General features: G+C 37.4%; 3 protein-coding genes across 5 annotated transcripts; 2 read left to right on the top strand and 1 right to left on the bottom strand.

Annotated features, from left to right (window-relative positions):
- Nucleotides 1-2,958: 2,958 nt before the first annotated feature.
- Nucleotides 2,959-24,533, bottom strand: taok1a (TAO kinase 1a). 2 transcript variants are annotated; one of them, XM_038303346.1, is made up of 20 exons: nucleotides 24,051-24,533; nucleotides 19,737-19,985; nucleotides 18,091-18,162; nucleotides 17,161-17,262; nucleotides 15,478-15,523; nucleotides 15,289-15,385; nucleotides 15,090-15,203; nucleotides 13,544-13,635; nucleotides 12,923-13,016; nucleotides 12,733-12,814; nucleotides 12,467-12,634; nucleotides 12,182-12,382; nucleotides 11,931-12,062; nucleotides 10,537-10,773; nucleotides 9,029-9,157; nucleotides 8,713-8,916; nucleotides 8,386-8,625; nucleotides 8,025-8,237; nucleotides 7,729-7,911; nucleotides 2,959-6,911 (listed from the first exon to the last, which is right to left on the bottom strand). In XM_038303346.1, the coding sequence occupies exons 2-20, from the start codon at nucleotides 19,866-19,868 to the stop codon at nucleotides 6,408-6,410; spliced, it is 3,042 nt and encodes a 1,013-aa protein (XP_038159274.1). In that variant the 5' UTR covers nucleotides 19,869-19,985; nucleotides 24,051-24,533; the 3' UTR covers nucleotides 2,959-6,407. The 2 variants fall into 2 exon arrangements, with proteins under 2 accessions (XP_038159274.1, XP_038159275.1); XM_038303347.1 differs by having other exon boundaries at nucleotides 24,023-24,533.
- A 3,753-nt stretch (nucleotides 24,534-28,286) lies between these two features.
- Nucleotides 28,287-47,384, top strand: tsr1 (TSR1 ribosome maturation factor). Its single transcript, XM_038303400.1, has 15 exons — nucleotides 28,287-28,444; nucleotides 29,370-29,473; nucleotides 29,551-29,779; nucleotides 32,700-32,834; nucleotides 32,954-33,396; nucleotides 35,822-35,966; nucleotides 36,285-36,463; nucleotides 39,863-40,068; nucleotides 41,768-41,927; nucleotides 42,010-42,120; nucleotides 42,214-42,346; nucleotides 46,534-46,650; nucleotides 46,742-46,882; nucleotides 46,962-47,036; nucleotides 47,119-47,384. The coding sequence occupies exons 1-15, from the start codon at nucleotides 28,327-28,329 to the stop codon at nucleotides 47,295-47,297; spliced, it is 2,475 nt and encodes an 824-aa protein (XP_038159328.1). The 5' UTR covers nucleotides 28,287-28,326; the 3' UTR covers nucleotides 47,298-47,384.
- A 15,739-nt stretch (nucleotides 47,385-63,123) lies between these two features.
- On the top strand, nucleotides 63,124-76,816 carry hic1 (hypermethylated in cancer 1). Of its 2 annotated transcripts, none has more exons than XM_038303392.1 (2): nucleotides 63,124-63,395; nucleotides 68,396-76,816. In XM_038303392.1, the coding sequence occupies exon 2, from the start codon at nucleotides 68,413-68,415 to the stop codon at nucleotides 70,597-70,599; it is 2,187 nt and encodes a 728-aa protein (XP_038159320.1). In that variant the 5' UTR covers nucleotides 63,124-63,395; nucleotides 68,396-68,412; the 3' UTR covers nucleotides 70,600-76,816. The 2 variants fall into 2 exon arrangements, with proteins under 2 accessions (XP_038159320.1, XP_038159319.1); XM_038303391.1 differs by lacking the exon at nucleotides 63,124-63,395 and adding an exon at nucleotides 63,928-64,538.
- The last annotated feature ends 67,363 nt before the right edge of the window (nucleotides 76,817-144,179 follow it).

Raw genomic sequence — 144,179 nt, forward strand, 5'->3', positions numbered from 1 at the left:
TGTTTGCCCTTTGTTTATCTGTGTTGCCAAGTGATGAACTGGCAACCTGTCCAGGGTGTAGCCCTACTCTCGTCCAATGACTGCTGGAGATAGAAGGAGGCGGAGTGTCCGTCAGTTTGCTGCATGGGGGGACAAACTGCTCCTCAACATCTCCTGAATAAATGAGGGAAATCTTTGATTCCAAAGGGTGGAAAAGTGACATCCTTACTCTGCACATTAAGGGGGGATAGTGTGGAGATTGTTCATATGACATGGGCAAGACTTTGGAGCTGTTTAAAAAAAGACCCAGCAGGAAAAAAAGAAACTTTCCCAGAGATAACTTGTTTCCTTTTATTTAAAAAGGATCTTGACATGTAGGAGAGTCATTAAAAGCCCTCAGAAGCAGGTCAGCCCTTTACAATGACAATAGAATTGATTCTGCATCCTTGTAAAGAAAAGACTATGAATAGATGGGTGAACTTTGAACTTTCTTTTTTAACTAGTGTAATAAAATGTAGTTAATCAGTATGTAAATCTTGATCTCCCAAATGCAATCAGCCTTGTGTTCATTATATTGATATGTTTGAGAGATTTTATCCATAGCATTAGCCACAGAATCAATATTAGGTCTACTTGCAAATATCCCCCATAAGTTTAAGGTTTCTGCCTGAATATTCATAATAGCAACATTAATGGGCTGCATAACAATGTTGGCTAGCGTGGCTCCAAACAGATACAAATAAATAAATAAAAATAAGCAATACTTTAAACGCTCAGTATGAAAAACACTTTGATTCCCCAGTCTTTGCGTTTTTATGAGGTAATTCTGTGCGGCATTGCACATTTCAAACATATAACCATGTGTAACGTTAGCAAGAGCAAACAGATTCGGTATCTTTTAAAGTCACAGTATTCATCAAATGCATATTCAAGATAAGTCGGTATCTGGCTTCAACAAGCCCAACATTCTTTGTATTTAAATCTGAATACTTACTCAGATCAAACACTGTTGAGACTGCATAACTTTTACAAGCTAGCTCGTTTGCTGTTGTTTACAGCGATCGTCACATTTTACGTCAGACGCATTTCCGCTTATGAGCCGATCTGATTGGATGGCGGTGAAGCTTAGAACCCAGTGGGTCTGTCAGCCCACTTTAAAGGGGCCCGCACCAAGCAGGATGTTTACAACAACATCTCTAAAAGTATTTTATTTATTTCTTTTTTTTTTTTCATTTTTATATTACTACTTGAAAAGCGAACGTTATAAGTTTTTAAGAATTTTCAAGAACAATGTCGTATTTAATTTATTATTTTTTTTCTGATTTTGGGGTTACACTAATGAAAAATTAAAAAAGAGAAGAATTAACTTTGAAATTTCTAAATGTTAAACCATACATATATGCAGGATGATTTATCACATAATTACGTATAAAGTTATACATTATGATTGAACCCCATGTTTATTTAAACTGAATCAAAGTATCAATCAAATCAATCTAGCACCCTAACTAAATTAACATCCCCATTTTGATAATGTTTCTTCCCCATGCATTAAGCTGTTGCAGAACGGGAGAGCTCCTTCAGTGACAGACTGCTGCACCCTAAATGCACCAGGGAGAATGATCACAGATCCTTCCTCCCAGCAGCTGTAAGGCATTATAACCATCACTGTTCCCAACAAACGCAATAGGATGTTATATTCATGCTGATTTTTGCACAATTTCTATCTTAGTCAGTTAAATAACATGCTGCTGTCATTTTACACATCTCTGATGTTGCTGCTATTTTCAAATATCCATTATTGTGAAAATGTCCATAGTTGTATATTGGGCATTTATTCTCTAGGTGCACAGTATTTGTATTATTAAAAAACTTTACAGTACAGAATTTTTATATTTTTTTTAACTCTTCACTATTATGTTATTCTTATACACTCTAAGGTCCACATTTGTGTGACAATTTTTTCTATAATCTTTTTACTCCTCTAAGCACCAGAATTTCCCCATCGTGGGACAATTAATGGATTTTCTATTCTATTCTTTTCTAAATCACATAACTTGACTTTTAATCTCAAAATGTGTAGTTTTCCATTTCAATGTGAATTTAAATCTCAAAATTAAAAGGTCATCACTGTAATTTTAAATGTATAAATTTCTTTATTATAGCTATAACCAAGAAAGTTGAAATAACTATTTTCTATCTCAAAATCTTAATGACAGTGTGTTATTTTTTTTCCATCAAAAGCCTGTTTGCTATTTTTCAAGCATAAACCTGTAAAACGTATGTAATCATACTTGTTCTGCCAATTAATTTGTGTATTCACGTCTTGTTTGGATGCACAATTTGGTAATGTAATACATCTCCTTTGTCATCCATTAAAATTCAAACATTTTTGCTTATCAAAAAATGTTTAGCCGCTGCAGGATGCCTATGTCAGATTCAGATCTCATTGGTTGATTTAAAAAGCTTAGGGAGAATGGTGGAGACAATGACATGGTGGAAAAAAGCTGTGACAAAATCAGGCTTAAATTTTATATTTAACAAAATTGTAAGGTTTTCCTTATGTGCAATCGAAATATAATTTTGTTTGGAATTCTAAATACTGAAATATCTGCATTCAAAGATGTGGATATGATTCTTTTCACTCCTCTATACATAATTTGTGAGCTCTTGAAACACGTGGTAAGAATAACTTGCAGTTATAATCATTGCTTTTTGTCATTTCCTGAGTAAAAATAGCATTTAAAGTACTTTTTCTTTTCCAAGTTTTTTCCCCCCTTTTGCAGTTCTGTTTTGCTTAGTAACATGGACCAGATATGTATACAAATTCAACTTTGCAAAACCTAAGTTGATTACAATTAAATAAATGAGCTAAATCTTAGTTGGACTTGAAATATATCGAACCAGCATTATAAAACACATCTCTCCATATTTATGGATTTAAAAAAGGGAAATATAAACAAAAAACCCACAAGGCAGTTATACTAAAATTACTTTATTACAGCTGATTTCTGTTCAATATCCCTCTGCCAACACAATAACATGGTAAATACAATACAAACAATATAGTATTGGATCCTATTCTGTTTTTCCATTTTTTTACACAATTTAAATCCACTTTCAGTACTTTACCATCTCTCATGTAGTATCTTCATAACATCTGACATTCAATAAGAAGCTCCACCATTTACACATTTTAATACAGGTTATAAATTGTAGTGGTAATGTGCCAAAGAATACTGACATCTTCAAAGAAATGTTATCTTTTCATCATCTGTCTGTAACTCCACAATTGCTCAACTGACCTTTTTTTTTTTAACTTAAACCCCAAAGTCAGAGCCAACTGATCTCTACGATTCATTTCTAATCAACAGTCCCCCAACAGGTGAAAGCTTGGAGATGAAACAGATGCACTGATGATCGGGTTTGGCGACTCCGGTATAGCACAGTGTTTGACCGAAGAAAGAATCCTTTTCAGTTGCTGATTCACAATCCTGTATCCCACTTGCTTTCAGTCAGTAGGATATAAAAGATGAGATATACAAAACAATAAAAAGTATAAAATAAAGTACGGGCTTGTGAGGCAATTTAACTGAAGGCAACGTCCAGATTTAGCCACTTATTGGACATTTAAGGGAGTCAAAATGTTCACATGAATGTAAAACTTGGCATGTATGCGAGGTTTGATTGGCTTAACATTCAAATACTTGGTCTTGGCTTTTGACATGTGGTAAATGTTGATAAAGAACTGAATACGCTTTACTTGGATGCATAAGCATTAGGCCAAAAAAAAGAAGAGAAAATGTTTTGGGGGCCATGTACAGTACTATTTTATTTATGCATACTTTGTGTTAAGAAAAATTATTAAGATACAAGCACTTTTGCTGGTATCACTTTTTGAAGATATTAAAGAACGTTAAGAAAGAGCTAGGATCTATGTTTAATTGCAGCTGTGAATCATCTTGGATTGAGGACAAAATCCCTAATGCAGATTGCACTAGGGATAACAACTCTTTATCTTTAATAAGTGGTATTTGAAGGAGATGACAGTATACACAAGAATAAAAGTATCAAGTGTGGCACTAAGAATATATTTCAGACAAGAAATATAAACTTATAGGAAAGGGTTGATACAGTTACATCAGGCCCAGTTTAGGAAATTATTTTGCGGTGAACAAATTATCCAAGCATTGCTCTTAAATACAAAAAAAAAAAAAGAAGTTAATATTTCCACTTGTGAGTCACAGAAGCATAGAATTAAATCAGTCATTTAAACCTTAAACTTCACTGAAATGTCTGCTGAAATATTTAAGGAAGTATATTGTTAGCCAAAAAGGAAAAAAAAACTGATCTTAAGGCAAACGAAATAATGGCTTAAATGTGTGCTAATGTTTTCACAACCCGTAAACTTTTTAAAATGTTCTCATATTACAACCACAAAGTAAACTATCTTGTTAGGACTTTTATTTATTTTAGATTAAAACATGAATGTGTATGGCTTTAATAGTAAGCAGCAGCTAAAAGATCCGTTACTTAGGGTACAGATTACACCGATAGGGCCTTTACTAGCAGACCCTCCCAAAAATTGTGGATCTTGTGAACATTCTGCAAGAAGAACGCCATTTCTGGGAGTAAAAAAAATGATCAAATGTAAAGTTTGCCAAAAGTGATGCAGAGAAGACAGCAAAACAAATGGAAGGCAGTCCGATACATGTGAAAAACTTGTAAACTTGCAAATGATAAAAGCCTGCCACACATTTAAGATTCTTATGTCAAAAATACCATGTAGTCTTTTTTTATATAACATCACCGTTATAGGCTACACATAAAATCTGGATCCAATTAGTGTGGTTGTAATGTGACAAAGTGAAAAAAGTTAGGATATGAATGCCTTTTGCTAGACGATGTCTAACTTACAACCCTTCACCAGAGTGTGTTGGCTGAGCTTAATTACATCCCTAATGTTTAGTGTTTATTTTTATCTAAGCCATTTTTTTAATAGTAGTGTTAAAGTTCAGTAGCTCAAAGCTTGTTGTCTTGGACATAATTCACTGTCTGCACCTTAAAAGATTTCGGAGTTAACTTTGTTCATCCAAACACACCAAACAAAAAAAACACTGTATCATCCTCGCATATTTTCTTCAGCCAATGTCACACAGAAACACAAGCAGTAACAGGCAGCTACGAATTCAAAAAAAAGCCTGCAAAATGTTTTCACTTAGTCACTCTTTGTTAACATCTAAAGGTTGTTTTTGATAATCCAGGAAAAAAAAAGGAAAAAAGAAGTGAATCACAGCACAGGCAAGTCTGACTTTTCTACATGCGTACCAATGACACATTCATTCACCGGGAGCTTTTTGAGAAAAGAAGTCAAACATTAATCTTACACTCGTCGAGCTGTATAAAGTGCTTTGAAAAAGGCAGCAGTATTAAAAAGGCACTAATAAAAAATAAAGATTAGCACTATGATTGTATTTGAAGGCTGATAAGTTTCCAAGTTACAGTGACATTCTCTGGAGAGGTAAAGTTTACCCCTGAAGTACCACTCTCAGGCAGATATATATATATATAAAAAAAAACAACATGCCAAGGTAGCATTTGAATTTGTTTCTCCTCAGCATATTTAGGCAAAAAAAAAAAAAACATTTGGGAGATGTGAAAATAAAACCCCAGCCTAAAACACTATCTATTAAAGAAAGCAGAGATTAATGAAAAAAAGTAATATTTCAACTTTAGTATCTGAAACTGAAAAGGCACAGTGTTAGTAGAAGCATACGTCTAAAAACAATCGACTTGTTTGGTTCTGTATTTTGGTTGATGTCAAGAATTAATATGGAATAAAACATCCTTAAAAAAAAAAAGAGTCTAATTTATATGACCATCGATGGCCACTACAGCAGGATGGTAGACAACAGCAAACCGTCCCCAGTTATTTCTAAGGGGTTCTTCTACCGTACCACAGAAATTTGGGCCAGTGCATCACTAAACATGAATGGGAAGATTAAAATGAATGCTGCTAAATTTAACCAGTTTAATGTGATTGAACCTACATTTTAAACACGTCAAAGGCTTTAGAGTGGTGTTTTATGTGCAAAACAAGAGCAATGGCTGAATAGCACAAACTTGTTTTTAGGAAATATCCTCTGTAGAAGATAGCTGTAAATAAAAACACATGAAACTTACTTGTCGATACTCATGCTTGTGTAACATGCATTTAAGAATCTGTGTGCGCGCCGATAAACTGCTGTAAGGGTGGGCCAGGTGTTTCCCTGCCCCTTTTGACCTGAGCAACATTTATTTCGCCACACGTCCACATCTGTACAAAGAAATCTGGGAAGTAGTTTCCCAAGCAGAGATGGAGCAAAACCAGTACTCTTTCCTGCTGTGGGGCTTTGCAATATAAAGTGACTCATTGGCAGAGAGGGCTTCTAAGAGTAGGAAAGGTGCGAACCGTTGGATATTTGTGAGGTGACGCTGGAACTCCTGCTCATACCCTGCTCACTGTGCCCCCCCATTGCCTGAGGGCTTCGAGAAAGCAAGCCTCCACCATGGGATTGGCTCCAGGACATCTGTCCCCTTCCTCCCGGTGAGCCCTGTCCCCAGCCTTGCTGCATAGGTGACCCTCCTGGACTGGAAGGATAGTGGTGATGGCTGCCTCTGTTATTAGAGCCTAAACCTAAACTGCGGCTGCTCCAGCGCGACCCTTGGGAGCTCGAAGAGGGACGCAGCAGCTGATGCTGGCTGTACCCTCCAGGTGACCCGGGAAAACTGTTGCTGAGGGCCTCTGGGGAGATGTCTGCTAGCACCATGTTGCTGAAGCCCAGGCGCATACTCTCCGAGTCGAAGGCCTCAACTTCTCTGGCTTGGCGCTCAAACAGGTGCTGAATTCGTTCTGTGCGTTCGTTTTGTAGGGACTGCATTTCTTCCTCAATCTATAGGAAAAAAAAAAACAAGAGAAAATTATCTGCAGGTACAAGAGTAATAAGTTCACAGATGTAAATTAGCTGCTGACACTGGCAAATAATGATAATAAAGCATAAACATATGCTAAACAATCTTTCAGTGCAAACCAATTAAATGATTTGACTGCATAATTTAACAAAATATCTAAATAATATCTAAAAATATCTATATATAAAATACACCTTTTTTTTCCCCCAACACAGAAAGAGTCTTTGGATCCACACTCTTTACATACATGAAAGTTGAATCTGTGGTTGCCGATAGGCAATACCATAAAAATATGAAGCTCTGTAAAAGTAAATAAGTCAATATGAGCCCATTTCTCCACAAACAACCAAAATAGCTCATTTTAAATGTTTAACCTTGGGTTTAAAAAGAGCGAAAACCCAAATCTGAGCCATAAGAACATAACAGGTCATGCCATATGATGAAAGATAAGGAGGCATACAACAGGTTTTGTTTTAGCAGTAAGCTCTTGTTTTCCTAACCAGCAAATGGTTCACATTAGCATGGTGCAAAAACAGGTGGTTTTCAATTTTAGAATCCCCAACCTTCTACTTTTATCAAAACGTCCTCTTTTTCCCTGAAAACATGAACATATAACTTAGATTTTATTAAGCCTACATTGTTAGCCTGGGACTTTCTATCACTTTCTTGCTGGGTGGGCCAAGTTCAGCTCTCCATGTGCAACATAACCACTAAACATTGACAGTATTTTTTGTCTGCTTTTTGTTTCCCTTAATGCTAGTTTATTCTTTTTTTAAGATTTTACAGCTTTCGACAAACCTTTTGCTCCAGTAGCGCCCTTCGGAGCGACACCCTTTGTTCCAGGTCGTTCTTCTCGCGGTCATGCTGGGCATCCGTCTGCATCTTAATTTTGCTCTGGTAGGCATTGAGAAGCTCCAGCTCCTGCTGCAGCTGGATCTGTAATGCTTGGCCCTGAGATTCCTGAGTCGCATCCAGACGTAACTACAAACAAATAATGACAAAAACTGATATAGACCTTACTGATCATGCAACATTACGACGGTAAAAATGCAATAGATCACATGACTCTACACTTCTAGAATAACTAGACTCACCGCCTGAGATGAGAGCATTTCGTTGATGGACTGGTCATACTGCTCTGCTAAAATGGCAAGTTTGCGATGCTGCTCCTGCTTCAACCTTTTAAGGACAGCTTTGTGCTCTGATTTTGGTGTGGTCTCCAACAGGTGGTTTCTCAATGCTTTATACTGCCGGGTCTGGATCTTACATGTGTCTTGAAACTGCTTTTTGATCTGGAGCTCTTTGGACTTAAGAGAATAGGAAAAAAAACAGGAATTAATTCAATAATATATGTACATCAACACCTCAGAAAATAGAATTAGGATACAGAACAAGACAAGATTAAGTTTAGTTAATCCTATTCGTAAGAATTATTAATATTGGTCAAAAACAAACCTTGAGGCTCTTGGGTTGCTGACGGACCTCCATGGCATGTTTGCGTCTAAGCTCACGATCTCTCCGCTTGTTATACTCCTGCTGATTGGTGAGCTCCGTCTGATGCTGGAGGCGGATCAGCTCGACCCTCATCTTTTGGATGGTGTTGAGCTGGCGGAACTGCAGCTCCTGCATGGACTCATGGTGCCGGAGAAGCATAGCGTGCTCCAAGTCCTTCTGGGTCTGACGCTTGTTTAACTCCTATCACCAAAAACAGAGGAAATTACTAGAAGAACAAGGAAAAACAAACAAACAGTTAGTGTCATATTAAAGTTTAGCAGTTCTGACCTCCCGTAAATGCTGCTGTTCAATTTTATGGCGTTCCATCAGGATTCTTCTTTTGAACCTGCGGCACTCCAGCTCCAGATACTGCCTCTGTCTGCGTTGCAGGTTGGCCTCTTCTGCTGCTTGGAGGTTTTGAAAGTTCTCTTTCTGCTTTGACAACCACTCCTGCTTTTCTTTCTTGGGTGTTGATTGGTTTTCATTAAATGCCTAGGAGGAAAACAAAAACAAAACAAAGATGTTTCACCTACCTAAAGCTAAATTTGTTTCAATTACCCATTGAAAAAAATTTGTAGGAAAAGATGATGATGAACTTCCTAACCTCTTTCAGTTTCTCCTTGTGAAGCTTGTATTCCTTCTTTTGTGATTCAAGGAAGCTGCTCAGTTCTTTTTTCTGTTGACTCTGGATATGATGTTGGAACTTCTTTTCATCGTTGCTAAATGTTTTTGCCTAATGAAAAAAAAAAAAGTACCAATTTCAGCTGATCAATACAAAACAATGGCCAATTTATAAGCATCTGTCGGATCACACGTTAATACAAGTTTCCAGAATTTATATTTCCAGGAGAGATGGAATAGAGATACTAATATGAACTTTTGTTTTAGTTGTTGCCATCAAAATAGGAGTTAGATAAGCAACATGCAACTCTAGCTGAGCCACTACCTCTAATCATGAAAGTCCAACTGATAAAAAAAAAGATTTGGTTGTAAACAAAATTGAAAATATCAAACATGGATAAAAATACAAAAATAGAGAGGATCCTTTTAATATAAAAATATAAAGCAAAGAGAGTTAGAAGCAACAGTTGAAATTGTGTTATTTTACATGTAAATTGGCTGAGGTGGAGCAAAGCAAAGGTTCTCTGGTACTGTAAAACTATTGGTTATTGATTCCTTACATATGGTTTGGCAATATATCATTACATAGGCCTTTCATATCAGCTGAAATCAATAATTATTCATTAGAACTTTTTTTTAAACTTTATGAAATAAGTATAAATGGGAAAAAATGTATGTAAGCCTAACTGTATATAGACATAACCGTTAACCTTTTCACAAAAAAAAGGTCAGCCAGTCTTATGACCAACTCTGCCTAAATCCTCCAGAGTCCCATGTGGTTCTGAAATATTCTGTGAAAATATTGAACATTTTATATGCTGTATCTTATACTGGTATCGATCAGGTGCCTATCTAATATATAATTGATCTTGATTTATTACCCAGCTCTACCCTCACATGAACCCTTTTACAAATTTCAAAAAATATTACAGCAAGTCATTGCTAACTCATTCTAAGATTGATTCTATCAATGAAGAGGATCTTCTTGAGCTTTCCATATCGCGTAATAGTTTGATGATAAACAGGCAGCCAAACAGCTGATTTAGGACTAGCTCACTAGTTAGTGTTTTCAAAACAAAGTCATAAAGTCTACTTTTTTTTTCTATTAACATAATAACCCATAGATCAAAAACTCCACCTAAAAAATATCCTAACCAGCGGTATAAGAGGTTGTTTCTGGCTGGCATCTGCTATACTATCAAAAAGACATTATAATCATACCAGTACTTTGTTTCCTTAAAACATAACAGGCATAGAAAGCCTTAAAGAACAGTGCTTCTTATAACATTTATTGATTTCCAAGCAGTTTGTAATAATTATAAAATGATTAAGTAGAAATATAGAGCACTGCCCTAATATAAAAGCTGCAGAAGTGTAAAATAGTGAATAGAGTATGGGACTGATGAAATATCACCAGAACTCCAAAGTCTGAAACACCCTGTAACTTCAGGAGTTGCTAACAGTTCTCTCATGCGTGTGTTGAAAACCTACATCTTTATCCATGGATGCTTGGTGTTTCTTGACCAACTTTTCCAACTCTTGAGCAAAGTTATTCCTCTGGGTCTCCAGCTCCTTGTCCAGTCGAACCCTGTGCTCATCGATTTCAGTCTTCAGCTTGTTTTCCAGAGCCAGCAGTTGTTTCTGATGCTGTCGTCTCATTCGCTTGTAGCCTAGTATCTGCTCTCTTAGTTCAGATTCCTGCTCATGCTCTTTCATCTGGCGTGTAAGCTGAAAAACCCAAGAAGCAGTTTTTAATTAGCGTAATAGAAACACATTTTTTAGATGAAAAAACAAACTGTAAAGTTGCAATTCCATAGTGACTGCAAATGTGGATCACTAGTTTGCTTTACTCGGATTATCAATGTCTTGTTTTATCTTTGTTGCCCTCAAAAACATAACCAGCACATATGCAGATGAGATCACAAGTCTTGTATATTGCAATAGACATGCTACATTATTATATTTAGAAAAAGATTATTCTAACAACAATGCTTTAAAGGGCATCATTTAATATTATATAAATTTAGACTCATTCACATGATTAGTATGAAAACAGTCCACAGGCAAATCAGAAAAGTGCAAAAACCACAACAGTCAGAGCGGACGATTCATATGATCAGCTTATAGCAAACTGTACTGGATTATAAATGACCTAAATACAAAGTATTTATGATCAAACCCGTGCTGTACTTTTCCTATTAAAGGGTAGCGGTCAGTAATAAAATAAATCCACTGTTAGGATAGCCTATGGCTGTTAAAACTATAAATATAAACTGTGAGAACCTACTCAGCTGACCCACACAGTTTACATTTGATCATTGCTGCACTTTAGAAACGGAAATGCCATGAAAGCTGTACAAAATTAAATTTTGTTTTGTTTACACAGACTGTATACAAAACACATTTAATGACAATAAAAGTTGTCAAGTCCAAGTCTCTAATTCTAAAATTAGCAAATAAACTAGAAGCAAACAGGCCTGATTATATACAGGGTTAGAGACATGCTTCATTTTTACCCTCATATTGTTTATGTGCTACATTCAATATCCAGGGATAGAGACTAAAGCTAGCTCGGGGTAGCTATAGAAGCTAACTGCGGAGGAACAGAGGAGAACAGTGGAGAGACAGAACACTGAAGGAGAGGGAGAGACTATGGCTGCCCAGGAGAAGGACAGTGGTAACTGCAGGGAGATGAGTCTGGTGGGGAAAAATGGATTGAAGCAAAGTGTTTCTAATATCAGAGATTTTAGAGAAGAATCCCATTAATATCTGATGGGGACATCCCTAGTTATCAATAATTATCAATATTAGTTGGAGGTGTAAGAAACAGTGCAAATTCTTTGGGTTCATTTCCACATCCCTAGTAAGGATAGAGAGTATTTTACCGCTGAAGCTGTACGTATAGTTGCAAAGTCTTCACGGTTTCGTCTGGGCCTTTGAGTTTGCGCAGGAGGAGATTGTGGCTCGGTTGTGGTTCTGCTATGAGGCTCCGACTCCTCATTACGCATCTCTTGTTCCTGAAAAAGAAGCAAACCTGTCAAGCTAAAAAAAAAATACACATAAACGCATTAAAAAAACAGCGCTGTTATGATGAGGGGAAACACTGGTACACAGCACAGTGGGACATTAATCTTACAGGTTTGAGGTTTATCACCGAGCTGTTGGACATCACCGTGCCGTCTCCATCCATGTCCGGCTCGCTCTCGTCATCGCCTGCATCAGTTAGACTGTTGACGGAGCTGCTTTGGGAGCTGGCACTGATAGACATACTGGGTATGGACTGGTTGCTGCCAACGCTGTTCACTGTGCCCGTCCTACTAACACTGTTCTCTGGCTCCTGCACATACGGTTCAAGAATCACTAAAAGGGTAAAACAACGAAAAAAATATAGCTTTATAGAATAAAAGGTAAAGAGACAGACCTCATCTTCATCTTGTGCCTCGGCTGTGGAGCCATTGTGGGCTTCCTGAAACAAGATCTTCTTCACCTTACGAGACTGCAGATTGTCTAGTTCCCTCACTGCATCTTTGGTCCGATTGATCAGATCTACTAAAACTGATTCTGGTCGTTCGCGCTGGATAAATGCATGCTGTGAGCCAAAAAAGAAATCAAAGATTAATGTCGAACCTTTGTTGAAGTTTAAAACAAACCGACCATAAAGCTAAAAAGAATCTTTAAACTTCCCACCTTTAGGAGCTCCTCGGAATTCGGCCTTTCCTGAGGAAGTTTTTGAAGACAAGAATCTACAAATTTTCGAAAATAATCCGTCCTACAGCAGAGTGAAAGAAATATAATAAAATGACAGAAAGCTTAGATTATAGTACATTACAGAACATCCTGTTTTGAACCGCTGCAGAAACAAACTAATTTCTCTTACCATTCACTGGACTGCAGGGCAGGGCTGTCATTCTGTGCAATATGATATAAGGCACTCATTGCATTCATGTTGAACAGGGGAGGCTTCCGCTCAGCTAAAATCCAAAAAGAAAATCAAATTAGGCAAAATGGATACAAGCCATGAAAAAAATGGTTAAAATACAAATACGGAGGCCGTTTCTATGCAGTATATTTCAGTGATCATCGATTGATTGATATTATTTAGACAGATTTTGGTACACCCAAATTTGTTATAATAAATTTTTTTAACTTGGATAAATCCAACAAGTTTCTTAATTTATCTGGGAATGCATATTCAAGACACATATATGCAGGAGGAGTATTCAAGAATTTATAGGCTGAATAAACACAAACAAACATAAATGCTTGGTGCCATCCACACCTTTAGAATCCGTGGTTTACCAGGTAAAAGGAATGTAGACCAAGTACATGCCTGTGCACGGAAACCTTTAGAAAGTTATGTATGAACAAAGTCACATCAGTGGCAGCAATGCTTGGAAAATAGTTCTGCTGTAAAAGGAACCAGTCAAGTGACAAAGTAATGTTGATTGAGTGCAACATTTGAACACTGAAAAAGGTAATCCTTGTAAAAGCGACATACCTAATTCAATGCAGGTGATTCCCAAAGACCAGATGTCCACCTTTCCATCATACTGACCCTCATCCATGGCTAATATAACCTCAGGGGCCATCCTGGGAATAAAACATAATGCAATCTAAGATAATTATGTAAGCAAAAAGCTCAATTTTAAAAAGACAGACAAGGAAGAACAAACAAGAAAAAAAAAAAAAATCACAAACTTTAACTAGATATACTGTCGCATCTCAGTGCGCATCTTAAATTAGCATTGAAAAGTTATTTTTTTTATCTAATGTAAAATTCAAAACGCGAGTACGATTTAGATGGTATTTAAAGGGATAGTTCGGTATTTTTGACATGAATCTGTATGGCATCTCCATCACCAGCGGCATGCAATCGCACTGACTTACCCCTGGCAGCGTCCTGTGAGCAGAGTTATCGTCCAGTTTTGGTCAAGCCGAAAGTAGTCCTGCAGGTTTTTAGGAACAGCGAAATAAAACTTTTCTCTTCCCAAAACATTATGTGTTCAAAAGAGTGATATTTTCGCATCCCAAAAACATTGTAGTGGAAAAAGTCACACGTTGTTATCAATTGGTCCTATTTTCTCTCTGTTCGTATCAGTGCGCGCCGTCATTCAGACAGCGAGCCCAACAACAGCCATGTCTCCTTCCGCCGCGGAGGGAGACATGGCTGTTGTTGGGCTCGCTGTCTGAATGACGGCGCGCACTGATACGAACAGAGAGAAAATAGGACCAATTGATAACAACGTGTGACTTTTTCCACTACAATGTTTTTGGGATGCGAAAATATCACTCTTTTGAACACATAATGTTTTGGGAAGAGAAAAGTTTTATTTCGCTGTTCCTAAAAACCTGCAGGACTACTTTCGGCTTGACCAAAACTGGACGATAACTCTGCTCACAGGACGCTGCCAGGGGTAAGTCAGTGTGATTGCATGCCGCTGGTGATGGGGATGCCATACAGATTCATGTCAAAAATACCGAACTATCCCTTTAAAGTTTTTATTGCAGTTATTGTAACTTTGATGAATTACGGCTTCCAATTAATGTGACACCTTGACAAAAGAAGGTTGGACACTAAACATCACAGCTAAAGATGCTGGCTTTTCAGAGCGTTCTCTTCGCAAACGTATTGTAAAAAAGTTAAGTGAAAGAAAAACCTGTTATAGAAAATCATGCACAAGCAACATGGATAAATGTTGCCTTAATCAAAGCCATAAAATATTTAGGGAGCATCTGGAATATCGGAGTGGCTGGAATAAGTGGACTTTAAGCCAAATATATCCAGGCCATTGGTTACAACAAATAAGCTAATCCTGCACCAGACTTTTACTCATTGGTACCAATAAAAACTATTAAGCAGCCCATGTTTTCTTTATGAAAATGTTTTTGTTGACCTCCTCAGTGCACCCCTTTATCTTACCCAACCACCATTGGATGCAAGGGATGGGGATAGATGGATTTTATTCTTGTTAAATTTCCTAAAAGATTTATTTTTTAACTAAATTCTATTCATTAGATGCCCCTGTGCATGCCTGTTTACTTACCAATATGGTGTCCCAACAAATGAATTTGCTGGACAAGCAATGGAAGCCGATCCAAAGTCTGCTAGTTTCACTTGACCTGGTTCTGTCAACAGTATGTTTCCTGCCTTGATGTCTCTGAAACATACAGGAAAAAAGTTCAAGTTTTCCTGGAATGGGAGAAACAAGTGTTAACACGGAAGTCTGCTTGAAATACGCTTACCGGTGAATCATGTTGTGGGAGTGGAGATAAGCCAATCCTTGAAGAGCACCATGAGTAATTGCGGCTATTTCAACTTCTTCTAGGGGTTTCTTGTGAACTAAAAAAGAAATCATGAGGAAAGCATGAGGAAATTATGGAAAATGTGCATAGGTGAAACAAAGTTCCCGTGTACTGTCAGAGTTTACTCACCTTCTAACAAATCTGAAGCTGAGCCAAGACAGTACTCCATTACCAGCTGTTGGGGAGAGAAAAGAAAAAAAAAAAGCTCTTTTCATCTCTATTCAAAAACTTTAAGCTTCAACTAATAAATCTTTTGATCTTGCGTTAAATTTTGAATCAAAATGATCACAATATTGTCCATTCCTTATTTTTCTTGTATTATTTTTGGCATGTTAGGATTTTCAAATATACTCTTATTTTTTAGTTTTCCATGACCCTCCCACCAGGAGGAGGCCCAGGGGAGAGTCCAGGATTTGGTGGAGAGACTCTTGGCTAGTCAGGGAACTCCTCAGGCTTCCCCCAGATGAGCTGGAGGAGGGAAGTCTGGGAGGCTCTCCTGAGATTACTGCCACTGCGACACAGTCCAGGATAAATGGATGAGTTTTTTTTTTGCCGTTTTTGTTTTTGAGTGGGATATAAAATCATAGGCTCTATCTAAACATATCAGATTAGAGCACCTAGATACTGTTTCTAGCAACAATTATTTCTCCTTAATGTGGCCAACTTGAAGAACACTATCGGAAAAGCACTCTAGACTGCTGTGCAGCAAGCCTTCAGCCTTGCAGACATCATTACACAACAGAAATCACATGGACGATTCTAGTCAAACTGAAACCACAGAAAACGAAAACAACTACAAAAATACAAGTTACACAAATGTATTAATCTGTGTGACATTAATGCATCACATAAAGTACATGTGAAGCAATAATGTTCTCTGGATCTCTTTTAGGCGTTTTGTGTTTATACTCTTCAAAGCTCATCAGTGAGGGACCTCATGAGCTCCTTATGATTAAGGATCTGTGATAGGAATCCTACAGGCTCCTTTTCCTACCTCCTTCTTTACAGTCAGCACTTATGGGGACCGTTGATGCACCAGTGTTTTGGCTCATTCATTTTAACTTCTTATTTTTCCTAAAATTACATATTAGCACCAAGGACAATCCCATATCGCAATATAGTTTTACTCAATACTAGTGACACGACTTTTACACACATTTCTGATATTTTTTATAACATTGTACGATTATAGCATTTGTCACCATCTTACGTTCTGTGTTTTATGTGCTTTGATTTTTAAACTAATAATTACTACATGTTAAATTATATTGGAAACTTGTTAGAATATTGTAATAAGTGGGCATTTTTTGCAGTCTTTCTGATGTTTACATTTGGTTTATATCAATACTGTAATTACTGTATATCGTATTGACTAAAAATAATAAAGATATTGTGATATAAGCTTCTATCTTCCAGCTTTAAAAGGTGATGGAAGGGGAGGAGGAAAGGAGGCACGACAGTAAAGCAGGAACCACTAAAAAACAAAACGAAAAGAAATGCCAAATAAAGACCAAGCATTGAAGGACTGGGTTGGCAATGGGTCTCTGCTACTGCAACCCAAATTATATTAGACCAAGAGCAAAATAATGGGTAGAATGAGGGGAAACCCCACTGTGTGTGTATTTGGATTGTCCCTTTTACAGTTAGCCTTGGCTCAAACCTATTGGCTATTTAGGACTTAGGACCTATTGACCTATTAACAGGTTAAATTAAAGTATTGGCAAAATATTTCTAATTAAAATTTTTTTTCATAATTAAGGTATCTGGTAATTTTTCATTATGGCTGATGTTAATGTTAATAGAAAAGCTTACCCAAGCAGTATGCTCTCTCAGGTAGCATCCTTTGTACTCTATACTGTTTGGGTGCTGTATTCTCCGCAGGAACTTCACCTCCTTGATTATATCTTGCCATTTCTGTGAAATCAGCATGAATAGCAAACAAGAAAGAAAAAAAAAATCAGAGAACCAACATATTATTTCACAAAAGATGCCATTCTGTTTTACTGGGTTGAATTCATCAAAGTCATTCCCCCAGAAAGCTCAGAAAGAAATTTTACCAATAAAGAAAAATCTTTAACCTTACTTCATTTAAGAAAACATAGTGGTTTGAGATAAATGTATTGCTTCTGCATACTACTGTGACAAAGTATGATTACACACCAAAACTACCTACATTTGAATGTAACTTTACATGTGCAACTGTTTGGGTAAACTTATTAAGGCATCGCATCTAAATATTACATTGTTTTGTTTTTTTCACTATTCTGTTAAATCTTAAAGAGTTTGCATTTTCTAAAGACAAACAAAGTACTTTTAATACAATATTCTTATAATGTGAACTGCTGCAGCACTACAAGATAAAGAAGCTAAGTATACTTAAATTTGTTTCTATCCAAGGAAAAACTTGATTTAAAATCTGAATAAAAAAGTTGCTTAAACAGAATGTTAGAGTTGCCTAATGATAATTTTTCTTGCCATAGAATCTGTAACTTTCTACAAACTGCAGATAAATACTTACTGGAATAACATAAACCATTGGGTAAGCTAAAATGAAGAAAAGTCAGATTTTAAGCCTGTCCCACACATTCTGACTTAATTTTATTATATACAAATATATGTTTTGACTTTAAGAATGCCAGTCAATGCTGCAACTTTAAATGGTTGAGACAGACTTTAATAATCTCAGGGACAGATCTGCACAGATGATTTTATTATGAAAAAGGTTTGGAAAGGCAAATATACCTCATTGGACTGTTTCCCACTGTAGGACATCTTCTTGATGGCCACCACATCATTTGTCCGCACATCACGTGCCTGGGAGGTGAAAATAACTGATTAGAATTTTAAGCGGTTTTACTACAAAATTTTCTTTGTTGCACTGAATGACAAAAATTGTGCTGTCAGACTTTTGTAAATTCTACATTTTATCTGTATGCATAGAGGCAAATTGCAAAATGTATTGTCTTAAGTATCAAAACAACAGTTTGCTACTGAAGCATTAAAACAAAAACATATGATGTTCAGATCATGAAAAAAGTATAATCTAAAAATCTGGTAGAATCGTTAGAAATAAATTTACACTTACATTTTTTAAACAAAGAAAGTCTTTTAACGCTAAAGTTCCAAAAGTATTGCTGAGGAACTGAACTACAAATTCATCTATAAAGATGCACCCTTGAAGCTGCAAACTTTTTTTTTTTTTATTCAGTAACTGAACAAAGTTCCTGCATAATATTTGATAGCAGCAATAGATTTAATTCCAAGAGCAAATAAATTTAAATGAAATCATTTCCATTTATGTATGACAAAATATTTCTGAAACCTTTATATAAACCGTTTTGTAGAAAACAAAATTAACAACACAAGACAAAAGAAAAAAAAAATACTAGAGGTCAACCGATAAAGTTTTAAGACTAATAGCAATTATTTTGACATCAGTCTTTCCGACCCCAAATATCTACTTCTGATATTTTTGGCTGATTATTGAAGCCCTTAATGCTTTTTCTTCCTCCAATTATGTGACAAAAGTGACAATGACGAAAAATGTTACATACATTATAAAGTTAGACAAAAAAAATAAATAAATAAATAAAAAAAAAATAAGAAGAAAGACATTTGTAAACCATTTAAAACAAAAGGATATGTAATGGACTAGCAATGTATGCTCTTTACAGGATCTCAACATGCCTGCTTAGTGCTCTAATTATTTGAAATAAAAATGCATACGTCAGCCAATACCTAGAAAAGAAAAAAAAATATCGGCTGATGTATCTCTCCATCAATATACACAGAAAGTTGCTTCTCTGTGTGTTTATACTAAAGCTGAAACAACTAATCAGATTAGTCGAAAAATTATTCGAGATTGAGAAAATTGTCAAGAAATCAAGCATTAAACATTAAATATTCTTCACTGAAGTATACAGACCCTAAAATATTTACTTAAAGAGCCCCCATTAAATAGCAATAGTACACAAATAGCGCAGTACAAAATAAAAAAAAAACTATTTTGCATTTAAAATAAAAAAATCTTTCTGAACTCTAAAAATCCTTTGTCTAGGATTCAAGTGACATTTATTTTTATAACCTCAGATTTGTTTGTTTTTAGTTTCCAATGTTTTTGCCAATTTTAATGCTTTTAAATGTTGACTTTTTTTTGTTTTACTTCAAATGCTATTTTTGGTATATTAACTTACTTATACAAATTTTTTTTTTTTTGTTTAATCGATGAGTAAAATGATTGACAGCTGCAGCCTTAGGTTACAAAGAAATAATAGGGTTTTGCTTTTGATGCATTTGATGAACAGCGATTGAAAGAAAGTAATAAATGGAAAATTAGTGGGTTTGATTAACAGGCAGGAGCATCATTACATATACAGTAAAATACTCACAAAATATACAGCTCCAAAGCTACCATGTCCAATTTCACTTAGATCTGTGTAGAGCTTCTCTGGATCCTCCCTGAAGAACAGTTCTGCGATTTCGGGGTCCTTCAGGTTCCCCGCCCGGCTATTATTGGGCATAATGAAGGGTTGGGGGCAATGCCGTCGTCGCCAGGAACTATCTGGGTCTGCGACAGCGACGGAAAAGCCCCCTGTGACGACTCATCTGCAGGACAGTGATTTCATATGTATTCTGAGCTGCAAGGCAAAGAGAAACAAAACTGAATGTCAGTTTGGATTAATTTAATACACGATAGATAGTTAATTCTGATCAATTAAAAACAACTTTCAAGCAACTTCCAGCAGAAAAATACCTGCCAAAACATAACCGAAGCAAATTGTCACTGCTAGTACAAAACATTGAATAGTATGTGCCTCCTTTTATACCTGAAAAAAATCTGATCAGAAATTACCAAAACTGTTGAAGAGGAGGGGAAGAGGGAAACCATCATTACCCAACACAAGTACTATTAAGGCCTGAACAGACAGGTTGCGTAAGACTTTTCAATCTCCAATCCGATTATTTTTTTCATTACACTTACCTGATTTTTCTGCCCCTTGTCAATTTTATTTGTTGTGATGCTCAAAGATCAATATTTTACTGTATCGTTTTTCTGTCCTCCTAAAGCCCCCCCCCCCCAAGGAGATTGATAAACTGCGGTTTCTGACCCTCATTGTTTTAGCGAGGCTCAAAGATGATCACGACTTTATTCATTTTCTGTCCTCCTGAACTCATATCGTGTGTCAAGTATTACATTTTTTTTATGTTTCATTGATTGTTTTTGCAAGAGTCTGTCCAGCTTAACATATATGCGATGTGCAAACCAGAATCTTTCCCTGTGCAAATAACAGGTTTTAATTAGTATTTTCCCCCAAAAGCGGATGCGTTTTACTATGTGACCACGTCTCTTTTCGTGTCACACCTATAAAATTGTTCCTGAGTTGTTGCGTAGTCCAACTAAAACAGACCTGGGGTCTGTCTCAGTCAGACTTACGCAGGCCCCCTTGCGTAAAATCTTGTCGGGTGTGATCATTCCCATTGACTTTGACTTAGGGGTGGGTATTGCCAAAGAAGTCACGATTCGATTCGAATCACGATTCACAGGCCACAATGCGATTCTATCACGATGCATCACGATACTTGAATTATTGCGATGCATTGCAATATTTTATCCTCCATGTTTTGTTTTTGGATGACTCTGCACAGTATCCCGCGGCCGGAAATGCTTGTGACACAAGGCAGCGTGCGTCAACACATTTGCAGCGACATCTACTGGACTGGAAGTTGTATTACACTTGTTTTTGGCTAATGTTTGCCAACCATTCATGCAATTTTATTTATTTATTTATTTTAATTAATAATCGATACTTGGCATCAAGAATCGATGCAGTAGATCACGAAAATTAGAATCACGATGCATCATCATGACGATTATTTTGCACACCCCTACTTTTAATGTGCGCTAAACAACATTTTCTGTCAGACGCAAAATTGGATTCGGTGTGTTCTGGCCTTTAAAGACACTACACATAACTGACATCACCAAATAATCATTCAACTGTCTAATTAAATTGTTAGCTATTAAAATCTAGAACAAAGTTATACAAAATGATTTTCATTTATGTGAAAGATTTTTCATTTGACCATCTGTGAGAAAGCATAAATGCATAAAGAGTCTTCAAGCAGCTAAAGGTATATGATAGGAGGAAAATAAAGGGAAAACAAAAATAAAGGGAAATGAATGTGCGACTTTACAAAACTAAGAGTCAGTACACAGACACTGAAGATTTTAACATATTAAAGAGAACACTGAAAAAACATACAGCTTTTTTTTTTTTCATTTTTGACCAGAAGACACACAAGAAATCACTTGATGGGAGTTGCATTAAGTCAGCAGAAGTTCATTCTTAGTAAGGATGGGCTGCATACAGAGGACTCAACTGATGTCCCAAACCCATTCCAAAAGTGGGGGAGGAATTATTAAAACATTTATCCAGTATACATCACTCTGTGGGTTTAATCAGAGTGCTTAGTATATGGGTTAGAGCTATATTCTATCCAGATCTTTGCTGTTTTGAGGCACTGGAAAACTTTTAACTAAGGGAAAAGAGAAGATTTAGGTGATGAAAACAGCCCCTGATCAAAACGAGCTGATTGTGATATGAAAAGTTATAAAAAACCTGCCACAACGAGAGAAAACATGATTTTGTAGTGTTATAATAAATAAATACTTTACTTTCTGCTGCTTATGACGGTTCAAAATTTGGGCATCTAAAAGTTCTTATAAGAAAAAACCTACCTAAAATATACTATTAGGTAAAAGAAAGAAAAAAAGGAAAAGAAAAATTACAGAAACAAATATCATTTCAAGTAGACAACTAGGCTGTCAAGATTAGAAATTCCATTACTTAACTGTTGTTATAACAGCCCTGCTAATGCAGACTGTAAAAGATCGCTGAGGAAAATTTACTGAGTCCATGCTTCTCAGATGATCAGTTGCAAACAGATGCAGAGCTGACGTTAGAGTCACAAGACTTCTTTCCCAGCCCGAGAGAAACAGCCTCCAGTTCCAGCAGACGTCTTTTGTCTCACAACACTGAACAACCCACTATTCTACACAGATGCAGCCGCAGCCATGAAATAAAACCTCATTACCATGCAGGGCTGTGAAACTTTATTTCCATTGTCCTTTATAACATTGGTGCTATTCAAGGAGCTTTGTTGTCATATGTCAATATACTGTTTTTTGTTTTTTGGAGCACAGACAAATCGGGGAAAAATGTCCTGGTAACTGATGCCTTCATATACCAGGACCAGCCTTTCAACCAGGACTCACTAAACACTTAAGAATGCAGCAGGACAGGACAACAAAGCTGGAGGGCTGGAATTCCCGGTGTATGCTCTCACTACACTGCGCAGCATTTCTCAGCACTTCCTGTTCGTACAGATCTAGCGAGGAAGGAATGGGCCCTAGTAAGAATCTAGACATGTTATATCTAGCATCCCTCACACAAAAGCAAGAACAAACATGCACTGAAAAATTTGACAGTAAAAACAAAACTAATTAAAAAAAAAAACACAGCAGGGAAGTAGAATAATCCAAATCAAAATCCATTTCAGATCCTAACAATTAAGTTGTTGCAGCTTACTGTTGACATTAATGTCTATCATATAATATTTACTAGAACAATTTTTCACAATACATTTGGTACTTAAGCATATACTTAAATATTCTGTGCAATGTCCAGTTTTCATCCCAAAATAGAAGTTGTTTACATTTTCGTTTAACTATTTAACAAAAGATTTTATTCTGGAAAAAATATTGTGATCAGAATATACATATGCTTCAGAGCCAAATATTAGCTGTCGCTGTTTAAATGGTGGAAAATATATTCAAACAGTAATAAAGAATTTGTTAATAGTTAATAAACTTAAAAGTCAAACCTTTTGAGTTTATTACCACACCTATTTTTCTTTTTAATTAGATTAAAAGGACAAAGATTACCACAGAATGTCAGTTTATAAAACGCTAGTTTTTACCTGATTTGGAAATCCAGCTATTGCATTTTAAATTAAAAGTAGAAGGGTTAGGAGATACACGTGGTTTCTAATTTTTACCCATAAAAGCAAACATTTCATTTGAAATCAAACAGAAGACTCATCCACATTACAAAATAAAAAAACAAATATAGTTTTCAGTAATTTGCTCTAATTTCTTTCCGCTGTGAAACATGAAAACATTTGGAAATTGGTTTACTTTACTAAAAACAGTTTAAATATTCAAAGTATGCTTCATAAGCCCAGGTGATTAGCCTACTGCTAGGGACTTCATCTCTTTTACCTGGGCGTTTCTGTTCATGTCAAAGTGATAACACACTTCCTTTAAAAATCAATTATCAATTTCTACATTGGTTAGTTTCCAGTCACAACACTACCAGTTATTTGGGTCTCAAATAGATTTTCACACAAAATAACTAAGACCTAAAATGTGTCTTTCATTTCAGCTTATGAAGGCTTCAAATGATTCACAATGTTGACAAGGTAATGTTAGCAGAAATCTTCACGCTAGCCAAGTTACGTATCTTGGTTTAAAATAGTTCAAGCAATGTTCATAACGTGTAAAGAGTTATTTAACAGCTCACAAACGATTGGGTTGTACAATTTGGTTCTAAATCATGCAAAATTTCAACCAAAAAAATAAAAATAAAAAAATACAAGCTTGTTGTTTGCTAACCTAGCTTAGCCGGCTAGCTGAAACTCACCCTGCTGACAGGCCAGCTCTGGGCGATGAGGAGACTGGTGTTCACTTAAAACAGTTTGGGGTTATAAAACACTTTTCCAGTTTCATTCCCTGGATGGGAGTTTTTGATGCGTTGAATCCTCGTGGTTCTTCGCGTTGTCAGCCGATTTCACCCTCCGTACGTCAGTGAAATGAGCAGAGATAGAAATAAGTTAAGTGGGGTGCCACAGTAGCCAGCTCCCACTCCCAGACTAGCTCCAAAGATGGCTGCCGAGCGCACCGCCGCCGCCTCTCTTCAGGAAAAATACGTTGGAGGAGAATTTAAAAAAAAAAAGTTTCAGCAACGCCTAAACACCCTAACCGCAGTATAACGCGAGGTCGTTCAACGAACTGGAGGTTTAATAGACCCCACTGATAGCTGTAACTTATGTTAAGATCCTCTCTTCGACATGTTTCAAACTGCAGTTCCGCCCTGCCTGTTGCAATAAACTCTCACTGACCCAGGAACATCCACAGGCGGAAACTCTGGAGCACAATTCACAACACAACACCTTTAAAGGTTCGTTCACTTTTAAAATGTAGAATACAAATAAACAACAACACCAAAATAGTAAAACCTACGGAAGAGGATTAGGGACACTGGAAAAAAAAATAAAAAACAGTTGACTGATTTTAAAATTTCAGTTTAATATGGGGAAAAGTCAGAATTCTGAATTTAATCTCAGAATTTTGACTTTTTTCCTCAGAATTCTGACTTTAATCTCAGAATTCAGATTTTTTATCTCAGAAATCTGACTTTAATCTCAGAATTCTGACTTTAACCTCAGAATTTTGACTTTAACTTAAAATTTTGACTTTAATCACAGAATTCTGATTTTAATATCAGAATTCAGCCATTTTTCTCAGAATTCTGACTTTTTTCTCAGAATTCAGACTTTGTTAATATTAATTCAGATGGGAACCATGAAGGAAGAGATGTGGGAGCACTCAGTTTCACTGACAAAGATGTGAGTGGTCGGAGTGTCGCACTGGTGAAAAATGACACAATTAAGCAACTTTTTACGTGCCCGAGGGGTCCCCCTTGATGCTATTTCATTAATGGAGGAGCAGAAGGTGATTAAAACAAGGGAGCTGATGTCCAAAAAAGATATGGCTACGGCTTGATGCTAACATGTTTGTTAGCTGTCAGAATTCAGTCAGAATTCTGAGATTAACTCAGAATTGTGAGCTAAAAAGTCAGAATTGTGAGATTAAAGTCAGAATTTTGTACTAAAATAAAATGTAAAAATCAGTTTTCTTTTTTTATATACTTTTTTTCAGTGGCCCTAATCCTCTTCCGTAAAAACCACATCCACCATTTTATCCAAAAATATATCCTCTTTGGAACACTGTAGTCTATGATTCAATTTAAACTGTATCATGTTTATATTTGAGAATGATGACAACTGTGTTTAGCCAAATGTTCCTCGATGAAAATTATTACCAGTATGACCTCAAAATAAGAAAATAGAATTTGAAACTGCATTTCATTTACATTTTAAGAATATTTTGAGACCAGATGTTTACATAGAAGATAAAATCACAGCAGATAGTTAATTGAAGGAACAACTATAGCTAATCTGCACTGCTTCATTGTATGGCATCTATAAAAATAGACAATAAAATGATTATGTGAGACATTAGGAAGATAATGTATGATTTGCAATCTGTTTAATTATTGGATACAGTTTTTAGTTACCCTAATGTCATAGAGTTAGTTGTTCAAACACATACATGTTATCAGCAAAATGGGAATGTCACGCTATCATAACACTAAGGGAGTGTTGTGTTTCCCATGGATTTTCATGTTTTTGTGCTAAATGTTGAATTATCAACTCCATCACAAAAGGAAAAATCCTATAGATGGCAGTTAAAAGTTCTTTTTTTTTTTTTTTAAGTTGATGTTAGAGTAAACTATTGTGAAAAGCTGTGGAATGTTATCGATCCAAAAATAATTGATCCCAGTAAAACAGTTTAAAGGCTATTCTATATGAAAGAAACCCACTATTTTTAAACTTCTAAATTTAAATAACATAGGCTATTTATGATATTGGAAAAAAGGTTACTCTTCTGGATTATTCTGGAATTTAGCAAATTGATGTATTTTCTGTAGTTCTAATAAAGAAATGAAGTCTTTTATACTTAATTAAATACATTCTTCAATTGTTTAGGGTTTGAAAAAAAAATGAAAACAGTTGACCTACAATAATCCTTTTCTTGTTATTGTGATTTATCTTTCAACACAACTAAGGTAGACAAAGAATCCTACTCCCCAAAATTTTTCTTTCACTTCAGCCATATTAAATTGAATGATTTTCAGTAGAAATTCACCCATTTAAATAGCCTGCAAAAAAACTGAAACAAATCATTTTGTATTTTTAGACACATTTGGTGCCTTTTAACTTTGGTCAACAGGCCCAATCCTGCTCAACAAAGCAATTTATCCCAATCTCAAGAGCCAAAAAAAGGCATAATATATATATACATATATATATATATATATATATATATATATATATATGTGTAATGATAAAATCAATAGTTTAATTTATAAAGCTGTTTTGACTTGATGATGTTGCAGTGGCCTGATATAAAAGATAATTTAAGATCCTGTTCTAGAACATAATTCCTCATGTTAGTGAACTGTCAGTTCATTGTGCATAACCAGTAATGTATTATGAACAGATCACATTTTTCACAAAATATAATGAAACTTTAGCATTTTGACTAATGTATTAATATATCAATTCATTTTGTAACCTTACGTATACTTAATTGTAAGTTGATCTTTCCAATATTTTTACCAATGTGTGAATGGCAAATTAAAAGGTTGCTAATATACATGATTTTTGGGCATTTATTGACCAGTAGATTGCAATATAGAAGTAACACATAAGAGTCAACAGAAGATGCTTTTATTCAAGTTTACTATGAAAATTGGGAAACATCTGGCAAGTGAAGGATTATATTTTTACTAAAATATGAGTTTTATGGAACTGTGGATGAAAATTTAAGTTTAAATTCTATATAATACAAACCAACATGTTCAAAATCAAAATATATATTCAGTGTTTTAAAAGCTGTGCCAGAGAGGTTAAATAGATGGCTTTGTTACAAGTCCATTTCCTTTACCTTGAATGAAACTATTTTCAGCTGTTGATTGAATTACTTATAGGTTTTTTGTAACTTCAGATGCGTTCAGTCCAGAAAACTGATTCTACATTTTGAATTAAAAGCACAACAATCAGCATAACATTTTATTATACCAATGCTATTCTTATATTATTATGTGATGGAGTGTTGAGATGTTTCTAGTGTCACAAATGTGCAAGTTTTATCTGTTGAAAATTTTCTTTTTTTTTACTGTAAAAAAACAAACATACAAAAAACTGTTTTGGATTTCTTTATTAGTGGATTATTACGTAGCTCTGGTGAGAAACTCCTCTCCACTGCTAAAAAGACAAACAAACAGGGTTATGTGGTCTTGATACCTTTTAAAATGTTTTCTCGCAAACAGAGCCCTTCCTTTGGCCAGGTGCGATTACCAGGAAGGGCAGTTCTATAGGAAGATTTACCACGGGGGTCAGGGTGGGGCCATGATTATTAAGAGAACATCCTTTTAGTGTATTAAGTGAGCCACAAAACCAAGGTTGTACTCCTGATCCAGCAGATGAAAACTGTGATTCTATCTCAGTATGACTGAAGCTTAAATCTGACTGTAAATTGTAAATAAATTATTATAAATTATTAAAGTAAATTGTCAAGGCAAAATATAAAATTGGTTCAAGGAATTTATCATGTATGGTCTATTCTGTGATCACACATCATCATAACAAGTTGATTTAGTATTGCACTGCAAAAACATCTTTTTACATTTATTTATTTATTTTGCTGTTGTGTTTTTTATTAGTACAGCAGCTACAACAGGGCCCTGTGTAGATCCCATGATTACCAAGAATGGAGCAATCCAACATCATCCTAATTCTTTAAAAAATGTTTTTTTTTTTGTTTTTTTTGTATTATTATTATCAAGTATTTTTTTTAATAAGAAGCTTCTATAACCAAAGTATTCAAAAAAGTCAAAGTTCAAGTCGTAGTTTTTTCCCCCATGATTGTACGGGGCAAAAGTGTTTAACAATTATATTTATTCGGCTTTTATTTTGAAGAAAAATAAATAAATAAATCTGAAGACACGCCTCTGCTTTAACGTCACATAAGTCAGGAAGTGCAATAATTGACATTTGCACGTGGTAAAAAAAATGGCTGCGAATGAGGAGAAACAACAAGGCCACAGAGCCGGCGTTTACAAACAGAAAAATAAAGGACATAAACATGGCAGACACAGGACGAAAGGGGAAATTGAAAGAGAAAACAAAGGTAATCCACGCTCAGCAGAAAAAAAGTGTTACCGTTTAGTCCCTCAGCGGTTGCCGCTTTGATTCTCACACGTGTCTTCAGCATGAGGAGCTCTTCAGGACATGTTATCTAATTTTTCAGTGGGACGGACTCAGTTTGGTCTGTTTCGACTAACTTTGTCAGAGTTTAGGATTTTCAAAGGTCTGCACCGGATCCCCAAGCAAGTATGAGATAGGAAAGTTTCCTGATTCTCAGATCCTATTTATGTCCTGCAGCCAGGCATCGATGCTCCTATCGTTCTCAAGACACAGGCGTGCTATTTAAAATTACTCTGCAAAATGAGATTAAACGATCCGTTGATTTATATAGAAGTTGTTCTTTAAATACTGCCAATTAAATGTGTTCGACATTTGTTTGACATGTCGACTTTTGAATCCTTGCATTACACTTCAAGGAGGTGGAGGAGGAATGATAAAGAAGCCTTTTATTTTGAGGATATAAATCCATCAGGCATGCTACTATAACGACTGAGTGATAAAACAAATAGTGGCAAACCAATGAGAAGGATCCGATGCAGGGTCAGAACCACATTCTGCCTTGTACGGCAGCAAATGTAGGACATAATTGTTAATCTTCTGTTGTGCTCCTGTTCTTTTTTTTTTATTTGACCAGAAAATTAAACAAAATAAATTATAGTAATAATAAATTACTATATTAATAATAATAATAAAATATTCACGAATAATGATTAATCGGAAATTGTTCAGTATTTTCATTATAAAAACAAAATGATATAGCTCAGGTTTTAATCCTCTTGATATTTCATGCCTTACATTAAAAAGCAAAGTGACAATAAATGAGTGCAAAGTAAAAACTTCCTTCTGTTAACTGTATTCTTGCAAAACACTCAGCTCCTTAAACATCCTTACACTGTGTTTCTTCCTAGGCAGGGTATCCGTGACAACCCTTACTAAAAAACAGAGGAAGGAGCTGAAGAAAATGGATAGAAGACATAAAGCTAACCAGCTTCGAAGAACCAAGAAAGACCAGGTAACATCCTTGCACCCTGGAGCTCTTAAATTCCTGATTGGTTTTGCAAACGTTAACGTTCTTTTTTCTCACTGTAGGTTCTGACAGAAAAGCGACGACTCGGCAGCAGGGATGGTCCTCCTCATCTAGTGGCTGTAGTGTCCCTGCATGCCAACGCTGATGCTGCAGCGATTACCAAACTGCTGAGAAGCGAAGGCGCTGGGGGTGTGTTGCAGCAAGAGAAATGCATCAGTGGTGTCAGTGATAGTTTTGGACTGATCCTGCCTCGCTTCAAACAGAGGTTCACATTTCTAAACCAGACCACAGGTAAGTCTTGTCGTGTGCAGAATGGTGCTTCTTAAATCAAGAATATAGGGCGTGCAGATGGTAAAGTGGCTAGCATGCAGGACCCATGTACAGAGGCCTTAGTCCTTGACGTGGCCGACCCGGGTTTGAATCTGGCCTCTGGTCCCTTCCCCTATGTCCCCCTGTCCCCCTCTCTCATACCCCCTTTCCTGTCAGCCTACTGTCGAAAAAACGAGCCACTAAAAAAAAAAAAAAAATAGGAATACAGTTTTGATAAGTTGAATAAATTAAGCTAGTTGGTGATTTTTTTAATCCTATATAAAAGACATGTTTTTAAATTTAGGTTGAAACTAGATATTTTACATCGTGTGCTGGTAAATGTCAGAATGATGTCACATTTTTCTAATTACTACACACTTCACTTAAGCCTTGTATACCATAAGAGAGTTTTTAAAAGCCCAAATGATGGCACTAGGCCTTCATACCCTTCTGATACCTGACACCTTAAGTATCTTTGTGCGACATAATGGGGGCGGGGTATCAGATCAGAAAGATACATTTCTTGTTCATCCTTGGGTACAAATTTCAAGATGCCTGAATGCCCCACATTCATGCAGTTATATGCAAGTAAAAACAACATGAAAATGTCAAGGAATCATAACAGTCAGGCAGAAAATAGTTCTATTTCCTTAAGATGAACATGGTTTTGGTAATTCAGTACTCTGTCAGCATTTGGACAAGTCTGTAAAATAGTGGGAGAACATAGTGTGGTAAGCGGAGAACAAAATTTAGTTCTTTGGATGCCACAATACACTCCTAATGGAGCCCTTTTTTATGTTACAGAATGAATCAAAAAAGACCAGTTCCCTGTTACTGCCTCTAAGGTGGCCGAAAAACTTGACCTTCTTACAGCAGCTGTATAATGAATGGGCCACCATTTAAGCAGAGTATGTTGAGACGGTAGAAGGATACCCATAAATAACCCCTGACTTTTAACCAAGTCAGTTTTTCTTTCTTCTTTTTCATAGAGTGTACACCAAGGTGTACACTCTATGAACACTATGTACACTATCTTTAGGCTTTGTGCTGCGTAGGGGCGGATCAGGGGTATCCTCCCCCAGAAAATTTTGTAATTTAGACTCTGAAACGCTATTTCCTGCATTTTGAGGTTGAATGCAACTACATTTTTGTCTTTGTTACAACATTGTTTTGGTCCGGATTATGCGAAATTTCATAAGGAAGACATGAGATCATTTTCAGGTACAATATTATGTTTAGAGTTAGGGTAATTCAAACAATCAGAAAGCGCAATGCTACACTCACATTGCATGCGCCTCCAGCGCCTTCATCAAAAAAGGGCTTGTTTTATTTTTCATGCTTGTACACAGGTTAGACACGTCTCAAAAACATCTTTGATGTTTCTGAGGCATGTCAAGTAAAGTGCGTGCAGTTTAGTTTAAGTTTTTACGGAACTAGTGGGTCGTTTTTAATGAAAGTAGGCTGACAGGAGAGGGGGAGAGACATGCGGGAAAGAACCACAGGCCGGATTCAAATCCGGGTTGGCCTCGTCGAGGGCTAAAGGCCAATTTATGCTTCTGACGCATAGCCTCTGTAAACGTCAAATCTGTCTCTGTATGCGACCATGGCCCCCGCACAGAGGTTCTGCAACCGTTGTGGTGCACCAAAAAAAAAAATCCTGACTACGCGTCAGATGGTCACAAACCCGCAGACCTTAAACTAAAGTGCGCAGACAAAAAGCAGCTGTGGTTGGTCCTTGGTATGCCTTTCTGGCTGTCTGTGTGGTCCTTTTCGATTTGGTGCCAGGATGCGCAATATTTAAGAACCAAGGAACAACTCAAATGGACAGCTACGAAAGCTTAATTGGTCTTTTTGCCAACTCCATTAACAGAACCTGTTCCTCTTCGATGTCTAGCAACTCCAGATCCATCTCTGTGACCGTGATTCTTGCGGACGCGCCATTGTTGTTTTGGAAAATAAACACGCCTGCTGGCACCGCCCAAGTTCTCGTGACCATCCGCCGAAGTTCTTGCGGGTTCTCGAATAGGCTCCCTTTTGCACTTTGGCAGTAAACTGCTGTGCATCCCTAGAAATTATAGGCCGATGGTGCAGAAGCATACCAGCAACACTGGTTCATGACCAGACCCAAGCAACATTTGATGTGTGCGGAGGCAAAAGTATATTCTGCCTTTAAGCATACATTGGTCGTCTGCGCTAACCACTGCGCCACCAAAGCACTACCCAACTAATGTGATGTTAAACATGTATATTAGTTCTACTGTCCTGCAGGTTTTAGAAGAAGCCCTTCTCCAGCAAAAATTAATCAATGGTCACACCTGAATGGTTTTTGACCAGCCTCTGCGTTGCCGTATACCATGCTGATATCAAACATTCAGAATTTTTATAGATTTTTTTTTCACTTTGTTGGAATAGCAAAAAGAGAGAAATTTTAACTTGAGATATTTTTGGAAAAAGAGCCAGATGTTTGTACATTTAACAGTAACCCCCTTGTCCTGATATATTTTTTTGATAATTAGGTAATTTCTTTAATTAAAAAGGTGTCTCCAAGTCTATGCTGTTTTAAACAAAATCTGGTCTTATTTGTCATAGCTTTTGGGTTTGGCATGCCATCAATAATCAATGCTGAGTCAATAGATAGTTAGGTCATTTCAATTTTTGCCAAATTGAGTCATGCGTCTCTTGTATTTCTTTTTAAATGGTTATTATTTTGGTTTCCTGATGAAATAACATCTGTATAATACAATACACGCTGTGCAAATAAGCTATTAAAGTTAAAAAGGAGATCATAACCCTAAATGTTAATTTGAAATCTGCTTGATAATTTAAACTTAGAATATTTATTTATTTTTAAGCTCAGCTTTTTACTAATTTCTCAAGGTGTTGTTCTTGTTTTTTTGGACAGCTGACATGCACTCCCTGCTGGATGTGGCAAAGGTTGCAGACAGCCTTGTGTTTGTCCTTGATTCAACTGAAGGTTGGGACAATTATGGAGATCACTGTCTCTCCTGCCTCTTTGCTCAGGGACTTCCAAGCCATGGTCAGTTCACATTTATGACATTATCAGGCAGATTCAACATTTTTTTTTTTCATTTTATGCATGTCTTTTCTTTCGATGTTTTCTAAGCTTGATATCGCTCTTAAATCTGCCCTGTATAGCTCTGGTGTGTCAAGGTTTGTCTGATGTTTCCGTGAAGAAGAAAGTTGACTTCAGGAAAGCTCTGTCAAAGATCACAGAAATCCGGTTCCCAGATACGCGACTCTTTCCACTCGACTCGGATCAAGACGCCACTCTTCTCCTACGACACCTAGGAAGTCAGAGACAAAGAAAGCTGGGTTTCCGTTCCAGACGTTCCCATCTATTGGCTCAGCACGTCACTTTCACACCAAACAGCCCCGTGGAGGGGAGTGGGCCGACTGATCTGGGGACCCTCTGTGTATCTGGGTATGTCCGAGGTCGTGCTCTCCATGCTGACAGACTGGTGCACATCAGCGGCCATGGAGACTTTCAGCTCAGTCAGATTGATGCTCCATCAGACCCTCTGCCTCTGAACCTTACAAGACAAACAAAACCTGGAAAAGGAAGAGATGTTGAGATGCAGGTAGGTCTTTCTTTGACCTGAACTTAAAAGGTTATCTAAATTCTAAACCAGATGTCTTGATTTACCTAAAATAATTGCATGAATATTAAGGGTTTAAAATCCTTTTAGATAAATGTGGCAGGCATAGTGTGATTGTAGTGCTGGAGGCAACACAAAGTAAAACACAAACTGTCATTTTCTGTTCTATCAATATGTTTTTTTTTTTATTACCGTATTTTCACGACTATAAGGCGCACTTAAACGTCTTTTTTTTCCCTCAAAATGTGCGGTGCGCCCTATGGTGCGGTGCGCCTTATGTGTGTTGTAACTGCGACTTTTGAGACCACCTCATTGAGGAGATGATGAAAGAGTGGCTGAATGTAACGAGACCAGGTGTTTTTTTTTCCACCCCTCACCATCGCTGTTAATATGTAACTCCATGCGTGCCCATCTCACAGCTGATGTGAAAAACATGGGGAAACAAATTAACGCTGCTCGACATCGGTGTGAACCGGACCCAGCAGGTGCAGCAGAAGCAGCGAGTTTACATGCAAAGTCAATGGTTGACGCGCATATAGGTGCAGCAAAAGGTCCCGCAGCGCATTTTGGTGCAGCACGTCGGGAGCGTTTAAGCATCTGAAGCGCCGCGCTTCTGCTGCTCGAGATGGAAAAATTGAAGTTTTGCTGCTGGACGCGCCGCATCAACCAATCAGAGAAGCTGATCTGGGAGCTGCCAGCGAGACAGACAGCGCTCTGATGACATATGATATTAACGCAAATGGAAAAGGCTGGATGGATGCGTGGCTGAGGCAGGTGTATGTGAGAAGACTAGGTGGTTTTTTCCACGCATCACCATCGCTGCGTGCCCATCTCACAGCCGATGTGGAAAAAAAGGTGAATCAAATGAACGCTGTGCTCGCCGTTATCCCGGGGGTCTGACAAAGGAGCTTCGACCGCTCGACATCGGTGTGAAGCAGCCGTTCGAAGTAAGGCTGCGAGCGGCGTGGGAGCGATGGATGACCGACGGAGACCAAAGTTTCAGGATAAGAAGGCAGCGCCGGGCAGATTACGCCACAGTTTGCGGATGGATTGTAGATGCTTGGACTAACGTGTCTGCTGGCTCTGTTGTTCAAGCTTTCGCAAAAGCCGGCATTATTTCTGAGGAGCTGCGCTGCACGGAAAGTGACTGACAGCGAAGAAGGGGAAACTGGCATGTCTGATTTAGCGCAGCTGTTTTATTCAGAAACAGAGGATGATGACTTTGATGGGTTTGATTAATACTTTGTAATAAATACATGAATAAAGCACAATCATACTCAGTTTTGCTCCCGCTGTATTTTTCTCCCTGAAAACTTAATTCAACAGCATCCCCGGCGCGTCTCCTCCTCTTCATCGCGGTGGCTGGCAGGTGTTTTTTCATCTAAATAATCTAAATCTTGCAGCTATATTTGCTGTGATCAGTGGGAATAAAGTAGTTTTAATATGTTTTTAAGTGAGAAAGTCCACCTGAAAACTTAATAATTGCAGTCAGTTCATCCAGATTATCTATTTCTGTCGGAGGCGCTCAGACCCCCACATACCAGCGGTGCGCTGACAGCAGAAATCTCTTCATCAGCAGCCTGTAGGCTGGGCAGCCTGGGGTTCACCGCGGCTGCTGGCAGGTGTTTTTCATCTAAATAATTTTAGCTGCAGGCACCAGGATACCGGCAATAAAAGCGAACATATTCCGTCAGCAGGTTTCAGGATTTTAAGTTAATTTAGGAGTGACCACAGCGCTGTGTCATCTGCGATGTCTCTGTCTCATGGCCAGCTGCCAGGTTTGATTAATACTTTGTAATAAATACATGAATAAAGCACAGTCATACTCAGTTTTGCCCCCGCTGTATTTTTAAATACGCAGTAGAGGTATTTAAAGGTAGTAGAGGACATGTACCAGTATATAAAAAACGCGCCCTATAGTCCGGTGCGCCTTATGTGTGTGTTAAATACAGAAATGGGACACATAACTGAGAGTGCGCCTTTTAGTCCGGTGCGCCTTATGGTCGTGAAAATACGGTATCCTAAATCGGATTCATATGTGATAAATGTGCCTTGATTTAAAAATATTTCTTTCATGCTGCAAAATCTTGGAGGTATGATCAGATATGAGATTCTCATGATTCTTTTTTAGAAAAAGAGACTGAGGCAACAATTTTTCTCTAGTGCTGAAAAAACAAGATTGATTTTTACATTTACAAAACTGAAAGCTTGTCTGTGATAAAAAAAAAAAAATATTTTAGAAGTCATGTTCCACACAGCCGGCCACTTGTTGTTTACCTTAATGAACTTCTTTAATTTCTACAGGATGAGAGCTACACTCTGCATAAAACATTACAAGCAAATGTTAGACTTCTTTTATTGCATGAGGTCCATGATGTCTTATTATTTCTTTGTATGTTCGCTAAAGGATGGAGATGAGAAGGAGGCACCAGTGCGGGTGTTGATGAAAGCAGACCCGTCCAGCCGGGAGAGTCTGCAAGCAGAGGCTGAGGTGGATCCTATGGAGGGAGAGCAGACCTGGCCGACAGAACAAGACTTGCTGGAAGCTGAAGGTGAGGAAACTAGAGCAATACACTGAGATATTCATATGAGGTCAAACCACTCTGATATCACATTAGATTTAATTATTAACAAATCTTTATGATGTAAAGTTTCTGGAATCAGTTCAGAGCTTTTTATATAAAATGAATCATTGCTATAAATACATTAAGTCACTTTAAACTGATTCTAAAGATATACATTCTGAACTATCCCTGACGCACAGTGAAATAAATGTGCATCAGCTTGTAACTAATCAAAACATGTGTTGACTACAATAAAAAAAGTTTATATTTAATATCATGTGTAGATAATATTTTTTCTTTGTTTAGAGGCCAGAAAGAACAAGCGTTTAATGAAAGTTCCTAAGGGAACATCTGACTACCAAGCCACCTGGATCGTCGATGAAGATGAGGAGGAGAATGGGGAGACAGATGAAGAAAGCAGTGATGATGATGATGACATAATGGATGAAACTATGGATGGAGAGGATGAAGAGAATGACTCTCAGGTAAGAGTTTATGACAAATACGACAGAAGATCTAAAGGTGTCATTTTAGATCTTCTAATAAATTCCTTAATATAACTTTTAGTGGCATGATGATCTAGTTCACAGATCAAACTCATGGGCTACGGGTCAACTATGCCTACTATCAGTATTTCCTTAAAAGCCAAAAAAGGATAATGTTGTAAAGTAGAAGCATATGTTCTTTTAAAATGTACAGAAGCTATAAGCTCAACAGATAAGATACACCTTTAACCAGAGGGCTATCTCCCTCCTTTTATTTCTCTTTTTCATTTTCTGTCACCGCCTTCTTTATTTTTGTTTGATTAACTTTTAATATGTTCAAGAAGAGAAACACTGGAGCCTCAAAGATTATATATACATATAACTAGACTAAATTAACAAAAGAAGTAATAAAAAAAAAGCAAAAGCTTGGTTTATTTTGAAGTTTTCACTTTTATTAAAAACAAAACAAATTCCATCCATGTATTTGAGGCAGTCACAGTGTAAGAAAACCCCAAAAAACATGGATAATAATACCTAATCAATATTTTCTGATGAAAATATACAGCACTTGCTGTTTTATCTCATCATTTGATTTTGATAGCTGGGGAAAATATGGCAATATATAGTGATACTGCAATATCGTGATAATATAGTATCGTGACCCAAGTATCGCGACACGTATCGAATCGCAACACTCATGCCAATACTCACCTCTATTTATTTTTACTTTTTTTAACCTGTGCAGTGAGCGTTAAGGCTCTGGTAACATTTGAGCCAAACCTTTATCTCAGCAAGGGTCAGCTCCGTCAGAACAAAATTAATCGATTCAAACTGCCCATAATGGCACAGGATGGCTCAGTATTGGTGGCCACAAGCTTGCACTTTCCTCTTTTTTTGTTAAGACTACGCTCCGCCTTTCTACCCTGACTGCAAATGAAAGCTGCATGGCCACCTGTTGCTTTAAGAGCAACATGCTTTCTACATGGTCTGCAAGCAACAATCTGTTACTCATTAATCAGACATTAAAGTTGGAGACATTTGTGGAGGTGGCTTCTTTCTGCTTTGGTTATGTTGTCATGGGTGCTAATTTTGTAGCTAAAACTTACCGTGTCGGAGCATCAGCTGCACAGCCTACAGCTGCAGAGCCCAGGCTCCCTGTCTGTGTGCATCACTGTTCATGTAGCAAAATGTGCTGCAGCTCTTTCTGTTTGGGTTGAATTGGCTGCATCTGGTTGGTAACAAACTCTGAAACCACAGACTGCACCCTATGTAGAAATACACTAAATGTGTTCAGATGTCATATGTGCATTTAATAGTTATATTGCAATATAAATTGATATTGAATTATGGTCCAGCTCTAACAGCTGGTATATAAAAGTTTATAGAACATTATAGTTATAGTGAATCAGCATCTTAAAGAGCAAGGCACACAGTAGACAGACCAGAGACAGAGTTGTGGAGAAAAATAAAGCGCTGTTGGGTTTAACCCAATGTCTCAAGCCTTAAACAACCAAAGGACCAATGTTTAATCCATTCCTCACAAAAAGAACGTCACAACTGCAAACATATAAAAACACGGTTGTCCGCCTTAACAGTCAGGTTGTGTAATCATAGCATCAATCAAGCAACCAAAAGGCTGAGTGTGTATGTGGGTGAGCTGCAGAAGCTCACCTTTCAACAGGACAACTATTTGTTCTGCTTTCTAAAAATACAAATGCATGCCAGACCTTTGGGATTTCTATTTGTTAAACATTTTTAAACCAAACCGATGTATCTTTTTATCTCCAAGCAATTATTCTCTACAGAGTGTTCAGTTTAATAGATTCCAGTGAATCCCTTTCAAACTGGATCAAATCTTTTTTGAAGCTTGTTAAGAGTTGAAGTTGCCTTTATTTGAGGGAGCTGTAGAGATAAGATTCATACATAAATCTAGTGCTAAGATGGAATCCCGAGGTCAAAGCAAACTTTGCTATGGATGACAAGCCAGAGGTTTTTACTACTCTTGCAAACAGGCACACAAGTTGAACACTACAGAAGTTTGTTTAATTGACAAAAGGTCCAAAATTTCCTTGTTTATGAAAACCCTTCAAAGGCGATACAGACACCACAGTCATTTTCATAGTGATCAGGTCAGTGATCTGTGCTGCAGCCATGCTTCCAGGCCCGGAGTGGTGCATACGTGACCCACGCATGGTGCACCTCTCTGCTGAGAGGCACTGTTTGTTTTCTGTGTCTGTCTCTAGCCTGCAGTGCCAGGCGACTAACCACACCACAACAATAGTGTTTAGAGCCAGAGTCCCGAGAGAAGCCTCCTGTCTTCCTGTCTTGTGAACAGAACTTCCTGTCTCGACGAAGGGAGGGGTTGAACATTTATTTGTTTCTAGAGGTGCTTGAAAAGGAGTTGGGGAAACTGACCTTATGAAACGGACTCATTACGATGCCTAATTGTTAATAACGTCCATTTGATGTTGAGGTTAGCAGGCAGAAATACGTATGTGGTAGAGGGTAACAATAGGCGAAGGGGCACTTCAAATGATAGTGATTATTATTACTGCAGCAAGGATGTTGGAAACGTTGTGGATCTACCCCATTCGGTGTTGTTTTTTTGCTTTTTTTCCGCTCATTTGTCTGAATTCTTATGTAATTTGCCATCAGAGCGACTACTACACATCATGGCTCCTTTGATGACTCATTCCTCCTATATGTGTTTTGTAACAGGAAGTTAAATCAGTAGATGTTGTGATAAGGGGGGATGTCAGGCCCCGTCCAGTACTTTGCATCCTCCATTTAAATGTATGCAAAGCAAGATTTCCATCAGATATAAGTTGGAGACATTACTTACTCCATAATGTTTGCAAAAACAGATGCAAACATGAAATAATGAAAATAAACAAAAGTACCCCGAAAAAGGCTGAAACACACAAGAGCAGTAATGTCAGGAAATATAAGACGATATGACATTCATGCTGACTTCATCGGTTAAGGATCTTCAACAAAATCAATGAACGTTTTCCAGGAAGTGCTGCTGCTTTAATATGAGTTGATGAACACAGTTTATTACCTCTCAGTTGACTATTAAACGATTCTATTTTCAATACTTAGAATCTGTCTGAATGCACTTATGCCCACTGAATGCTTGCCTGGCAAATATTAAAGCTACAGTTTAGGAGGCATTACCATGTTGAAACGAGCTTCAATACATTTTAACTGGAAAGCAACTCTACCTGCTTCTGATCTAAATTATATAAAAAAAAAAACCTTCAACTAAATGCTATTTTTTTTTTCTTTGTGTTTAAAAAAAAATAAAAAATCTAAAACTAAAGAAAATTTTTTGAACCAGCTGTTTTCTTTATTCGACTCTTCTTTGGCTCTTAAATCTTATGGGCTGTGTCCATCCAGGAGGCTGGTTCCCAGGTTGCTTCAGAAGATGAAGAGGAAGAAGAGGAGTTGTGCTCCACAGAGAAAGGTGGAGCAGATCAGCGGTATGACGACAACATGGATGAAGAAGCTGAACAAGAAGGTTTGAAACGCTACCGGGAGGCTCGATCCCATGAGATGTTTCCTGATGAGGTGGACACGCCCCTAGATGCTGCAGCTAGGATCAGGTTAGTGGGCTTTCTAGTAGGAAGTATATACTTTATTATGAAAAATTGCAAGAAAATGATCTTTTATTTACATCTTTAATAATTAGTGGACACATCTTGATTGAACATGTCCCTTAGGTCACATTAATTTCAGTTTTTATTAGAAGTACCAACCATTTGTCCAGACCTGTTTCATGGGTTTAGATTTTTTTTAATCGTTCTGCTGAAGGATAACTGTAAGGCAATGTTTGACTTTTTGTTAATTTTCATAGAATTTTTATGTATTTTGTCAGATTAAAGTTATTCCTGTGTCCATTGTGGGTTTTTCTCCTAGAAAACAAGGATTATTCGCAACCAATGATGTGAAGACGAAATCATTTCATTGACACTCCTTTTTTTCATAACGATAACAAAAACTGATGAGCTAAACACGGATCTTTGATGACTAAAACATGACTAGTCGTAGGTTTGAGTTTCAGTTGACGAGACTAAATGAAAATCAGCGGGTCGTCGGTCAGATGTTTAAACTGCATCATTGTGGTGCATTCAGCTAAGCAGTATCAGCTGTGCTGCTGCGTCCTGTTTGATCCTGCCACCCATCTGCTGCCCAGCGTTGCACATGCTGCAGAAGCACAGATGGATCGTGGCAGCAGCGGCAGAGTCTTGTGCAGAAATTAGTCTTTGCGCGCGAAGCTCCGACTCTGCACTTCACACTAAACTTTATGGTTCACTCTCAGCAGTATGACTCTTCCTGCTCTCGCTACTTAATAAACTATGTGGCTGATCATCCTCTGCCAAGTGTTAAAAATACCTTTGTCTGACTATCAGGATTTTATTTCTTCCACTTCACAATAGGTGATACTAAACATTCTTTAATTTCTACCAAAAGGAAATATGATGTAAATGTTTCCATGTATTGTCATTAAAACATTTTCTCTGTCTCCTTTAAATATTTCAACATTTTAGTAGCATATTAATTTCATTTTTTTTATATTAAAACCCTGTGAATTTAAATCTACTTTGACCCCTGAGCAGTAGTAACTAAGGGGCAAATTCTCAGAAAAAAAGGCAAAATTGTCAAAGTAGAAAGAAGAATGCTTTTGTTCTTTGCTTTTTCGGAGCAATTAAGATTTTATTGATCTGTGTGTAATGCATAATTCATAGAAGATGAAGTGTTTTACGATGGAAACCTTGTATGTTTAAAATCATTCCTTTATTGTACATTTTGTTATCTTGTCTGTCTGCTATATCAACCAATATGATGTGCTGAACTAGATCTGCTATTTTCAAAACTTTTCTGTGACACTTTTTTTTTATAAAGTAGGGCATTAATTCATAAAAAAAGTTTAGTTGACTTCTTTAAATCAAAGTTTTCTGCCCAACAGTAATGATGAACTGCACAGCAGCATTCTATACGCTATTATTGTAGTATCTAGGCTAGAGCTGTCAGTCTGGTAAAGAATCAGGTTATTCGAAATTGTAAAGGTTAACTTTTTTTTTGCAACATAATACTGACTAAACCTAAACTAATACCTCTTTAAGTTTTAGTCAATTAAAACTAAAAATTAGATATCGTAATGAGTAAAATGACTAAAAGACTAATAATATTTTTTTGTCCTGAAGACTAAGACTAAATCTAAGTTGGCTGTCAAAAACACAGTTGAGAACTTTGTTGACCTGTGCATTTACTGTTTCTTTTTTTTTTTCAATCATCACTAAGATTCCAGCGCTACAGGGGCCTAAAAAGTTTCCGCTCCTCACCTTGGGACCCCATGGAGAACTTGCCTCTTGATTATTCACGCATATTCCAGTTCCAGAGCTTTGAACGCACTCGCCGTAGAATATTGGCAGAAGCTGCAGCTGATGAGAATGGAGCCATGGTATAAAACACAGCAGTTGTCTTTAACTGGGAAAAAATGTATTTGTTTGAAATGACCTTTTGCAACTTACTCTTCATTTTAGGATGGCTGGTATGTAACACTGCACATCATTGATGTTCCTTTCTCTGTGATGGATAGCGTCCAGTCTGGAAAGCCCCTGGTGCTGGTGTCTCTGTTGCCCCACGAGCAAAAGGTATTGGCTTCCTAACATCTAAGTTCTAGTCATTGACTGCAAAGCATGCTCAGTTTTTGAATCATTTTTTTTTTTTTTTCCTGTTTTGAACAGATGTCAGTGATGCACCTTTTGGTGCACAGACACCCCAGCAACACAGAGCCTATCAAATCCAAGGAGGAACTTGTGTTTCACTGTGGATTTAGAAGGTTTCGTGCTTGCCCTATATTCTCTCAGCACACTACAGGTAAACGATTTATTATTCAGAAGTACAGCACCTTTAAAAATAGGAAAACAATAATTATTAAATGTAAGAAAAGTCCATACTTTTTTTTCCTCTTTTGCTGTGTTTCTGTGTGCAACCAGGCAGACTTGCAAGTCTTTACAGTGATTTACAGATTCCCTTTGTAAAAAAACGAGACTATTTTTCTTGTGTGTGTATATATGTATGTATGTATGTATGTATATATATATATATACACTATATTGCCAAAAGTATTTGCTCACCCATCCAAATTATTGGAATCAGGTGTTCCAATCACTTCCATGGCCACAGGTGTATAAATTCAAGCACCTAGGCATGCAGACTGTTTTTACAAACATTTGTGAAAGAATGGGTCGCTCTCAGGAGCTCAGTGAATTCCAGCGTGGAACTGTGATAGGATGCCACCTGTGCAACAAATCCAGTCGTGAAATTTCCTCGCTCCTAAATATTCCACAGTCAACTGTCAGCTGTATTATAAGAAAATGGAAGTGTTTGGGAACGACAGCAACTCAGCCACGAAGTGGTAGGCCACGTAAACTGACGGAGCGGGGTCTGCGGATGCTGAAGCGCATAGTGCGAAGAGGTCGCCAACTTTCTGCAGAGTCAATCACTACAGACCTCCAAACTTCATGTGGCCTTCAGATTAGCTCAAGAACAGTGCGCAGAGAGCTTCATGGAATGGGTTTCCATGGTCGAGCAGCTGCATCCAAGCCATACATCACCAAGTGCAATGCAAAGCGTCGGATGCGGTGGTGTAAAGCACGCCGCCACTGGACTCTAGAGCAGTGGAGACGCGTTCTCTGGAGTGACGAATCGCGCTTCTCCATCTGGCAATCTGATGGACGGGTCTGGGTTTGGCGGTTGCCAGGAGAACGGTACTTGTCTGACTGCATTGTGCCAAGTGTAAAGTTTGGTGGAGGGGGGATTATGGTGTGGGGTTGTTTTTCAGGAGCTGGGCTTGGCCCCTTAGTTCCAGTGAAAGGAACTCTGAATGCTTCAGCATACCAAGACATTTTGGACAATTCCATGCTCCCAACTTTGTGGGAACAGTTTGGAGCTGGCCCCTTCCTCTTCCAACATGACTGTGCACCAGTGCACAAAGCAAGGTCCATAAAGACATGGATGACAGAGTCTGGTGTGGATGAACTTGACTGGCCTGCACAGAGTCCTGACCTCAACCCGATAGAACACCTTTGGGATGAATTAGAGCGGAGACTGAGAGCCAGGCCTTCTCGTCCAACATCAGTGTGCGACCTCACAAATGCGCTTCTGGAAGAATGGTCAAAAATTCCCATAAACACACTCCTAAACCTTGTGGACAGCCTTCCCAGAAGAGTTGAAGCTGTTCTAGCTGCAAAGGGTGGACCGACGTCATATTGAACCCTATGGATTAGGAACGGGATGTCACTTAAGCTCATATGTGAGTCAAGGCAGGTGAGCAAATACTTTTGGCAATATAGTGTATATATATATAATTATTATTATTAATATTAATATTATTATTAATATTATTATTATTATTATTATTATTATTATTATTATTATTATTATTAATTAATTTTATTTATTTATTTATTTTTTCTAGAACTGTGAGAATTGAACTCTGCTAACCTGAATTGTAATATGCCCTTTTAAAAAAACAGTAGTTCCTCTATTTGTAGTGTCTATTTGTGTTTATGTTTTTACCTTTGGTCTTTGATCCTGTGCAGTTGATTGTTTTTTATTTTTATTTTTGACATTTATTGTGATGCTTACCTATACCAACCATAGAAAGTTGTTCTTACACCTTGGAGCACCTCATTAACATCTTAATAGCTAAAATAATAGTAACTCAGCAATTCCCAGCTAAGTTGAAAAGGAGGTAATGGGGATGCATACAGTAGCAGGAGCAAGAAAAGGAGAGGACAAGTTTTCCATCATTATAGGCCATGTGAAGATATTTGGGGGGAAAAATGAGAACTCCAAATCCTTGCAGGGGCGTCGCCAGAATATTGAAAATGCAGCATTATGTGTTTTTCTGAAATATGGCGACTAGATCATATCCTCGACTCCAGTAACTCTTTCCAGGGCCTTTGGACCACACAATCAGATGGAGATTTAAAGAAAGCTGGAAAACTCAAGGAATGTGTTTTGGCAGTACTTTGGAGCAACAGATGGACATGTAACTGAAATTTGGTCTCTGCAATCCAGATATTGAACTATTGGCAGTTTTCAACCAAATTATTTACCCAGAAAGTTTACCCGTGTTGTTTTGGCAATTGTTTACATTCCAACTTTCTGCATGTAATGTCATCAATTCCATTGTTGCTAATCTAGACACCTCTTTATCTACAAAAACTGGTGTTTTTAATCACATTTTCTGCTACTCTGCCAACCTTTCAACCATTTGTGAACTGCTGTACCAGAGAAAAACAAACTTTGGACTCGTCAAGGACAAGTACATACTAAAAGACCTCCTGTTGGGAAATCAAATCATGTTCTTGTTTTTTTCTGTGCTTGGAATATAAGGCTTTTTATAAAAGGCAACTTTCACTAAAGAGTAGAGATCATAAGATGCAGGGTTTTTTAATACTGATCAGCTTTAAGGATGGCAGTCTAACTGATTCTTGATATGCTCCCGATATTTTTAGGCTGATTCTTCCTGCATTGTGAAAATGACACCATAATAGCAAATATTCCACAGTTCTCAATGTCAACAAACAAGGAAATGCATTAACAATTAAGCAGAAAATATAGAAATTTTAGCAACATGATCTCAAGGCTTGGTTGCCGAGTGCACATATTGGCTGATACTGATATGATACCCATATAATAAACTCTGAATCAGCAATGATCTGCAGGGAATCCAATTAAAGCCAAGATAAGAAGCTAGAAAAAAAGCCCTAACAGAAAAATGTCAAAGATCTGGGGTCAGGGAGGAAGAAGATCACAGGCTTCCAGCAGGAGGGACGTTAAAAAGATGGATGTCATGATGGTTTCAATGAACTAAACACATTCTTGAAGTGGTTCGGTTCATGAAAAAGTTAAACATCCTTCTCTCCTGCCTGTAGTGAAAAGAACAGCCTGCCTTCCTTTTACCCAAAGGTTTCGCTCTCATACCTCATATATTTTATCTTCCACCTCTGTCATGGACCCTTCTGCTTTGTTCTCACCCCAATCAAAAGATGGTGTTGCTCCCTCAGTCTTCCACCGGTCTGTCTCTAGAAGTCAAGCGAATTAGAGACTGAATCGTAATAAGACACCAGGTCCTGATGGCCTGTGCAGAGCAGCTCTGTGGATTTCTACTAGGGGTGGAAGGGTTTCCAAAATCCACGGTTCGGTTCACGGTTTCGTGGTCACGGTTTTTGGTTCTGTTCGGTATGTGTTGATTGTTAGGAAAATCTATTATGTCTTGTATAGTACAACACGTGTTGCACAATGCTTGCATACTGTTGCACTTTTATCCACAACTTTCTTTCCGCCGTCTTCGTAGGTCACTCACAATTCTCCACAACAACTGATTTTTCCTGCTACACCCGGCTACGCTGCTTCGCTTCTTCTTCTTGTTTACTACTGGTGGCTTTGGTCGCAGTACCGCCGCCTTCTGCTCTGGAGTGTAAACGCTTCACCTATGAGAAAAAGGAGCAGCGCATGAACCGAACGCAACACACGCGAATCGAACCAAGACAGTCGAACCGAACGGTTCGGACGGTTTTCATAAACCGTTCCATCCCTAATTTCTACAGCACCTTTTCAACCTAAGCCTGACCCAGGAGAGTTCCAGTGATGTGAAAGACCTTATGCCAAAGAAAAGATCAGACCACAGCCTTACCTTAGACCCGTTGCCTTGATATCCTGCATCATGAAGGTCATATAAAAACTCCTGTTGGTCAACATGAGAAAACAGATAAGATTCTATTATACACCTGCTTCAACAAACCCACTGACATGTAGACAAGGCAGACAGCACTGCGACGGTCATGTTCTTTGATTTGTCCAGTGAAAGGGATTCAGCCTGGCTTAGTTTATCAGTAAATGATAATTTTCCTAATATAAGTCTCTTTGGTTGGTTTATCACATGAAAAGCATTAAAGTATGTGGTGAAGTTTTACAAAATTGGAAAACTTCTTGTTAATTAGTGTGCCAGTATAATAGCAAATAAATAATAATGGTAATGTGCTGTACTTAAGGTGACAAGCATAAGATGGAGCGCTTCCTCCGACCTGATGCCCCCACTGTGGTGTCCGTTTATGCCCCTATCACCTTTCCTCCTGCTGGAGTGCTGCTTTTCAAACAACGGAACGATGGTGAGAAGATCAGTTTATGTTTCTGTTCAGCATGTTTTTTTTTTTTTCCATTGTTCATAGTCCTTGTTCTTTTTTTCGCCATCATTTCCAGGTGCTCAGGATCTTGTGGCTACAGGGAGTCTGCTCAGCTGCGACCCTCAGCGCGTTGTCCTGAAGAGGATCGTGCTGAGTGGACACCCATTTAAAATCAACAGGCGCTCAGCTGTTGTCCGATACATGTTCTTCAATAGAGGTAAGAGGGCGGTCTAAAACTCTTTATCCGTCTGCGGAAACATTAAGTTGATATTGTTTTTTCATTATTTCTGCAACAGAGGACATCATGTGGTTCAAACCTGTGGAACTGCGGACAAAATGGGGCAGGAGAGGTCACATCAAAGAGGCTTTAGGTGAGAAAACTACCCAGCTCCAAATTTTTCTGAATCCTCCTTCCAAACGTGACTCCTAAATACTTTGCTTTAATTCTTTCAGGAACTCATGGTCACATGAAGTGCGTGTTTGATAGTCAGCTTCGCTCCCAAGACACCGTGCTAATGAATTTGTACAAGAGAGTGTATCCTCGCTGGACGTATGACCCATACGTGCCTCCGCAATTACCTTGGTTCAAGAAAGAGATTACTATTGAAATGGATGACTTGGACATGGAATAGAAGAAATTACTTAAAAGAGGTGTATGACTATGACATGCTTAAAAAGTGGAAGAAAAGTATTAAATAAAGTCAGCATCTTGCAAAGTATCTGTCTTGTTCCTGTTTTGCTTTCAATCCTTTAACTTGTTGCTAAATAAACATAAGCCACTAGATGGCAGTCATGAATAAGTATTTATCAATCAAATTTTTATTTTTAGAATCAACTTTTTCTTGATTGTCAAACAATTTTTCTACCAAACAAAGAGTGGTGTGCAATAAGTACTTAATGATTAAACAAATGCAAGACCTGTTGCCACAACAACTTGTAATAATTCAAACATTTAGTCATCCATTAGCTTGGTTCACTCTTAAGTCATGCATGTGTGGCTGAATGCCTGCAGCTGCATTAAAATGTAACAAGGACAAAATAATTATATAGATGATGTGATATTTGAGGAAGTGCAATCATGAAACAAGAACTCCCAAGTTGTACTTAAAGTACAAATTCTTGTCTGTAATCAGTAAATTATGTTGCAGAATTTGGACAAATAGCAGCTGTCAGATTTTATTCATATCTCTTTTATCACGGCCAATGGATTTTTCCCAAAAAAATCCTATCTGGATTAAACTAATCACCAGTTTCCGAATAGGGTCTGATGCCGAAATCTAAAGCAATGTAGATTTCTACGTTAGCTACTTGCATCATTAGCTTTGGTCAGCCTTCCTTTCTCGCTATTAAACTCAGTATGATGCCACCACCATGTTCTTCTTTGAGGATGGTGTGCTCAGTTTTACTTGCATTGTAAGTTTTTTTATTCCCTGTATGATATTTTGCATTAAGGTACAAATAAAAGACAAAAACAGATGTTGAATGGGGAACTTTTTTAGGGGCACTCTTGATGCATCTCTAATCCCAAAGCTTAGAATATAAGCTTATAGTCTAATCTGGCTTTAAAAATCTTCCCATCTGTCTTCATAGTCTTCTTTATATTTCTTAACTAACTTTCTCTAATAAAGAATTTAAATAAATAACTATAGTGTGATCGGTTGAAATCAATTATATTTAAAAATATCAGAATAAGGGGGTCTGAATAGTAATGGATACCAGACTTGAATTTTAAAAACATGCAACATTTTTGCTTTTCTAGTCAATTGTGTTATTGTGGTTTTATTCGTCATTAAATATCAGCTAAGCTCCATAGATTTACCCCTTTTTACTGTAAAAAAAAAAAAAATTTAAGAGACATAAATCCTTTTGCAAGGCAATATAGACCACAGCCATCTTCAGAACTTAAATGCTGATATCTTAAACTGTTGATAAAACTATGTCTCTACTCTCTCTGCATGGATTTCTTGCCCTGATCCATACCCATCTTTTCAGATCCAGTTAACATGCACCCATACTGGGATCGCAACCTCTTTGTTGTTTTGAAACTCAAGCTGAAGCACTCTCCAGTCTTCTTTCCTCCTCGGCGCGTACTTTCTTTGCGTAGGAAAACAGGGATTTATAGTGAATGCAGTATTTATCGTAAAATAGCTGAACCCTTGCATGCCTGCAGCTACATGATTCATTCCTGCACTGAATTGGGTTTGAACCGCAGAAGCATATCGATATGTCTGAGAAATCAAATGGTGAGGACTTCGGGAGAAAGAAAACAATGGGAAGGTTAAAAGTTCACTCCGTTCGATTATAGCAGGAAAACAGGAAGGGAAAAAAGTAATAGAAAGGAGGAATAGATTGCTTCATGGCCCATAGAGGGGCAAACTGGAAGCTCTGGACAGTTTTCGGCAACACTCAATTTATAAGTAATCCGTATATGCAAAAGCAATGACGCATCTTTTAGGGTATTCTCTGCTGGGTGGCAGTACATGGTGAGGGGAGTGGAGTTTCAGAGTATGTGAGTTAAGAGTAACATAAAAAAGGATCTGGGTTGGGTTTGAAATGTTTTTCCCTGACGTTATCAATTTAAAACAGATAAACATTTAGCTGCCTGGGGACCAACAGCGACGTGGTAAGACTGACTCCAGCCCATAAGTGAAGTGTGTGTTTGGCACAAGTTCTCTCAGAGGACACGAATGCTGGTGACTTAGTGCTGCTGGGATCAGGAATGTCCTGCGGTTCCCAGTTCACTGCCACCACACTCAAGTTGGCTCTCACCAGAGATATAATGGGTGAGAGGTTTTTCCGTTGGATGTGGATAAAGAAATGGAAGGAGAGGGGAAGAAAAAGGGGATGGGGGAGGAGTGAAAGATAAGGGATGGACAGTGTAAAAAGAAAAGAAGAATGTGGGGTGAATACATTTGGAAACTAAAATAAAACACTAGTGGGTGACAAAGAGACAGAGTGAAACAGATGAGTGCAAGTCTGAGGGAATGTGGGCAGAGGAGTGAGAGTGCCTAGCGTTTATGGATTGCAGATGTGGTGTGATGGGGTTTTGGCAGGGGCCCTGAATGTGCCTGAATCCTGCACTGGCTGGGTGGCACCAGGGTGAGAGGGAGGTCACAGCACCGCAGCACACAGCCCATAAAACACAGAGGGGGGAGAAGGGGCTCAAACTCTTACCATTTCAGGAATCCAGGGTAATAGGACAAGCAGATTATACTTTTTTCTTTAGTCACACCAAAGAAACTTGAACCGCTCCCAAAGGCACAGGTTAAGAAAAAAACTTAGAATAAAACTGAACTTAATTATAAAAGGATAATTTTTTTTGCAAAGGCATCCCACAAACATCTCTAGCCAACCATGCTCAGCGATTTAACAAGTCAGTCAAGCATAGAGCAAAAGTGTTATAATGTTATTTCTCTTTCCGTTCTCGCTGGATAGTAAATGTTACTGGAGATAATCTCATGAAAATTGCATTACCAGTACTTAATTTTCCACAACTCATAAGTTTTTTTGGGGGGGGAAATAAGAGTCCTAGGAAATTACTAATTATATAGTTTCAATATATTTTCTAATTTATGGAGAAAGGACAGCCAATGTAGAACATCAGAAAACTGGCAATGATTCATCTGAGGGAAGCATTTCAAGTATTTTTTAATGAACACCTAAATTTTATATCAACGTCATGGCCAAACCCTGAATCACAAGATGTAAAGAGTCTGATCTATCAATCACCCTGCAAGCTACCTGAAACACCACATTATAACAAAGTAGTGGCAGCATCATGCTGGGTGGAAAGTGTCCTAGACAGCCATTCAGAGCCAATGGAAGGATGGATGCAGAGGTAAAAGGGGGCATCTTTGAAGAAACCCTTTTAGAAGCTACAATAGGCTTAACAGTTTTCCTTCCAGCAAGGCAACAAGTATCAACATTAAGCCTGAGTTACAACAATGTAGGTCAAAGGAACTTATTTAGTTAAAATGATCAGACCTATGGAAGAACGGCTTAGAGATGTAAATGTAATGAGAAGTAACTGACATTTGGGACTGAATGTATGTAAAGTATTAAATATTTCTGTTTGTAAAACGTAAAAAACTGATTAATTTTTCCATTCTCGTTATACTCTATTTCTATTTTTTTCTATCAAAAAAAATCCCCCAATAAGCACACTTAATCCCAGTTATAATTTGGATTGATCAGTTTGCCTGCTTCTATGATCAGTTTTTATGTAAAATGCGTCATAAATTTATTTAATTTAATTATCAGTCTGTACCTGTAATTTTACAAGTAACACGTTAAATGACAATTTTTCATTACGAGAAGTATTTTTCTTTGAGTATTTTAAAGGTCAACAGAGATTGATCAAGCTGAACTACACAATCTGTGATGAAAATGAGTTAAAACAAAATGTATTTAAAATATAGTGTAGTTTACAACTGTCTCAAAAGACATCGGTTAAGAAGAGAAGACTACTTTCCATCAGAATTTATTTCAGTTTAATGAAAAGACTAATTCGTCATCTAGCTTTGGCAAGTATTAGTTTTGCTCAATTTCTCAAGCTCATTTATAAATCTTATTTTGATTGGGTTTTTTTTTTTTTTTTATCTCCCTGCACTAAAAAGACCCCCTAAGTCTTTTTGACAGTAAGCTGAAAGGAAAGGGGGTATGAGAGGGTGAAAGACATGCATGGGTACATGGACGTGCACGCTAACCACTGCACCAGCTGCACGGCCCACCAAAAAGACATTTAAAAACATACGAGTAACCCCAAAAGTATTCATACCTCAGCATAAAATTGTTATTACATGACAATTTTATGCTGAGGTATGAATACTCAGTACCAAGATGTATGTTGGCAATAAGGAAATAAAATGACTCCACCTGTCTTTTCAACATTTCCCAAAGGTAATGAGCTCAAACTCTTAAAAGGTGTATTATCTCTTTCTTTGTAAATAAAAAAAAATCATGCATAACTCATAATTACACACCAGTCTGTGTTTTTCTGTTGTCATCATTATTTCAATTCAATTCAGTTTATTCATATAGCGGTAATTCACAGCATGTCATCTCAAGGCACTTTACAGTTCCCCAGATCATACAGTCAAATTGATCCAAAGGTTTCCAACTAAGGAAAACCAGCTGATTGCTTCGACTCATTGACTCGAAGGCAATCCCTCACACTAAGCATGCTTGTAGTGACAGTGGAGAGGAAAAACTCATTTTTAACAGAAAAAACCTCCAGCAGAACCAGACTTAGTGTGAGCGACCATCTGCCGAGGCCAATAAGAGATATTATTATAATAGGCCTACAAAGTTTGTAGTTGTTATATAGATATATTTTTAACAAGTTTTAGTGTTTGAAATTAGAATACCTGGATGAACGATGCTTTCCCCTATAATTGGTGATAAATTGTTTATTTTATTTTAACAAAACTGGAAGTCTAATAACTTTATAAGCAGCCAAAGTTGAATAACAAGACAACAGAAAACTGTTTTTATAGACATTTTGTAAATCTTATAACAAACATATAATTTTCTCTGCAGAAAATGTTTCCTAACAATGCTTGCATATTAGCTAAGCTCTGTTTTCCTCCTTTCTTTTGTGATACCCTTCCCTCTTCTGTTCCCCCTTTTTCTCCCCCTCAGCCTGATCTTGACTCCTTGCTTCCTGGGGCTTGGCCAAGGCCTGTGTCCCTAGAGGAGCCAGAGAGGAGATGGAGAAGGGGGCAGCAAGGGGTGTGTGTGTTCAGAGAACTACTCCAAAACCACAGCTGCTTTAGCCCCTCTTCTGCCTTTCTGCTCTCGCCTGGCACTGAGGAAAGGGTATTTCAGTGCCTGAGTGTTTGTGTGTACTGACAGAAAGTTGGTCGGGTCAGTACTGATGGTATTGAGAGCGGGATCTAACAACAAAAGCCAGAGAGTTCATGCAGAGAACAAAAGGGGGTGGGAAGGAGGATGACAGAGAAAAACCTGGTGAGCAGATTGGAGCTGCCAGCGACAGGGAGCGAGATGATGTGCAGCAGTGTTTAGCCCCACAGGATGAAACGAAGAAAAAAAAAAAAAAAACTTCTTCAGATGCCTTGAACCAGCTTTGTAACTCAACTCTCAGAAATCCCCTAACATTGAGATGTTCCTGACATTTTTTGGACATAAGCACCAAAGCTGCACCTGCACAAAAAATGTATTGTAGATTCACTTGGCCAACAGTCCATGACCTGACATGTTAACAAATCACATCAAGGTTCTCTTTAAGGGTTAGATTCCTCTCTCCCTTCCTTGATTATCCAGATGGGAATTAACGCTGAATAACAGCAAAGTTTATCAAAAAAAAAAAAAAAAAAAATTCAACCTGTTCTCCTTTGACACCCCAACCCCCCCCACCACCAAAAATAAAAAATATGGGCCTCCCAGAGTGATTTTCTGGTGACATCACTTCGCAGAGACCTGGCAAGCCAACCTCTCTCTCTGCTGCTGTATCATTCGCTTTTCTCTGCTTCCTGCCGTGATGATGTCACACTCCATATGGTTTTTAGCAGTTTGAAGCCGGAAAAGTGATTTAGTCAGTGAAGAGAAGAAGCAGAGTAAAGGAGAAGGGCTGCACCCCCTCACACAGAAAAATTCCCTCTTAAACCCTTGTGTGCACTGTAAGTGGAAGCTATGGGGGTGGGGGTGGAAATGAGGAGAGTAGGGAATGCATGCGCTGTATGAGGCTAATGAGGAGAGACCAGAGAGCAGAGTCCAAGCATCGGACAACCATGTGCTGAACAGACCCATGCATGGAAAAGCACACATTTTAACATTCTCAATGGCGCTGCAAGGGAAAGCATGAAAATAATATGATTCATTCTGAGCCCTCATTCTGTGTAACTGAAGATATTGGATGTACAGTGTGGCTTTAATCAATAAACCCATGCAATATGAGGAAAAATGGTTATGCTCTAATTAGCACGTTTTGTTTTTTCAGTCTATTCTTTTAGTATTGTGGATAACCTTCATTTTAAAACCTTCAGGTTGCTAGAGTGGAGAACAATTGACTTAAAAACTGTGACATGATTTCCAACAACTTCACCGTAAGTAAATTGTTACTCTGAATAAAGACAAATGCAAGGACGTTTCCCTCTAGGGGAACGGGGGGGGGGGGACCAAACAAAGCCAACAATATGCATGTCATGTTTCTGGCTTTAAACTTTCACTTATATTGCTTAAGTGTTTAAATTTTTTCTGTCAGCAAGAAAGGTCCCTGAAGCGATTAGGGGATCAGTTATGGCAAGTATAAATCTTCTGCTGTAATTCTTGCTGAGCTTTTGGTAAAAAAAAAAAGAACTATGGCTCTATGACACCTGGACATGTGCCAGATATTATCTAAACCTGGAAAATTGGCTCATTTGTATTTTTTCTAAAACGTGCTGACATTTTGGAAAAATTGATATCATCCAGAAATGTACACCTAATAATTTATAAGACATTGTTTTGAGATAAGAGAAGAGGACAACAGAGGAATAACAGTTCACCGAATGCATTTGTCTTTTTACTTACATTTTGTTGTTTCTTTGCATATGATGTTTTTTATAGTTGGAATTTCAAAGAAGTCCATTCGTCATGATGTTATGAGGACCTTAAACAGGTCCATCTCACCAAAGGCCAATAATAATAATAATACTATTAAAATTCTAAATGATTTGCAAATGTATCCAAAACCCTTTACAGGTATATTCATTATGTGAGAGTAAAACCACAGATCTCAGTTAATTTTATTGAGCTTTTTTCTGACAAAACAACACAAAATATTATGTAGTTTTTCATAAATGTAGCTTCTGTGTTTCGTGCATGACTTCTTATGGCTGTCTGTGGTAATCCCAGTGGTATTTTGTCTGCAAGGACAGAAATTATAGAGAACAGGACAAATGGTTTTCTTGTGAACAGGTTCTCCAAATTTAGCTGTGGGTCTTTGCAGCTCCTCTAGACTCGGGTGAGGGGTCATCTCTTGATAATGTAGGTCTTCTTTTTAGAAATTAACCCTGGTTTATTTTACAACACAATTTTTTGCATGATCTTTCTTTTGGGTATAGGACAGCTGAATTTATAACGAGATTAAATTTATTAATTATTAATTACAAATGAACATCACAGTTTTCATATCTTGATGTAACCTTTACTGCAGTGGTTTAAATGAATGATTAAATCAGAATCTCAGTTGCTGGCATTAAATGATGATTTAAAAGAATTACACATTTTCAAATAAGATGTCACTTTGTTTCCCCCTCACTAATATCTGCTAATCTGTGCTGTTGTAGGACATTTTATCCAGGTTTTGGTATTTCTTTTAAGACAGAATATAAAAACAAATTGTAAAATATTACATTAATTAAATATAGAATATTTCATGTTGAATATATTTTTTTCATGTGCTGACATGAAAACGATCTCTTGCCATTAAAGTGAAGGGCTTTTTTGCCAATTCTGTAAAAGTCAACAAACAGTCGCGGTTCTAGACCAATTTTAAAAGGGGGGCCCGGATGGGGTCAGTTTTTTATTTCTATTTTCTCATGGAGGCATCAAACAAAAAATGACAGTAAAAAACAAAACAAAACAAAAAGCAGCCCCAGCAGATCATTGCTTTAAAATTATTGAGACAACAAAAGAGTAATTTGTTCTCTGAAATCCTCAGATAAAGCAAATTAAATTTGATATTATAGCTCAATATACCTGAAGCTAAAAATGCAACAATTTAATTTTTAACTCCTAGTCAAACTAAAACTGCAAAGATAAAAAGAAAAGATCAGAATAATTTGTAATTTTTTTGGCCAATGTATAACATATATTTATTATTTATTTATCATTAATTTATTTAGAACCATGTGTTAAATACAAGGCCAAGGAGAAGCTCCACAGGGGCACTGGCCCCCGTTAGCCTCGTCTAGAACCGCCCCTGTCTACAAAGATCAATGGATCATTCATTTGAGTTCTATCGCTTATGTTTTATTTAACATGTCAATTGAAAGATACATTTTTGGACTGTACCCCAAAACCTGCAGCAACATTAAATCTTTTTCTGATTAAAAAAAGATGCACACAGAATTTTGTTTTAAGTGTCTGCAACCCAGAAACATTTTTATAAGCATATTTCCCTTTCATGAAAAATAGAATGAAATATTTCTTATATGACACTAATCATGGGATGATAATTGCCCGTCACCACTAGATGGGCAAACTAGAATAGCGACCAAATGTGCACAAAAGCTCTGATAATTTAAAATGACATGCCTTGCACACCCTTGCACTAAAGCTGTCGCAAAGCCGCTCATTACGATGAATTAGGAGAGGTCTGTGTGTAAATGTTGAGCCTACCGTTCAATTTCTAGTGGTGAAGGGAATAGGAAGCTTGAGGGGTGTGCGTCTGGTATGGCGGAGTGGTCACAGCAATCATCTAGAGATATGTGTGGCCTTATCCCTTGGAAAAGAAAGAAACTCAAAGAGGGATGGTTATTGGAATGAGAGAATGGCAGGAGAGCCAAAGGCCTAGTGTGATAGAGGTTGTGAAAAGTGCAGAACATCTGTTTTAAGGTGATAAAATCACTTTTAGTCAGTCCTGTCTATTGTTCAGCAACGCTCTGCCTGTGTTCTGGCAGGCACAAATGGAACAATAATAGGGTGATCGAGTTATTCATCACTATAAATGTTAAAATGAGGTGGCCCGGGCCTTGGAGACACAGTGACCCTGCAACATGTGTGACCGCAGATTCTGCTACAGTCATTCAGAGCGTCCAAGCCTTCGTCGTGTTTCCATATTTACTGAGATTCAGTAAGATATATGCCACATGTAAAAGTTGCAATCCCCACTCTTGGAGAAATAGTGGAAAAAGGTGTGTGATTTAGAGGGTGATAGCTGGCTGTTAAAGGATTTAGCTATGCTCAGCCTGCCTTATCTCCAGCTCTGGTTGCTGTTGGAAAGTTGACCTGCATGAACAGGCAGTAGGATAGGCTCTCCAGGCTGTGTTTTAACTAAATAAATGCTTACAATTAGCCGTTTGAAAGCTTTTTTTTTTTTTATAGGTTCATCAAAAGTTCAACCTTTCAGGTTTGCTGTGCTCCAGATTACAGCATGTTAAATAGTGTTTTGACAGGCTGAAATGTAATGTCCAGCACAGACCTCGAGGGGCTGATTGACTAGAGAGATAAAGCACGTCTGGGAAGACAATGGCTTCACCCAGAGACGGTGAAAACCTACTCACATTTGGCAGAACCTTTTAAATAATGTATATTTTTGTAAGACTATTATTTTATTAAGGACTTTTTCCCTTTAAAGGACATCTGACATGGAGGAACCATGGGGCGATGAAGGGGTGCGGTATGGTATGTATAACAGCCCTCCAGCTGGAAATGAACTAGGATATTTATGAGTCTGTGAAGACTCATTAATTATCTCAGATACAGCCTGCATGCTCTGTTAATCATATAATAGTTATTTAATTTGTCTGAATTTTATTTGTTCATGGCTGTGTACCAGCAATTAGACATTCTCTCTATAGATCTGTTTGTCTGTCCAGAACGCGCATCAAGCTGCATATGTAAACAAAAAAAAAACAAAAAAAAGTCCTTAATTTTATGACTGGGGAAGCTGTTTAGAATATGCTGCCATATAGCAGTTATAACAGTACTGGAGCAACCTAACGTTGGAGAGGTGATGCTTTTAAGCACACAGAGGCCCATCTTCATTGGCAAATTCCAAGTGCATGCAAATCGATTACCCTCTCCTGTGTCTGTACGCTTTTGTTTGGTGTAAGTTTCTTTGTTTCTTAAAAAACAAATTATATGGGAAGAAGAATCAGATGTGCAACTACAGATACAGTGCCTTGCAAGAGTATTTATTCCTGTTCAGCATAAGTTTGCATGGCCAAACATGTTTCTTTCAAAGAGGTGTATAGATATGATATGAAAGATAGAGACACTTAGTTCTGAAACACTTTAAACTACAACATTACAGTGTCATAAAGAAAATCCACAGGGGTTTAATTCCCTTATACCCTGTAATTAACAGCAATAAAAGCGGTTTTCTTTTTTTTCCTCCTTTTTTTATTACAATAATGCTCTAATTTCTGCTTGTTGATGACATCATATTTCCATCAAACACTTCAAGGTTTTAGAAATCAGCACGACAAAATATGAAAAACATCACGCTTGTATAAATGGCATTGGATTTAATTTGTAATTCTGAAAACCTGAAGAGACAAGCCCCTAAAAAGCCAACAGCAGTGATTGCTCAGGTGGCTCAGGCCAGATCAGTTCAGTTAAGGAAGGCTTCAGTTCTAAATAATTACCCGAGGGAGCTACAGAGTAATACAATTGAGATGATTGTCAAAAATGGTAAATATCTTTTATTATTTTTCTTTCACTTTGCAAATGTGTGCCACTTTGTGTTGGCCTATCACATCAGATCTGAAGAAAATGAATCAAAGTGTCTGATTAACTACATATGTGAAATTTGAGTATGGATACTGTAGCAAGTAACGGCTGCTCTAGAATAACCCCAGCTTCATACACGCCCAAAACTGAATCTGAGCGTTTAAAAAAAAAGGCTTTATTAAATGTTTTAAAGTTTGTCTAATGAATGCAAAAAATAGGCTACTGTCATAAAGACCAGCGTATCAGCATAATGCATCATTACGTTCTTCCGCTGACAGACACTATTTTTGGACCCTGACCTGAAACAGTCACATCCTTAATAGAAGATACCTATTCTTTAACACCGGCCCATCTAACCCTAAGGTTATCATCAGTTCATCTAGGGAACATGGAAGCGAGAGACAATACCTTTTCTCGACTTCACCAGGCTCTTGGGGTGGATTGCATCATTTCAATGAAACCGCAGCACCTTGAACTCTGTATAATTCGTAGAGGAAGAGACCCTACGTCCTTTATGAGATTGTCAGATGCTGTTTTGATCAAAACAGACATGAATAGACCTTGGCGTGGCGAGTACCTCTCTGGATCACATCAGCTATGTGTCTTCAGCTGTGATGGTAAAATAATTAGTTTCATCAGTTTCAACCTGTTGTCCTTCGAGCAGCTCTGGGTTTCTATGGAAAGAGTTAGTGCCAAAAGAAGCAGGCTAATTCATTCCAATGCACCGTTCATGTATGACTTTATCTTTACAGAAAGCTCATGGCTTGCTTTATCTGCAATTTACAACCAGACTACAAATTTGACAGTTATTATTAGTCAATATCTGGCATATTGTATTAGACTGTTGCAAAGCTGCAAAGATAAAGATAGATAACAATTAGAAATTTCACTCCATAAAAAGTGATTGTTATTAAACACAGCAGCTACATTTGTAAAAGTCCAACTCTTATTAACAATAGCAAACATACACTACATTAGGTTACATGGGTGTTGAGTGACCTATGCATTGCATTTTATTTCATAAATCTGTAAGATTTTACTTTCCTTAGACTACATTGTCTCAAAGGGAAATATATCTGCATCCTGAGGGCATCGGGCCGAGGTATTCCTGGAGTAGATGAATATAGAGTTATGCGTTGTTCAGTTTGCAAGGCATGTGATGGCCTTATTACTGAGTTCAGAAGGGTTGGACGTGGGCAGACCAATTGTTTTTCCAGCAGTGCTGGTTATGTTTGAGTATCATCTGGCTTGTGAAAGTAAACAAGCTAAAAAAAACAGGTGAAACAGTACAGCAGGATGGTTCGGATGATGCTTTGGTACAGTGACAGACGGAGACGTGGAGCAATGCTGGAGTCCATCTAGGATAACAGATGGCTTAAAATCTCAATTTTTTTCCCTAGGCAATAAGTTTATTTAAATTTAGCACATTTCAGGGGAAAGATAATTAAAACTGCTGTCCATGAGAAAAGAAAAAGAAAAGTAGATTTCAGTTGCTTAGAGGCAACACAAACATTTTCAAGAGAGATAATATGTACATATATATATATATATATATATATATATATATATATATATATATATATATATATATATATATATATAAATATATACATATAAATATATAAAGCAACATAGTGTTCTGTGTTTTAACAGTTTTCTGGGGAGTTTGTTCTAGATTAGTGGAGCGTAATAACTAAATACTGGAGAAAATATTTTATCTTCATACTAAAACAAAAATAAAAAGTCAGTTCAACTCAAGTATTCATGTAACCAAACTGCTGCATCGTTAAGTTGAAGAGACATATTTGAATATTCACCTTCAAAAAATAAATTATTTTGTCCGTACTACTTATCATTGATCTCTTTTTCATTGTGTTTTTATCTTATTTTGTTTGCTTAACTAATTCTCATGTTATCCCAATCCAATGTTTATTATTTGTGCAGCCAAACTCCCTAAATTGTTCCAATTTACATTTGTTTTTTGGATCTGTTTCTCAAATTAATTTTCTCTTTTGAAACAACCAACTTCCTTCAATCAACACAATGCAATTTCTATTTTTTGCACAACTTACTTTATTATGTTAACACATTTTGCTCCTTACTGTTAACCAAACTTACCTTTCATGTCACTGATATCACTTTTTTTTTTCCATCCCTGGTCCTGAAGGTAAACCGCCCTGCAGGTTTTAGAAGTTTCCTTACTTTAACCGCCCGAGATCAGATAATCTTAGTTCAAGAGATTCCTGTTAATCAGCCTTAAACTGAAATAAGCTGTGCTGAAGCAGGGAAAAAATCTACAAGAACTGTGATTTATATAATATGCAATGGTGTAAAGAAAGTAAAGACTACCTTGGTAAAAAAAACAATCATTTTATTAAAGTGAAAACAGCAAAAACAGCACTGAACATCTTTACGTAATGACAATAAAACAAATCATATTAGTCCATCTCAGAGCTTAGAAGGTATTTTATTGTCAGGTTAAATAAAATATAAAACAAGGGTTATTTACACTCTCTATATAATTATGTCAAAACAAAAATGTTTTAAGACGTTGTCGTCACCAATTCTACTAAAGATGAACATATAAATTGTTTTTAAAGTCTTTTGGAGACCCTCCTGAGATGTTCTTAGGTGATGGAAGTCTGACTTTGTCACTGCCTGTACCTGCCTCTTAGGGTTCAGGTCTGAGTCCATCACTTCATCCAGATTTTAAGCCTGATTGGTGGTTTCTAGCTGTAAAAGCTGAAGCCGTGCAACACTGCAACACTTCTTTTTTTAATCTCTGTGATGTGCTGACTGTACATTCATTGGCACCAATGATAAAGATGTATTTAAAAGCATCACAATTCAACATTATATTACCAAAATAATCAAAGCTGTATTTTGAATTATCTACTACATAAAAAATAAATTAAGATGAATTAATAAAAACAAACTGTAGCTTGCCCTCTCTGCTACTACTCTCTGTTTGTCATTAGTTAAAATGAATTTTCTAAATTTTTATCAGATGTGACATATATACATACCCTCATATATGCATACATTTATCTGAAATGTTGATGCTAATTGGCGGTGGTATTTTATTTTATTTTTATATGAATGATCGCACAAATTGTGAATTGTGAATCGGAAAGATCAAAACTTTTATTTTCTCACAGTAAGGAAATTCCGATGTATAAAACTGTGAAATGAACAGCAAATGAAGGGATACAGATTCGCATCAAGTTTAAACAAATTTATGAAAAAAAAAACACAACAAAAAAGAACAACAAACTTTTCAGTAAAGGGAAAATCAAAGCATAAGAAATGTGATACTCTTAAGATATTAAAAATAACATATCTGTATTAAACGAAATGTGCATTTGTATTTGTGTAAAGACAACAGCAGAAAAGTGAACAGATAAAGACATTTATGTAAACACTGATTGAGTTTGTTGGGAGCAGTGATGCTTATGAATCCTTAGATTAATAAGATTCATAGATTTTCTTCTTAGCTGCAGATAAGATGCCATTCTATTAAAAAGCTACACCATGCAAATGGCATCAATGAGTCAAAACTGGTCTTCAGTCTTCTAAGCAGGTAGGGTCTGTGCTTACCCTTCCTGTTAAAATATCAGTATGGATCTAGTCCAGGTTCCTGTTCAGGTGAACATACGTGTACAAATAAGAGTCCACTATCTTAGCATCCGTTCTCCGGATCTTCACCGGCATCAGTATGGGTGGTCTACACCTATGGAAATCCACAACAGCCCTTGAACACACTTATTTAGATCCAAAAGTGGCTCAGATAAATGTAAACACCCCTACTTTTCTGTAGCAAGTTGGAGCTCACTGCCCAATTTTACTGGCATCAACAAGCCCCTGAATTTTTGACCGATGGAGTTGCTCATTTTAAATATGCTCCCTTACACTGACTTGGCTTTTAAGCCTTGTTAACAGGTCTTTGAATATGGCTGAACTAAGGAAGGGTTATTCCAGGATTTTGACTAATTTATTTATAACTTTTTCATTCCAAAGCCAGATGTGATGTCTGCTCAGCAACACTGCACTGCTGGAGCACTAAGCTGTGTCCTGGTTTTACCCAATTAATGAAAAAGACCCAAGTGTATATATTATAGCCTGCACGTATGACCATTTACAGAATACATTAATAATAATAATAATAAAATAGAAGTCACATTTCAATACCAAGTTTTTCTTTTAATCCATTACTTTATATTTTCTTGTGAATTTAGAAAATAATAGAAAGTAAAAGCCTTACTTCAACCTTGGTTTCTAATTAGTAAAATACTATAAAAACACATATAAATGATTTTTCAGTTAATGTTAGACATAACCTGATACAATTCAAGACATTGAATCGTCTTTATTATTGTAAGACCAAAATTCATAAGCTTGATCCATCAACATCACCACTTTGTAACAAATGTAAAATTACTGATGGAACACTTTCTCATACCCTTTGGTCCTGTGTTAAGTTATCCTTCAAGAAGACATTCAAACTACACCCACTCGTTGCCATCATGGGAGGGAAACGGACTCTTCTTTTGGCTAATACATATGAGGATCAAGCTGTCTCTTTGGAGATGATTGTGGCAAAGAAAATGATCCTGCAGATGCGTTGAGTCTGGAGAAGATCAGGTATCGCAACATGGACAAAATGAAATACTATCACAAGATCAGGGATCCTCTACTCTCCTACATAAGAGGAAAATACTGATTCCTGTATTGCAAGACCTGAATGACTGTGACAAATGTTTGTCAATGTGTACTTTGTTCTGTGTGTAACAAAAATTATATATATATATATATATATATATATATATATATATATATATATATATATATATATATATATATATATATATATATATATATATATATATATATATATATATATATACTTGAACTGTTGTGTATTTCTTGATATTCCTTAACAAATCTTATATCTCCAGGTTGTATGCTCTCTTCTTTGTGCTGCTTTGCCTAAATAATAAGGCCTATGAATCACAGCGCCGTTGGGTGTCGCTGTGCGCGCAGACTCAGCCTGGGCTGCGCTTTTGGTCCGATCGGACCCCAAAATACAGCCCTAAGTGTCAGAGAGTCTGTTAAAACATGAGAAAAAACTTGACTGTCTAAGAGGCTGAAAGAAAACGATCTAAGACGGGGACAAGGAGAGACAGTCCTGGACAGTCCCGCAAAGGAGCCATTTATTTCTTTGTATTTTCTTTTAGTTTGAGCAGGAGTCAGAGGGAACAGAGCGGAGATTACAAGAGTGGGGATGCCGAATAGGAGCGAGAACGCGCGGCGGGAGCACCAGACATGAGTCGGAGGTAAGAGAGGGGCAGGGATGGCATCCAGACCGCAGGGAGTTCATCCAGGGGGCTGCTTTTATGCTTTCCTTTTAATGCTGTGAATGAAGCTGACACAGATTGAACATCTGGATTTTTGACGTGTTCATTCATCTAAAAAAAAAAAAAAGTGGTCAGAATTGCTAAGAATGTATAGAGAACATTTGTGTAATAAAATAATGAGATTTTCTTTTTAATATCAAATAATAGACCTATATAATTTAGTTAACCTTAAAATTTAAATATAAATAAGCAACTTATAGGCTGTATGTGTGTATATAATTCCTGTATATTTTATCATATAGCTGTCAAAAGATTCAGGGGTTGAGCCTGACTCAGGTGATGATTGGAGGAGGGCTTTATTCTGCTCAACAGGTGTCCAATCACACATCCTAATTGCTGTAAGTTGATAGTGTAATTCTCATTTAAGAGATTAAAAAAAACTACTTTATCCAACAAAGCAGAGTACAAACCAGGTTTTATGTCTTAACATAAAACCTGTTTTAAAACTAGTGACTAATTCTGTCCCCAAACTTTACCATCAGATACACGCAACAGCGGCCTGTCCCTTTAAGACGATGTGTTGAGGAGTTCACGTCGGGGTCACTAAAAGTTCCTGCCCTCGATTTTACCTTTTAGTTTTATTATAGACTGACATCACACGGGGCGCTAAAACACTTAAGGCGCACAGAGGCTCCATTATCATCTCGGTTCTTGTTATTTAGCAGACTCAAAAATAGGTTAGGAAATTAAGGGAGGCAGAAAGGGGGGGTAAGAAGGGGAGGACAGGAAATGATCTGGATGTAAGCATATATGTATGAATGCATATATGTTTTTTTTCTTTAAGAAGAACCAAGATAGGAGGGGCAGTGAGAGACAGTGGGAGGAAAAAAGTGGGTGGGAGGGAGGACGGACCCAAGGAGCGAGAAGAAATTCATATCAATTAATAACCATAAAAAAAAAAGAAGAGAGAGAGAGAGAGCTGGCAGACGCGCTCGGAAAACTGGCATGGGTTTTTGGAGGCTGGCAGTTTAACGCTGAAACGTCAGATATGACTCCCAGATACTGCTGAGATGATCATTAAGGGAGACTTAGATCGGATGGCAGAAGACATCGGGCATGCAGGTAAGAGCTGAGCCGTCCAGACAGCAACACACAGGATGACATTTAGACACTTTGTGTCAGAAAGAGCAGCAGAACAAAATAGGCGGATTTATTTTTAAAATTTACATTTTATTTATGTTGATCCAGATGTTGCGCTCACTTATATTACACATTTTAATTCCAGCATAATTAACAAAATCTTTTGTATTAATAGAAAAAATAAAAAATACATTTCTGAATTACAAATTCAAGATAATGCTATATTATTAGATGCGTAAAAATGGGTTACCATGATTTAAAATCATGTGATTAAATTTAAAATACAATATTGCTTAAATTTGCATTTTTTATTCCACATATGTTTTAGCAGTTTTTGCTTCACCTTTTTTTTTTCTTTCTTTTAAATGTCTAACAGTCAGTTGGTGTTTATATTGTAAGGATGGCATACTGTGCGCACTAATGCTTGGCGCAATTGGAGAGCCTATTTAACTATGGTTTCCTTTGGGGAGCGCGAGATTTCTAGTGTTGGTGACAGCTCTGGTACAGATGTGCTCTCAAAAACTTCGTCGAAGTACGGATTACACTTTATTTATTTAATTTTTTTTTTGTTTTCCTTTTGCTTAGCTGGAGATAGAAAAAGTTATTAGTGAGTTTAGATCAGAGAGCTGGGTTCACTCGTGATACGGTTTACTGCACAATAAGTGAAGCACAGTGAAGCAGATTGTGGAGGCTGAGAGAGGCGCTCCTCAGAGAAACTCATAGCAAGTTGTCCTGTGTGTTGGAAGTGCGCCTTCTCAAACTTTCACACCAAATTTAAATAAATTTAAATCACAAATAAATTGGATTTGAACTGATTTATATAACTAGTCCACAATAATATCCAAACAGACTAATTAAAAGTAAAGAAAAAGGAACAACTTTTATTATTTGTACATTTATTAATTTAATGCAATATAAAATTTAATACTGCTCAGATTTAAGGGGAAATTGCAGATTATACATTAAAATAATAGCTTTATTATCTTAATCTATCTTTGCTGTTTCTGCAGAAATTAACATGAACCTTATAAACGTGTGAAGAGTTTTAGATGCACTTACTTTAGAGCAGGAAACTGATTCTGATCTTCTGAACAAATTGAAACTCTATAAAGAGCTTTCTAAGGGCTTAACTTGCACTGAGGCGGTTGGAACTGATATTCAGTTGATTTTGATCTCCAGAAAAAATAAAACAAATTATTTTTTTCAAACTAAACGGATAAATGAAGTGGGTAAATTCAAAGAAAATGTCAACACAAAGTTTTAAGCAGATGTCTGAGTGTTTAAGGGACTGAATCCTTTTTTTTTTTTGTTAAGGCCTTTGCCCGCAAAACTACAAAACTGCAACTTTAATGTAACAGGAATTCCATAGATTTCCTTCAAAATGTTTAAGAGATTGTTTCTCTAATGGTCCTACAGTAATAATCATTTTAGCTTCTCTTGTGTAAGCATGAAAAAAAAGTTTTCCTACCATATTAAATATATAAGGATCAAGGGTTTATTTACTGAAAGCAGTGTATTTGTTTAACAGTGGCCTAGGTTACACATTTTTTATTTAATTTAGGAAGCATTCTTTAAAAACAACTAAGGTAAAAAAAAAAAACTTGATATCTTTATGGTGAAACCACAGTTATCAAGCTTGTTACCACAACACATAACTCCAATGATGTGTTATAAGAACAGCACAATTGAGGTGCACAGAATGTTTGTTGAGGCCAGTTTATTTGATATCTGTTCTAATACAAGTATATATTGGGACATAAAGGTTCATGTTTGCTTCAGATGCAGCCGCTGCTTGATGCGCACGCTGCTGAGATACACAGATTGTATCTTAGTTCAACATCATGAAGGCAACACTGATAAAAAGCTAGACGTTAATCAACATTTCGTCACATTTTCTTCTGAACGCAACAGATCTGGCAGACATCGGAACTTAAAATAAGAACCAGTAGTTATTAAAAGCCAGATTATAGAAAAGAAATCGGAGGCAGTAACATAGGCAACGACAGCTCAAGATGTGATAGAATAAGAGCCCATTTATGGAGTCCTTTTTAATATCTAAGCTTTTATTGCCACAGTTAATTCATCGATAAAAAAATAAAGCGTTGCTAGAACACCTGTGACTAAAATAATAGATTGTATTTAATATAATCTATTCTTTCTATATATTGATTAGTCCTCATTGTGTTTAACTTTCCATTATGTTTTTTGTCATGCTGAACATGCATTTGAAAAAAAAAAATGCGGCAGAAGCTCTGCTGAGAATTCCCCATGGGTTTTAAGATTCTGCACTTTTTAAAGGATTAAAATGAGCATGAGAATTTTGCTCACAGTTCTTCTTGAGTTCCTTCTCTATGAGTTTGCTACACAATGTTTTTTAAAAGTATATACTTCCTTGTTCTTATTCTGAGAGCTCATACTGTGGGTGAGATAAACAAGAAGTGAATGAGCTGGTGTCAGGAAGACTGTGATCAGACGGATGACATGATATTTATTTAGTTGCTTGTTTCCCATCAGTGATATTAAGCCCCTTTGGGACAGTTTGAGAAGCTTAATCTCAGAAGTAAACTGTCCTCGATTGCCACTGCTTGAACAATACAAGGGTTTTCATGCAAGCACACGATGTAGTTTATTTTAGGCTTGATGGAACAATTAATGTTGATGTTTAAGGTTGTGTGTGTGTGCACATTTGAATCCTGGATCTTTTCTCAGTGCAAAGTATCCAACCGTCTAACACTGATTTACACCTTGTGTGCTCCCTGCTCCTTATATGACTGAGTGGAAAGGAGAGCTGAAGCCCTCTTTTTTTAGGATGTGTCTTTCCTGCCGCTGCTGTATACCTGCGGTTCATCACACTTGTGAAACATTCATCTCTCACTTTGTTTAAAGCTCAGGATTTTACCACTGGAATACATTAGCAGGAAGCTGGCAATTACACAATAGATGTATATCTGAGGCTCTGTAACTTAAGCCCTTTTTTTCCCCTTTTGCTCACTGAGTAGGAGGTCAGTGCAATGACTTGGATTTCTGCTAATGAGAAAACCATTGCGAACGCTCACCTTTAGTAAAAGTTCACTGTTACAGACTGGCCTTCATGGACACTTCCAACACATGGAGGCTACGTTTTTTTCATCTGGTTGGGTCAGTTATATTCACCAAGAATAAACTTACATTATAAAATAATAAGTAAAAGAGAGTTATTGTTAACAATCAAATTTTTGTTGCCTATATTTCCCTTTTCGTGTTTGTGTATTGGCACTGATGCTGAGATTTCTCTTTAAGAAATTTCATCTGACAGAATATAATAACAAAATTAGGAATATGCTTTTAGTCTTTGTAGGTAGAGATAATTATATAAATTCAGACGAGTCCCTAACACTCAGTGGGTGAATTAACCTGGAGATAAAAGTTTAAACTAAATACAAACTTGTTTTACATTTTAAGTTTTATTTAGCATTCATAATTTGCCATTGGCAGAGTTGGCTCACAAAATAGCAGAAAGATTAGATTATTTCAATCTAATGCAAGTCTTGATCTGACAGTCTCAATAAACTAGCAAGAAAAAAGGTAATCTGCACATGCTTCCATATGTTGCACATGTGTTGCATGTTACATTCTTTCTGCCAGTTTAACTTTTTATTTTTCTAATTGTATAAACATATTTAATGTATTTTTTTGTTTGACATAAATGAAATGCTTGTTCATTTAAAATGCTGTTTGTTTTTTTTGTTTTTTTTAATTGTCTTTACATATCCTTAGCAAGACAAGTAGGAATATTTTTAAGACAAAGCCTTCAAAACGACATCTTCTGCAGAAAATTTAACAGATATTTGTTCTTGTAGGTGGTGGACTGAGGACAATGCTGGATGCCATGGAAGTTCCAAGTCATGCTAGGGATCTCCTCCTGCAGCTTAACAGCCAGCGCACCAAAGGCTTTCTGTGTGATGTCATTATTGTGGTGCAGAATGCCCTCTTCAGAGCTCACAAGAACATTCTGGCTGCCAGCAGCCACTACTTGAAGTCCTTGGTGGTCCATGACAATCTCATCAACCTTGACCACGAGATGGTGAGTCCAGCGGTCTTTAGGGTCATCCTGGACTACATCTACACAGGGCGTCTTAGTGAAGGAGATCCCACCTCTCCCACTGAACCGAACCTAGGTGCTGTCCTGGCAGCAGCCAGCTACCTGCAGCTGCTCGACTTGGTGGCTTTGTGTAAAAAGAAGCTGAGAAGAAATGGAAAGTACCCTCCTCGGCCAGGTCCTGCATTTTTACCGTACCCAAAAATGGGGCCAAACAGCATGAATTTAGGAGTTGGCGGCAGGTATAGGGTTTCTACCCCAGTGATTCAATCCTGTCCTCCAGGGGGACTTCTTAATACACCCAGGGCACCATCAATTGAGGAGCTGGTTCCCCATCGAATAGCCATTCATAGTGGTGAATTATATGCTCCCACTGCCCACCAGACCTCTCAAGTGTTCCCACCTCTGCCTGCTCAGCTGGGACGCCCTGCCCACCCTGAGAGGAATTGCTCTCCTAGCTTTGGTCTTGATCTTTCTAAAAAAAGCCCCACCTCCCAGTCTCAGCTCCCGCCATCCCAACCCCATCTGGCCAACAGTCACAGCAACGAGGAGCGGGAAGGGACTCTGAGTGGGGACACTAGTCCCATCTCGGGGACAAATGGCAGAGCATTTGCATCAGAAAAAATGGAGTCTGCTGACCAGGCAGGTTCCCTCACACCTCCATCTTTCCCCCATCTCAATCAGCCTTTAGCCCCCCACCTCCCTCATCTGCATCGCTCAGGTTCCCAAGGGACAGACCGCTTCACATGCCCAACCAGCCCTGAAACACTGACAGAAGGTGGAGAGGCAGGAAGAGAAATGGGAAACATCTACCGCTGGGTGAAACATGAGCCACTGCCATACACTGGTGAAGATGAAGATGAGGATGAGGACGAAGAGGAAGGGGGTGAAAATGGAGAGCAGCATCACAACCACCACAAGCCAGGGGAGGAGAGCGAAGGAGGAGATGACAAGAGTGGTTCTGGCACAGAGGAAACGGGGAGCAGCGAAGGCCGTCCATCCCCAACTGGACCGATTGGAAGATTCCACATGCCATATGAGCCAGAAAGCTTCGGGGACAATTTGTACGTTTGCATTCCCTGTGATAAAGGCTTTCCAAGTTCAGAACAGCTCAATGCACACGTGGAGACACACACAGAAGAGGAGCTGTATGGCAACTCTGGTGGGGAGATGGGAAACAGTAACAGTGGCACCAAAGGCATAGGCAGTAACACAAATGGCTATGGAAGCCTCAACAGCAGCAACTCTCTTAATAGTATGTCACATCTGGAGACCAAATCTGACCAGGCGCTAAATTCAGGAACCATTGGGGAAATGATTAGACCATATCGCTGTTCCAACTGCGACAAGTCTTACAAAGATCCAGCCACCTTGCGCCAACATGAGAAGACCCACTGGCTAACAAGGCCTTACCCCTGCAGTATCTGTGGCAAGAAGTTCACACAGCGTGGCACCATGACCCGCCACATGCGCAGCCACCTGGGCCTCAAGCCTTTTGCTTGCGATTCTTGTGGGATGCGCTTCACTCGCCAGTACCGCCTCACCGAGCACATGCGTATCCACTCTGGGGAAAAGCCCTATGAATGTCAGGTGTGTGGGGGGAAGTTTGCCCAGCAGCGTAACCTCATCAGCCACATGAAGATGCACAGTGGGGGAACCACAGGGGGCCTGACTGCAGATGGGAAACTGAAGCTGGACTTTGCAGAGGGCATATATCCTCTGAGCAAATATGCAGCAGAGCACCTTGGGTTGAAGCAGGAGAAGGCCAACGAACTTCTCATTCAAGCACAGCAGCAATTGGTGGCAGATGCCAAGGCCATAGAAAGCCTCTACCCACTCACCAAACTTGCATCAGAGCATCTGGGCCTTACCCATGAAAAGATGGACATTGTAGGCCAACCACTGCCTCCTCCACCACAGCCAATCTCTGACAGCCGACCCATTGACCACTACTCACCCAGCTAATAATTTTGGCATGTGTAGTGGAAATCACAGACAGGCCTGCGTGCACTCACAGTTTGCAGTATTCAAAAGCCATACACCTCAACTTCATTACTTCCTCTGCACCTCAGACTCAGGCCAAGTGGAACTAGTTGGCTTATGCACACCAAACTGTGTAGACTGTAAGTGCCTTTCTCTACATCTAATGTATGCTTTAAGTCCTTCATAAAGGAGCTCTTCTTTTTGTGACCAAGGGACGCTCATTTAAAGAACTTCAGTATTTATGTACAGTCTATGCAAATATTTTTTTTTTCTATTTCAACCATTGAGCCATAGTGACTAAGTCAAAACCAAAAGGATTTTTTAATTTATTTTTGTATATGATGAAATCCAAAGAAAGCATTGCAAAGACACTTTGCAGTCTTACCCTAAACCTGTGTACTAATAATCTATGTATATAAAAAAACAACAAAGAAAAAGCACATAAAGAACAAGATTCAGGGTTGTTTAGACCTTAGCAGAACTTTACCCAGATTTAAAAAAGAAACTCAACTGTATTTTTGTACAATCTTGGGGTACGGGATGCTTTGTGTGTCTTGATTCTTGCTTGCTCTTCCCCTTTATGTGAAATAGCTAAAACATAATGCCTTGTTTTTTGGCTTTTTGCCCCATGCCCCTGTTTGTTTATGTGACAGCACTGGTGGCTTAATCAGCTTTTACACCCGGCTTTCAACCACTCTTGAGCTAAAACATCCTCTGCAGTGTGACAAATGTCCTTAGCTTTCAGCTGTTTGGGAGATGGAGTGAGCAAAGCCCTGTGATCTCATAAGTGGGACACGATTGCACATATCCAGCTGATGACACACTAATCCCTATGACAAGTGAAGCTCCTACTCATGGGTGTTGGTTTGTGCTTTAGTAAAAACAGAGAGGCGAAGACTGGAGGTGAATGAATCGCAATGACCTCTGTCTTTTACTGACAGAACTTGTTTTTATGTTGATAACAGGGTGATGATTGAGAGTGGAGGAGGTAGTGGTCAGAGGCTTTGTTGTGGACACTTCTTTACTCTAGGCATTAGCCAGTTACCAGTATCAAAAGTTAATAAAGGTTTACACAAGGTTTTACTCATATAATTGCATCAGTTTAATTACCCCTCTCATTCCTTACTTGTATAATGCTCAGGGACCCAGAGTGAGAGTCTGTGGGATTTGAACCAGGGCATTTGTAACCTTCCCAGGTCACAAGTACTCTACTTTAACAGCTTGACCACCACTCAAGGTTTATTATATTATTTTGATGATATTGACATGTTTCTTCTAGTAATATACAATCTAGGAGATTATTTGATACATCACAGTTTTGTTAATCTGTTGTATTTGTACTCACTATATATCATGAAAATTCCAATACTGGCTCATGGCCATCTTTGTTGTTTAAATGTCCCATAGTTATGCATTGGCCCCTTGCCTTAAAATCACTCACGAACCTAGAGGGATGTTCCCTTCGAGTACAGCAGGCTGCTAATCTGTCAGCAACACCATCAGAAGAAAGCAGTCTACTGTGACTGTTCCCTGAAAGCCGTTTGGTGAAACAGCACTCCCCAGCTGCTGTACTCCAGTAAATCCCTGTGAAATCCCACTTTCTCCTGGACAATTCACACTTGCTTGCCGGCATGATGTCCCATTTCACGCCTGCCATCTCACTCCTGTGATCCACTATTAAATGTTACATCCAAGCAGAGGAAGTGTCTCCTGGCCTCACCTCTCTGCTATGCTCAAACCAAAGTTTGAGATATATGACATTTATATCCTGACATAGAATTCTTCCAACTTGAAAACAAAAAAAGCACTTAAAGATTGTGGTTTGAAGGCACATTTTTTTTGTTTGCAAGTCTTTCTACCAAAGAGCATGTTGGCTTTTTTTTTTTTTTTTTTTTTGTGTTATACACCTTAATTTTGATTAGAACATTTTAACACTATAGTGCCAACATCAACCTCTGGAGGTGAATGTGAAGACTAAAGCCATATATACACTGTGACAGACTTAGTTATCCTGAAAGCCTTAAAGAAAAAACAAAACAAAACAAGAAAACAACATAAAAACTGTGCCTCACTTGTGAATATGCTTTTATAATGTAACAATACTTTAAGGGCTTCTCTTCCAGTAGCATTTGATCATATCAAACATGTTTTATGTTGTGACTTTCTGTTCTTTTAAAATTGTGACACACGTAAATAAAATCAGCCAAAAAAACAAAACAACTGGTGCTTACCTCAGGACTGAACCCAGCTAAGCTTCTGTAAACCTTAGCTCTAAAATATCAATCTTTAACACAAATACACTTTTTTTTTATTTTGCTAAGGGGTACCATTCCCTGCCTTAAACCTGTGTTTTTTCTTGTGTTTAAACATTACTTTTTTATAGTTTTATGGTGAAGAGATCAAATAGATAATGTTTTTGCTTTCCATATATAGTTCCTGTTATGTCATCCTCGAAGAGTTCTTTGTTTGATGTTTTCATTTCTACACCATTAGAGGCTGTAAATGTTTGTGGTTTTTAATACCTGGGTATACACTTTTTTTTTCAACCTCATGTATGCTGATATCTAGGCGACAAGTGCTATGTTTTGGAAATATCTCCCCTACCCATAAGATGTGATGCCTCATCAGCACTTCCTTAAACAGACTGGCAGTATCTCGGAACCAAACCTCTTGTTGCTCGGCCCTTTTGTCACCTGAAGATGGTGAACTTTTGACACGAGCCAGACAGAAGTTGTACGTGCTCAGAAATATGCAGGAAGTCTGCTTTTTTTTGTTGTTGGTTAGTGCTTAAAAGAAACCTGTGAGCAAAAAGTATAAAACAACTGCTAAAAGGGCAATTTTTGTTCTAAAGAACATGATCTATTTGTTGTAAAATGGAGGAACAAGCAGATGTGAGTCGTGGGAATTTGAGTCTCCTTGCACTCTCTCATTCACTAGCTTAAGTAAAAATCTAATTTCTTGCCAGCACACCAGAATAACAAACGTTTCCACTTAAAATCTGTGCTGAGGGGAAATAGAAAGATAATGCCGGAACCATTTTTTTCTAAGCATGTACCATTTGTAATTGACTTTACTGCATTGATGCTTTCTACAGTGGGCAAGGCCGAGCATCTATAGGAAAGGGAAATATTTACTTGTCTGTTTGTCTGTCACCCTGCTATCTGAGTGTAAAATGGGCTGTTTAATGGATGTCCTGGGAATAGGGTTGGTGTGAGGGAGAAGAGCCGAGGAGCAGGAAGTGAACTTTTGGCTGGTGAGCCACACTAAGCAGGATGTGCCGCGTGTTTCTGCTCACAAGCAGATACTGTAAGGGAGAGTAGCAGGGAGAGCGCAGCAGGGTGGACTCGAGCCATTGTCTCCGTATGAAAGCCTGCTCGTACTTCTAAAGTCCTGAATTTAAAAAAAAGAATGGACTGTATCTCTTCTGTTCCTTCCTTTTTTTACTCTTTGGGAATAAACCTCTGCTTAGTGTCACAGTGATTGTGGGCTTTAGGAGCTGTACAGTGACCCTGACTTGTGCGTTCATTTTTTTTAAGAGATGCTGATCATATCTGAATTTGTCCTCTACTTATTTAACAGAAAGATTCAGCTTCAGTTGTTTTGCAACCACAAACTTCAATATATTTAATTGGGATTTAAAGTGATAAATCCCGAGAGTAGTGCATAATTATGAAGTGGAATGAAGAGTTTTTTTAGTTTGTTTTTTTTAACAGTCTGAAAAGTGTGGCATGTATTTTTTTTCTGTCCCCTTGAGTTGATGATGTAGTTTTCTTCTATTTTCATTTTCTTAGCAAATTATTTAATGCTCACTCAAAATGGATAGTATCTGTGTCAATGTTTTTTTTTTTTTTTTTTTTCCAGGTATCACCACAGAATCTCAACTAGGTTTTTATTTTAAAAGGGGCCTTTCAGCGATTGAATTTGTTATGTTCCACCACCTAACTGCAGCTTGGGCTGCTTGTTCAGTCCATTTTGTCTCGCATGGCAGAATTGTCATATCTTTAGTCTCATGCTTGATGCTTACACGACCAGTTTCCCTATAGGTGTGATTTAAATTTTTAGGTTTTTGGATTATAAATCTAAAAGTGACAGGTCGTTGAGGTGTAATTTAGAGTTATCCTTCCATAAAACTTTTTTTTGTAAAAATTTATATAGATTATGCAAGATTTTCATTCCATGTTTCAGTTATGCAATACTTTGATTTGTCTATCAAGTATTATCTCAATCTAATACATACAATGCTGTGGTTGTAACATGACAAAATAGAAACCGGTTTAAAGGGTGTGAATAGTTATGCGTGGGCCTGTAAATTATTCCAACATGCTCCGAAAGTAAAATGGAAATCAGCAATAAAGATGTAGGCATTTTTTTTCTTTCTCTGTGCCTTTCTAATTTAGTCAGTCAAATTAAAAGAAGCGTTGCTTCAATTTACTGATGTAGCCCCAAGGGATTTTATGCCATATGCCTTTGCTAGTGATATTTAGATGACACACCAACTGAAAACATATCTCAGGGCCACCACAAAGGTTAAAACCAAGATCATTTGAAATGAATTCGATAGGTGCTTAAAAATGATTTGTACTCATATAAAATAATATATTAATATTTTTCCATCATGCCAGCCCTCTAACTTAACATTTATGTATAAAATATATGTTGTTCTACTCGCTAAGTAGAAGAACACTAGGGAAGTGAAGAGTTTAATTGACCTGCACTCAAACCTCTGTTTAACTTTTATTAGATTTTACAGTTTTGCCAAAATGAAGTATTTACTAAGCATGATTGATATAAAAGCAAAGCTACAATACAATTTGTGAGTTTCACAAGTCAGTCTGTTAAACTAATCCTAGCTAAAGACTTACTGATTATGCATTGGGATGAAGCTTCACTATTTGATACTTTGAAATTTGTTTTTAAATGTATTCATGCTTAAATAAACACTGTAAAGTTCTACTGTTAGAATTGAAATAATAAAGTTGCTAAAAAATGTATAGATTTTTTTGGAGGAAAATGTTGATCTATATAAATGAAAAAATAAGGTCAATTATCATTTGTTCTCAATTTGTATTTAGCTAGTAACAATCATGTTAACAAGGCAGCACTTATACCTTGTTTGCTAATGCACTTAAATGTACAACACATAAAAGTAGCTATAGGTGGGCAGAAACTTTGACTCTTGCGCCAGCACGGCAGCTTTCTTAATAAAAACTTAGAACTACCATAATACTTAAGTTAAAACACTTTATTTTCAGTAAAAAAAAAAACATAATTTTGGTTTTGTTATAAAATAAATAGATTTTTATATTGAACATTAGATTAATAAAAAATATATTTTTACTGACTCCATTTTTAAAATCTCTCAAAAATGATCTGCAGTCTTAAAAATATAAATCTGCCTTAATTAATAGATCATCCCACAATAATTAATCTGATTAAATTTAATAATGTATCTGATATAATTTATGGCACCAATCTAACTACATGTCATGTCAGCTCTATGCTTCAGCTGGATGAAGAACAAGGTCAATTACAAGTTCATTAGAGCCACTGCTTTTTTCATTTCCCCGAAATAAATAAAAATCCCATTTTTGGTTAAGAAAGAAATGCTATATTGTCTTAATCAGGCTCAACTTTTCCAAGAAGTCCCAAGACCACCCTCCCTCTGCTTCCATTGCTCTCCTACTCCTCTTCTTCCCCCCCGGTGCACAGCTTGGCTGTGCTGCCCTTTTACCCTCACAGAGTGCTGATTTCCCTCTTCACCTCGCTCTGCCCTCCTCTTTTCCATTTATCCGCTTAACTTCCAGCTGTTTTTTATGCAGAAGACAACAGTTGTCTAAATGTTTACGTGAAGAGCTACGCTTCTTTTCTCTTTGGCCTGATCGATTTCCAAAATGAACTTTTAAGGCATGTTTAAAGAAAGTATAAACTGATGGGCCAAATGAGATTCTAAAACTATTACAGTCTGATTTTAAGCAAAGAAACAGTATAGCCAAAGGAAGATTAAAGACAGCATATTGTTGTAGAGGAAATGCAGAATAATGTGAGGGGAAATGTTCCTGGGGAAAATAATCTCAGAAAGATGCCGGTGAAGTAAACATTTCTGAAATTGCACAATCACGTTGTGCCTTGGCTGCACCAGCCAACTCATGTGTTAAGATGGAGAGAACAAATAAAAAGAGAAGGGATGAGGATAAAAAAAGCAACAAAAACAAAGAAGAGAAATTCGTTTTTTGGTGGTATCTTTCATAGAGCTTACAGTAAAGAGTTTTTACTTTGTCATTGTTGACTGCAGCAGTACTACTTTCGATATGACTGTTTGTGTCATTGCGTCTTCCAAGATAACATTCTTTTCAGGATCAACAATTAGCACCCGGGAAAGTCAAAGCCCACATTGTGCACTTTGTAGCTGGACAGTGGAAGGGTTTCCGCTCACATGTCACTTTACATCTGTTCAGCTTAAATGTATAAAACAACATTGATGTTGGCTTGACTCTGTACACTTATAGAATTCAACTTAGGAGTTTAAACTCAGACTAAGAAAAAAAGGACAAAAATAAGCAGGAACTTGGAGGATTTTATCTCTCAGACAGACACAGCTGGCTGGCAGACGGCTGCACCAGATTAGGTCAGATTTAATTAGGTTGCCCTGCTCCGTTTGGTGTGTCAGTTCTTGTTGAAAAAGCCATTTTTAAAGAAAACCCACTCCAGTGACAGATTCCATTCCAACCTGTGCCAAAAAAACTACAAAAGAGCCTCAGGGTCCTTATGCATAAAAGTATTTATTTTGGTTTGGAAACAGTATTTTACGTCTTAATATGGTGAATTACAATCTAAAGAAGGTAAGATTGAAGTATAGGGATGCAAAAGTGAGACCGTAACATACACAGGCAAAAGATTGGGAAAGCAAACACCTGAATGAAGGCGTCAAAACTTTACAATGGATTGGATTTTTTTGTCCAGGGTCGCAAAAATTATTGCAGCAGAAGATTTATGAAAAATGACCAGACTCCAATGTTTTCTACTGTTCTGCAACAGCATATAGCATGCAGACAGTTAAAAGCATTACTTTAACCAAACAGTATTTTTTTTTTAAACATGTTCTTCCTATTTGTGTCAATATTGACCTTACTTTGCTTTAATGAAATGAATGTATTTATTGCATGTTAAATGTTTTATAGCTATATTTTCTTTTTCTGTAAATTCAATTGTGGGTTTTTATATAAAAAAATGCATTTTATGATGAATTGATCATTTTTTTGTTGATAAGGCTTTTATTTTTTTAAAAGTCAATGTGAAAAATGTCTTTTTTTGTTTTGCAAGTATACTCCAAATCAACTTGGCAATAAAATAAATTGCATAATGAATTTAAGAGTTCATTTTTTGTTTTTGTATATGTATTTCCACATTTCTAATGTGGAAATAGTTTGTATATTTTCTTACTTTGTATTTAATCAGCTTTTAAAGATTTGTACTATTATACCACGTCAACTGCATGCTTTTGCCAAATAAATTTCCCATGAAATGGGTTTTTATTAATTGAAAAATATGGAGCGAAAAAGTACCACACTAAATCTTGTTTGAATGTGACAATGACCACAAGAATTAGATACTTCAGTACATTCTCCAGGAGTACACTGCCCTTTGAGTTTATGATCTCCCAAATGGAGATATGTGAGTGCCTCATTTAGGACGAAGAATTTCAAATGAATCTCATACATCACACCAAGTCCGCATGCAACAATGAGTAGATCCATTACTCTGTCAGCAGGAACAAAACCGCCAGGCAGGCATACACACACACACACACACACACACTGCAATATCTGTCTTATCACGAGCACGCAAGAAATCACAGTGCCTTCCAGATGTTTGATATGAATCAGGCAACGAGCCACAAATCCAGTCTCAACGTTAAACAAATTAGCATTTCTTCTCTCAGGTGTTGTAAATCATAAGCGCTCATGACCTGGATTTGCTTACAAGAAATACATCCTACACTGTATGCTGTTTCGCCAGTGGGCGAAAAACACAACGAAACATTTTTACATCCATCACATGTCTCACATAATGTTGTTTTCCAAACTTGGAGTGAAGGCAAATTTTTTTTTCTGTCTCTTAAATGCCAGCAGGAATGTTGTTAGAGTTACTCATGTTGCTGTCCGAAGGAATCACTTGGATGTTAAAATTGTTACACATGAAAAGAATCAGACATGTTGTGAACATATACATTGCTTAAAGGAGTCCATGAGGTCAAGAGGGTTCTCAGGCAGAAAGTATAAATCATTATTGTTTCATTCCTGGATTTAAAAAGCTAAACTGGGAGATTTAAAGTTTTTAACCACAGCTTACAGAGCCTTGCAAAAGCATTCACACCTCTTTAACTTTATACATTTTGTCACATTACAACTCCTATATTCAGTGTGAGTTGGTGGGATTTTGAGGTGAGATCAACCTGAGGTAGTAGGTAATTTATGATTTTGAGAACTAAAACCTTTTACAAATGAAAACCTGATAGTATGGCATGCAATTGTATTAAGGCTGTAATTTGATACCCTTAAATAAAATAAAGTTTCATAAAATCAAAAATGACCTTATTAGTGAGGTGTAAACATAATCCATCTATGTGTCATTAGATCTTAGTGTAAAGACAGCTTTTCTTTGAGGCCTAAGAGGTTTATTGGAAAGCAATAATGAACAGCAGCATCCTGAGTACAACGGAAAATGGGACAGGTCAGGGACAAAGTTGAGGTGAAGTTCAAAGCAGGATCAACTTGTGAAATTCTTTGAACAAAGTATTGTATACAGCGCAAACATTTTTCCAACTTTAAATCTACCAAGACATGGTCTTTGAAATGATCTGACTGGCTGGAAGAGGAGAAAATTAATCAAAGTGACAGCCATGGATTCCTTAGTAACTCTGTAGGAGGTGCAGATGTCTAAAGCTCAGGTTGGAGTACCTCCCAAAAGACCAAAAAAATATTTTGTAATCTGGCCTTTATGAAAGAATGACGAAGAGAAAGTCTATTGAAATCAAAACTAGTAGGGGAAACATAAAGCATAATAGGAGAATAGAAGCTATTATGGTCAGACGAGATTGACATGAACCACATTCAAAATGAGGAGGAAAATTCTGTACATCACCCAAAATAGCCACCCCCACTCTAAGATACGGTGGTGGCAGCAGCATCAACCTGTCGGATTATTTCTTTTCACAGGAAAGATGGAAAGAAACATGGCAAAATGGAGCCCCACACAGAGGAATCATGGAAAAGAAAATCAAAAAGAAATAAACCTTAAAGGCTGAGAGGGGCATAAGACTGAGGAACAAATATTTTCCAGCAGGAAAATAATCCTAAACATGCAGCCAGAGCTATAAAAAATGGTTTAGATCAAAAGAGAGCTTCGAGTTAGAATGCTCAAGTCAAATTCAAGGAGTGACAAGTCTTAAAAATTAATGTTCAAACATATTCTCCATTTATTAGGTGTAAACTCAAGCTATTTTACAAAGCAAAAATGTGTTCTCTAGATTGGCAAAGCTGGTAGAGAAATCCAATTAACACCTGAAACTGTAATATTATAAACCACAAACAAAGATCATTATTACCCAGTTTCTCAAAATAGGGGGCGAAACACTTTTCAGTTTTGCATACAAACTACTTACCCCCCCCCCCCCCCAAGTTATAACTGATGTAGAAGGTTATTAGATATGATTGGTTTTGCGAGGGATTTAATGGCAGCTCAGTGAATGACACACTTGCACTCGCCTGCTTCTGTACTTTTTACCAGCTGCTTGTTATTTCACCTAATGCAAATACCAATGGTAATTCTAATTTATTTTTCCTATATGTTTCTGTCTTTATATAACAACTCCATGTAAATAACTGAAAGAGTTTTGCTTTTTCCTTCCAGGGACAAGTCCATTTGAATGTGATCCAAATCAGAAAAAAAATGTTTTTAATGTTGGTGATAATCTGCCTCAGAGTAAGAGCCATGTGTTCACTGGGAACAAAATAGAAGTACAGTGTTTTTCAGTTCAGAGCCTGTTGTCTGCCAAAAACCTCTATGCCCGCTGCTCTTGCTGAGAAAGCAATAGGCTTCTGGTAGCAAAGTCTAAAACCACCCTGCTCCCCTGCCTTTCTGCCACTTAGAGACACCACATATAAAATGTCAAAGGTCTGTGGAGTTGGGTTTCCTACAGTTGGATACAAATGATGGGTGCCATGTTTTAGTGATCACCACCAACACAGTCTCTGCTGCCCTCTTTGTTATATGCTATATCCTCTCCTATTAAGAATCTGGTCTGCATTTGGACATCCGTGCTGTGTTTTTTTGGAAAATGCTACTAAGAGTAAAATCTTGTCAAGTATAAAGACAAATGCCACCTTGTGTTTGCTCACAGTTGTAAATATTTAGGATGCGTCCTCTTATTGGATGTAAAAACAGAATTTAAGAATGTGAAGAAGATAAACATAGAGGTATTATACAGTTTAGAGTCAACAAATACCTAAATAAAGTTTAGTGTCACCAAGTTCATTCAAAGCATCATAATAACTAAAAGAAAAAAACAACAACAGCTATTTGTATTTTTTTTTTCTCTGTATTATTACAACTGTTCTATAAAAGCCAGCTTTGTAAATTTGAATAAATTAAAAAGATAAACTTCTATTTTTTTTCTTTTCAATCTAAGGGAGAATTTTTTTTTCTCAAAGCCAAATATTAAAATAGTTTAAAATGATTATAACTTCTGTTTTCTTCAAATGTGTCCTGACATGTAAAAATTAGACAAATTTTGACCTTTGGATTTTTTTTTGTCATGTGAATTTACACTTGAGCTCCTCCAGCAAAGATCAAAGCATCAAAATGAGACAAAATGAGGCCTATTGATTTCCTGCTTTACTCATATTTGCATTCTTCCTCTTTCATGTTTTAGGCCTGCTTTTTTTATTGTCTTACATCTTGTCATATTTTTCTATCTTCTTAATCAACTATCGAAAACATAAAGTAACAAAAAATGGTTTAATGAGTCAGTGTCTACATAATGCAAAAAGTGAAAGAAAATTATTTTAGAAAGGAGAACCAAGTCACAGTAGCCCGTCTTTCATCCGTCACAGCTGCACAGGCATAATTTAGAGGATTTCTAAATTTGTATTATACATGCAAATATTTTTGCTGTTTCATATAAGTTTTAAATACCTGCATTGTGATTTTCACAGTCACTAAGCATAAGCAGATTAAAATATATAGTAAATACTTCACAAATACAAAAGATGTAGAAAGATGTAATGACAACTTAAGAAAAAGTATGATCTAAAGGAAATATGTTTAAAATGGAATGTTTTACTGAGGTTCTCAGAAGATTAGAATGTTTTTAGAAGTCCAATAAAGAAGCAATTCTGTTAAAGAAATGTTAAGCTACCAAAAGGTATGCCCATGAAATGTTACAATTGATCAACTCAGTATTTGGTTACTGCTCCTTTTGTAGCTGCACAGCAGCCTTCAGCTTGTTTGCATTGTTGAGTCTGGTGTCTCATCTTCCTCCTCACTATTTTCCATTAGGGAGTTAAAGTCTGGGTTGATTGCTGACCTGTAAAGTACAGCCATAGCATGTGAATAGGTACTTCCGCAATGCAGGTAGTCACTTAATCTGGTTTGGAAATGGAATCAGCATCTCCATTCAGCTTGTCAGTAAAAGGTAAGTTGGAGTGCAACATTTTATGATAAATAAATATTATTTTAGACTTGACAGAAAACAGTAGACCGACACCAGGAGAGGACAAGCTTCCCCAAATCATCACCTGAATGAGGAGAATTCATACATACAAGCAACTTGTATTCTGTTCCTTTTCATTTTATTTAGACTAAAGGGAGATTCCAAAGTCAGTCCTTAAATAAGTATACAGAGAAGGAGCTGCTTAACATTTATCTGAAGCTTGTTCGACATTTTTCTACAACACTTAGTCTTTCCATCTCGACTTTCAGTTATTCTGTTTGAATACAGCACTCTTTGAAAAGCCAACTCAGCAACAACCTTTTAGGCTTGTTCCCATGCGCTGGTTTTCAGTGACTATCTCACAGAATCTGTCAAGCTGCTAGTTGTACAGATGATTGTAGGCCATAGGATAAGATTTTTGAGTAAGAAAATTTGTTTCAGTTTGAATCAAACAACTTAAAAAACTCATCTTTGATCATGTTTTATTTTAATAAGATGTAGTTATTTTATTTTTTCTTTTCAAAACAAATTCATTTGATTTTGATATAGAGCTTTTGATTAGAGCTTTTCATTAATGCAAATTACTGTGGCAATTCATAATAGGATTTTAAATTTAGTTTGAAAGTATTTGATGAGAGTTATTTATTTAGATAAGTAGTTTTTTAAAAACACAGTTTCAAACTAACCACCTTTCAGATACCAAATAATCAGCTAACTTGGAAATTTAGCTTGCTTCTTTTGTCATTATGTTTTAAAAACATCTACTCATAGCTCATAGTTCCTATGAAATCTTTGATATTGTTCGCAATTTTAATTTGCAACAGTTAAAAGTTTTAGCCTTTATAGATTTTTTAGTTAAAAAAAATGTTTTAATCTTTTGTCAAATCTTTGCAGAATTATGTTCTAAACCATAAATACAACTTATGACTTATCTATTTAGCTATAAACTTCTGTTTATCTTTTAAGATTAGGGGTTAGATTTGTATTAGCCAAAAGTTTATTTTATGTGAGCATACAGTTATTTATCGAACAGTTACCTTCCTTTTATGAGGAGATAAAATAGTTCCTTAAGCATGATCAAAATCTCTTTAGTTTGAGTTTACTTGCAGTAGAATTTAGGGAGTTTTTTTCTATCAGCTGCCTACACCACCGATACAACAGTCACTGAAGACTGGAAATTTCCCAGGTTGTGTGATCAAACTGATCTGTGTACTAAGCTAAAAGATGTAGCAATACTGAGCTTTTCTTAAAACTTGAATATAATTTCTTGAAAAGCATGGCGAAATTAGACACTTTAAACTATACACAAAATTCAATGGAAAATTGACATTACTCTTTTTTTTTTTAAGTATGACAAACAAAAGATGTTCAATTACACAAATGCAAGTGAATGTAACTTGGTACTTTCCACCTCTGCAAACAAAGAAGAATAAACAGTGAAAGTGAAAATGGTTAGGTTATGAAGGGAGTTGCCTTTGTTCTTGAGTTGAAATCTGAAAAGTCTTAAGCTACGTTCACTGCAGGCCTTGAAGCTTGAATCTAAGTTTTTGTCAAATCCGATTTTTTTGCGTTGTCGTTCACATTTCCAAATATATGTGACTTGTATGTGCTCTTCTGTGTAAACTGAATTCATACAGCTCAAGTGTGTCGCATGAGCAGTAGAGGACACAATGATGTCACAAGCCAGCGTGCTCTGTGTTTATGGAAGTAAACATGGATGGTAGTGCCGGAGTGCATCAAGCGATCTTTCCAAACCTCAATCTTGTTGTTGTTTTTCTTGCCGCTTTTGTGTAGCAAGAAGCAGAATAATGAGCTTTGTCGGGTATTAATGACATTTAGGTTGGATGAACGCGACCTGGCCATTCAGACAGAAGTCGCATTTGAAAAGATCAGATTCATATCAGATTCAGGACCACATAGCCAAGTGGCCTGGGTCGCATTGGAAAAAATCGGATCTGTGTTCTTCAGACAGCCATGAAAAGATCAGATCCAGGTCGCATATGGGCCAAACAAATCGGATTTGGATTGTTTCAGGCTGCAGTGTGAACATAGCCTAACTTAATGGTTGGCTGCATGCTGGCAAAGCTGTTGCTTTCAAGGTTCCCATCTGTTATTTGATTCTGTAAATAAAATCCACCTAAGTTTCATTTAGGTTCCCTTTATCTCAGTTGTAATTAAGTGGCATTTTCTGTCCCTTCATTGTCAGATCTCGTAATGTCACCTTGTTTCCTCCATGTCTGTGAATTACTTTTTTTATTGATATCTATTAAAAGGTATGGAGGACAATTTTTCCTTGAAACTAGGTTAGAAATGCCCAAATCACTTGAATAAATGTGCATGCACAAAAATGACAATCAGTGATATCTAGAGCACGCCAGTGTGCAAAAACTATCTCTGGAATACACTCTCTTTTATCAATCTCATCTTTGTCTTCTGAAGGCTTCCTCTTCTTCCCAAAAAAATTGTTAGACTGTTTACTTCTTGCACCCATCAGGCATTTTAAAAGATAACTGTGAAAGCAGTGTAGCTACAATGAAAGGCTAAAACAAAAACACACTGGATGTTAAAAAAAAACAAAACAAACAAAAAAAAAAATAGTAGTGCAGATCCACAGCAGGATTAGCAAATTCCAGGAGAAAACTAGCAAGGAACAAGCATGTACAATGGGGTCAGGTAAGTACACTACAAAAATCAGCATGTCTTTATATATGTTTTCAATTTTTATGTTAAAAATAGTTAATAAAAATCTGTGCTGTGTGATCTCCCCTGCCATCATCTGCTGGGATAACAGCATCAAAGCAAATAATTGAATTAAAGAAACTCAATTGGCCGATAAAGAAACTGGCTCTTAAGTACTAGAATCTCAAGAGGATTACACAAAGAATAATTCTTTATTTAAAGAAGCAGGTTATGGACAAACATTTGTCAAGGCTCAGAACAGCAGTTTCCAGTTTTCGAGGAGGACAAACAGATTTCTCAAAACGCTTATGGAAAACTGAACCAAAGTAAGCAGCATCGGCATCTAAGGCAGCAATCTCTGCAGGAGGAGACAACAGATCAGTGACCATGTCTATCTGGAAGTGGATGATAACAAACGTGTGAGTTACTGACATGGCCCTATAGTTTGATCAGAACTGAGCAGACGAAGGTAGGCAGGATAATCCAGAGGGTGAAGCCAAAGCCAATGTCATTGATGTGCTTGTTTGTCAGAGCCAGGAGGTCAGAGATCCAGTGATGTGCCGAGGGAGAATCCAGAATGAAGTCGGGTAACAGTCCAGGTACAGTACAGAGACAGACAGAGATCTTTTTTTATTTTCATTTTTTATTTAAACTTTATTTAACCAGGAAAAAAAATCCCATTGAGACTAAAAACCTCTTTTTCAAGGGAGTCCTGGCCAAGAAGAAGCAAAGTTACATAAGAGACAGAAATACATTAAATTAAATGACAGGTACATAACAAAAAAATGTACAGTAAAACAATTACAGATCATTGAGGCTGCTTCAAATTCTTTCACTTTCAACGTAAAAGCATCTAAAGATAAAAACTCAGTCAATTTCCATTTTTTTTTTGTAAAAAGTTCCACGCACAAGGAGCTGCGTAGCTAAAGGCTTTTTTCCCTAGTTTTGTGCGGGCAAAGGAACAGTGAGTAACAGCTGACAATTGGATCTCAGGGCATAAGAGGCCATGCTTTTCTGATTAAGTAAGGTACAAATGTAAGAGAGCAGTAATCCAAGAACGGCTTTGTAAATAAGTGTACCAATGACACTGCCTTCTCGTAGAGTGGGCATGCCATCCCACCTGGAATAACAGGTTACAGAGATGTGTCATGGTTCTACAGTTTGTGATGTACGTCAATGAAGCATGGTAAACAGAGTCCAACATTTGAAGACATGGAGAAGTAGCATTCTTATAAAAAAGGTTCCCACAATCTAAGACCGATAAGAACGTGGCAGAGACAGGGGGCTTTTTTACTCCAAAAGAAAAACCTGTCTTATTATGAAAGAAGAAGCACAGTTTAACTTTTAATTTCTTAACAAGTTTATCAATAAAAGGTTTGAAGGTGAGGGAGTCATCAATTCCAAGAAATTATTTAAAGCTTCATTATTATTATTATCTTGTATGTATTACAGACTTTAACTCAATAATCAGAATATGGCAGTAACATGTTACAGGTAAGTGTATGCAGAGTTTTGTAGCAGTAATTTCTGTAGATACATTTAAAGATCAATCAACCCTATCAAACCAACATTTAAGTTTAACAATTTCTTATTCAAATCAACAATTATATTTACCAAGTTTAAATGTTTCCATTTCATTACAAAAGCCCCAACCTTGTATTTTTAGTTCAAATGAACCTAAAGCAGCATCTAAATGACGCTGGATATGCCTTTTTGTTTTTGGTACACTTGGTTTATTGCAAGGGAATGTGATTATGTCAGATTTCAAATTACGAGGGGGGTGAGGTTGCTTGAGGACCGAAATGCAGAGATTAGTTCTTTAATGCTTAATAAAAAACTGAAGCAAACATCCAAATACAAAAAAATCATGAGAACCAAAAAAACAGCAAACATCTGGGAAAACTCACGTGGGGAGCCAGATATGAGGAAGCAACTAACAACAACAACAAATCAGCACTGAAGAACTGCACAGTGAGGGTATATAATGGAGACAGAACAAAGACTTCGGTAATCAGATGATATGGAGCAGGTTTGAATGGAAGTGACTAGAAGGGAGCTAGGGAGAAGGAGACATGTACAAGGGGGCAACAGAGAATAAGTAAAGACTGGCTTAAACATAAGACAAAATGGAAAATAAACCAAAGATCAACAAAACAGAATTACTTAGATAGTGAAAAGGGAAAACTAAAAACTCAGTGTCCCAAAAGGGGAGAACCATAACAATAACATTTAGGCTAAAACAACACTGAATGGTCACAACCACATGTTGCTTGTATATAATTAACCAAAATCTATTTCTAGATTGCCAAAGATTAATCATAAACATTTTGAAGCAAATCCCATTATGCATGTGTGATTTAGAGCCAACTTAATGCAAATGGTGAGATAATGACATTTGCCACGCCATTAAACCCACATGGTCCAGGCATCAGTCACAGTTAACATTACGATTCAACATCACCCTATTGTGTGTCATCAAACACAGCTCACAACCTATATGAGTCTTAGAGTAAAAGAAGGAAATCCACCGGTGATACATCCACCCACTTTGAATATGAGGTTCAAAGTGGGTGGATCTGCTATGATGTCTGTAAATGATGATGTAAATGTTATAAGTGCTGGTTGGTAATAGCACACAGAAAGTTCATGGAAGATTTTACACCTTAATGTTAAATGCTGAACACTCAGATTTTGAGGTTAGGTCACTGCTTTGATGCAGCACAAGGCTTTTAATCAGCAATGGCTTTAAACCAAATGGCCAACTCCCTGTAGAGTTTGGACCATGGCTCTAAGAGACTGATTTGTAGGTCCTACACTATGTTTTGCAAGATTTTAAAATCCTGGTCAAAGCATAGCTTGAGGCTGGTGTTTGTAATAATTCTAGGAGCACAGTATGCTCATTACTTTGACTCTATTAGATTTTATGTAACATTTAAGCATTTCGGTTACTAATGCATTTCATCAAATGCCTAATTACCCAGAGAAATCCAAATGCAAATATGTATGGGTATAAAATGGTTTGCTTTTCAGTAGATAATGGAAGAAAAATAGCAACATATTTGTGTAACAAACGGAAAATTATTGTTGAAAGGGTAAATCGATACAGCACCGTCGAATGGCATCTCTACAATTTAATACCTCGAAGATTCTGAAACACAGCAATCCTCTTTGACTAAACCAACAAACAGTAACCAGTTTCTATTTTAGATCCATTCTGTCAATTAATTCCGTTTGACCACTATTAGCCAAATAAGAGTGTGTTTCAGAGAGAGCTGTGCAACTTTTAAACACTATTAGTCCAAAATATTGAGATACGGAAAAGGGAGGCTGACATACAGAACAATCTACCCATCATCATGACCTTTACACCGAGTGTCTAACGCCATGTTTCGCTGTCACACTCCTCATCCTCCTCTTCTCCTCTTCCCTTTCTGTACGTCTGACCCACCCCAGCTACATTTCACTGCTTTGACTCCCACTGAATGGAAAACAGCTGGGTCGGGGACTGCCCAGAGCACATCATGCCCAATCCTTCAATGAATTCCCATCCACCTCTCCCCTCTCCTCTATCCAGTGAGCTCCCCTGCTTCTCATTTAAGGTGGGGCTGTGCAGCTGAAACAAAAGAAAAACAGCCTGCATGAGAACATGTTGCTCACCCACATATGGTACTCTCTTCCTCTCCTTGTTTCTGTGAATTCATTTCCCAACCCTACTCCCTGGTGATGTTCTGGTGTTATGGCTGGTTCCACTTTTGACAGGGTGAAGAATGCTGAGATATACTGCAGCTGAGCTGTGTGGCCAAGAATTGCCTGAGTAATTAGTTATTTCTTTGTCCTGATATTCAATCCTGTTCACCTGCTTTTGTGGATGTTTGAAGAAACAAGAAACATAAAAGTCAAGTTTTGGTGTAAAAAAACTATTTGAGGATATTTAAATATGATTGGTCAATGCCTTAATGATTTCAATTTAAATATTTTGTTCAAATAAATGCAAGTGAATGTAAATGAATGTCTTTTTTCTTATGAAGTCAGAAAGGATTCCCACATACCCATAAAAAAATCAATGGCAAAGTATTTTTTTTTTCTTTCACATGGCCCATTTCATTTTGCAAGTATGTGGACAGAATGAGTGCAGAGTTGTTTTTTTTCATCCTGTACAGAAAGTTTATGTGCAGAACTCAAGGACTGTTTGCAAATGTTATGGTTTCTCAGTTAGATACACTGTGATTATGTTGAAAGATTGGTTGGTCAAATTAAAGCTTTATACCGACATTTTACAGCAATAAGCAATGACAATACAAGGTAAGCAGTACTGTAAAAAGTATTTGCACCTTAAAGTTTTTTTTTTGCATTGTTGCATTTTTTTCACACTTAAAAAAAAAGACTAATTTTTGGGGTTCCACTTTTTTAAGATGCAGCACCTTAGTAATGTAACAACCTGTTAAGCTTTTTTAATCTCCAGCATTTATTTAACTGGATAAATGTAAATTCCTTCCCTAGAGCATTTTTAACTAAAGAGCATAACTGTCATCCTCAAATACTTAATTGTGGGCTGCAAGAAGGCATAGTTTGTAGCACAGTTGCCTTGCAGCAAGAAGGTTTGATTCCTGGCTAACGGTCTTTCTACATGAAGTTTGTATCTTCTCCCCGTGCATGTATGGGTTCTCTTCAGGTACTCAGGCTTCCTCCAAACAATCCAAAAACATGTCTTTTAGGTTAATTGGGATCTCTAAATTGTCCTTAGGTGTGTGAGTGTATGTGTGTGAATGGTTGTAAGTCTTTGTGTGTCTCTGTGTTGGCCTGTGACAGTCTGGCAACCTGTCCAGGGTGTACCCCACCTCTCGCCCATAGACTGCCAGATATAGGCGCTGCCTCCACTGTGGCTATGACAGGAGAAGATGGATGTTTTCATTGCTAATTCGTTTTCTTTATTTACCAATTTTTAGTTTAATTTCACAAGCCATTTCCACGCCTAATCCTTAGAATCAAGAAATGACTTTAACCAGCATGAAAACAGAAAGTAAAGTAAAGAGACTGAAAGACTGCATGCCTTAAACTAATATATAAAAGTACAAACAGTACCGACAGCCATTATCCACAAATGCTAAAAACACTGAACCTTTCAGGAAGTGGTTAACCTAACAAAATTACTCCAACAAGGCATGGAACATGTCATCCATTGGTCAGAAAAAAACAGAAACATATCTGAAGTACTCCAGTGTCTGCCTGCCAAAGTTGAGGAAGTAGACACTTTTATCCCTACAAAGATAGACAATAAAGCTATATTTAAACCAGTTAAAGCCACTTAATCACAACTTGACCACTTGTGGCAAACTAGTTTCTAAATAATGAGAAAATATAAAAAAAATTTCTACTGATTTTACACTGTCAAAAAACTTTTTTGTGGTATTTACTCCAATCCATGCATCTGATGCTGTTGGTTGAAAGTAGGTTAACACCATTAATGTATTTTACCAGAAGCACAAAAAGAGTATGGTTACTAAATAAGCTACAATGCTGATCTCATTCAAACTGCAAATCAGCAATTTTTTTGAACTGCTACAAAGAGGTAAGTTGAACAGTTAGCCACTACGTGCCACCTCTGGTAGTTATTTATATATACAAAGCATACAACAAGCTATTTCCTGTAAAAATGCCAGCTTGTTCTAAGGCTCCAGTCAGTAAGTGGAAACCACAGTAGTGAAGCTGCAAGCTGGGACTTCCCAATTGAGCTCTGAATATGACATTTATTTCACACATAGGTTGTACATTAAAATACTGTAAAACATCTCACTCATTTGCTGAAGACAGGTCTGGCTGTGGACACATTACTACAAAAGTCATGTTGTTTTGATGAGTCAAAAATGTATTAGGAAATTAAGGATTATTTGTTGCATCATTGTCTTGTTCTAAGAAGTTATTAAGATAGTGGTCAGTGTAACTTAACAAGTTAGGGAGAAATTATGTTTTGAGCCTAAATTAATAATAGTGTAAAATGTGTAATAAATGTGAAACAAGAACAATAACCAGAGGGAATTCAATCTACTTATTCTAGCAAACTATTTAGACAGTTATCAGCTTGTTTTAATTCCAAGTGACTAATTAGAGTAGGGAAGCGTTTAAAATAATGTTTCACATTTTACCAGCTATAGATATTGATCAGTATTCTTAGGAAAGATAAAGGTAGCCAGAGAAAAAGGCCAGGAGAAACATGAGGAGGAAGTATTGCCTCAGCTGCCGTAGAGACCAGGGTGACAAATTTGGTTGTATGTTGTGGGTTAAGTGTTTGTTGTGGTGACTATGCCAGTGCAACTTCCTGCCTACAGATTAACTAACATGTGGGCATCTGATCTGACAAATCCACCCATCCTGTTTCTTTAAGCTATTACTCAGTGATACTGTTGAGATGACAAGCAAAGCCATGCTAATAAATAATTGAGAAAGAAAAAAAAAATATTACAACTGGCAAATATGCTCACTTCTCATATGTATCCAAGACTTTGTTTAAGTCTTAAACAATGTCTACATCATATTCCACTTTAAAAGTAGCTTGTTTTTGACATTATTGTCCCTACAGCTTGTTTCTTTTTAAATCTGAAAGTCAAATAAGATCTCTGGCTCTCTGTTGCCTTATTATTACGAAATGCTAATGCTTTTTGTTCATCAATGACTGTTTTGAACCCTTTTACCAGCAATTCAAATTGCTGTTCAAATTGCTATTCAATTCAGAAGATCAAATTGTACCTATTCCATAGATGTTTTCCACACCGACACGGGTATTCATTGTTATTGTGTAATACATATGAACTAAACTCAATTCTCAGGACACTTGGTGTTTTACTCATAACCACAGTTACTGCGGGAAAGTAATTTGATATACTAATCAATAAATCATTTAAAAATACACAGAAACTCACTGTAAACTGATCAGAAATTTTGCAGGATAAATTCGTCATGTTAATCACAAAGCATCTTGGCAGTCAGGTTAGCTGGGAAAAAGTTGGTCTTTTGGGAGAGGATATGATGGCTAACCTGGCTGAATGAGGCATATATAAACATAGAGATTCCTGCTGCTCAAAGATTAAAGGTGAAGGTGGAGAAAGCCTTTATATTACTGGAGTCCAGAGGGAAAACTTGAACAAAATAATGAATTGGCATAAAAACAACAGCACTTAAAGAACCTTGTGTGCTGAGCGTGGGACCTTTTATTTAACGAGAAACTTTATGTAAAACTATTGGCAGGGGGAGCTGTTAGTTGTGTGTCACAAAGTGCAAGGGTGAGACTTCCGCATCAATAGCTGATACGATGACACAATTGTACCCACTGGCACGCTCTTGGACAAACACAGGGCTTACATCAAACACATGTGCAAAACTGTGTTTCCTTTTTTCACACAACTGAGAAAACCACTGACCTGTTAAGAGCAGGGTGTACATTACCTTCTCAGTGCTCAGTTACATACTCAAAAAATCCATTAGTATTCTGTTAAGTTTGACAGGGGATACTAAATTACCCAGAAATTCATCACTTTCACTTTGTGGAGGTACATGAATGTAGAGATGAGAACTTGAGTGGTGGGGGAAAAAAGCATAGGTGTTATCTTTGCATGCTTGCACATCTCTGTCTCTCTGCATGAGTGAGTGTAAATGAGCATCAGCAGGATTGGTCAAAAAATGTTTACTTAACTAAATGCCTCAAACAATTAAAAAACAAGATAACAGTGACTGAGTTGAGGGAGTAGATTGTTTTAAAATTAAGCTTCTAATCACATTTCTCATTCTGTTCATATGTTACTAATATCCTCGAGGAAGACGCTGAACCCCAAATAGTTTCCTGTGTGGGTGAAAAAAAACCCTAGTTACTTTGGAAAACCATCTGCCAGAAGAATGTAATGTAAATAATCTAACTTCCATACACTCCGAGGTCATCACATAAAGTATGTGACAGTACCAGAGAGTGCGTTGTAAAAGCACATACAGCAGGGAGAGTTCTCTTGCCTGTTTGAGAAACTAAGAAGATGAGATGTGTGTATCATCCAGCTGTAGATTAGAACCCCATTAGCCTCAGTGGCTGGTCTGCTGTTTAGACTGAGTATAAACACAGTGAGAGGGATGACTAAATGTCTTGTCTCTCCATCCTCAACCTCCTGATAACACTTGCAAACACACACACACACACACACACACACACACACACACTGAAACGTGTCTGGACAACCATGCTTTACTATGCCACATATTTTATGTGTGTGAACTGAAATATTTCCTGAGAGACTTGTCTGCAGATTGCTCTCATGCCCTCCATTGGCATCATTCTTACTTCCTGTACCAGCTGCAGCTTGTCTCCCCCACCCTCCTCTTTCTCCTTAGCTTCTCTCTTCAGGCAAATCTGGCTCTTCTTTCATTCCCATGATCACTGTCTGTTTTTCAGCTAAGTCCCATGCACACTATCCTAATAGGTCTTAATATTTGTAGTGGTTTGGTAAAAGGCACAATGTGGTTTGTAAGTAAACCTAGTTTCACAAATAGTCTCTTGAACTGTACACACAAGGCACAATTCTTCATACAATGTTTGGTGTTGTGCACACTTCATTGCATATCTGATCGCCATAAACCATAACTTTTCGTTTGCACAACAGTAAATATGCAAGGTTTGTTGATTTTGTTAAATTATCTGTATACATTATGTGTTTTCAAGAACTATGATAAGAAATATTGTTTGTTTTTCTTATAAAATCTTGCTGGTTCTTTTGAAATACTTAAAGTTTAATTCCATACTAGTGTTACAGCCTTTGTTGTTTCTTTTTTTATATAGTGGAAACAATATGGGGCAGCACAGTGGTAGCATTTAGTCTCAAACCAAGGCTTAGATGTTTCCGAGGGTACAATTGAATTTTCCCTCACTAAGTGTGTATATTCTCCTCAGGTTTGCTAATGAAGATTCTCATTCATCAGGATCATAGTCATTCCAAAAAAGTTAAATAACAATCCACTGGACTTTGTTTTCCAAATTTGAAGATGTTTCGCTTCCCATCCAGGAACTTTTTTTAATTGCAAATGTCATAATTAGCGTTGAGTTCAAAGCATTATAGAATAGATTATAATATAGAATAGCCCAAACAAAGCCTTGTTTTAGCTAATTGAACCGGAAGAACAGGTTCCGCCACTTAGGAATGTGGAGTCATTGAGGTCTTTGTTAGCCTGCAATACCCAATACTGGTCTATGCCTCTGAAAGGGGGGGGGGGGGGGGGTTTAGTGGCTTGGTGGCCTGGCTGACTAGGCAAGTTGTCTTGGTTCCCTGCATGGCCATGAGGAATATTATAGTGGGAAGGAATCAACTTTATTGCTGCATTGTAGGTTTTTGAGAGCTGAAACCTGAGTCCACCCCCTCTGTTTAAGGTTGGCTTTTCTCTCTTAAAATAAAGGGCTTTCTTCACACCCCTTTCAAACCACCTGTGTTCGTTGTCCAAAATGTAAACATTCTTTTCCTTAAAAGAATATCCTTTGTCTATGAGGTGTAGATGTAAAGCCGAGTCTTGTCCGCAGGAAGTAGCTCTTCTGTTTTGAGCCATGTGTCTGCGGAGAGGTTGTTTGGTTTCTCCAATATAAAGATCAGAGCATTCCTCCCTGCATTGAATTGCATACACAACTCTGCTCATCTTAGGTCTGGGGGTTTTGTCTTCAGGATGCACTAGTCTCTTTTTAAGGGTCTTGTTTGGTTTGAAATGTACTTGTTTTTTTTGTTTGGAGAAAATCCTCTTGAGTTTTTCAGAGACTACAGCAAGGATGGGATGGCAATGTTTTTGTGTTTAATCTTCCAGCTGTTTTGTTCTGCTGCGAGTCTTTTGGATTTCCTTGCTTATTTGTCAAACCCCCAGTTTGGGTATCCACAGGTTTGAAGAGTATATTTGATGTGTTTCTGTTCTTTGAGCTTCCCTTCTGTTTTTGTAGCGACATGGTCGGCCCGGTGTTGTAAGGTTCTGATGACAGACAGTTTGTGTTCCAGTGGGTGACGTGAGTCAAAAAGAAGATACCGGTCTGTGTGAGTGGATTTCTTAAACACTTTAATGTTGAGGTTTCCATCTCCTTCCATGCTAACCAAACAGTCCAGAAAAGGTAGCTTGTTGACGTTGGCATCCTCTCTGGTGAACCTGATGTTGTGGTCAACCGAATCAATGTGTCTTGTGAAACCCTTCACTTCTTTTAGCTGGATTTGGATGAAAGTGTCATCCACATATCTAAATCAGTGGCTTGTTGGAGTTCCTCTGAAAGTGCCCAGATCCTCTCTTTTCCATTTCTTCCATGTAAAGATTGGCTACAGTTGGTGAAATGGGAGATCCCATGGCACAACAATGCCTCTATCAGTTAAAATGATCTCTGAACTTGAAATAGGATTTGGAAAGACAAAGGTCCAGTAGGGTGCACATCTGGTCTGGAGTGAAATTTGTTCTATTGTTGAGGTTATTGTCTTGCTGAAGATGTTTCCTGACTGTTTCCACTGCCTCTATGCACGTGAAAAGTGAAGTAACATCAATAGACACCAGGGTTTCTCCTGGTGCCATCTTTAAATGTTTGACTTTGTTTGCAAAGTCTTTAGAGTACTCTATATGATGTGTTACCCACCAGGGGGGTTAAAACGTTATTAAGTTGTTTAGCAATGTTGTATGTTACTGAGTTAATGCTACTGACAATTGGTCTGAGTGGTGTTCATTTCTTGTGAAGTTTTGGGAAATTCACAATGAAGGTCTTTCAACTTTCTTCTGTAATGGACTGAAAAGCTGTTCAGGTTAAACTATGCATATTGTCTATTATTGATGAAAAAAAAAAAGCCCCAGGCCCAGTGGGACTTTTTAAGCATTAAGTGGGTGAAAAAAGGAAAAAAATAGCATATTGGTATAGAGGCTTCATATTAGGTAGGGGGAAAGATGAAATCACATTGAGTAAACTGAAAACTAATCACACCAGTTCAAAAGTTCATTACAGAAAAAGGCTCCCACGAAGTTGGGGTTACTTGACTCCAAGGATGTCTTTGCCTAATCAGGGCGCAGTCAGTGTAGACTTAAACTGGTTGCTCATAGGACATGCCCTGGCAAAGTTTAATTTTACGACAATGTATAAATACTCACTGTCACACATTAGCACTTGTTCTAAAATTTCTTCTTTCCTTTTTCAGTTACTGGATCAAATCAGCACCTTGATGATTTCATCTGACCAACATGTTGGGGAACATTTCTAAGCAAAACTGAAAGATCAATAAATAAATGCATACGCAATAAGAAACGGGGGGAGGCACTACCTTTGCATAGGAAACATAAAATACAGTTATCTTGCAAGCAAGATGAATTGTGGTGAAATGTGTGAATTCACAAATTCTTGAATCCTGATACCATGTAGATCAATTTGAATTCTACATGGTATTCATCTGGCTTATGCCATGTTCTAAATACAATACATATGTTACCTTTATCCTTCGCTAATGCGATTCTCACCCATAAGTTTACTAGATTGTTGAATGAAACTCAACAAAATGTGACAAGACACATACATTTTTGAGTGTGAATTAATAGACATCTTTGCACTTGTTTTGCATTTTTACCACATATTTAATGCATGTTTAAAACTGTTTCACAACCAAATACAACCCAAATTTTGATCTAAAATCTCAAGGACAGTTACACACAAGGTTATTAACTTTCACCTCTTTTTTCAAAAGATTAGCAGTAGTAAAGTTGGCAAAAAAGATTTGGCATGGAGCACATCCTTGTCTCTGGCAATTTGTCTACTCGCATATGTTATGTCACAGTCAAATTCTTACAAAGACACCACAGCAAGCAAGTGCACATCTTCAGCCTGTGCTGCCCCAGTTTACTGGCAGCGGCCCCGCTCTCTGTGCGAAAAGTCACGTCGCTAAGAGAGAGAGGAGCCCAGAGAAGCGGGGTAGGAAGGAGGAGGGGGTGTAGGGGCACAAGGAGCAAGACACAGGAAGTGGAGAAAGATGAAGAGCTGAGAGACAATGTGATGCACAGGGGTGCTGAACTGGAGGAGAGAAGGAGGAGAAAGCCAAGGAGGAATGCTGGAAGAGGAGAAGGAGGAGGAGGAGAGGCTGAAAGAAGGGAGAGTACAGGGTGTGTGCATCTGGCACTGGGAGGCAGGGAAAAGATAGCGTGGGCCATGTTGGCCGGACGTGTGTGTTTGTGTTTGATTGAAGAGGGATGTGAGACAGAGACCCCTAACTGGCTCGGCTGAACTGGAATGGTGCCATAGAGAGATGGACACACATGACTCAGACACACATACCCGCTTCCAAACATTAGTTCAGTCAGTGTGGGACATGGATATTGGGCAATAAGTAACAAGTATAAGATGAAGAAAAAAAATAGATGAAGTGTAGTCTGAACAGCTGAAAAAGGACAAAAGAGGGATATTAGTCTTAGATAAAGACAGAGATTTTTTCAAGACATCGTACAAATACAAATATTTATGCTAAAATGTGAAGTGGTTTGCATCTACATTCTGCTACCATCAGCCAGTACTTTGTACAACCATATTTCACTGCAATTACTTTCACAAGTCTGGTTTTTAACAGCACTGCACATAAAAATTTGATATTTCCCTGTTCTTTAATGTAGAGTGCAAAATTTGTCTGATTGCGTCAAGAAAATCTGGAATTAACATTTTAAAATCTCAATAACAGATGCACCCTACAAAGGATACTCATTCTACACCGATTAAAGAAATGGATGTCAATTTATGTTTATTAGGCCCTTCAACAATTATGTACTTTGGTCTTAACCATTTCATCGTAGTCCTGACTGTGACCTTGTGTTTAAGGTATTTATGTCATCCTGCTAGAACCCAAACTACAACCCGGTCACAAGTCTTTTGAGCCTGGATAAAGGCTGTCTTATACCACTCTTCCATAAAATAAGGTTTTTCTGTATTCAGATTCTACCACCTGAGTGGTGGGTCTCTCCTTGCTTGTAATGGGGACAGACATTGAGAATTAGCCTTAGCTAAAATGTTGTAGTGTGTGACATGATGCATGAAACATACTTGTCCCTATCAAATAAACAAATAAATAAATAATTTAACTTTTTGCTGCTTTTCTAGTTAATATTCTCTTTATCTGGCTTGTATTTCTGCCATACAATTTCATTTTTGCTTTGAACAGTGCTCCTTGAAATGCTCAAAGCATCACATTAACATAGCATAACAATGCAATGCTTTTTATTGGTCTTCTTCACAAAATATAGCTGAAATCCACAAAATTTCACCGCATTTTAAAAACAATGACAAAAGAATTAATGGAGTGGAATGGAACCTTGCACTTGTTCAGTCCCAAAGCCTGTTAAGCTGGTTGTGTACTACCAATGTTGCATTTGCTAGTTCTTTTAGATCTCAAGCTGCACAATGGAAAATAATTAAGAATTCAGTGTGTACAGTTCATGAGTAAAGACCCAAAAAATGTTACCCAACCAACATTTGGTTTGATGTTTCATCACAATGAGATAACAGAAAGAAGGTTGGAGTGTTTTAATACAGGACGGTTGAGTCCTCTTAACAAACAATTACAATAAGTTGGTAATTTTATTTCTGATATTATAAACTGTCAGTTTGGATAGGCTTTCCCTTAGATGTCTGCCAAATTTAGCTTTTATAAATATTGCATCCCCAGTCTCCATCTTCAGGCAAAGACAATGTTCATCTAATGGGAAAGTCTATTATGATACCTATAATGCAAGTTTGGCAAGATGTATAATTACTACGTGTAAAATAATGGATTGGATATAAAGTAAACAAAAAAAAAAGTTAAAGAAGAAAACAAAACTAAAATGTATTGAGGGAACTGTAAAGAAAAGTTAAGGTGAAAAGAGAAAAAAAAGGATGAACAAATGATCTGTCAGGAAGTCTTCCTCATAAACAACCAGTGATAACAAATGTCTGTTTTTACCAGGAAAATGACATATTTCAAGGTTGTTCACGCACACCAAAACAGGATGAACTTCAGATCACGGCATCAATGCTTGTTTTTGTGCTACTGCTGACGGCCAAGATTTTGCAGCTTGGCAACATGATGAATACATTCAGATAGCCATACAAGGCTGATACAAGGTGCACTGGAAATTCGGCACACTGCTTACATAACCTGATGAGTTAATGGGTCACTCATAGTTGGAAGGGCTTCATGTAAACGTGTCTGCCGACAGGAGGAGATATCCTGTCCAAAGAATTTCATGTGCACATGTCTAATGGCATATTTTATCCATTTGAGCCCACTGTCTGAGAATGCCTTCGCCTTTCGCGAGTTGCTTCCTGTCCACAGAGGCACAGTGTCTCTATCACAACAGAAACGACACCGCAAAGTGAGTGCAGGAGACGCTAAGCATTCAGCTCTTCCTTATGGGACTCCAGAGGCCAGATGGACTCTGAGTTGCACACATACACACACCTACACAAGGCAGCCCATCCAATAATGGCACAGGGAGTGTCTCTGTGTGGGGAGGATGGAGGAGGGGTCAAAGAGAGTAGGGGGGTCCATTGTTTTAGACTCGAGCAGAAGTATTGGGAGGGGAGAGGGAAAGTCAAGGGTAAGCTAAATTTAGAGCACCTCGGTAGAAATATTCCAAATATTCTTATGTGTATTTGTAAGCTCACGTATACAGTTTACTAATTCATCTTTTTCCAAGAGTTACGTCATCAGGCAGACCATTCATCTGATTGATTTAAAAAGACTTTTCGTTTGGGAAAGTTACTGAACTAAACTTAAGAAGGGTTTAGTTCAGGCATTTTCTATTTAAATAATAATAAATGATCTATTATAAACTTTGACCCTGATTCTGATCTTAATGTTAGAGGCATTGTGGTACAGAAAGGGTTTAAATCTTAATGTGTATGCGCATGGTCATTTCCTTCCTGACTGTAAAGCCTTGACCTGGTTGTGTGGACCTGACCACACACACAGACACACACACAAACCAAGTGTAGACCTATACTTCCTGTCAGACCGGCAATACCCCCAGGAGAGGGAGCTTGGTCTGTCTCCACCATGTCCCCCTACAGAGTTCTCTCCTGCACATTTGTTCACCTCATTGTTCTTTTCACACTTGAACATAATTCCAGTGGGACCATTTATGGCTGGCAGGGTGGTGGCCTCTTCAACAGGTGTGCACCAGAACGTTTTTTTTTACAATTAGTAATTGTTTTTCTGTATCTGACTTTTTAAAATAGGGGTAACATAAATGTTCATGAAAACACATAGCAACTTACAATACATTTTATCATTGAGTATATAGTCTCATACTTTAGTTTTCATCCGGTAAAATATTTTTAAATCATATGTGTCATTTAAGCAACATTGTCCACTCAATTAGCAGGAACTGTCTAATAGCCTACGTCATCAGCAAGAATATATAGCTTTCCTAGTAGGTCACAGTGTTTTTGTCGGAAGCCTCTGTCTGGTTTACCTATTACAGCTGCAGCATCATTACACGGTGAAAGGCACAGTGCTGCTATGTGTATAATGTATTTCCGTCCATTACCGAGCTATGATGTCAACCTGGTGGTTCTACATAGGAGGGGAGGAGTGTAAAGGGGCTTCAGAGGTCAGGAAGTCTTCTAATCCCTTCTGGGTCATATTGTAAAATGTTACAGTCTAGGTTACAAACTCCCATAGCACTGTTTGTAACCTGTTGCATGTGTTTTAATCAGATATGGACCTCTCCTATGAGACTTCAGGTTGGAGCAATGGGAAGGTGTCAAAAGTCCAACTTTACAACATCAGCTCTAAGTTCAAAGACATAATTTTTTTCTCTTTCTTCACTCTGCCATCTGGAGATATGATTTTGAAACAATCATTATCTTTAATTCTAATGCAAATAAGTGACAGATTTATGTTCTTGCCTAGGTGACAGTAAGAGATGAAAGGCACAGATTTTATACAATTTTATGAAAAAAAGGAGACGGCAGTAATGATGTGCAGACTGACTTATCTTTCCTCAATTGCAATACACAAAATAAATCCCACTGCAAATTTAATAAGTCAGACAAGTTCAGTGGTGGATTCATCAGTTGGAGCATTTGTTAAACATAACGTCTTTATTTTCTAAACACAAGCTGCAAACATTAATCCATGCTTTAATTACATTGTATTTTGATTACTGTAATGCTGTTCTCTTTATATGTAGTTAGGCTCCCATTCTGTTCACTAACAGCTTTGAATTTTTGATTGGCACAACTAAATGGCAGCACATTTCATCGATAACAACATTCCTACAACAGTCATTCCCAACAATCTTTTAAGCTTCATTAATATTTTCTCAAGTCTCATTGAAATCTTGCTTCATTTAACTTGGATAAAATATACAATATCCATGTATATTCCTATAAATCGCCTTTGTCATAGAATAGAATAGAATAGAATAGAATAATATAGAATAGAATAGAATATACTTATTGTCCCCTAGGGGAATGCACAGTGCATAGTAGTAGTGGCCATTAGAAATAATAAATACACGTAAAAACAAACACCAGCTAAAAGCACACACATAGGCTACATACAGCCTCATAAGAATAAAAAATAAAAAGAACAAGCAGGACACCAAGTTATTGCATGCTTTCCATTTCTCTCTTACAGATCAATTTAAAAAATTTCATGGAGTTGGGTATGAAGGAGTATTTAAAGCGGTCCAGTTTGGCTTTTGGGATTCTGAACCTTCTGCCAGAAGGTTCAGAATCCTTATGAAGGATAAGGGACAGGTCCAGCAGTACTCTCCACACCTGCCTGAGCATAGACTGCTCAAAGATGGACTGAAAGGAGAGCTTTTCAGACCTCAATAGCAGTCTGTACCAGGCGTTGCAACTTTGATTTGGACTGTGTGGAGAGACCGCCTACTCAACCGTCATCCCAAACCTGATGACACTCTCCATCATTGCCTGATAAAATAAAAACATGATGTTCTGACTTACACCAAACACCCTCAGTCTGCGTAAAAAATACATCCTTTGCCGTAAAAGGGAAAATATGTAATCAACATGATCACCCCATCTTAAAAGTTTATCCAGGTGAATACCCTGGACAGTTGCCCTATCTCTGAGGTTCCTGTGACACAATGTACACTCAGAGGGGAATTGTTGACATTTCATTAGGATGTCAATTTTACTTGCTTTATTTAAATTTAAGCTATAAAAACATTTTATTTTCTCACCTTCAACCCAGTATAATAGGCGGCCTGTTACATATTTGTCTTGGAGTTTTAAATTAGCTTTTTTAGTTCCAGCATCTCTGATTTTTAGCTATAACCTATGTGCTTCCTCATCTTGTTGCAGTCAAAGCAACCATATGTTGTGGTCTGTGATTGAAGCCAAGTGTTTACAGTCCTCTGATATTAACACTCGTGTTAAACAGCATGGTGTACCTTCCCTAAATTTATTTTAAAAGGCAAAAAACTACACTTGGAGTTGACAGTTGTCCTCTAACTCAGCCTAAAGGCACCTGCTAATCTAAAGCAGGAACCTCCCTCCAAACAACAATGATCCTTAGAAAGTCAACAGTCCAGAGCAAGAGAAAAGACGTGATTACACTTTAGGTTATTCAGAGTATCAAATCAATCCAAAGCTTTTTTTCGGATTGTATATAAAGAAAAGTGAACGCCAGATAATAACTGAACCAGAAACTGCCTGACTTTAAGACAATGAAGTTAACCACAGCCCCACTGTGGAGTAGTGAACTCAACTCTGCAAATATCAGATTTGCTCATGTATAACAAAGAAATAGATCTTCATTATTTTATTTTTATTGCCAGATTACTATTGTTTTATTCTGCATCTCTCTTTCCAACTCTACATTTTATTGTTTTCCTATTTATTTAGTTCCACACTCCCCACTGCCTAATTTCACAATGCACAGGTAAATTGAAAATGGCACACCAGGCTATTGCACAAGCTTGCATCTGCATTTTTAGCTGGGTGCATGTGCATTTGGGGTGTAAGCGTGTCCTCGAAGTGCGTGTACATGTGTGTAATGAGAACCAAATGGTGGGGTGTGTGAGTGCATGTTTTTTTTCCCCATCTCTAATCAGACAGCCCCCAGGAGAACTCTGGGAGTATGGACTCAGGGCTGAGAGCCCTGAGCTGCTCCATAAATCAGGTCTGCCCTGAAGAAACCTGGATACACAAGGACTCCACTGACCTTCTGATCAAGCCAGGAATCATCCTGTTCTAGTAACTTTAATCATTGCTTAAAATAATACTTTTTTATCTTAAGGTGCAGTCAAGGATACAAAAAGAGAGATATTCAAAATTTGGTTTCCGTTATTGATTAAAGCTGTCACAAGAGGTGTGAAGTGGCATGAATAATGAATTTGCCTGTATATCACAACTGACCACACAGAAATATAGTTTTCCAGGGTAGGTGGTCTTCAATGACATGATCAGGTGCAGACTAATAATCAATGATTCATGCTTGTTTTCTCAAATTAGATTCCCAGCTTTGTTACGGCACCTTATAAGTATAGTTTTGCCCCCACCATTCAGATGCATTTTCACCATTTGTTATTCCTCCACTTTGTTTCAGTCCGTATTCCCTGCAGGAGGTAGCCTCTCCCTGTCTTCCATTTCTCTTGCTGTTCCCATTTCTTTCTCTCCCACATCTGGCCAGGCAGCTGTGGTTGGCCAAGGTTCATTCGGGTGGGAAGGTGTAGAGGGAAGAGGAGGAGGAGAGCTGGGGTTTGGAGGAGGCTATCAATTGCAAAGCCCAGGGCACGGTAAAAAAAAAAAAGAGATTTGACACAAAATGTGTGCAGTGAAAGAAAAAGATTGAACTAAATCCCTTTGGTTTCTCTCAGTCAATCTATTACACTGTCTCCCTGTGCGCCATTAAACTCTATTAAAGAGAAAAGCAGTGCAGGGATAGGGGGTAAAGGAGGCTTGGGGTTTTTTGGGGGGATACAAGGGAGGAAAGTAAGGGCAATGATTTCAATATTAAATTTCCACATCTAAAATACATTGATTTATTTTACCCAGGGCTCTTTTAATGTTAAGAGAAAAAAGTAGATAGGAATGGAGGAGAAAGAGAAAAAAGGAGTGAGGGTACTTATGACATTTCCATTGTGGAATCCTGTTTCCATTGTTTCTGTGGTCAACACATTGCCCAAAAAGTCCACAAGCCATTATGGCCACACAAGCTTGGAGTTGCTAAACACTCTCAGATGGCGTTACAGACTGTGTGCACATGGAGATAACTTTATTTATGTCTAAGACACTTTTTGTTGTCTGCAGTATGCCAGTGTTGTAAGTGATTTATTACTTATGAGTGCGTCATTGTTTTCAACATTCCAGGATGTTGCTTAAACTACCTTTATGCCATCGACAGTATCCCTACTGTTGTTTACCCTGAGTGCCAGTTCCTCTGCTCTGCAAGTGAAAGTTCACGACCCCCTCAAGTTCACTTCGGGACGAGGGTCTTTCTGAGGCATAGTGAACTCTTTCCCGTTGTGTCACGTGAGTCTACACATGGTAAGTTACCCCACAGAGAGGAAAATAATCTCCACTTTCAGCCACTTGCAGTTCCTTCCAACTCATTTTATGGCCAACTACAGATTATAAGGAGCCAAACAAACAGAGAGGGATAGTTAGAGTGCGAGGCCAGAAGCAATATGGTAGATATGGACTTTTAATGTATGCAACTATTCATCTGGTTATATTGGAAGTGACAGATGGAAGGAAGTGTTAGGCAGGTCTGCAGGTGCCTTGCAAGCATACTTATGCTCATTGAACCTATCCATATGTTGTCTTGAGCCATATTTAATGCATTTTATTGGGATTTTATTAGGAAGACCAACACAAACTAGGGCATATTTGTGAAATTTGACACATATATATATATATATATATATATATATATATATATATATATATATATATATATATATATATATATATATATATATATATATATATATATATATATATATATATATATATATATATATATATATATGTGTGTGTGTGTGTGTGTGTGTGTGTGTGTGATTGCAATTTTTTTTTTAAATAAGAAATGAGGAAGAAATTTCATCAATAGTGGAAACGGGGTGGTTTCATCATCATATTCTGGGAGATCTTTCTTCTGCAGGGCCTGTGATGTTAGTTTGAACTGATGAAAAGATGGATTTTGCTAAACACAGAGCAGTCCTGGAAGAAAATAAATTTAATGATGCTAAATACTTAAGAGTGTGGTGTAGATTAACTTCCAGAAAAAAACAGCAACCCTTAACCTACAGCCAAAACTGACATGGGATGTTAAAGACCAAAGCATGTTCATCTGTTAAAATCGCCCAGTCAAAGTACAGAATCAAACCTTAGTAAACGTAATTGATACTGTTCACAGGTGATCCATATTACATCAGATTAACCTTTATTTAGCCAAGAAGAAGGAGTAAAAGCCAGTATTGGAGAGATGTGCACAGCTGGTGGAGACATAATGCTTCCATCCTGTAATTGCTGGAAAGTTCTAAAAAAGAGTGATTCAGGTGGAATGACTATAAATGCACGCCATAGTTTTCACGTTTTTTATTTGTAATACGCTTGTTATACGCTACATTGATTGGTCTATCACAATAAATATCGTAACAGAATAAAACAAATTAATGACTGTAAGGGAAGAAAAAGGTGAAAAGGTGTCAAGGGCAAGGATGCTTTTTTAAGAACCTCTATATGGTCAGAGAAAGGGTCTAGAACCAACAAGTCAGATATGCGCCTACTGTTTAACCAGAATCAGTAGGAAGTGACAGATGGAAGGAAGTGTTACATATGTCTGCAGGTATGTGTGCATGTGAACATCCTTCAGGTGTATATCAGAGTTTCAGATGGTGTGCCTGCATGTGTCTATTTCTATTTGAGTTTGTGGGGTTACAGTGTGGTTAAGTTGAACTCAGACTCCTCTTTGTACAGGAAGCCCCTGATTAGCAGTAACGAGAACTGCAGACCATATTAATGCAACCACACACCTCTCCCTCGTCGCCTCCCCCTCTACTCTGCTGCTCTTGCCATCTGCACTCTCTACATCCCCTGCCAGACACCATAAACCCATTGCAGAGCCGTAAGACACACCAGAGCTCAAAGGGGTGGGGCGGGGGGTGGCAGGCAGGGGGCTGCCATGCGCCCAGTCTCCTCTCGCACTTTCAACTCTACTATTTAATCTCTGAAGCAAACACATCTGTTTGAGGATACACAAGCACACAAACTGGCGGAATCTTAAACCATATGAAAGAACATTTCTCAGGACAAACATTTACACACCTAAACAAACACATTACACAAAAAGCACTGTGAAAATTGAAACATTATGCAGGTGTAAACATTCTCAACATCTCTAAAAAAGCGCTTACTCTAAATTTCCTATCAAAATCAATTTTTTTTAAAAGAATTTTAGTTCAGAGATCAAAGATAACATGAACACGAGTGACTGGGGAGATGGAGAGAAAAAAAGGTATGGAAAAAAAGGTCTGTTAGTGTGCAGGTCTTATTAAATGTTCTTGCAGATGGACAGACAGGGCGTTTTCATATTGAGACATGGATACCCTCCTCTACTCTATTCTCATGACTCCCACCATCACACTAACATGTGTTTCACATTCAAAAGGAGATGTGCAAACCAACAGCCCTTCTCATTGTGACTGGCAGTTTGTCACTGACAGGAACATGGAAAATAGAACAATGCCTAAGTTTGTGCAAACCTTTTAAATAACACTGGAGAATTAAAAAAAAAGAAACGTTAATAATAGGAGTGCCGAAATCTGATATTAATATCGGAAATTGGTTTAATAATAGCCTAAAAGTTAATATCGGATTATTTTGACCGGTGGATATAAAATAAGACTGCTTCTGTTAAAGTTTCTGTAACTATATTACATGGGTCAGTTGTTCTCTATTTTAGTAATATCACTTGATCAGACCTTTTTTAAACATTCTACAGTACACTTTAAGAAATAAAAGTATGTATGATTCATGTTGATATTGTATTGGTTCAATACAAGTAATGGTCGATTCTCAAATGTATCACAAGTGAACGGTAGTATCGGGACACCCCTAGTTTATAATGTTATCAAAAGGACTCCATTCAAAGGGTTTTTGATTTAACTATGGCATGGGATAAATACAGTAAGTGCATCCACATATTACAGCTTATTTTTTATAGCAGGATTATTATATAGGGTTGTTGCACAGGGTGTTTACATGGGTATTTATATGGATGGATTATTATATATATAGCTATTGCACTGGGTGTCAAATATAAAGAAACAGGTAAAACAAAGAAAAATGTTTTCCCCTATAATGAAAGCAAAAGTACAGAACCCACTCTGGCCTAAAAAAAGATTGTAACACATCCCTTTTATAAACCTCCAATTTAATGTCACAAGATTTCTTTATGTTTTGGGGGGAAAAGACATTTATCATTTGAAATACATTCTTGTGGACATATGTATTTTAGTAAGGTCTTTAAGCTTCATTCTTTTCAACAATTCCTTCCTTCCTTCTTTTCTATTTTGTGTTAAAATATGTATGTTGTTGCTGAGTAGCTACATTAAAACCTACATTCATTAATTGATATTTTGCATTTAAATTAATAAATTAAAAATAAAATGCCTCATCACTTTTGGCCTCCTGATTTTCTCCATGGCGCCAAAGCTGAAGACACTATTAATGTAAATAATGTCCTTCAGATACTGTCCCTCCGCTCTGGAAGGCGGTTCATTATAGATACCTCTAATTTCTTTAAAAGAAAACAGGCAACATGAAAAAACCTAAAGGCCATTAAAATGTCATGACGTTACCAAACATTGTCACTTGTGAGTTGTGTCCATCACAAAAGTTCCTACACAGTTTTTGGGACTTTGATGTAAAACTGTTTTAAACAGTAGGCTCAAAACCATCAGAATTACCTTGCAGGTTAATCCCCCATTCACACACATGCTGATGGTGGTAAGCCACATTGTAGCCACAGCTGCCCTGGGGCAGATAATAAGAAGCAACGAAGACATATGATCGGCACCCCCAGGGTCTTTTGACCATCAGCAACAGGTAAGGTGGGTTAAGTGTTCTGTCCAAGGACACAGCGACGGAGATGGAGAGAAACAATAATTTAGCATTTATATGATGAACCCATACCTCCTCGGTGACCCCCTAAAACTGAACAGCTGTTGTAGAGTCAGGGACAGTGGACTTTGACACAAAACATTTTCCTTTTTCCTTTTAAAAAGCTGCAGTTGTAAAGTCAATCACATTTTTTGAGGTAATAAACACTGGTAGAATGGTTTGACATATCTCTATGTCCAAATTAATTTGGTCACAGTATAACTTATAAAAGTCTTTCTTAATAGCAGTATTTCAGCACAAGACTTTGTGACAGATTGAGAAAACCCCCCCACAAAAAGTCTAAATGAAAGAGGAGTTTTTGTAAAATAAGATAAAAACATACGAGGGTGACAACATTAATGGATTCTCATTATCAGTTGGTGTAAATTGCATCCCTGACTGCCAGAGGAGAGCATTTGGTTTTCATCATATTTAAATCCCATACACTTTACATTAGATAGATCTAAAACCTCCAAAATCATGAGACAAACCAACTTTCTGTAATCTAATTAGCCTGCATGTAGTCAGATAAAGCTTTTTGTAATTGACTCTAAGTCCAACCTGAATTATTTAGCCAAACTTTCATGATTTAGCTGAACTTTCCTCATCATTCCAAAAAGCTAATATCAAATCATATTGGCCTATAATTATTTATTTCAATTATTTCATGCAATATTATATAATAAACAAACAACAAAATCATAGCTCATTTGCTGAACTGTTTCTTTTACCTTTACCTTGTCCATCATAGAAAGTATTTATGGGTCAGTGCTTCCATGTTCCCTTGTTTCAGCAGTGTTGCCTTAGAGCAAGCATGTATTGGGTTTAAACTGTCGTCTAGGATCAGTACAAAAGAGTTTGCATGTTCTCCTTTTCATGCTGGGAGTCTCTGGCTTCATTTCAAAGTTAAAAAAGATTAATTTTACATTACTTGCTCTCTCTGAATTGCCCTTAGGTTTAAGTCAGGGCTGCTTGCCTGTGGTAAATTGATGATGTAAAGTCATGGAACTATAATACTTTTTTTCTCATGCTTATTGTACAATAAAAATCAAAACTGGGACCATTAATGCATTTACGGCTTTGAGACTCTAACTTTTTGCTTCAACTTCTTCTATAGCTTATCCAGTGTATGTGTAACTGTATAAAGAGTTTGGTCCATTTTGCCTAAAGACAGAAAGATTTGTTAATATTTTACTACAGAAGTGCTGGCTGCCCCCAAGAGTCTGAGGATGTTTGGCGGGATCAGGATTTCATTCTGGTCCTGTTGGCTTTATTGAGAATTGGCCTCTAGCTGACACTTTGAAGGTTTTACAGCTGAACTTAGAGGACATGGACCTGCTTCAGGTTTCAGCTGGAGTAGTTCCCTCAAATGGAAGAGTTACAGTTTTACTAATTGTTTCTAAACAATTTGAAACAAATTAGACAAGGGTTTGGATGATTGAACCATATAAAAACATAAAAAAACTGATTGTTGCCAGTGACAACAAGAATAAGATTTCGAAATTCACAGACATAATCTTCTAACAATGATTTTAAATTCTTTGATAAATGAATTATAAACATAATCATCCACTATGTTTAAAGTTATTTTTTTCAACCAAAAAGTTTTTTTTCAAATAGGGAATGAGTTAGACATATCTTAGAAATGATTAAAAAAAATAAAAAGGATTTCAATCTATGGAAAAAAATGCATTTTGTTACACACTGGTATTAAAGACATTATTGAAAAGGCCTTTTAATGTTAACTTGAGAAGTATTTAATTCCATGGACCATTTTCAGGTATTGTTTGGAGAATGAAAAATAAGTTGTAAAAAAGGAAAACAAAAAAAGAAATACTAATGACTGATTGTTTACAAAGCAAAATTAATTATTAGGGTTGTCTGATTATGGCAATTATTTGTAGATATACAAAGATGAGTAATTTAATGTTGTAGATTATATATCACATTTAAAAGGATTGCAACTAAACAATTGGGCTATGAATAATTATTGATTAATGATTGATTATTGGTGGATTAGATTAAAATTAGTCCCATTCAATTAACTGAGGACGTCTCCTTTGCCCCTCTTTCTGTTGTAGTTGTCAAAATCAGCTAAAATAAAAGATGAAACACATGGAAGATTTCTCTAAAAAACACAGGACCAAAAGAACCCCTACTCTCATTAGCTGGTATGCTAGCTTTTTAAAGGGGCAGCGACTGAAAAAGGCTTATTGTCCCCTGCTTGTATAGCATTTGTAAAGCAAAACAGCAATTCATAACTGTTGCATTGAAGTTCATCCACCGTAGCATAACAAATAAGCTATCTGTCTCTGCAAGGGGACAGGCCTTTTTCTAATACAGTTGCAAAATAGATTTTATTGTGATATTTAGTTACCTTACCTGTCAAGCTGAAAGCCTGAAACCCCTGTGTCCATTTTAAAGCCCTGTTTCCTTATAAATTGCCTCCACCTGGTAAAATCTGTGCCGATGCAGACTCGATTTGTGTCACCTGCAAGTATTTATCAACTACTACAGTAATTCCAAACTATGAGAATGCTTTTATGCTTTGTGTTAATATGATGACAGGAAGATGGAGGAATTACACAAAGCATCTGTAACATGACAGGAAAGGACAAAATACAAAAAACACAGTATATTATAAGGGTTTTTTGTGAGTTAATACACTTCTTGTAGATAAGTTTTAACATTATTCAAGGGTTAACCATAAGCTACCATTTAGTAGCATGGTTAACAGCATAAAGTGTTGCTACCACCACTATTATTAAATTATACCATTTCATTGAAATCTAATAGCAATAAAGTCTGATAGAATGTAACAGTGACATACCCTCTTATTTTACATCTCTGTTCATGGTGGATTATAACTGTATTACATATTTTATCCTATTCATCTCTTTTGTTTCAGTATCCCAATAGATTCCTATTTTATTATATGTTATTAATATATCTGATTTTAATCTAGTGAGAAAACAGGTGTTTGCTTATTCATTCACTATTCGAAACATCTAGCACAACGAATTGTCAAATATAATGATGTTCTTCTTTCTTGTAATTGATCGCATAAAAAAAATCTCCTCATGTTATTGAATGAACCTATTGATACACTATATTGCCAAAAGTATTTGCTCACCTGCCTTGACTCACATATGAGCTTAAGTGACATCCCGTTCCTAATCCATAGGGTTCAATATGACGTCGGTCCACCCTTTGCAGCTAGAACAGCTTCAACTCTTCTGGGAAGGCTGTCCACAAGGTTTAGGAGTGTGTTTATGGGAATTTTTGACCATTCTTCCAGAAGCGCATTTGTGAGGTCGCACACTGATGTTGGACGAGAAGGCCTGGCTCTCAGTCTCCGCTCTAATTCATCCCAAAGGTGTTCTATCGGGTTGAGGTCAGGACTCTGTGCAGGCCAGTCAAGTTCATCCACACCAGACTCTGTCATCCATGTCTTTATGGACCTTGCTTTGTGCACTGGTGCACAGTCATGTTGGAAGAGGAAGGGGCCAGCTCCAAACTGTTCCCACAAAGTTGGGAGCATGGAATTGTCCAAAATGTCTTGGTATGCTGAAGCATTCAGAGTTCCTTTCACTGGAACTAAGGGGCCAAGCCCAGCTCCTGAAAAACAACCCCACACCATAATCCCCCCTCCACCAAACTTTACACTTGGCACAATGCAGTCAGACAAGTACCGTTCTCCTGGCAACCGCCAAACCCAGACCCGTCCATCAGATTGCCAGATGGAGAAGCGCGATTCGTCACTCCAGAGAACGCGTCTCCACTGCTCTAGAGTCCAGTGGCGGCGTGCTTTACACCACCGCATCCGACGCTTTGCATTGCACTTGGTGATGTATGGCTTGGATGCAGCTGCTCGACCATGGAAACCCATTCCATGAAGCTCTCTGCGCACTGTTCTTGAGCTAATCTGAAGGCCACATGAAGTTTGGAGGTCTGTAGTGATTGACTCTGCAGAAAGTTGGCGACCTCTTCGCACTATGCGCTTCAGCATCCGCTGACCCCGCTCCGTCAGTTTACGTGGCCTACCACTTCGTGGCTGAGTTGCTGTCGTTCCCAAACACTTCCATTTTCTTATAATACAGCTGACAGTTGACTGTGGAATATTTAGGAGCGAGGAAATTTCACGACTGGATTTGTTGCACAGGTGGCATCCTATCACAGTTCCACGCTGGAATTCACTGAGCTCCTGAGAGCGACCCATTCTTTCACAAATGTTTGTAAAAACAGTCTGCATGCCTAGGTGCTTGAATTTATACACCTGTGGCCATGGAAGTGATTGGAACACCTGATTCCAATAATTTGGATGGGTGAGCAAATACTTTTGGCAATATAGTGTATAAGAGAAATTGAAAATGGCCACTTATTAGTTAGCCATAAACTGATTGATAAGATTGATGAACTTTAGATTAACTCATTATTCTATAACTTCAGTCACTATTTAGTACCATCTTTAAAACCACAACAATAAAACAGGGGTAGGATCACCCAATACCTGAATAAGAGGTTTATAATGATCCATTAGTATAGCTATGAATATTATAAGGTGGTGGAGGAGTAAATTGATTCTTTTGCAAAACCAGTTGAAAATTGCTTCTAATACCTGTGCTGGATGTCTATAAATTTCATGGGACAAGTATTACTTCTCAAAAATATTTTTTGCTTCTGTTGCTTGAAATAATGCTTTGCTGTGTTTAGAGTAACAATCAAAGAGTTTCAAATACAAGATATTGCATCTCAATAAAATCTTCAATGGAACTTTATCAAATTCTTTGGGAAATTTGATGAGGATAATAATTAAGGCCAGCAACAATTTCATCTCACCCAGTCAGAGGCCAAATTTCTGAAAAATTAGCCTTTTCTATTGTTACATTTGAAGAGAGCCTTATTCTCAAAGCAGCTGAGGGCTGTTAGGAGGATTGGGTATTTCAATTTGGCTTAGTACAAAATTATTTGTTTGAAACCTGTTAATGAACCTTCCTATTATCTTTCTGTAGTTTCTCAAAACCATCTTTGCGGATTAGAACATACTATCATAAAATCATAAATAAGCATAATTAATGTTTGAAAACCTTCAGCTCAGAAAACAGCTATCCATTATTTCTGCCATGTTTGTCTACCTGTCAGCAGGAGGTCGCCTGCTTTTTGATGATGTTCAATGGAGATGTAAGGTCAGAGTGAGCGGATGAGGAGCAGACACATGCAAACATAAACACAGACACTTAAAGGAGAGAGTGACATAAAGATGGACCAGCCTTAGGAAACACATGGCATAAAGTCATCAACTTACAAAGTGTTACAAGTGTTTAAGAAAATAAATGGGTTCACAGACAAGAAGAGATCGAAGAAAAGGGTAGAGGAAGGAGACAAAAGCGGACATGAGGTGATCTGTGGATGAGTCGGTGGGAATTGTGGTGGGGGTCTCTCTCTCCCTCTCTGTCTCGTTTACCCAGCTGGAAAACCATAAAACCCAGACAAGCCCCTGAAGTCACTCACTGTACCCTACCCTCTCAGTTTTCAAATTTCCTGTCTTCGTAATAGTGATGTCACAAGCCTGCTGGGGATGTCACGTCCACACCCCCCTCTCCCCCTATGTCTGTCCCTCTTGTTCCCTCTTGCAGCAAAGCTTCAATCCTTGGCAGCTTTCTGAGGCCTGGACAGTCTGTAAAGCACGTACAAACAAACACAAAGATGTCATGGTTCATACTAAGGGGCATTTTATTTAAAGTACCTCTTGGGATAAGTATGTAATTGAAAATATAGCTTAAAAATGTCTTAGCCTCTATTGTATTGTTATAACACAACCTAAAAACAGTCAAATGATTTACTTAAAACAATATATCGATTAATAAAACTAAATAAAAATTCTTATTTCTCCATCAGGATTAAGAACCAGAGCTGTGGTTGTTAAATCAGGTTTGGTTTGGTTCCAATTAAACAAGTACTGTCAATTTTAAAAATAAATATCAATGACCACAAACTACTTCTGTCAGGGTTCTGCCCTCTGTTTTAGTTTATTTTTATTTTCTTTGTAATTTTGTGTCTTTTTAGTTGTTTGCTAGCTGTCTTGAGTTACTCTCTGTTGCCCCCTTTCCTGTTTCCTTTCCCCTAGCTCCCTTCCATCCACACCTGCTCCATATCAGCTGATCACCCCAGTCTTTGTTCTGTCTCCCATATATAGGCTGTGCTCGAATCTATGGGATGCGAAGGCCGATTAAGTCATAGCCCGGCGCAAGGGTCTGGTCGGATTCCAGGATTTCTGGTTATGCGAGTCCTTCTTTTTGCTCGATTTGAAGGATGGGTCCGGTGTAAACTATCAATCCTTGGTTATCCCAGGATTCATTGCGAGACCCAGCAGCCAGCTGCTCTGTGATCAGAGTAAAAAAGGTACTTGGCACCAAAGAGTGGTGAATTTTAGAAGTTCAGTTTAATATATATATATAAGTATGTGAATAGTTTTGTCTGAAATGAATGAAAATAGTTGTTTTAATGGTTATTGAGTCAGATATGTTGCAGTGATGTTTGATTTATCTACAGGTTTTTATCTGTTACTGTGTAAATGGGTGTGGCTGTAATTTAAGGACAGATTCAAACATATCTGCAGTGTGGGCACTATACATCTGATATGATTTGTATTTTTTTATTGCTATTTTGCATAATTTGCTTAACTAAGTATTTTTTGTTGTTGAATATAAGAGATTTCTTATACATATTTTTTTTATACATACATTGTTTAGATCAACTTATATCTTTCTACCCCTTTAATAGAATATTGTCCCACAATTGGAAAATTCTGGTGTTTACAGCAGCAAAAAGCTTATAGAATAAAATGGTCAAACAAATAAAGACCTTAGAAAAAATGTATAAGAATAACATAATAGTGAAGAATTAAAAGATAAACAATAAAATACTGTACTGTAAAGGGAATAACCAATAGCAGCAGCTATGGATATTTTTACAGTAATTAGTGTTGCACCGATACCGATACCAGTATCGGATGGGGCCCCGATACTGCCCTAAAATGGTGGTATCGGTATCGGCGAGTACCAACAAATAGGGCACCGATACCATTTTGAGAGCCATAAGTTTTAATCAACTATTGTCACCCACTCCTGGTAGGCAATAAAAAGTTCTACTGGATTCACTTTGTATTAGATTTTTTCCTGCTTCACCAAGGTAGGCAGCAGCTCGACAAAGCCATGATGGCAATTATTTTACATTATTATGGTATCGGTATCGGCCGAAACTGCACAGCTAGGTATCGGGTATCGGGGCCAAAAAATGGCATCGGCGCAACACTAACAGTAATGGATAGTTGAAAAATAGCAGCAACATCAGAGATGTGCAAAATGACAGCAGCATGTTATTTAACTCACTAAGGTTTATATCATTACATTTGCTATTATTTGTTCATGTTCCAGGTTGTTGTCACCTTTATTCCATTCTGTATTCTCATGAGCTTAGAAAAGAAAAAAAAAAAGTTTGGAAAGTTTGGTTCATTTTTTCCTGCTTTGTTTGTCAACTCACATGGTTTCTAACCCTAGACCTGTTTTAAATTGAGCAGCCAACACTCTTCCGGTCTCCTTATTTTAATGGAATTCGAAGGAACTAGTCCAGATAGACCACGTCTTTGGAAGAGGCAGCCCATGCATTTGAACACAGCCATACTTTCCTTTTGCTGTTTTTCTTTGCTGTTTTTTTTTTGGTTATTTTGTTGCTTCCTCGTCACTGGCTCCCTACGTGAGTTTCGCTGACGTTATCTGATTTGTTTGGTTCTCAGTATTTTTGTATTTTTTATTTTTGGATGCCTTAGTTGCCTGATTAATTCTAGAAAACTCACCACTGCCTCCTGAACTCTCCATTTCGCTCAAAAACCTCGTCTGAACCATGACAACTTCCTAATATTCTGTCTTTAACTTGTGCCAATCTGGATTTGTCGTATTTCGTATATCCTGCAACATAGTAGGATATACTTATCGTTATGGATGTCTTTAAGAATGTACTTAAAGCAAACTTGGTGAAAACTCAAAGCAAAGCAAACCTTGTTGACATGTTCAATTTTACGAGGGCATACAGGGGGTCACACTGAGAAATTCCCAGTAGGAAAAGTCTGCTAGGCAGGTAAAAATGTTTTATATATGACACAGAATGTTGCTGTAGCATGTATGAAAGGTCCGTTGGTTGTGCCGTGACACTGCCAGAGAAGCACATTAAAAACAATCTGCAAAATCACAGACAACTCAGGTGATGTGAACAGACCACTATGGGGGCTAAGAGGTGCATGCAGGATATAAGAGTTATGGCGTCATTGTTCTGGGAAAGATATGGCTTTTGCATTTACAAAAGAAAACATGGAACAAGTGTTTGAAAAGTATTGACCTCGTGATTAGAGAGCGTCCTGGAAAGGCTACAGATCGCTGGTTCATAACTTAGACTGTCAATCTGGGTTCCTGAGCAAGACTCTTAATTCCAGAGTGCCAACAGGGTGCTACTCAGTAATGCAGCCCACTGCCCCTCTGGAGCGACCCACTCGATAGGTTGAACACATTTTGGCACAATAATGGGATATTCTATTCTATTCTATTCTGCTGTACTCTATTCTATTCTATTCCATTCTATTCTATTGTATTCTATTCTATTCTGCTGTACTCTATTCTATTCTAATGTATTATTATAATTTTGGCTGTGAAGCACTTTAATATTATTGTGTGGAAAAATACATAGTACAAAAGGAGATTTTGAGATGCACACTCCTAACAACTGACAGCTGTGCAGGCACAGTAAAAGGCAAGCGAGATTAAATGGAGAGACGATTGTATGCAGTTGCAAAAACAAAATCTTTTTCACTTTGACTGTGATTGTAGTGAGTCATTTACTGTCACTGTGAACCGAGAGAGTTTTTGTAAAAACAGACTGGAAAGATTGACAAACACACTGGGTGTTTGTTTTGACTTCTTGTACAAAACATCATAGTGCAAAATATGCAGCATACCACAAACTAAATTCAAATGCCATACAGTGCACATTCAAATAAATCACTGATAAATAAATACATTTTCTAGTTATTACTGCATGAAAAGGACAGAGAACTTTTACCAGTTTGAGTTTACATTTGGATAAATTGATCAAGCCCTTGATGTCTGCTATGCTCTCTTAATCAAACTGCTCAATCAGCAAAACATGAGTCAAGCATTTGGGGAGTTTACTTGTTCTCACCCCACATTTGGGGAAAAGGAGTGAACCAAGGGAGAACTAGGTGACAGATTTATGCCTCACAGGACAATGAAATATATTTAATGTTTTTGGGCCACTTAAGACTCATGGAATTTTAGTGAATGACTTTAAAGGAGGAAATCATCTGTCGTTATTACTGTGTATGCATCTAAATAGTTTTCTTATAACTGGAAATGGAGATTATGTGTAATTTCCATGTTTCTGACCCAAGTTCTGCAGTCAGATGACGGGATTATTGGAGCTGACAGACAATGTTTAAACTCATTGCTTTAGGGTGGCGGTGAACAGCACACACTGCTGTTTCCTTTGTTTTCCTTTGACTGACTGTTGAATGTCTTCATGCTATTAAGTCCTAAAACCAAATTCTGAAGGAAGGTTTCAGGCAAAGTTTGTGCAAACTTAAACAAAATGAAAGTAGACAGTTAGCTGGCTGATGCTATGGGCACTGCCGAATGAAAATGTAGATTCTACATTAACAAAGTGACTGAAGGAATTGGTTAAAATCTCATCTAAAGTCTTAATTCTTTTTCTTTACATCTTTGTTGGGCCCTCAGTCAAATAAAAGAATTTTAATGTTTGCAACTGGAAACCTGTCCGAGGTGCACCAAACTACCTGACTGCTGGAGCCCTCCAGCTCTAAAACATGCAAAAATGAGGGAGTGAAAGTGAGTTGACTAGGACAAATAACACTTATAAAATGTGAGGTATCATTCTCGGCCACTGAAGACGTTTATTCAAAATTGTCATTAAATATAAAAGTGAATGTAAAGCATTTGATTTTGCTTTTATTTCGATCAGATAATGGATGCCTGTGACCTTTGTTACTTGCTCTTTCTCAAGATCATTGGCAGTAAAATACATTCACACTAAGGTAGACTGGTTCGCTGATGATTAGGGTTTGAGAAAGTTTATATGTGTGTTTCTGTGCTTTTGGGAGACAGACAGAGAGAGAGAGAGAGAGAGAGAGAGAGAGAGAGAGAGACAGTGCATGACCCCCACCTACACATACGCACACACACTGTTACGTGCAGGCAGACACAGGACCCCCCCACCCCGCAGAAACTGAAAACCATAATCTTCCTCTCTGCTGCCCTGAACCCACCCTGTCCCCTGCTGGCCACTGTCCTTATCCAAATACACAACGCACACATGAACACACAGACTTTACTTGAGTTACTACACCAACTCACACACACACTGCCAAAACACTCCCTCAACTTTAATATGAGATTACGTTTCAGTGATTCAGTTGTGTGGGTGTGACATGGAACTGCACACACATATGCTCCGTGCACTGGTCCTTCTAAAAACACTTACATCCTTTCACTTTCTTTGAAGGATGAGGAAATGCTCATACTAACAAATAAACAGAACCTCCATCCCAAAACCAACTACATGGATGCTTTTCCAAGTGCTTCGGTCATGTCTTCAGTGACCTGACGCATCAAGCAACTCCGCCTTCTACCCTATCCTCTCTTTCCCTCTCCCAACTTCAGCCCTACCTGATTGTCTGCTTGTTTTCCCTGGCGGCTTCCAGCTTCCGTTCCCAGGCTGGGAGGTGGGAGTTGGAAGCACAGCTTGCGACACATACTTTCCACCCCTGAAGGCCGCGGACCCTTGGTGGTTCCTTCTGTCCATTGGTCCTACAGGAAGCACCTCAGTCCAACCACTGCCCAACAAAACTGAAATTCTGCTTGGAGTAGAAGGACGTGTACAGTATGCTATTATGGTATAAAAACAGTGAAAGAATATCAATAACTTGCAGTAAAAGATATATTCCTGGAGCAATGCCTCTAAATGCAATCAGAAGGTGATCACAGCAGAATAATATTTCAGTTATGATACTCTTAGGGGGGAGTGGTGGTCTAGTGGTTAGGGTCTCTTAGCAAGACCCCTAACCCCCACACTGCTCACCGGGTGCCACACAATGGCAGCCCACTGTTCCCAAAGGGGATGGGTTAAATGCAGAGGTAAATGTCTTTAATGCGAGATCAATAAAGTTCAATTAATTATTTCCTATCAAGGTGAGGTTGTTCTCAAGAAACACTACCTAGTTGCTATAGTTTGACTTTCTTGAAATATGTCTAAGTCGTTATTATGAGTGCCAGATAAGTAGTTCATATGAGATAAATAAACTAAAATTACTGAAAAGAGTTTGTTCCCATATCTACCAGCAAGCATTTTGCTTGTATTAAGGTATGGCAATGCATGTTGGTTTAGCCACAGAATTAAATCAAGGGTTCAAAATTTTGACTGACAGCCTGCCCGATGACAGCTAAAATAGGTAATCTATTTTGACCAGCTATTGACCAGATGACCTTTAGAGAGGTGGACAGCATCTTATCACATATTTCTCACATTCTGCACTCTGAATCCATCCATCCATCCATGCATCCATCCAATTTCTGGCACGGTTAATCCCAAGTGGGGTCGTGAGGGGTGCTGGTGCCTATCTCCAGCTGTCTACGGGCGGGAAGCGGGGTATACCCAGGACAGTTCGCCAGTCCATCACAGGTGTTAAACTCAGTAAGAAAACAAAAAAATTACAAAAAAAAAGCAGGATAATAGTAGTATGTACAAGCATGCTTTTCTATTTTTAAATTATTTAAATGAAAAGTAGAAGGCAGGTTGTAATAACTTATAATCCTTATTGTTGCTGCAGTGTCTCTGAGTACTCTGGCTGTGAGGTGTTCATTGTGTTTAATAGACACACACTCTGGAAAAAGAGACTGCCTCCGTGTCAGTTAATTTTTGCCATTAGGGATATGTAGTGCTTTATATCTATTCTGTGGAAATTGACCTCAATTAGCTAAAATAAAGTAAAAGCAGTAATGATATTTTTCAAACATTTGACTGACTTATTCCTGACTACACACTCTTTAATCCTAATGACTTGTGAAAATTTAAAGAAAAATCTACAGAATAGGTGTTTCAGCAACTACCTCTTTGTTGCATATGTACCTTTTAGTGGTTCTCCATTAAGGAGTAATCAGAGTTTTGGGTTTATCAGTTTGTCAGACAGGGTTCAAATTGATGTCACACAGTAGAACACATTTACCAGTCTTTGTACTCCCTTCTAGAGTTACATTTATAATATTTAAGGTTAATTTGAAGTTTATTTTATTCATACTGAAGATGTTATAGTTGTAATAATGGCAAAAAGGCCCCCCTGAATGTGTTCAGATTTTAAAGTTGCTTTAATTGCATCAATGAGGTGTGATTGTTCAATTAACACAAAACATTATGCCAGCAATCCGAAGAAGTGATTTACATTTTATCTCTATGTAGAGGTGTGTTAAGGTGCACAGCGATGCAAAGCAATGTGAAGGACCTTCTTCTGGCAATGTGATTGGCAGTTATTGCAACTACATTGAAGCATTAGTAACGCAACTTTTTAAACTTTTCTGTCAAGTGACATTGTGACAATCAATCAGGCATTGGATGTGGCTGCGATGTAGGGTTACGGAGTGCAGCAGAGATGAGGCTTTTTTTTCCATCAAAATGGAAGACAGAAAAAAAATAATGTTGAGATAGAATTAACTAAGGTATGCTCTCAGGAGGTTTGTTGTAGGCTTTTAAAAAATCTGTTTAATTTCACAGATAGAAACTCCTATTTGATGATACTGTAAAGCTACAGGAGTGTAGCTTGTCACCCACCATGCAAATTACTATCAATGCATATTACTGGTGATACGTTAAATAAGGGACAGCATCAGAATGTGACAAAAAAAATCCCTGGACTCCCATTTGGTGTCAATGTACCATAACAGTAATATTTTGAATACACAAACTAGGGAGTATTCAAAGAGGACACTGAACTGGAGAAATACCAATCAGCTGTGCTGTCTTATATTCGCTTTTGTCCATAGCCCAAATCTGATGTATTCCTCCATCATTGCGCCTGTGAAGAAAAAAAACCCCATCACCGGCATAATGATTACCATCCCTTTGCTCTGACTCTGCTCATCCTGAAATACTTCAAGAGGATACGACTAAAGTACATCAAATGCACCATCCTGTCAGGACTGGACAGACTGGAGTTCACTTACCTAAGTTATTTAGTGTTGTGTCTTGTGGTTGATAGGGCACTTTTAATGCTCCTGCATGAAGGTAACTAAACATTGTATTCAATACCAGGCTCCTACAGCACCTTCTCCCACATAATCAGAATTAAAAGACAGCCCACATAAATCATGATAAAACAGAATGGATTGTAGAGCTAAAAACACCAATATGGATCACAGTCTTATAGAAAATCATACAATATATCTCACAAAAAAAAAAACAAAAAAACAATACACTGTTTTACCTGCCAAACCAACATAAAACTAACAGAAATGTGCAGTCAATAACAGGCTTTCTCTTCCTAGAGTATCCTATTTAACCTTTAACTATAGTACATTCAGATTGAATCAGTAACTGTATGCAGCATGACAGCTGCTAAATGTCTAAAATTATATTCCCATCACTCAAAAAAGCTTACATAATCCATAAAACATTTTTACTATAATCAGTAATTGAAATATCATGTTAATTGCTTAAATCATACTTATAAACAACAGAAGGAAATGTATACTTTCTCAAACATAATCTAAACTAAAGGACACAGTTCGAAGCCTTAAGAAACAATATTTTATGGTCTAATCAAACAGGACTTGATCTTTTGACCACAATTGCCGGGGTATGTGCAACGACATAGTGTATTGCCAAAACAACATCGAATCCATTATAAAATGCTGTGATGCAAGGATCATTCTATCAGGTAGTTTTTGTTTTATTGCTCAGTGAATGAAATCATAAACAGTTCTAAATACTTGTCTGCATTGACACAAAACCTTTACGACTTTTCAGCAAAATAGTGAGTCTAAGCACATTTCCATATAAACAAATTAATGATATCAAACAGAAACTAAGAATATCTTTTAATGGCCTTGTAAGAGTAAACACCCGAAGAGAGCAGTGTACAAGAAATGTTTTTACAATCTAAAAGATTTCAGGGGTTTCTTTACAAATAAATAAACCACTGTTTATTTCACAAAAATTTGGTATTTAGATTTAATCTTGCCCCTCGACTGCTGGAGATAGGCACCAGCACCCCTCGCGACCCCGAATGGGACAAGCATGTCAGATAATGGATGTATGGATGGATTTTAACATCCACCATATGTGACTTTCCAAATTTGAATACAAGAATAAATAACTACTAGAGGACCTTTTATGGGTGTTGGGATATACACTATTAATGAATCTTTTGAAAGGGGCACCTGCTTGTCTGTTACAAGCTTTCCCTGAGGAACTTCCTGCATCTACAGAAGCGCTTCTTAAAGCCAACACAATGAATAATGCACTAGACTCTCATTATGTAGCAATACAGTAGTTACATGAGCCAAAGAAAAAATCTGCTCAAGTAGAATGCAACGTCTATAACTGACAGCAGTTACCCACCCACGAGTCACTGAAACCTATTACTCATATGTAAAAAGAACATTTTCCCTATCATCTCTTTGTAGACATTTTCACATTGCAGTTTGCTGTTTTTCTTTGCCCTCTGGGCAATGCGGCATTGTCACTGCAGTGTTGGACTAAGTGAGATTTGAAGGTGCGCCCAAACTAAGGTACACATCAGAGATGGGGGATCTGGAGTCATCAAGTCATCTCTATGTCATGTATTTGTTCTGATCAGATGAGTCCAATTCTACACAGGTTAAACCGGATTGGACTCACCTGGTTTAGTGGCTGGGTAGAACAAATACATGACAAAGAGATGACTTGTTGACTCCAGATCCCCCATCTCTGGTACACATGTTAGATGAGTTCTGTTTTATATGAAACAAGAGCAAAAGTAACCCACCCTGGATCCCGTAAAGGCAATTTAGTGCCCATTTCCTCATCCAACAAGCTTTTATGTAGTCTCAGTAAACATCTGCACAGAACTAAACTCCAGATTGTGACACTAAAACTCAGAACCAGCTGTAGGAGCCAATAAAAAGACAAGCGGCAATGCCTTGTCAGACATTAGATGCTCACTGCTATGGATAAGCTGCCCTAAACACAGCACATTTCTATAAAATAAGACTGCTGGTTTGTTTCATTTTATCTCTCTTTAGACTGAAGTTCAAGGATGATGCAGACTAAGTTTTTTAACATATTTCCTAACCCATCTTAACCTAGGAAAAAAACCCTAAATTGAAATTATATATATAAACTTATATAAACTGAACGTTGCATTCGCAATGATCTTTATTATAATGTGGATGTTTTGATCTGATAAACACTTGTTACGGTTAGCCAGATAACATACCACACATCACATGACATGGCCAAGCTGATGGAGAAGATCTGCACTTCTGATGCTTCCGCTTTTTAAAAAGTGATACCAAGCATGCCCGAAAGTCAGCATGATTAGTGGGGTTGGTGATTGTAGCAGATATGGTGAATAAAGAGATCAGGGTAACAAGAGCATCTGCATTTTTCAGGGAAGCCTTGCCTTCATTAAGATTATTGCAACACTTTGTACTATGTACGTATCTCCAGAATATTTAAAATATTTAAATTCTAAATATATTAAATTGATAATTTGCCTGAACAGACAAACCATCCTGTTTTGTTTGGGTTATTTATTGTATCCGGTACAACGGCAATAAAGATTCCTTACATGATGATGGTGCAGAATGTACTAAAATATACACTTACATATATTTTTTGTTTTTTACTGAGCTTTACTTTTAGCAGATCGTTTTAAATAATAGTAAAAATCACATTTTATCTATACAGTGAATGTACTTGCTTTTTGCCACGCATCATGCATCTAAGTACATTACACACAGCAAACAGACTTGAAACCCCTTAATGGGAATTAAAGAAATTCTGCAATGAAAGTTTGAGTAATATTCCTCAGCAATTTTGTATATTTTGCTGGCTAATTCGCACAAATTATCGATGATGGTTCTAATGCCAAGTTTCTAATTATTACATTTAAAGAGCAATCTTTTTTTTTTTTTTTTTTGCGTAGGGGCAGGTTGGTTTAAATAAAACCATTTTAAAACTGAATTTTAAACTCCTTTATGTTATCTTGTTTTATAATAAAAAAAATATACTGAAACCATGGGAAAACCCTGCAAACATGGCCTTTTTAGCTATGTGGAAAACTGGATGTCTTTTTTTTTTTAGTTTTGCAATTTGTAATGCGTAATTTTAGTATTAATGAAAAAAAATGTTCTTGTAACTGACCTTAAATAAGAAAGCTGAGTTTGATTTAATGCTTGACATTAAAAAAATGTAATGTTTATTTTACAATGTGAATCAAAGTCATATCATGATATGATATCATGTATACAGTCAAAACCACATATGATGACTGGTTTCATCTGTGATGTGTCTAAACCAAACCCAATATGTATCCTTTTTTTTTTGTGACATTTACCATTTTAGCTAAAAGTTATTAATAGTGCCAATTTACTTTATCTCTTCTGCCTATGAGATTCCTTCATGTTAAATGTTGCAATGTAGTCACTTGTGTTTGAAATTAAATAAGATTATGCTGATTCTAATATCAAAAGTTTTAATTTTGTTCTGGCTTTTCATAAAATTGTAACTTCATCAGAAATGTATTTTTTCTATAGTTTTGATGCAGATTATTAATATTTATTCTTCTACATTTCTGATTTTGTAAGATCCTGTGTTGTTCCTCTATAAATAAAGACTGATACAGTATGCAATACAGTTTTGTTAAAAAAAATTCAGATTTTATTTGTTACCTGTGAAGCTGGAAAACCAACATATTACCTCATGCCAAGAATAAGTTACTCACCAGTTTCTTAGCTGCTGGTTTATTTATTTATTTTTTTTTACACAAGAAACTTAGTTTTTAGGAATATATGTATCTGGAACATGCACAGTTAATAGGACATTAGCTGGCATTTTATAAAACAGATACTTATATCTGGTACTTAGTAATTAATCATATAAAGCTGGAGTAAAAGAGACATGCACTATGTTATCGATGACCCCTGAAAGAACCATGTCTGGGTGTAAAATTAAATTTAACAGATTCAAAGGCCCATTTTAAGGTCAGTCCTCACTTACACTATTATACCTAGTGCATGTGTGAGGGGACAAATCCTGATTGAATTACATAGTTAACAGACTTGTTAGGTAGCCAGAGCTAAGACAGTGTCCTCTGTGTACCCTTAGCACAGAGCAGGAAACTGCCAGCCTTTCTGAGATTAGGCCTGTTTCCTCTCTCTGCAGTGCACTCACAGCGACCTCATGGCCCTGCGACCCTGCACCCTTCCTCTGGGTTTGTATGGCATACAAACGATGAGGTGCAGAGCGTGCCAACTAGAGCATGACAAGCACTAAAGCCCACTAAATCATTCCACAGAAAATGATACTTGAATTCAAGTCAAAAACAATATGGTCCTTCCTGGCACAGAAGAGGAATGCTAAAGTGTTTAGCAGACACAACACAGTCATGTATGCCAATACTGTGTCTATGCACAGCATTACTGCAGGACACCCCCTTTGTTTCTCCCCCTTCTACACTAACAAACCGTGGCAGTAATTTTTCCCCTCTTACTGCATTTTACGAGTCATAATGTGAAGCACCTGTAGCTGCAATGGGGGCCAGAGGAGGGCTGTGGGAATGTCTCTGTGACCCAGCTTAAGCCCGCAGAAAAAACCTCTTTAAGGTTATGCGAAAAACAAGGCAATATGACTGAAATGCCTGTCAGTGTACTGCATTGGTCAATCTTTCAATTACATCCTGCTTTATTATTTCTGATTCCTTTCATTCTTGTATAGCACCCTGATATATTTACATGGGTAAATGGTAATAGCTTAAGTATTTTACAGCCTTTAACAGATTTTCTTATAAATAAGCACCGTGTTTAGCTTCATCAACTTTCTAATAAACCTTGTAAAGCTTTCTCTCCATGCCGAAGAAACAAATATCCATAGAATCATACCATTATATTTTATATATTTAATGACGATTTTATAATGGTATGCAGTGTGCACCTCCAGTTGCATGTTGCATTTTGCAATCGAAATTTTGCTGATTTATTTGCTAAAAATAGATACAATTAATGAGCATATATTCTTTTTTACTTACTAATGTAATGCCTCTTTCTTTTATTCTAGACCCACAAATCCGATTGAAATTTATAGCTCTAATATAAATAAATACAAGAAATTCAGAGTTTGTACATCCTTTTGCTAGGCCCATTCAGGGTTTGATTCGTTAAGTTTCTACCCTATTTTTAATACACCTTAGGCCTGATCGTCTTTTCTGCATCTTTTGTGCAAATGTATTTTTAGATGCAGAGCAGATCTTTAAAGAAGGCACAAAGTGATTCGTGTTTTAAATTCAGCAGTGTGCGCAAAACTTTTTGGCATGTATGCCTTCATCAAAATGTAGATGGTATGCTAATATCCAAATGCACACATTCATGGGTGGAGAAACTGCAAATGTAAAAAATTAGCATGTGAAAATACATTTTTCTAATCTGAAAGTTAACTCCGACTGTGGTTTTGGTATATTTTTTAGCACTTGTAAAAGTCAGGTGCACATTCACATGCATAAAATATATCATTGGTACCAGTGACAGACAGTGGAGAGAGATCCTATGCACTTGTTAACATTTTTGGAGAATCAGAAAAAACAATAATAAAATAGTAGTAATAACATCTACACATGGTAGTACAAAATAATGCAGTGGAAAACGAGATAATCATAACACAATTTAACCAATGCAAAGGAACAAATGATTTAACTTCAATACTTTGATATGTTTAAAAAACAAAACAAAACAAGAAATAATTTAATATTTAAAGTCATCCAGTGCATTTAAAGAGACATGGTGGGGGTGTGTGTGAAAGTGCGCATAAGTCACTCATGGCAAGAGGCCTCTTTTCTCCTTGGATGTTTCTTAACAAGCTGTGCACAGATAGGGGGGGGTAGCTAGAGGTGATTTGGCCACCCATGGGGCCACCCCACATCAGGTGATTATTTTTTTCCATTCAAAACTGGGGCTAGCAGCAGTGATACTATTTAAGTGAAATTCCTAACTAATTTGACATGTTGCACTGCAAAAGGATCTAGAAATAAGTCAACATTTCTTAAATTAAGTGTATTTACCCTTTATTTGAGCGGGTACAAATGATTTGCCAATGGAATGAGTATTTTACTCTTAGAATAAGATCAATAGATCATATGCACTTGAAATAAGATAATATTTTTTCTTATTTAAATGTAAATTGTCTTTTTCCCACTGTCAAAGTGTCTCACTTACCTCCTCAATTCAAGAACAAATGCACTTATTAAAAAAAAAAAAAACTTCTCTAGGTGTCATTTTTTCCCCAGTGTAATTGTTAATATTGGCATTGTAAACTGACAAAAAATTTTGAAAACAGAAATGTTGTGCTCCTTCATTTCCTTGTTGGTACAGTTTAAATTTATCCTGAATTGGTTCAGACCACTGATCTCTATTAATTCACTGGATTGCTGATAGACCAAAAATAAATGAAGTCACCTGCCGCCATCTTGGTATTCCCCACTTTCACAGAGTCGCACCATACAAGTGATAATTATGCATGTGTGTGTGTAATACTCTTAATATCTAAGCACAGTATTAGTATGCTCCATTAATGCACTAATTATGTTGTGATGAATTTGTATAATGTTATATTACATTATTTATAGACTTCAAAGACTTCATAGAGACTATGCAATGTGATGTGCCTATTTTTTTTTTTTTTTTACCATAAATTACAGTAATCTACAGATGCTATGAAACAGCAGATGTGTGTCCAAATGATGACTTTATCTTTGTTTTAAAAGTCTTAAGCCCCCCTGAAAATGAGAACATCATTGTTGTTTAATGCTGTAGTGCACATATTGTTTACATTCCGACCACTCTAATTAGGGAGTACAATATGGTGGCTAGTTAGTGACTTCACAGCAGTTTTCCAGTGGATATATTGATTACAATACTGTTAAGAGCAGTATTGTAATCAGGCATAAATATCCTTACATGTTTTTTTTATATATTTATTTGGAAAATTGGATGTATGGTAATCAATACATCCAGTGAATATGGATCAGACATATACCTGTTTTTGGCCACTCCTTGGTACATATAAAAATCCCTGGCTCTGCAACTGGCAAAAAAGCACCATTTTGTTTTTGTTTTTTACTGTTATGGGCCTACCTTTTTTGGGAGTATGTTGGGATGAAGCTGCATTTTGAAGGAGTTGGTAGAGATTAATCTAGCTGTGCAGAATGTGCAATCTAGTTTAAATTAGACTGTAGCTTCTTCTTAGTAAGGTTACTCATAAAACGTGAACCGCTTACTCATGTTTTATGATATATTTTTACGTATACATTCAAATTATATTTAACTTTAGATTACTATTATTAGTATTACTTTATATTATATCATAACTTTATATTTTAGTTGCATTTTTTCATGTTATTTATTTTTTTATGGTTGTTTTACTTCAGAGACTTTAAAGAGAAGAGACACTTGAATAATAATATTTAGTATCATCAATGTTGTTGTTTGAATAATTATCATCATTGTTTTCTCCAACGTTTTTCTTTTACGCACACTCACTCTCCCAGTATCACCTGCAATCTGCTTATACCATTTTAATTGCATGGAGCGAGCTGCTTTGTACGTCTTAACATTTGAGGCGCAATCTTTCTGGATCAAACGAAACACCCCGTTTATTGCATGTAAATAAAGAAATAATAAATACACTCACAATTTAGCACCCCCATACTAGGAATCTTTAAGGATGAGGAATTATGCTTAGTTTATCCTGATATACTGATATTTAACAAAAGATCAACTATAAAAAAATTACATCTGGTTGTAATAATATAATTCAAAACAGTTAAATAGATGCGCACTCTTAAAAACTATTGAGTCAGGAAAATAAAATTTTCATTAAAATAATATTTGAATATATTAAATATGATTGTGTAAATTTAAGATGTGATAATCTACTGGGGACATAAAAACAAGAGGACCTGATGAAATGTTTACACTTCCTTTAAGGTGGCTGATGGGGAATTGAGCAATGAAGAAAACACTTAAATGAACTCATGTGTCATGGGCTTTATCTTTGTCTTCCATCAACGTGATAAGTGACCAAAGAACAGGATGTTGCACCTGACACAGAGGAATTCATATAGCATATCAAAATGGCCACACTAGTCACATTTGAGTTATTCTTAAGTTTATAAAACTTGAGCAGTGTTATGTTGTTAAATGAAGGTGAAATCCTTTTCATCTCTCTGTGGTCTATTGAGACCACATTAACCACTCAGCTTGCTATAAAAAACAGGGTTAATTGTCATAATGAAAAACGGCTACCTGTAGGTCTGTGACATTTCAGGTCAGCTGCTTTCTATTACCTCTCGGAATAACTTTATGCAGACTGTGAGCTTGTAAAACCCGACTGGCTTTCTAACTTTGGATACAAACACTGATGCCATAGAAAGCATGTTGATCTGAGTCACCAAGAAACCACCTCAAATGAATGGTAATTCATGTTTGTGTGCCTGCTTCTCATGTAAAAAACCCTTCACCCAGTCACTGCTGCATTATTTTCTGTCTTTTTTAGATTAAGGGTTCATGCATTGATTATTTTTAGGAAGCCGTGTAATAGGCTTATGCAGGCCAGCGACCCACACACACATGCCATTGAAAAAGTCAACTTGACTGCATACTTCATTCTCCTTTGCCTTTTGTTGTATTCAATAATCTGCTGTTTACAGAAATATTTTTTTTTGTCCTCCAAGCAAGTCTTAGAAGACTTCACTTCATAAATGTGGTTAGACTTTGTCTCCAAATGCCAAATGGTGAACTTTTCTAGTGGCTAAATAATTTATGATGTCTTTAAAGTCTAATTTGTTGGCAAGCTTATGCTCTTTAGAAAGCATTGCCAGATTATTGAACGTTTCCTAGGACATATAGAGCACAGGTAGTTCTTCATTTTACTGAAGGCGTGCTCACCTCCAGCCAGTCACGGGTAGAAATAGGAAAATATGTTGCAGGTTCTTGTATTTCCAATAACAATGTTTGGATGTATGTTTCTTTCATGGCCTGGAAATCTTTCACAAAGCTTTCTGAATTTAATGTTAGACATTTTCATCCCATCTATTGAATTTAGTGCACTAGTTGAACTTTTCTCTTCTTCATAGAACAGCAAGCACAGCAGGCAAAATACAGCCTCTTTTGACCTACTATATGTTAGCAAGTCCCTAACATTTTTTCCCTTCCATTGTGGAAGGTAGAATAGGTTAGATACTTTGTGGATTCTCTGCCCTCTGAATCTGAAGTTCATTTGCCATCTCTAAGAAAGGCTTCCTTTTTGCTATTAAACACACAAAAAATACAACTACAGATCAAACTCTGTCATTTTTGTTGGCCCTAACGCAGGATCATTAAAATCTAAAAGGCGTGATCCATCTCTGAGCCACTATGCCTCTCTCTTTCCCCTCCTCAGACACACACCATTCCCCTGCCTCAGCTGGCTCCCCTGCTCTGCTCTCTTTCACCCTGCACCTGTTTTCTCCCTTACACTTACTAGCGGAAGCTATACTTTAAAATCACCTTGATAAACGCTTTGCTTCTTATCTGGCTCTGATGGGCATCATTCTTCGGCAATTCAATTCCTGGACCTGTTCCTGACTCATCCTCAGTTGATTTTTTAAATATTTACTCATACAATCCCTCAAACCTTTGGTGTCATTTTCCCCTTTCTCTCTCTTTTTTTCTGTGTGCTGGACTTCAGCATTCTTAGTATGCAGCAAAACGAACTTTAAAAGTTGCAGCCAGACGTTTTCCTGGTCAGCCGTTTTATGTGGGGTGGGGGGAGTTCTAATGGCCCCTTATTTAAAGAAAAAATATAACATATACCTAATGCCGATATATATGTATATTTAGTTACTCTAATATCAAATATTTTTCACATCAATCATTTCTGAAAAAAAACAAAAAACTTCTGCCTGTATTTTTAATGGTCAGAGTTTCAATTGGGCCCCCCTCTGTCCTGGGCCTGGGACAATTGACCCGTTTGTCCCCACCTGTCGGTGGGCGTGGGCTTATGCATGTGGTTTCTTTATTCTTTGCTTTTGATAGTCAGTTACAATTTAGGAGCAAAGTGACAACAAACTGCCATTTAATTGAGTTACTTAGGGCCCAGTAAATTAAACAAACTAGAGCAGGGGTAAAAAAGGCGTGATCAAGCACTCAAGCATAGTCTCTTTTGACAGTACTGTAGAATATAAAAAGGTTCATAATTGCTTATGCAGGCCTGTGTGATTTTTTTTCAAATTACTCACCACAATTTTTCAGAAATCAAGCAATAGATCTATGACAAGACAACACGAAATGTTGCAAAATTTTACTGTTCTGCCTTTGTGGGTAGAAGTCAGCACGTTAAATATATCTGACAGCACCAGCGTGTTAACCACAAATATCATCAGAACCATCACAAATGAGAAAGAAAAGGTCAGAGATGGTGGAGGCTATAATAAAGTCATAGGCACAGCAAACAACTGGCTGTATTACAAAGGCCTCTAAAAACAGAGTGATACCATGGGGATTTTTAATATCTTAAGGTGCATTTGGGTCACACGGAGGTTACTAAGTCGATCCTCATTTCATTAGGGAATAAAGTTAAAACATCAAAATAAAAGGAAGAAAAAAAAAGGTAAAAATTCAGATAACAAGTCACATTTTAAAGATTTAAGTCAAAATGTTGAAATGAAACTAGTAATAATAGAAGTAATATCTTGTTGAAAATGCAGAGTTCTTACAGCAGTGCTCACGGGTTGTTAAAAGTTCATTTACAAAAGGTATGGCTGTTGAAAGATTTTTTTTCTCTTTTTTATTTAATCTTTCCACTTTTTACTTATTTTAACTTTTTTGCTCATAGTTTTGACTTTTTTGTGATTATTTCTTTTCAATTCCTCATCCAGTGTGACCCTGGTAACAGTAGCATTACAGGTAATAACAATCAGGTATTTTCAGCATCTTTTCTCTAAAAATAAGTATGACCGTGGACTAAGTGTGTGCTAAATTTAATAGCAGTACTGTAATTACTCAATCTCGAAATGGTGATTACAGCGCGTACAAATTGCTCTAAAATTTTAAGTCTGAAACAATAAAATCAAAATTGGTTCTAATTTATTAGTTTCATTTGGGGACATTACTGTTCCCTTTTTACAAGGTTACCAAGAATAACGTTTTGGTGAATTTAGATTAGATAATAATTACTTACTTTTCTTAATTTCAAATGTAAGTTTAAATTTATTTGAACTGTTATCAGGATAAAAACGATCAAAACAAGGTCAAATTTCTTTTCAGTCCACATGAGTTATTTTCATTCCAAACATGAGACCATCTTGTTGAATTTAGACAATCATAGATTATCAATACTACTACTATTACTAGTAGTAATAGATAGTAAACAACAGATAGATAGTAAACAACAGAAGCAATGAGTCAGAAGAACTTCATATGGGAGTGTAGACCACTTTGTGGACATTTGCAAATGTCAACAACAGCTTATTCGGTTAATGTTTTTATCTAGGAAAGTCTTCCAACTCCATTCAGTTCCAAATAGCTATATACATTAGATCCGTTTTACTTTTTAACTTTATTTAGATACTTTGAGTAGTGTAAATAAGCAAATTTAAATCCAAGCTAATGAAACTCTTTCATTCAGATGCATAGTTTATTAGACATTAATGTTTTGCTTTATTAGTGGTTCTATTCCCAATTTGTACTGTCTTTCAGAAAATGGTTTCTTGTTTTGATTTCTTTCAAAGAAGTGTCAAGATGCCACCTGTATGTTTAAAATTTCCCCATACGCTTTTTCTACCTCACACCTGGTCCACCCATTGGTCTGTGGTTTCCTTGGCGCTGAGTTCTTGGATGGGATAATAAAAGGGTTTTTCTGCTCCATGTCCATCATATTGCGTGAGGAATGTGTTCAATTAATCAGGATTTGGCTGCAGGGATAACAACCTGTTTGATATGGAAATGTGTGCTAGTTCATCCTCTGCCACCACCAAGAGTCACAATGGAAATCCCCCTTTAATTTATTGGCATGAATCAGTTCCAAATGAATAAATTAGATGAACATTTTTAAAGTGTTGATTAATGCCATTTGCAGGGCCTTTTAAAAAAGTATATAAACCTCCAGAGACTGGACTCAGTGGAAAGACTGAAGCCTTTGATAAACATTCTTATCTAAATGTAAGATGTTGAAATTTGATCTGCTCAGACAGAGAAGAAAGCCTAAGGCGTGTGAGTGTGTGTGTTTGCCTCACTTTCCCTGCATGTGAAGGACTTAGGGCCTGTTTTATCGGCTCCACCACTACCGCTGGCAGCAATGTCTGCCCACCCATGCAGACATTGAAATAAGACTTATGCAGACACAAACCTTTGCAAATAAAAGTGTGTGGCAGTGCATGTATGACTGTGTATGCCAGGCAGCTGGGTTGAGCAATATTCAAAATGTCTTGGCTGATTTATAGAGTCTCTTTAGGCTTTAGAGAGATCTGCCTTATGACTAAAGACAGAGCAGGGTCTGTGCAGTGACAGCCAAGCCTAATGAGTGCACCAGTGCCAACACTAGAACAAGCAAGACAGCTTGAACAGTTCAGAAAATCAAAAACACAAGCAGATCTAAAGCAGTTAATGTAAACTTAATAAGAAATGAAAGCATAGATAGACATTAACCTTAAAACTTCAAAGGACAATGCAAAGACAGCAACAGTTCTTGGCTAAAGTAATTGTGGTTGCAATATTTTGTCTGTTCAAATTTGATCAAAGATTGAATGATACATCTTTTATATAAATAGCAGGCTATAATAATATGCAAATATGAGCATGTTTTGAAAAAAGAGAAAGTATTTTGAATCGTTTCAATTAAAAAAATTCATATAGTATACATATCTCAGAGGGGTGTATCTAAAAGCAGTAGTGAAGTAGCTCTTAAGGACTAGAGTTAGGGACCCTCAATCCTAAGCAGGCAATGAAAAAGCACAGCTTTAACATCTACCTCCAAAGATCCTGTAATACAAAAAAGCAAGTAAGACCCAACACACAGCAGTGGAAAGTAACAAATGACATATTTTGTTTTTTCGGGTGGATCATCAAAATAAGTGGTCCTCTTAATTGTTTATATTCTGGTGATATGTTTACTTAAGGTCGTCCTATGTGCTTGTTCCATTAGCCATCTTTTTCTGCGCATGCACACTTTCAGGCATATATGCGTGGTGAGCTATAGTTTCAGACAATCATTGAAGTCATTTCTTTGAAAATGGCCAAGTGTCGTAAGAAAAAAAGACCCACATGAGAAGAAAGGAAAAGCCTCAGAAAAGGCAGATATATCCCTGAATTTTTTACGCTAAGAGCTCTCCTCATAAAGCATTATGTGATTTGCTGTCACAACGGTCTGCTGATGCAATAGGTTGTCTCTACCGACAGTGGCAACTATTCACCAAGATGGGGCAGGAGGAGGAGGACGAGTTACCTGACCAATGTGTGTATATATGTATATATATATATATATATATATATATATATATATATATATATATTAAAATGGCCTTGCATTAACGCGATAATAACGCGATAATAACGCGATAATTTTGACAGCACTAATATACATATATGTGTGTATATATATATATATATATATATATACACACATATATGTATATTAGTGCTGTCAAAATTATCGCGTTATTATCGCGTTAACGCAAGGCCATTTTAACGGCGATAATTTTTTTAACGTGAGATTAACGCTATGTGGTTTTATGGTACAATTTTCCAAGTACATCCCGCTGCAGCCTGCGGGAAGGCGGGGCTATTTTCCCCCAGTCTATGCTTTTCTCATAGGCTTCGAGAGCGGAGCTCCTCAAGGAAAAAAGACGCTCATACACTGGGTGACGCTAGTGCCTTTTCTTTAAGCCCCACCACCAACAAACAAGTTGAGTGTCTGGTAACTAGTAGCAACCTGAAATACGCTGAGAAAACTGATTACTGAGGTGAAATGGAATCTGCTATGGCACTCTTGCTGTCTGTGTACGCCACAGGTCAGTATCGTGTGTGTGTGTGTGTGTGTGTGTGGGTGTGTCTGTGTGTGGGTGGGTGGGTGTGTGTGTTCTCATTTTTGTTAAGAGGCTGAAAAGTAACTTTCTAGAGCATAGACTACCTCCATCTAGTGATGTCGGTCTATTGATTTTGATGTATTGATTGAAAATTGTTCATTATTATCTTGGTTAATTGACATCTAATATTAACTGTACCACATTTTACAGCAGTAGGGTAAAATCCTTGTCTTTGTTCAAAAGACTGTATTAACTGTAAAGACTGTCTTTTACAGCAGCCTGTTTTCAGGGCCTTTTTTTGGCTACATATTTGTTATTTTTGCTACATGCCTCCCCATCTTCTTGCCATATGTTTCTATGGCATAAATCAGTGTCTGTGACCTGTTTTTATTTAAAAAAAAGAACATTGGCACAAACCTAGCCTGTATGTATTTTTTGTATGTCATCGAGAGTATTTAAATGATTTTCAATCATAAAAAAAATTTGCGATTAAAGTGCGATTAATCGCGAGTTAACTCAGGCATTGATGCGATTAATCGCGATTAAAAAAATTTAATCGATTGACAGCACTAATGTATATACATATATATATATATATATATATATATATATATATATATATATATATATATATATATATATATATATATATATATATATATATATATATATACATATATATGTATATATATATATATATATATTAAGGGTGGAACGGTTCACAAAATCCACGGTTCGGTTCGATTCACGGTTTCGTGGTCAAGGTTTTCGGACCGATAGGACCGATTCCTATGCCTTTGTGCAAGGAGGAACAGGACTAGCAGTGCCAAAATCACCTACAGCATGTAGGCAACAAATGTGCATCAGCCGCACAAACTGTTAGAAACCGACTCCATGAGGAAGGTATGAAACCCCTACGTCCACCATTGGGGGTTTTGCTCACAGCCCAACAACACGCATTATGCTTGGCATTGGTCAGACAACACCCGGATTGGCAAATTCTCCCTGTGCTCTTCAGGGATGAAAGCAGGTTCACACTGAGCGCATGTAACAGACGTGAAAGAGTCTGGAGACACGGCTGCCTGCAACATCCTTCATCCTGACTGTCTTAGCAGTGGGTCAGTAATGGTATGGTGTTGCATTTCTTTGGAGGGCCGCACAACCCTCCACGTGCTTGCCAGAAGTAGCATGACTGCCATTAGGTATTGAGATGAGATCCTTAGATCCCTTTTGAGACCACAGGCTGCTGGATTCCTCCTAATGCAGGACAATACTAGACCTCATGAGCGTGGAATGTGTAAGCAGTTCCTGCAAGATGAAGGCATTAAAGCTATGGACCGGCCCGCCCATTTCCCAGACCTGAATCCGATTGAGCACATCTGTGACATCATTATGCTATCTATCCAACAATGTCACGTTGCACCACAGAATGTCCTGGATATATTCCTTTTGGATGCTTTCAATTGTTTTTTTAGGGGAGTGTTGGCCTAGTGGTTAGAACAGTGCACTTGTGCTCTGAGAGGGTTGCAAGTACCCGGTTCGACCCATAGCCTGCATTCTGGGTCTCTGAGCAAGACCCTTATTCCCACACTGCTCCCTGGGTGCTGCACAGTGGCAGACCACTGCTCCCCAAGAGGATGGGTTAAATGCAGAGTTAATTTTTTTTCAATGGTGATTTTAATAAAGTTCAATTTCTATTTTTTTTCTATTATTTATGTGCTTTTGGAGCACAATGTCCTGAAAATAAGTATTTATGTGTCTATAATGAAAATAAAAACACTAAAGGAAGCATAATGACAAGCATTTTCTGTAATAAGGGGATTCTATATGAAGATTTCAATTGTTAATGGTAAAAATAAGAATATATTGTTAAAGTCGTAGTGAAACGGCTATTCCAACCGTTGCATTTCCGAATTCTCCCGAGTGGAACACGACTTTACATGAGTGAATGAAGTGAATTGGTCGTGGCGGGATTGTTGTAGCGGAAGGTTCACAAGCAAGCTTGATTGTGGCTTGTTTTTAGGAAGAATCTTGCTAACCAGTTACTGTAGAAACTTAGTGCTAGTAGGTTCCCAATGGGAAATTCCATTTGGACCAAGTAGCACTAAGTTGGTGACTTAGAAACAACACTGTCACGGAACAACACCAGAAACATGCAAGAGGAGGAGAGTTTTGTGACCGAGGTCATGGATGATTCTCCTACGTCATACATTTTTTATTTTGAGGAGGAAAACGGGGACGAAGATGTTGTGGAAGAGGACGCCAGGGCGGCAGAAGCTTTGCTTGGTGTAGAAGGCTTACAACAGTACATGTTTAAACCCTTGCCTCGCAACGCTGCCAGTTCTGTTAGCGCTACGCCTGCCGAAGACACATACGTCCATCCCCATGAACACTTTACTCAATGGTAAAGTAAATGATTCTTATTTTAACCTTTGCGTATATAAAACGTGACATATGATTCAAGAAGCTATGACTGAAAAAATGTAATATACAGATAAACGTTGATATATAATTGGCCAATTTAGGTGTGCAAGCTGACGTATAACTAACTGCATAAGATAAAGATAAAAAAAAAACAGATTTTAAGACAGGATTTTTTTTTTTAATATAGAAATTTTTAAAATTTTGGGACAATATCGTCTGATAAAGAGTACATTTATTTACATGTTTAAGCCAAAATATTTTGACATCTGTATATGATTTCCCTACGACTTTAATGTCCACTATCTGAAGAACAAAATGAAGCTAGATTACACACATACAGTCTAAAGTCTCACCCATGTAATCTTTTTCTTATATTTAAGTAGTAGTATACTTGGCGTGTAAAGGCAGGTGTACTCAGTTTTTGAATTTCTAAAGACTTGCAAACAAATTTGCCCATCCAGATTATTGTTTGATTAAACTTTACAGGTCACACTGCCAGTTTTGCAGCAAAATGTTCGTATGGCATCATCTTTTTATACTCATTAAAATAAAAGACAGATATGTAATGATAACTTGGTGGTTATACGTTTTTAAAGTTTAAAAATGCTCAACTCCAGGTTACCTGTAAGTATTAGTCAAACTCATCACTTTGGTATCTGATTTGCTTTCTTATCATTTAAAAATCGTTTGGTTCAGGTTTCATTCAGGCGTTTTAAAAATTATTACATGGGATAAACATGATTAACAACCAAAGCCAGTGGTGGGGGTACTGCTGAAATGTGTAAATCTGCCTCTGAGGCTCCCTATGTTGTGTTCCTATAGAGACTTGTTGGTTCATCAGGAGATATGAGAGATCTATGGCCAGCTCATATGGGTGACAAGAAGCTGTCTGAGGGCTGGAAGGATGGGCTAAGATACAAAAAGGAGGGTGTTTAAGGTAGAACAATTTATTGTAAAAAGTTATTGGCCTTCTTCTCTCCCTGCACTGAAAGAAAGCAAAGGGATATTTTTTCCCCTACAAACTTAGTGATTTTGATGATTGATAGAGAAAGGAAGACGAAGAAGAAGAAGGGAGGAAGAAAGGAGGAGTAATGGCAACGGGGGGGTTAAACATGATGCAAACCATTTGGAGTAGAGAGCGGAGGTTGCCAGCACAGCCTGCTCTGTTTAAACTGGAGAGGAAGTGACCATATATACAGCATGCCAGCAAACTCTCTCTCTTACTGTCTTTCTATATCTCCTCGTTCTCCCTTAGCTCTCAAACTTGCTTTTTCTCACACATGGACATACACACAGATCTGGCTCATACAGTTTGAGAAGCTCCAGAGATTCTGCACACACATAGGTACTCACTCAGAGGTCAAACATTGGCCACATTGGTTAGAAATTGTGTTTGTTATTTTAATATTGTGTTTCTTTACATCACTATCACCAGCCACATCACAATTATTATCATTATTACTATTATTACAGTCTGGAAGGCCGGAGTGCACATGTACATTGGAGAGAATTAAGCAAATCTAATGGAAGAAAAGAGCAAAGAAACTGAGACTTAAAAATGATAGACAGAGCAAATGGGGAGGAGAGGATGTCAGCAGTTTCCCTCAACACTCGTCCATGACTTAATTTTTTTCCTCTCTATTGAGACCATCCCAGCAATGAGGATTTTCTGTATGCACTGTAGCTCACAAGGAGGGATTAGGATGAAAAGTCAGAGGGAGATGATATAGTGAAGAGGGTGACGAGGAGGTAAAGGTAAAAAGGTGCAGAAGGAGTAATTTGAGATAGATGAATGAGTAGGTGTGATCCTCATCTTTAAGGATGATTGTGCTTTATTGGATTCAGAGTTTTCATCACATATCATTCTTGAATTAATGATGCTCCTTCCCACTACAGTTCCATCCACAGTGAAAGTGTGTTTTATGACCCTCCCATTCGTTTTCCTCTTAGATCATTGAATACAATCTAATGCATTCCATATCTTTTTTAAAGGTTACATCATAAGGAAATAGATTCCAATATAAACAATATGGCATAATTGAAAACCTGCCAAGACATTACTATTGCACCTAAAAGAGTGCTATTCAGAGAAGCATCCAACAGGCCCAGTTACTTTGGAGGCGGAGGAGAGACCCACAGCTGATGGGGACAGAAAAATTATCAATCCATCATTTCACACATTTTACCTTTTTAGAAAAAAGATGAGGATCAAAACCGTTGTTAAAAGAACAGGCTTAACAGTTTTCCAAAGCCTGTGTAGTGAGCATAGCAAATGTGAAAAAGGATGCTTTGGTAATTTATTTGGCAAAAAAGCGTGCCGATTAACAACACATGCCATCTCAAGGCACTTTACAAATAAAATAGCATTATACTGTATAGTCAGATTAGTTACAAGTTTTCTATCAAATGAAACCCAGCTGATTGCTTTGAGTCATTTACTTCAAAATTAGTTCCTCTTGGATGAAGATGAGTAGAGATTAGAAACATTTGATTTGACTCTACTGCACTTCCTTCCAACGAAACATAGAGATGGCAGCATCAGTCAATGGTACTGCATGGATTCAACAGGGGTGAAGATTAAAGCACCAGTAGGACAGCAACCACTACTGTAAAACTAAGACAGATTAATCTGGATCAAAACATATTTAAATGCTAATTTAAACTTGTTACAAGGCCTTAAGATTTTAGTGCACAAGAGTCTCTTGAAAATACGCTACTATTTAGTCGAACAAAAGGTATGGAACCACAGAACTGCAGAAGGTTGGTTGATAACAGCAGATGACTGATTAATTTGCTTACTTCAGTGATGAAGGGGAGGTAGCATGGATCTGTAGGGGTTTGATTCAGCAGGATTTACAGACTGTACCCCAGAGGACCAGGTGAATGCGAGTGAGATCCGAGAGCCTTGGCAATAACAAGAGATGTTGTGCTGGAGAGTGGCCAGGCAAGTGATGAAGACTGAGAACTGCTACACATAGGTAAAACCTCTTCCATGAAGATTGGAGCTGAGGTCTTCTGGTTGATTGGAACAATAACAGTCCACATTAAAAGAGATTCACGAGATGACAAATTACAACATGAAGGATATTCCTGGTTAAGGTCTTTGGGTGAAATATTATCAAGGATAATCAGTGAAGATAGATGATCCTTCAGCTCCTTATATACATGCTAGGCATCTTGATAGAAAATTTTTCTCAGGTGTGCAGTAACACGGATCAGCCCAGCCAAAAGCAAAGATCTATGACAGGAAGCCCACTCACACAAAAAAAAAACCAGCAAGACCTCAGACAGCCTACAGTAACAACCATATGTTTTTTTCTTTTACCTTTATTTCCCAGCAAATTACATGTAAGAATACCTTTCTAGTATAAAACATTACAATTTAGCAGCTGAGAAGCCACTGACTCAAGCAGACACGGTGAAATGTTTAAAAGTTTTATCGTCAAGGTGAGGTATCAGCAGATGGATACATGGAGGAAATAATGGTAGAGTAGCAGTCAGAACCAGACTTGATCTGGTATAGCAGACAGCATTGGCACCTTAAAGTTGGCAGAGGGGATTAGCTGTCTACGGTGAAGATCTGACATGGCTTGAAGTAGCACAGGGGATCAGACGTGGCCAGAATGTGCACTTTTTACAGTGAAGCAGAACGACAGAAACAGGCAGCGCAGCAAAACGGGGAAACAACTCATGCAGGCAGAGTGACGAGACACTTTGGTAGCAAGTAGAGAAAGAGGCAGGTGTACTGTATAAAAGCAGGAAAGCAGGTGGATTAATTTGGGGTAATCAGTGCCAGTAACTGGAGCAGATTACGGTGCTGGCTGGGAGGTGACTGAGGGAAATCCAACATGGACTAGGTATCAGTTAATCAAAATACAAGAATGTAACATTCAATTACTGGCATAATTAACACCATAAAGTCAAGGAAGACAGTGTATAAGATTCTCTGCCTAAGATTGTTGGCTGGGTTGCCAGATATTTTAGGGTAGCTATTTACCCCAATACTCCGTGATATCAATGTGCTGTTATAGTTAACCTTGGTATTTGCAACTGGGGTTATAACATTTTATTAATGGACAGTAAATACATCCAATATTCAATACTTAGAAATGCTTTTAGAAAATGCAAATAATTTATAAGTGCAAAGCAACTCATGCACCCTCATACTTTTTTGAAGGGTCAAAGACCTGTGGGCCAGTGTAAATTCAAAAGGCATTAGGAACCTTGCTGGTGTGTATGACAAAATATGCCTATGCATTTTGGTACCTTTCAGGAACCAGGATTGCACTTTAACAAAAAGAAGAAGTTAATTTATTTAGTTTTGTGCAATTCAGAGAATAGGCTATAAGGATTTGATACATGAAAAAAGAAGTAACAGTGTTACGGGTCAAGAAAATAACTCAAATCTGTGAGGATTTACAAAGCAAACCAACCCTTTGTTAATACAAATTAATATGAGATTAAATTTAATATAAAATGCCTTAGTACTAACTGATGGCCCATAAAATGGTTTCTTATTACCAACAAATGTAATAAGAATGTCTCAATGGGCTTTATGCACAACTCCACTAGTTCCTGAACTTAAGGCAGCTCCTTCTTTTCTTGTCTTTCATTACAGGATGAACTGATTAATCCAGGTATGTCTGTCCATGTTTACTGCGGCCAGGTACACCTGGATTTATCATTTCATCCAGTAGAAAAAGGCAGGGAAAAAAAGAGCTGCCTTAACTTAAGGAAGAAGCGGATTCATGCGTAGAGCCCATTGGTAGAAGTAAACAGCTCTTACAGACCTGAGCAGCCTTTCTTTGCAAATCATTTTGTTTATACTGATAACAGTATTCTTAATCTTCAGGATGTTCAAGTGAGCTGTACAGGAGTCATAATCTGCAAGTGGAAAGAAAAACTTTTCAAACACAGCAGTGCCAAAAATGCAAAAGATTTTTTCAGGAGCCAAGAGAATAACAAAAATACCCCTTTCACACTGGCTGAAAAAACAGTTTACACCCGGGAACAATCGTCTTTTAGTGGCAGTGGGAACAGCTAACTGACCCATGTCTACCAGGCTCAAATGACTCAGCAAGCGACCCGCGTTCAAATCACCTCGCATTTGATCGCCATGCTGTGGGAACATCAGAGCCGGGTTGACCCGCTAAATTACGTGACACCATTGAACACATCCTACAGGGGTCAACACACCGCGCACCACAACAACTCTGTTTACATTGTGTAAGCATGGCGCAGCACCGGTAAGCAGGATTTGGACAGATAAAAGGGCGAAATAATAAAGAATACTCACTGCACTCTGCTGCTCCCCATTATTTACTTCCCTGATCTACTTCTCACTGTTGACATCATTAACGCTCACCCAGCGTGGTGCCGTCATCAGACATGCAGTTGTGGGGGACTGTGGCCAGGCATTTTTTCCAGCAGGAGGTCAGACTCTGCTTTTTGGGCATATGGGAAAAGATGCAAAAGCTGATTGTTAGCGGGCCAAGCTGGTTTTGAAAAACCCATGATTTCAGTGGGAAAGTACCAAAGACCTGGTATGAGAAGGTGCAATTTCTAAAAACCAATTGACCAGCCATTGCAGACTTAATACACAATGCTTGAGTGCTGAATAAAAGCGTTATGCTACCTGTTGGGAGTTTGTGTAACATTAAGATCATTCTTGATTTGAAGTCTGTTGAAAAAAAGTCTGGTCAGATGGGAACGGCTTATTCTCTCAAAAACATAACACATGTTCTGTTTTAAATATCAATATTTCCAGAAAGTTTTTAAAACAAGAATTTAAAAAGACTAAAACTGTGATGTTGGCATATACCAGTGATTCTTGAATTAGGCTATGTCATTGATCTCATCGTCAGCTTTTTCTGTAAAAGTTTTCCCCATAATGAGCGATAACAAAAGCTGTAAAATGCATCTGCGAACTAAACACGCCCACAGATGTGTGTGTTTCATGTGTGTCAATGCCGTTGTGTTGCTGGTGGCTCAGCTTCAGGATTGTGTCGAGGCTGTTTGTAATAAATGTGCCCAGTTGAGTGGGCCCAAAGAGATATATCACAAATGGGAGGGGAGGAAGAGTGCACAGGGGAAGGAAAAGGATGAACAAATGGGGGTGAGAGGGGAACAGAGTGGGAAAAGACATGAAGAAAAGTAAAAAGGAGATGGGGAAAGGGAGAGGAGGATCAATTAATAAGGAAAAAGAAAAATAAAATAGGGGGAAGGGGGCTGTT

This window comes from Cyprinodon tularosa, unplaced genomic scaffold (genome assembly GCF_016077235.1).
Source record: "Cyprinodon tularosa strain WSP-4 unplaced genomic scaffold, ASM1607723v1 ctg51, whole genome shotgun sequence".
Lineage (NCBI taxonomy): Eukaryota > Metazoa > Chordata > Actinopteri > Cyprinodontiformes > Cyprinodontidae > Cyprinodon > Cyprinodon tularosa.

Excerpts from the sequence above, each read along its gene's own strand:
- tsr1 (XM_038303400.1), top strand. The coding sequence starts at position 28,327 with ATGGCTGCGAATGAGGAGAAACAACAAGGCCACAGAGCCGGCGTTTAC. Across the intron at positions 32,835-32,953 it reads TCAGGGACTTCCAAGCCATG|CTCTGGTGTGTCAAGGTTTG; the intron begins GTCAGTTCACAT and ends TGCCCTGTATAG. Across the intron at positions 42,347-46,533 it reads ATTCTCTCAGCACACTACAG|GTGACAAGCATAAGATGGAG; the intron begins GTAAACGATTTA and ends GCTGTACTTAAG.
- hic1 (XM_038303391.1), top strand. The coding sequence starts at position 64,487 with ATGATCATTAAGGGAGACTTAGATCGGATGGCAGAAGACATCGGGCAT. Across the intron at positions 64,539-68,395 it reads AGAAGACATCGGGCATGCAG|GTGGTGGACTGAGGACAATG; the intron begins GTAAGAGCTGAG and ends TTGTTCTTGTAG.
- taok1a (XM_038303346.1), bottom strand. The coding sequence starts at position 19,868 with ATGCCCAATAATAGCCGGGCGGGGAACCTGAAGGACCCCGAAATCGCA. Across the intron at positions 12,383-12,466 it reads AGGCACAAGATGAAGATGAG|GAGCCAGAGAACAGTGTTAG; the intron begins GTCTGTCTCTTT and ends CCGTATGTGCAG. Across the intron at positions 7,912-8,024 it reads AAATGCTCTCATCTCAGGCG|TTACGTCTGGATGCGACTCA; the intron begins GTGAGTCTAGTT and ends ATTTGTTTGTAG.